At 45.0% G+C, this 144179-nt stretch overlaps 1 protein-coding gene and 1 pseudogene across 1 annotated transcript; both read left to right on the plus strand.

Annotated features, from left to right (window-relative positions):
• The first annotated feature begins 14670 nt into the window (after positions 1-14670).
• Gpr156 (G protein-coupled receptor 156) lies at positions 14671-101168 on the plus strand. The gene is made up of 10 exons (XM_075955050.1): positions 14671-14816; positions 41527-41955; positions 42461-42597; positions 72437-72566; positions 72871-72981; positions 82699-82824; positions 83686-83781; positions 86390-86626; positions 94336-94494; positions 99840-101168. Exons 2-10 carry the CDS (start codon positions 41860-41862, stop codon positions 101118-101120), a joined length of 2373 nt encoding a protein of 790 aa, XP_075811165.1. The 5' UTR covers positions 14671-14816; positions 41527-41859; the 3' UTR covers positions 101121-101168.
• On the plus strand, positions 73836-73982 carry LOC142842872 (U1 spliceosomal RNA; annotated as a pseudogene).
• Positions 101169-144179: the final 43011 nt, after the last annotated feature.

The following is a 144179-nucleotide window of genomic DNA, read 5'->3' on the forward strand; positions in this document are numbered from 1 at the left end:
GCTAATTCTGATGATGTTGTAAACAGTCAAGCTTGCTGTGGGATAATACCTCTGTACATTGTGTGAATATATGTTGCTATGATTGGTTTAATAAACAAGCTGACTGGCCACTAGCCGAACAGGATAAAGTTAGGTGAGTCAAACAGAATGATGGGAAGAAGGGTGGAGTCAGAGGAGTCACCAGCTAGCCAAAGAACGAATCAGACACACAAAATGGGATAGAGATAACACGAGCCTTTGGGCAGCACATAGACAAATAGCATTGGGATAAGGTGTAAGAGCTAGTTAGTAATAAGCCAGAGCTATTGACTAAGCATTTGTAATTTATATTAAGTCTCCTAGTCAGTTATTTGGGAAGCAGCTGCTGGTTATTTGGGAGCAGGTGGTCAGGACAGGAAAACTCCACCTGTACAAAGTCTCGAAGAAAATTAAAATGGGATTCTCTTCAGTCCCTTTTGTGGTTTAATATCAAACCTGTATGGTTTTATATCATACAAAGGAAAATGCCAAGGGCTGTAAAACTCACTTCATTTTATGTGTTAGTACAAAAGCTCTTAGAATTTTTGTTTTAAGTTTAATAAAAGCGCTGCTTTGGTTCTATTTTTAAAGTTTCAAAGAACAACGAGAGAGAGAGAGAGAGAGAGAGAGAGAGAGAGAGAGAGAGAGAGAGAGAGAGAGAGAGAAAGAGAGAGAGAGAAATGGAGATGAGGGGAAGCGAGACAGAGAGAAGCAGAGACAAAAGATAGGAAGGGAAAGAGAGTCTTTGTCCTCTGGCTGTGCCATTCTGTATGATTACTTTTCAGGTCTCAGATGCTGTCAATGACTTTCTCTACAATGTCATACCCTATGCTACCAAAATACAGGTAGTATAACTGTTTCGGAAAGAAAGGTTGACATGGGAACATTTCAGACCTGTCCAGCAGAGGACATGAGCATCAGGTCTTGACAAAGGTCAGGCCAATGGCAGCTTTTGCCCTGCATTCTGATTTCAGAGACATCAAAACAGAAACATATACATCACAGAATCGGTGAATAAAATAATATGCAAAGAGAATACTGCAGGCCCATCTCACTTATAGAATATAGGCATGAATATTCTAGGAAAAGTATTAGTAATCCAGATCATATATCAGAAGAATTACCAAACACCAGACCCAAAATTATGATCTCTAGTTGAGGAGAGAGATGAAGGGAGATGTTTGAGCTATGATATTGAGATATTTTAAAATTTGTCCTCATCGTTATTGAGACCAGTGCTGGAATTGTGAGGTGTAGCCTTGTTCAGTCACCTACCATGCACGTGCCTGGAGCATACACACCCCTCTCTGGCTCTCCTTGTCTTCCTGTGAAAGTAGGACATACCTGGGTCTCTTCTAGGAGTCTGTGGGGCTAGGACTACGGATGAGCCCCAAGAATCCAGCCCAGGTTTTACCTAGGTTCTGTACAAGTCAAACCCTTGGTTACTCAGGAAGAAAACTGGTCACACTGCCCAATAAATCTTCCTGCTCTTTAATTTCACACAACAGCGCAGAGTCTAATTCCAGCTCAAATGGGAATTTAAAATGACTAAGTTCTCCTTCTCAACCTACTCCAGGCGAATATGCGTGTCCTGGCTCCTTACTGAGGATCCCATAAAAGCCAAGGTTAACCTCAACTGCCTTGTGAGAGTCACAGACACTGGCAAAAGGCTTGTTTTGAATACCACCTCAGAGCTGCTCATACACCCGGCCATTCTCTCATCTGCAAGTAATTTTTATTAAAGTGAGTTTACATATGCTTATTTACTTACTTTTTAATTATAGAAAAATAGGCACAACAGAAATTTAACATTTTTGACAATTTCCTTCCTTCCATTCTTCCTTCCTTCCTTTCTTTTTTTGTCTTTTTTTTTGGGGGGGGTGTTGTTTTTGAGAAAAGCGTTCTCTGTGTAACAGCCTTGGAACTCACTCTGTAGACTCAGAGATCCATCCATGGGCCGCTTTCTCCCAAGTGCTGGGATTGAAGGCGTGAGCCCCTATGCCTGGCTCATTTAAAGGAGTTCAGTAGCATTAAATACACCCACAGTACACTGTTGTGCAACCCCTTATTTACATTTTAATTTACATTCATTAAAAAGAATAAATGAATCAGAGGGTGAGAAGAGGGCTTTCCACCATCTCAGTCAGAGCGCTTACTGCTCTTTCAGAAGACCTGGGTTTGGTTCGTAGAGCCCACATGGCCGCCCATAACTGCTTGTACTTCCTGTTTCAAGGAGTTCTTTTTTTCCCCTGCAGGCTCCTGCACTCGTGTGGTACGCATAATCTCACTGCAGGCTCACACACATGCAGGCAAAATAAAGAAATAAATCTTTTAAATTAATAAACAGCCAAAGGCTAGGGATGTAACTCAGTTAGCAGGGGCTTGCACGGAGATCCAGGTTCGAGTCCCGGCATCACGTGAACACGGCATGGTGGTTCATGCACATAATTCCAGCACTGGGAAGACTGAGGACAACCTAGGATGTGTGAGATCCTGTAAAGAGACAGACACCAACTGAAGGGAAGGGTTCCAGGAACAGAGGTGGCCAGGGAAAACTCCTCTCTGAAGACTGGCCTAAAGAACTACTTCAATAGACTAAGAAGAAATGAAGAAATTTTTAACGGTGTTCTGTGATTGGCAGCCAAGACAGTAATAATCATCGTCAGAATAGCCTTTTAATCAAACCCAGGAATGTTCGCATATGCTGGCCATAGGCCTCAAGAGTCTTTCGTTTTATGGTTGAAAAGAACAACAAAACAGATCCTATCTGAGCTAGTGGGAGGCAATGGAGACCAAAGGAGATACCATGAAAGGTTGAACAACCGTGAAGGATCCCGTGTGGTGACAATCAGACCACTTTACTCGACCTTAAATATCAAAGTATTTAAATCCTAGAGCCAAAAATTTTAACAAAGTAATACACATAATGGATAACTGACTAAGAATCCATTTGTTTTTTGGGTTTGTTTGTTTGTTTTACTATAGATTTGGAGCCTATCCTGAAACTACCTCTATAGATCAGGTTGGTCTCAAACTCACAGAAATCCACCTACCTCTGCCTCCCGAGTGCTGGGATTAAAGGCATGTGACACCACCACCCTGCCAAAACAGATGATTTTTTAAAGGGGAAAACTAGAACGGAATTTCTCAGAACTGTCTTGTTGTACAGCAGAGCCATCATTCGCACGGCACGAGTTTGGGATTTAGCCCAGTAGAGTCCTCAGCCACGATGAATGGGGTCGGCTCAGTCTGACCTCGCCCTAGACCGGGCCCAGCCTGCTTAGGAACCACACAGACTCAGTAGCCCAATTTTGCTGGAACCCTTTGTCGTCCCCTGTCTCCCCACCCCTCGCTCTTCAATGTCAGAGATGTACCTCAAAGGAAATCATTTTGGTCCTTGCTGTTCCAACCTGACAAACTTCCCCTTAAATTACAGGCACTCTCGCATGCTCAAGTAGGAAAGGACATGGGGCAAGTTGTGGCAATATGTTATTTGTTGTGGAGTCTGGCCACAGGCCAAAAAACCCCGTGTATTTATCTTCAAAGCTCGGGCACCTTCCTCCATTCAGAGACCTCTTCTAGGAGTTGGCTGATGCGATTCTCTGGCACTTCCTCTTTACTGAAAGTCTTGCTGGAGCACATTCTGTACTTCAACCCAGGACCTTTCCACCCCTAGCCTCTTTTCCTGCCTCCTAGTCCCTGGTGGAATACTTGGGGACTTTCTTAAAGGCTCCTCAACAGTGAGAGGGTGGCTTCCACTTAAACTGCCCACACCAGAAACGTTTCATTGATAAGCTAAATGCCCAGCAACGAGGCTTGTGGAAATAAGATTTCGTGCACCTAAGATATAACTGTGCAGGCATTTAAAATGATGGATATCATTGAAAGTTTAATTATTAGTGGCTCTAAGTAGTACACACTTCATCTTGTACATTCAAAACATACAACAGAACAGACAGCAGAAGTTACCTCTGGGAGCTAGGATGTCCAGCCGTGACAGCTTTACCTATCTGTGTTTCTTGGTCAATATGTATTGTTTCTATAATGGAAGCTATCATTTTTAATATTCATACTCTTTAAACAAGCACCCGTGTTTCTGGAGTTCATCTCTGAGTTTAAGCTTGCATACAAAAACTAAGCTACAATGTTACCAAATGGTTTGTAACAGTGAACATTTAGATGCAGCTCAATCTTGATTGCTTGAGAACACAGAGAACAGCTTCTAGCATATGCATAGATTATAATATTGGCAGCCCGGCTGACTATTTAATGGTCTGGAAAGGCTTTCGTGATATATTAAGTAATGGGTTTAAAGTAGTGAGTTACATAAGTGTATTTTCATGCCCTTTGACCCGGCCACTCCAGTTCTGAGAAATACTAGCACAAAAAAACAAGTGTCGATATTGTGTCATGTCAGTGAAACATTAGAGGCCGCTCGAATTTTATCAATGGAGAAGGCTGAAACAATGGCACATTCACATAGTGGAGTACCAGCGACCCTTAACAAGAATGAAGTCTTTATGGACAAAGTGTGATTTAAGTATGTAAAATGTCACATATAAAAATGTAATTATACATATCTATATGTATGCATGTCATACACAAAAAATTAATTATATATGCATATATTTCATACATAGAAATATCCTTTTATGTATGATGTATGGATATTATGCATATATAGACAATACACACAGGTATGTACATGTGTGCATCATAGGATTGAATTCAGGACCTCACAGAAGCAGGGAGGGGAGGTATTTTCTTTACTGCTCTTGGAGAGGACCCAAGTTTGGGTCCTAGAATCCATGTAAGGTGACTCACAACCACCTATAACTCAAGTAGCGGGGGATCCAATGCCTCTGGCCTCTGCATACATCTGCAGTCACAGGTCCATGTGCACACATGCATGCATGCACACATACACATCTAAAAATTATAAAAATAAAACAAATAAAATATTTGGTGGCAAAAGCAGGTTGGAGATGGTGCTGGTTAATCTTTGCCAGAAACTTAGACATACCTGGGAAGAGAGAAACTCAGTTAAGAAATTGTATCCAACACCCTGACCTGTAGGCAAGTCTGTGAGAGTGGGTTTGTTTGTTTCTTTTCTTTTTAACTATTTTATTGTGCGGTGTGGATGCTCTGTGTGGCAGTCTGTCTATGCATCACGTGCGTCCCTGTCCACGGAAGTCAGAAGAGTACAGTGGACTTACAGATAGTTGTGAGCCCCCATGTAGGCGCTAGGAATCTAACCCAAGCCATTTGCAAGAACAGCCCCCACATATTCTTGATCAATGATTGATGTTGGAGAGCCCAGATCACGGTGTGGAGTGATAACCTTGGCAGGCAGGTAGTCCTGGGCTGTCCAAGAAAGTCAGCAGCATTACTCCATTGTCTCTGCTTCAATTCCTGCCTCTAGGTTCCTGCTCCGAGTTCCTCCTGTAAGGTGAGACAAACTCTTTCCTCCTCAAGTTGCCTTTGGTCATGGGGTTTTATCACAGCAATAGAAAGCAAATTAAAGGGCTGGAGAGATGGCTCAGCAGCCGAGAGTACTGGCTGCTCTTGCAGAGGAACCAAGTTTGGTGGCTCACCTGTAATTCCAAGCCCCAGGAGATCCAACACTTTCTGCTGGCCTCCTTCGGCGTGGCATACACACGGCGCACAGACATACATGAAGGCAAAACATTCATACACATAAAATAAAAACAAGTAAATCTTGAAAGAAGGGAAAGAATGAAGATAGGAAAGAAGAAAGGAAGGAAGAAAGAAAAAAGAAAAAGAAAGAAAGAGAGCAAGAGAACTTAAGACAGAGTTCACTTGTTTTTGCCTTTGTTTTGTTTTTTTGTTTGTTTTGTTTTGTTTTGTTTTGAGACAGGGTTTCTCCGTGTAAGAAAATCCCTGAAACTCACTACGTGGTCTGGGATGGCCTTGAACCCACAGATCCATTTGCCCTTGCCTCCCTAGTGCTGGGATTAAAAGCTTGCACCACTGCCACCCAGCAATTTTTTTGCTTAATAAAATGTGTACTTCTGTTTCCCACAAGTCTTCTCCTGGGTGTCTTGTTCCTACCTGTCCTGTGGAATCATGGTCTGACAGGTGAGACCTAGAAGACAGGTCCCTGTTGAGAGTCACAATGGTGTTCCACCCCTATGGCCTTGGGTGCAACCAAGTACTGACCATAGAGGACATTCACTACTTTAAAAGGCTTGCTGGTAGCTAAAGGAGTAACCAAAGTGCTGCCCCAGACATGGCTGTAACATTAGAAGGACGACCTAACGAAAGCCTGCTCGTTACTATGACTCAGCCTCTTTGTTCACACAAGACAGACACCCACACATAAGGACCAGGATTTCCCTACTCACGTTGTAGGAAGTTATTTGATTTGTGCCCCCGACACAGGTCTAACCCACTGATTTATTGGAAGCCTATGGGGCAATGGTCCCTCTTCTTCAAAGCTGCTGCCGCTGAACAGATTCCTCCCACTGACATTACTGTTTATTTCTCTAGGTACTACCCGGTGTGCACATGGTTAATTTTTTATCTCTCTTAACTTCTTTCTTCACTGTATTTATTATTATTATTATTATTATTATTAGTTTGTTTTTCAAGACACAGTTTCTCTGTAGCTTTGGAGCCTGTCCTGGAACTAGCTCTTGTAGACCAGGCTGACCTCCTTGAACTCACAGAGATCCATCTGCCTCTGCCCCCCCTCCCCCAGTGCTAGGATTAAAGGCATGCACCACCACTGCCCACTCTTTCTTCATTTTTAAAAGGAGATGTTTGGCCTTGACTGCCTTGAAGGATGGTGCCAGTTTTGCAGTGCTCCACCTGCCTGTTGGGGAGGGTGGTCACATGGTTTTCCTTCCCCCTGAGGAGTTTTTAGACCCGGTGGGGAACCCCTCTGCCTTGTGTTTCTATTCAACATCCCCGACATTTAACCATCAGTCTCCACTGTTTAGACAATGGTCAGGAAACTGCACGTTCTAGGTCCACCCTACTGGACCGGTCATTCCCCCCTTACTCCCCAACAAAATCTCTGCCGTTCAATCAAAATAGGCCTCTTGCCTTGGGCATCCCTGCGTCTCTGCAATGCTCAGGGGTCTTTTCCTTTGGGGAATTTCAAGATAAAACTCCTAGGACTTTGTTTTCAAGTCTAACGAGGAACAAAATGAAAAGGGAATCACGATGAAAATCCAAAACAGAAGTTATAGTTTTTTGAGAAGGGTTAGGGTGGATAAAAGGCTTAACTTAGCCAATCTACAACAGCTAATTGATAATCTATCAATATAAACTTAGGTAATAATGTTTGGACCTATATGAAAACATTTCATCTACCAGATGGGCACGGGGGTGCCTTTCCTTCTGTTCACCTTGAATTCCCCACCCTCCTTAAGAAGGCTCACTAATGTCATTTTATCTGCAGACTGTTTCTACTGAAATGCGCACACGCATACCGTCGGTCTGCCTTCAACTTCCTGCCAGCCATTTTGCAATTAGTAATTCATCTTGCCGTGTAAGTTGTTCCAACTTTGGAAACACTTCACAAGTTAGTTATCTTCGAAAAGTGGCCCCCAAAGTGTCAAGACCTAAATTTCAAAATTCTCTCCGATGACACGAATGAAGAAATCAGCATTGTGGGAGGAAATGAGATGTCAACATGGTGTATTCAATTAAAAAAATAAACCAATATAGGGATTGAGTAGACGGCTCAGTGGGTGAAAGCACATGCTGCTAAACCTGGTGACCTGAGTTTGATCTCTGGAGCCCATGTGGTGGAAGGAGAAAACTGAGAAAAAGAGACCCCTTTAAGTTATCACACACACACACACACACACACACGTACATAAGTAAATAAATTTAATTATTTTTTTTTAAAAAAGCAACAGTGAAACCTGGGGCTATAGCTCAAGCAATTAGGGCTTACCTGGCAAGCATGAGGCCCTGGGTTCAGTCCCTAGGACCAACTATAAACTGGGAGAGGTGGTCCCCTTCTGTAACCATAGCACCCAGGAGACACAAACAGGAACATCAGAAATTCAAGTCACTCTCAGCTATAGAGCAAGTTCAAGGCCACCTGGGATAGGAGGAGATCCTATCTCAAAATAAAAAAAGGCAAAAACAAAAATAAAAAATAAAAAGGAAGTTATTCTAATCATAGGAACTCTAATGCCATGTCTGTTAACATCACTCACAAGGCCACACCTCCTATAATGCCATTCCATCTGGACCGATGGGGGCCATTTTCACTCAGACCGCCACAGTATCCTTGAAGTAAAACACCTGAGAAACACAACATAATGGGGGGGGGTATTTGGGCTCATGATCTCAGAAGTTACAGTACATGGTGGATGTAGAGGTGTCTGGGATGGTATAAGACAGATTGTCACAGCATGTGGGGGACCCGTCACAGCCAGCAGGGGACCAACCTAAGGAGAGGTGAAGGAGAAGACTCAAGAGGGTGCCATCTTTGCAAGCAATAGGCTAAAGTCTTCCGAGACCGGCCTCGTGATTTACTTTTCTTACGCATTTAAACACAGTAGAACTTGTGACCTGTGACCTTTATAATAAGGATGAATTCTATTGGCTGATAAGCAGAGCTCAGGGCTAGGATCTAGAGGAAAAATCTGTGATAAGCCCAAGGATAGATTCTGTTGGTGGAGGATGCAGAGTACATGGGGTCCCTTTCTTAGGGATGTGTCCTATTCACTACAGGGTTAGGATTAGGGCTGAACAATGTTCAGGATATCCAAGGGATTCAGGTGGAGGCGGGCTCCTGATAGAATAGCAAAGAATCGCCAGGTTGTTTGACCACATCATTCCAGCATTCCCGGTGACCAGGCATCAATAGACCATGGTGATTGACAATCCTGGTTTCTCCAATCCATCATGGCCAGGAGGATACAGAAAAGCTCACATCATGACAGACAGGAAGTAGAAAGAAGAGACTCTGCTGGCATTCTCCTTTTCTTCTTTTTATTCCATCTGGCCTTTCAGTAAAAGAAGGGGGCCAACCTAATGTGGGTCCTCCCCCTCAGATAATCCTCTTTGGAAATATCTTCCCAGGTACACTCAGTGGTGTACCTTCTTAATCTCCTAGATGACTCTAAATCTACTCAAATTGGCAATGAAGATTAGTCAATACAGTTATTAACTCAGTAAGCAATAAAGCCTTCATGTTAAAAAAGATACCCATTTCAATAATAATCTTTAATTAAATGTTCTTAATTCTCAAAATCAAAATATAGGCTGCTTTTAAATGTTGACATTAAAAAAAAAGATCCTAAGAACTTTAAATCTTTGAAGAAAGAAATTGAAGAAGACACCAGAAAGATCTCCCATGCTCTTGGGTAGGTAGAATTAACATAGTAAAATTGGCAATCTTACCAAAAGCGATCTACAGATTCAAAGCAATGCCCATCAAAATCCCAGCAAAATTCTTCACAAACTTTGAAAAACAATACTCAACTTCATATGGAAAAGCAAAAAACCCAGCATAGACAAAACAATCCTGTACAATAAAAAAATTCCTGGAGGCATCACAATCCCAGGCTTCAAACTCTACTACAGTACTGAAAACAGCCTGGTATTGGCATAAAAAAAGACAGGAGGACCAATGGAACTGAATTGAAGACCCAGATATTGATCCACACATCTACAAATGTTGTAAAAGGGACGGCGGGCCACTTCCTGCCGCCCGGCTCCTGGCTAGCTTTACCCGAAATAATTACACGGAAACTGTATTCATTTAAACACTGCCTGGCCCATTAGTTCTAACCTCTTATTGGCTAACTCTCACATATTGATCTAACCCATTTCTAATAATCTGTATTGTCACTTGACTGTGGTTTACCAGCATGAGTCTAACAAGTGTCCTTCTAGGAGAGGAGAGCCATGGTGTCTGCCTGACTCTGCTTTCTGTCTCCCAGAATTCTGTTCTGTCTACTCCACCCACCTAAGGGCTGGCCTATTAAAAGGCCAAGGAAGCTTCTTTATTTAACCAATGAAAGTAACACATAGGGCTGTAGAGATGGCTCAGTGGTTAAGAGCATTGCCTGATCTTCGTAAAGGTCCTGAGTTCAATTCCCAGCAACCACGTGGTAGCTCACAACCATCTGTAATGAGGTCTGGTGCCCTCTTCTGGCCAGCAGACGTACAAACAGAATATTGTATGCATAATAAATAAATATTTTTTTAAAAAAGAAAGTAACACACAGACAGAAGACCCTCCTACACCATACAAACACCTGATTTTTGACAAAGAAGCAAAAGATATAAAATGGAAAAAAAAGCATATTTAACAAATGATGCTGGTATAACTGGATATCAACATGTAGAAGAATAAAAATAGATCCATATCTATCACCCTGTAGAAAACTCAGGTATAAATGGATCAAAGACCTCAACATAAAGCCAGACACGCTGAACCTCATAGAAGAAAAAGTAGGAAGTACACTTGAACACATTGGCACAGGAGGTGACTTCCTAAAAATAACCCCAGTAGCACAGACACTGAGAGAAACAATTAATAAATGGGACCTCCTGAAACTGAAAAGCTTCTATAAAGCAAAAGACACAGTCAACCAGACAAAATGGCAGCCTACAGAATGGGAAAAGATCTTCACCAACCTCACATCAGACAGAGGGCTGATCTCCAAAATATACAAAGAACTCAAGAAACTGGTCATCAAAAGAACACATAATCCAACAAAAATGGAGTATAGACCTAAACAGAGAACTCTCAACAGAGGAATCTAAAATGGCTGAAAGACACTTAAGGGAATGCTCAACATCCTTGGCCATCAAAGAAATGCAAGTCAAAACAACTCTGAGATTCCATCTTACACCTGTAAGAATGGCCAAGATCAAAAACACTGATGACAACTTATGCTGGAGAGGATGTTGGGTAAAGGGAACATTCCTGCATTGCTGGTGGGAGTGCAAGCTGGTACAGTCCCTTTGGATGTCAGTATGGCAATTTCTCAGAAAATTAATAAACAACCTTCCTCAAGACCCAGCAATACCACTTTTGGGTATATACCCAAAGGATGCTCAACCATGCCACACAGACATGTGCTCAACTATGTTCACAGAAGCATTGTTTGTCATAGCCAGAACCTGGAAACAACCTAAATGCCCCTCGACTGAAGAATGGATGAGGAAAATGTAGTACATTTATACAATGGAGTCCTACACAGCAGAAAAAAATAATGACATCTTGAAATTTGCAGGAAAACGGATGGAGCTAGGAAACATCATATTGAGTTATATGGTAACTCAGATCCATAAGGCAATTATCACACGTACTCACTCATAAGTGACTTTTAGACACAAAACAAAGGAAAACCAATCTACAAATCACAATCCCAGAGAACCTAAACAAAAATGAGGACCCTAAGAGAGACATATATAGATATAATATATATAATATGGGAATATATAATATGGGAAGTAGAAAAAGACAAGATCTCCAGAGTAAATTGGGAGCAACAGGACTGTGGGAAAGGGTAGAAGGGGAGGGGAGAGAAAGGGAGAGGAGCAGAGAAAAATGTATAGCTCAATAAAACTAAGAAAAAAATAAAAGTGATGGATTTGTTTTCAAAAGAATAATGAAATTATGCCATCTATAGTAAAATGGGTGGAGCTAGAAATCATCCTGTTTAGCAAAATAAGCTAGACTCTAGGTTGCATACATGAGTCTGCAGAATGCCTGCAGGAAATATGGTTCAGTTCCCAACACCCTAATGGCAGCTCACAACGGTCAGTAACTCCAATTCTAGGATATGCAATTTCCTCTTCTGAACTTGGTGGGCACCAGGCATGCACTTGGTGCACATGCATACATGTAGGCAAACACACATTAGATCAAAACAAATCCGTTCTTAAAAAGATTTCAGTCACATGATTGGGACGCGGAAGCAGGAGAACTGCTGTAGGTTTGAGGCTGGCCTGAGATACATGCCACATGAGACCCTGTTTTCAGGAAATTATACAATATGTGTTTCATTATGCACACATATATGTACATATATGTATATACACATATACATATAATGAAATAGATTAAGTAAAAATTATATATATGTATATATCTATATATCCACTTGTATATGAGGATTGGAGTTTGTGGGGAGTCACCCCAGGGCAAGCTGGATAGTTAGATGAGGAAATCAGCAAGCATTGGTTCAGTGAGAGTCCCTGCCTGAAGAAATGTGGTGGAGAGGGAGGAAGCCACTCAGTGTCAATGGGGGTTTGGGGGCGAGATTTAAGCTTTTTTGATTTATTTATTTATTTATGAAACAGGGTTTCCGTCCAGGAAATCACTCTGTAGTCCAGGCTGACCACAAATGCAAAGATTGGCCTGGCTCTGCCTCCCAGGTGCTGGGATTAAAGGCATGCACCAGCATCACCGGGCTGAGATGCAAACCTTGTTAAATAAAATAAAAACATAGGTGGCCAATGCCTTGAGGGAATGAAGATGAGGCAGAAGCATCCTTGGACTTGTTACCAGGGTGACAGGAACACACAGCCCGCTGTGGCGTACAGCTCAATTTAGGTCTGGAACAGACAGAATGCTAAGGAGAAGGTCACTCACCTTACCAACCTGAATGATAAGAACTGGAAGAATGACGTTGAAGGACAAGGCATTTGATTCAGACATTGAAGGGCTGAGGGCATTTTAACAGGTAAAGATGTGGATGGCGGAGGAGAAGGAGCCAAAAATATAGATGCATCGACAGTCCGGGGTGTATTCGGAGATCTCAGTTGATAAGGCTTGCTGGAAGAGGACAGAGGGTTGGAAAAGCAGCCGCCACTCGGACTGTGAAAGCTTGGACGGTGTTAAAATGTGGAGTTATTGCAGGAGTAGGCGGGTGGTTTGTTTGTTTTGCCATGAAAGTGACATATTCTCAAGTCTGTGCTGATGGTGAGGAGACCCGAGGCAAGAGAACCTGTTAGGAAACTAATAAAATGCTTCAGCCCGGGGTAATTAAAACTTAACAAGGGCAGCAGTGTGGGAATGCAGAGGGGAAGAGTCTCCAGAAACACTTCTGATGTAAACGTGGTAGTGGTAGTGCCAGGTGGGAGATGAAAATCGGTGCCCAGTACCTGAGAAACTGCGGGACAGCTTAATGGAGAAGGGACAGAAGGGTGGGGAAGGGGACCGAGCTGGAAGCAGTCCAATATTGAGGGGCACTGAGAGTAACCGGCTCCGTTTAGAGGGACTCTGAGGAAAGGTAAACGGCCACGGAGGCCAGAGGGGAAATCCTTAATGTGGAACCACGGGCTCAAGATCCAGCGTTGCACTCTGAAGTGTGCATTGGCAGAGAAAGGTTGTCCCGGAAAAGTGTGTGTGAACGAGCGCGCACGCGTACATACGCGTGGAGGCCCGAAGTTGATGGCCATTGTCTTCCTCGGTTGTCCTCAGCCCTAGTTTTGAGACAGCCACTCGCACTGAACCTGAAGCTTACCAGTTGAGACTGGCTGGCGAGCAAACCCGGAGATCCTCCGGTCTCTGTCCCTACACACACACCTCCTCCCCGCACCCCGTGCACTCCCCACTCTGGCCTTGGGATAATAGTCACGGGGGCTTTTAACACGGGTGTCAGAACTGACTCAGGTCCTCGGGCACTGTTCCAGCTCCCCACCCCACGACGCCACGGACTTTTAAACCGAGTAACTCCAAAGGTGGAGAATCAAAGGGCCCCTCCATGACAGTTTCTACCTGTGCAGAACCGGAAGTCACGTTTTGTTCATTTTCTTATATAAAGCGTTTTTTATTTCTTTCCTTATACTTTTCTCTTTAATGGAGTGTTTTCCTGTGAAAATAAGCCTTTGAGTGGCATAGTGGGGGTGTAAGAAGTTAAACCCAACCCTCCCCGCCATGCGATCTGAACCCTGCAGCCCTAGTCTGTTCCCCCTCCTCTCCTGTCCCTAAAGTATGAGATAAAAACGTGGTGTTTGGGGGACTGAGAAGTGGCTCCCTGCCTGAGTGAGTCCTACAGCCATCTCCGTCCCTACATCCTTGTACATCCTTGTACTTGGGTCTGTACTTTTAAAATACAATAAAGGAAGGTATGACAATTCAAAGTAGATTCTCAGCACCCAGCTCACACTCGCTCCCCACCTGGGCTTAAGCCAGGTTTTCCTTAATGTACCCAGGTACATGCCTATTATAAGCAACATTCTTGTCTTTCTGATTCTAAAATAAGCATAAACTCAATGCAAAGAATCAAAAAGTACAGAAATAAAAGAGAAGAATAAGGAGAAGGAAAGAAGAGAGAAGGGGAAAAGCGAGAGGGTAGTAAGGAAAGGAGAGAGACAGGAAAGGCGTGGGGTGGGAGGGACGCAAAGGCCCGGAGAAAACTAATGGATATCTAATTCTCGAACAACAGGAACCAGTTTGGGACCTGAGTCTAAGGATCCAGGCACAGGACCTGAGCATCCTCCGCCCGCGGGCTCCTAGACAGCGTCCCTCGGGGCACTTCGAACGCACTGCGAGGCGCTGCTGGCAGATGGGAGTGGAGGTCTGAGGAATGGAGGATGCGGGAGTGGTGGAGCGGCCAGCGGCGGAGCGCAGAATCGGGTCCCGGCGCGGGGTGGCGCCAGAGGAGGGACGGCGCGCAGGCTGGGGAGGAGGCGACCCGCAGGGCACCGCGCACACCGCACGGCCGCCACTCCTGCTGTCAGCGTGGCGATGGGCGCGTCCGCGTCCCTCCCGCCGTCTTTTAGCCCAGGGAGCCCACCAGAGACCTGGAGAGCACGCGCATCCCAGCCACAGCGGCCGGGGACCCCGCGAGGTGAGCAATGCGCCCTTGAGGACCCCACACGCCAGCTTTTGTAAGAGCTCCTTGGGGGATGCCGTGTGTCCACAAAACACGGGGCACCTGAATTCTACAGTAAGAAGTGGAGAGGGAAAGGGCATTTCCTTCTCTTTAAAACCTGGGCAGGGAATTCGGGAATGATTTAAGAAATCCAAGAAGTATTAGGGAAGAACTCGTGGCCATGCATCAGGGATGCAGATGGCAATTTGGGAGGCGAAAGAAAAAAGAGGAGAGAGTGCTGTAACTGGGTGTGAACAAAGTGTGACTTCTCTGTTTCGTTGAAAAAGCGGCAAACTGCTGAAAAAAAAAAAGTCTCAGAACTAATCCCTACAGTCTGGAGATTTCCAGGCTTGATCCCAAATCTACCCTGCAGGTGCAAGCTCCTCCGGAGGGCAGGGCAGCGAGCTGCTGTTTCCCGTCCTGACTCTGAAGTCTGAGGAAAAAAGTTTTTACTACACTGTGTACGTTCCGTGTGATGGCTTTGTTCCTGGGCACCAGAGGAATGCCCCAGGCGCCCAAGCGTTCTTGGCTCTGGCCAGCACTTAGAAAGCTAGGCACCACGTGCTGTTTTCTTAGCTTTCCTTGAAATGTTACCATTTCAAGAGTAAGATCCTTAGGGGAAGATGGCGTGGCTGCTCTTACCCATACACTGTTGTTCTGGATGAACGCATGAGGAATAAGTAAATTATGCCCTGACCCTATAATAAATTGACTTTTCCATTGTATTCTTTAAACGAGATTCAGAGGGTGACATTGTGGACACACTTAGGTGAAAAGAAAAGGTTTCCCAGTGGGGGTTTAAAAGCACCTTATGTGTTAGTGTGTTAATTAGGCAGCCAGGTGGGTAAAGAAAAAAACAACCCTTTTCTCCACCAATAGCTGGATTCTCCCAGAAGTTGGAGTACCAGCCAGGCTTCCAAGTTTGTAGATTGTTTGTATTTAACTGCTGCTGAAGGAACACTTGGGTGTATATAGATAAGTGAAGGAGGACCACTTGTCTCGGGGCTTCTGACACTTGGAGTCTGTCTGGGTTATAACGTGCTTTGGTAAATTTAGCTTAAATGAGGGATCTCTCAGAAAGAGTGGAGGGGCTCTCTGGTCCCCATTTTGCCTGTCTAATTCCCCTTCGGGACCACTACTGTATCTGGCATATTCTCTTTGTTTCTCTGTCTCTCACCTCCAACTTTCAGCTTCTCTCTGTTCCCTGATAGCCCAGAGTTGGCCTGGTCAGAGGCAGAATAGTGGCAGTCTGGAGATAGACATGCCCTGGTCTAGGGAAAATGGAAATGGCCCCCAGCAGAGACATGGAGGGTAAAGAGCAGGAAGCAGCTTCCAGTCTAAAGAGTGGAAGGATGGTCAAAGGAACAGGGTCACCTGCAAAGAAGAGGCCTTGGACACCTTGTTCCTTGATGAGGGCTCCTATATCCCACTCGCTCCCTATTTGTCTGTAAAGATATTTGAAAGTTGTAGTGGAAGAAAATGAGGCCTCTGAGAAAGAAGTGCATCCGCTCCTCAGATTTACCTTTTAAAAAGTTTCTGTGTGCCTGCGTGTCTGTATGTGTCTGTACGTCTGTGTGTGCAGGCACATGCAGTCAGAGCATGCCACAGGTGTGGGTTCTTGTTTCCACCTTGTTTGAGGCAGGGTCTCTGGTATTTGTTTGTTGTGTGCACCAGGCTAGTTGGCCAGATCCAAGGATTCTCCTGTCTCTGCCTCTCCCCTCCTGGAAAGAGGACTGGGATCCAGGCCTGAATGCTCTATAACTTCTGGTTTTATTTGTGTTCTGGGGATCCAAACACTTCCACAGCAAGCAGTTTACCTATGGAATGCATGCTTTGTTTCAGATCTTGAATGTTTTTCAGGGGGTAACTTGGGCCAGGGCTCCTGTGAAGCACAGGAGCAGTGAGTGCAGGCTGCCTTGAGCAGAGAAGCTGGACTTGATAGTTGAACAGAAAACAGATGGAGCCCTTATTTGCAGAAAGAATGGAGAACTATTGGTGTTTAGTTTCTGATGAGTTTGCTGAAGGATGCTGATAACGAATGCAAATCCCTCACTTCTTTCCTACCAAAACTTCATTAGGAGAAATTTTAGATATACCCAGAAGTTACCTACCTTTCTTTTCATAAACTTTTAATGATCTTATTTTTAAAAATTTATTGCTGGGTGGTTGGTGGGGCACGCCTTTAACACCAACACTTAGGAAGCAGAGGCAGGTGGATCTTTGTGAGTTCGAAGCTAGCCTGGTCTACAGAACTAGTTCCAGGACAGCCAGAGCTACACAGAGAAACCCTGTCTCAAAAAAAACTGTTTATTTTTATTTTATGCATGAGTGTTTTTGACTGCATGTATGTCTGTGCACCACATGCACACAGTTCCCATGGAGAACAGAAGGGGGCATCAGATCCACCTGGAACTGGAATTACAGGTGGTTGTCAGCTACCATGTGGGTGCTGGAAATGAAACACAGGTAATCAGGAGGAGCAGTCAGTGCTCTTAACTACTTACCCATCTTTCTAGCCCTTTTAATTATCTTAAAACATAAAAAAAATAAGAGTTTAAGACTCAGATGTATGTGACTCAGGCCTGGACAAAGGTTAAATCAGAAACTGATAAAGAAAAAAAATATTAGAAAGATATTTTTTGAGAAAATATTAATTATATTATATGAATTTTGTTCTTATAAATCTCCTATAACAGACAACAGATCTCTTGATTTTGGGGCACTCCCTCCCCCTCTCTCTCTTTCACTCTCTCTCTCCCCTCTCTTTCCTCCCCCTCCCCCCAAATTTAAGGTAGCACAAGAGGTAAAGAGACAAAAGGAAGAAACGCACACTGATGCTGTTCTTTTACTCATCCGTCCATTTATTGCAACAGGATCTTTCTATGTAGTCCACGCTGGCCTCCAATTCCCAATCCTCCTGCCTCAGCCTCCAATGCAGAGATTACAGATTTATCACCCCTCCCCCATGTAAAACCCTCCAATAGCTTCAACTCACACTTGAATAAAATCCAGTCCTCCATCAGAGGTGACCACATCCTTGCATGATGGGGCGTGCTTGACTTCACTAGGTCACATCTGTTGCCTGTGGTTTTCACTGCTGAGCTCATCTCCCCTTGATTCTTGTGACCTTAGTGAGAATGTCCCTGGCATTTGTTACTTTTCAATGCTGTGTCTCTGTCTCTGGAAACACCATAAGAACAAGAATTTTTGTTGTTGTTTTATGGCTATGTTCCTACTTGGCAAATGATAAGCAATTAGCAGATATTATTGAATCAATTAGGCAATGAATAACACAAAGCCTTATCTCTCTCCCACCAGGCTTGTGAAACCAAGTTTTAAAAAAAATTGGTAAAATACTAGAAGTCAGGTAGTCAATACTCTATAGGGAAATGATGGTCTGGAGATCAGTGAACTCCTTATCTTAATGGTGTTCCTAAGCTTTGCCTGCTGGTGGTTGGTTCAGTTTTGATCATGCAGCCCAAACAAAATACACAAAATTTCACTCCCTCAGAATTTCCCTCGTGCCTCTTTCTAGCCACCCCCACCATCCAGAAGCAGTAGATTCCTCTTTGCCTGGATGTTAATGGTTCCTGCACCCATATAAATGCATTTACGTAGCATATCCTCTTTGTCTGACTTCTTTTTGCAGCAGTCTCTGTGAGATGCATTGATGTTGTTGAGTATATCAATAGGCCATTTCCTTTTACGGCAATAAAATAAATACCACCTTGAAAGGTGGCATCCGTTGTATGAATATTACTGTTATGTTTATTCATGCTCCTATTCATGGACACTCAGGTTGTTTCCAGTTTGGGATATTTTGAATAAAGCTGCTATGATTATGCTTATAGATCCTGCCTCTGTTTAGTCCTGAGTATGTCACTTGAAAGAGAAAATGCTCCTGTGTCCCTGTGCAGAGAGATGTATGGCAAATGGACAGGGGTTCAGTAACATGCAGTGTGGTGTACCTTCCGGAGACATTGCTGCTAGAAGCTGCTCTACCTCATACTTTGCTGGGGCTAGCACTTGGAAAATGAGCACCCATGCAAATCAGGGGAGCCCTCGGGTATTCCTTAGGTGTATTTTAGGTCCTTAAAAGAGACAGTGCGCCATGCCTCCTCCCTCACTGTTATATGCCCCTCCTCCTCTCCAGCTTCCCCGTCTTAGCACAAGCTGACGCTAATCAGCCTCTGAACACTATGCTACCGAGGTGTTCAAACATTCATGAGAAGGAGTCTTGTTCAGAACCTGATCAAATATTTATGTCTTTCCATGGGGCATTGGTTTCCATCTAGATCTCTCAAGGCGTTTTTCTGAGCTTTTTGTCATACTCATGAGACATAGAGACAGACGATACAGATGATCCCGTGCTACTGAGGCCAGCCTTAGAGCACCCTGCTCTCCGGAGACGGAGATAGCCTTAGAGCACCCTGCTCTCCGGAGACGGAGATAGCCTTAGAGCACCCTGCTCTCCGGAGACGGAGATAGCCTTAGAGCACCCTGCTCTCCGGAGACGGAGATAATAAGCACACAGAAAACGATGAGCTTCCGGTGTGTCCACATCACGCGTGCACTGTTGAAATGGCTGAGAAGAGAAGGGCTTGTTAACGTGGCACACTCACAGATGTGATTTGGAGAGGTCAGCGAAAAGAATGCGCTAGGATGAAGAAGGATTCGTTAAAGTGGGATGCTTACACCTCAAATGCTAGGATGAGGGGATCAGTCTTGTCACAGGGTTAGTTCCTCTGATTCTGCCGTGACGGAGCCTACACAAGCTAACTACATCCAGTGCTCAATTAAATTGTGACTTCCTGCCCTGAGAGCCTATGGGCAGAGGAGGAGTCTCTGTAGAATTTCCATGGGAGAAATAAGTCAAGAAGAAATGTCTTTGGGGTAGGGTTCTGAAGGATCAATGCCTCTCTGACCTGCAGCTACAGTGTAGAGGGCATTTCCAGGGGCGAATTTATAATTTGAATTATAATAAGATCAGGTATTATAATCAGGACCAAAGAGCCAAGATGGTGTAAGGAAGATACAAGAGAATGAGGGGATGGATGGCCAAATTTCAGTAACAGACAAAGCTGGTGGGTAGCACATACCTTAAACCCCAGTACTCAAAAAGCAAAGGCAGGAGAATCTCTGTGAGGCTAAGGCCAGCCTGTAGTATATAGAGTTCCAGGAAAGCCAGATTACATAGTGAGACTCTGTCTGAGATAGAAAGATAGATAGGTATGTAGGTGGATAGATAGACAGACAGATAGATAGATGGATGGATGGATGATATGTAGTTGATAAATAGAAAGGAAGAAAGATAGATGATAGATAGACAGGCAGATAGACAGACAAATAGAGACAGATAGCAGGCCAGCAAGAAAGCTAATGGCAAAGGTATTGACGGGACTTTATTCTGTTTATCATAGGAATCCATGTAACTTTTGGCCAGAAACTGGGTCAGATTTTGAGTCATTCTTGGGATATGCATCCAACAAAGGCAAAATCTTGAGATATGGTTGTAGAAAGTACTTCTAGACTATCCTCTGATGTCCTGTCCAGTCTAGAGAAAGGCTCGGTGCAATCTAATCTAAGGGAGGTGACACCGGGAGGTTAGGTTCCCTTAATACATTCCCAGACAGGACCACAGCAGGTCTCAGTACCCACCTTACTGCTCCTAACAAAATGCAAATGCTCCAAGTTAAACAGGATTTAGAGGCTGGTGCTGATTCTCAGCTCTGTTATAATGCCTTTACTTCAGTGGGGGTGACTGGGGTCTAAGTACCCCTTCATCCAGCATCCATCAGCCGAGGGTTAGTAGGTGTGGTGGTCTGAATGACAATGGCCCCACAGGTCCACAGGGAATGGCACTACTGGGAGGTGTGGCCGTGTTGGAGGAAGTGTGTCACTAGGGGCGGACTTTGAGATCTCAGATGCTCAAGCCAGGCCTAGTGTGTCTCTTTCTTCCTGCTGCCTGCCCTCAGGATACAGAACCCTCAGCTCCCCTAGTACCAAGTTTGACTGTGGTACATGCTTCCTGCCATGATGACAATGGACTAAACCTCTGAACTGTAAGCCAGATGCAGTTGAGCACTTGCCTTTCTAAGAGTTGCCGTATTCATGGCATCTCTTCACAGTAATAAAATCCTGAGACAAAAGCAGCAAAAGGCTAAGCGATAGGGCTGCCAAATCATCATCCCAGTCCACCAGGCTGGACTGTGGTGACAGCTAGCAGTGGAACCGAAGTCGTGTGCATGATGGCCCCTGGACAGGGCTGCTAGCCACCTTCTTTCAGGCTGCAGGTTTCTATTCAAAACTGACCACACTTCTCATCAAGCTGGGATGTTGATTTTCTTTTTTAAACCTGGAATGGATATTGGTATGAGGGATGGTAAGTGTGATAGCCTTCCACAGTGATGCTGTGATGGGGAATGTAATAGGGGAAATGATGGTTCTCGGACGTCAGTCTTGGGAGCAGCAGTTGGGGATCTTTGGATACACAACCATCCTTGGGTATCTGAGATAAGTTGGTTCAGAAGCCCCTGCAGATACCGAAGTCTCCAGATGCTCATGTGTCTCATATGAAATAGTATAATATTTGCATATAGCCTATACGCATCCTCTTGTATAATTCTAGATTATTTATGGTACCTATTACAATGTAAATGCAATGTAAACAATTCTATATTCTATTGTTTAGGGAGTGATGACAAGAAAAAAAGTATATGCACAGACACAATTTTTCCTTTCCCCAGTATTTTCTGCGTGTGCTCAACAGAGTTCATAGATGCAGAACCTTTCAGATAGCAAAGGCTGGCTGTATGTGGTTTAGCCAGAGCTCTGGAGTCAGGGACAACAGTTCCCACAGATAGAGAAGGCTGTATGTGGTTTAGCCAGAGCTCTGGAGTCAGGGACGACAGTTCCCACAGATAGAGAAGGCTGTATGTGGTTTAGCCAGAGCTCTGGAGTCAGGGACGACAGTTCTCACAGATAGAGAAGGCTGTGTGTGGTTTAGCCAGAGCTCTGGAGTCAGGGACGACAGTTCCCACAGATAGAGAAGGCTCACTGTATTTGGATTAGCCAGAGCTCTGGAGTCAGGGACGACAGTTCCCACAGATAGAGAAGGCTGACTTTGGATTAGCCAGAGTGCTGGAGTCGGAGAACATTTCTTGGAGTGAGAACAGGAAATGGCATGGGAAGGTCTCAAGCAGAAACTTCCATTCCGGCTGGTTGGAATTCTTCTCTTGCTATGACGGCATGGCAGGGTTCCAGAGTGACACTGGGAACATTTGACCAAGTGTGAACTAGGCTTCCCATGGCCGCCACCTCTGCTGGAACATCAGGTTGTCCATGGGCACTGCCGGCACTCCGTCATGGATTCCTGAGGGTAATTGGAAAGACCTTGAGAGAAAAAGCAAAAGTGAGCATCTTAGCTAGGAAATGCCCAGAGCCTGAAAATGTGGCCTGGGCTGATGGTGTGGTAAGGACTTGAAAAAGCCAGTCTAGCAAGATTCTGGATCAACAAAACTTTTCTCGGAGTCTAGGCATGGTGGCATATGCTTTTAATCCTTGCACTGGGGAGAGAGCCAATCTTTCTGAGTTTGAGGCCAACCTGGTGTACATAGTGAGTTCAGGTCAGGCAGGGCTACTTAGTAAGACCCTGACCCAACTCCACCCTGCCAAAAAGAAAAAAAAGAAGCCAAGTAAGTGAACTAAAGAGACGGTTAAGGCAGCTCTGTTCTTCAGGGGCCCATAGCTCGGTTCCCATCACCCACATGGTGGCTCTCTGATGTAGGAAGTCCTTCTGTATATGTGTTGCTTTTATTGGTTAATAAATAAACTGTCTTGGCCTGTGATTGGGCAAAAAAGTAGAGCTATGTGGGGAAAACTAAACTGAATGCTGGGAGAAGGAAGGTAGAGTTAGGAGAAGCCATGTAGCTTCACCAGAGACAGACTCTGGAACTTTACCCGGTAAGCCACAGCCTTGCGGTGATACACAGATTAATAGAGATAGGTTAATTTAAGATATGAGTTAGCCAGAAATAAGCTATTGGCCAAACAGTATTGCAAATATTATGGTTTCTGTGGCATTATTTCAGGGCTGAGCAGCCAGAAACTACAAGCGGCCTCCTACAACAGCTCTCAGTTTCAGGGGGCCCAACCCCCTCTTCCGACCTCTGCCGTCTCTAGGCAGGCATATGGTGCATATACACGCATGTGAATGAAACACTCATTCACATAAAATATAAATAAATAGAAATTTAAAGGCGACATAAGAGGATGGAAGAGGTACTGTTTGTGCTGGGTAGGACTGTAGGAGAGAAATGGGTGCTGGAAAATGAGTAGGTAAAAAGTTAATTCTTCAGATTTTCAGCTTAAAAATGCTTTTGAATTCACATATCTGTTACACACACACACACACACACACACACACACACACACACACACACACACACACACCAAAGATCCTGAAAATGTCTATTAGAATGAAACCAAGTCACAGAACCAGAGCCAGGAATGAGGGCCGTTGCCTTGCCCAGTGCCGTTCTGGGGGTGAGAACTGGAAGGCCCTCTGGTGTCTGCCAGCTCTATTCACGGTATCTTCCACAAGAACTGTCACGGGTCTCTTCAAGCCTGAGCCTCCCTGTTGCCCCACAGCTCCATGTGAATTCCTGCAGAGGCTGGGCTAGCTCTGTGTGTCCCATCCCTGGAGGAAGCAAGCAGTGCCAGCAAAGGCTGTCGGGGGTGGGAGTGATGGGATTTTCGCAGACAAAAGCCTAGGCTATTCTTGTCCATGCCGCTGCTGGCTGCCCATGGACTCTGGCAGCCTCTCGGGAGGCTCCGTAGCCGAGGCATTGGAGTAGATACGATTATCATTTCACCGCCGCTCGGATTGTCCGGTAGCACTGTCAATTCTGTGCTTTAATTGGCTCCTGTGAGTGACACGAGGTGAGTCCTCTCTCCAGGAGAAGTTTCTCTCTGCCTTTGTCCACGAGGATCCATTAAAAGCAAATGCCAGAAAACCACATGCCCCCCTGAGCTCTGGGGACTGGTCTTACTTGCAATTGTAAGATTTCAGGTCCTTTAAAACGTTTAACCACGCTGAATTTTTTTTTGAATTTTTAAATTACAAAATTAATACTCACACTATACAATGAGTCTAGCAAGAAAGAAGTATATGAGAAAATGCTAGTGAACCTAAACTTTCTTTATTCTCTTCATTGTGGGGAATGTGGGAGAGGTTCAGTGTGAATGCTTTCTTTCTAGTTCATTCCAAACCAGTTATTATGGAATTATTTTTTAATTTATATGTAAACAGAATAATAACATGCCAGTTACTATTTTCATTTTACTTATCATCATATTATGTACATATTTTAGGTTAACACATATAAATAATCCAATTTACTATTAATAGAAAATTTTTATAATTTCTCCATTGATAATTTATTCATGTTTACCTCTAGTTCCTTCGCTTTTACACAACAAACAGTGTGATAATCAGTATATTTTGTTCCTGCACACAGTTTGAGGAGTTTGTGTTTTCTAGATTTTTTTTTTTAGCAGGACTGAATGTTGAAGCTAGAGCCTTATGCAAGCGATGCAGGGCTCTATCACTGAGCTGTGTCCCTAGTCCCCATACACGTTATTTTCCATTTCTGTTGGAGAGATTCCATAGACTGGCATTTCTAAACCAATGGGAACACACACAATTGTAATTCTAGGGTGGATGAGGTGATCCCTGCCACCTTTTATCTTTCTCTCCTTGCCTTTCTGCAGGAAGGCCTGTGTGCAGGAGAGCCTGTGGAAGACTCTCTGCCAGATCTGGATTATACCAGCTCAGCAGTAGGGAGTCTGCGTGTCTCGGTTTCATTGTATCTAGCTCTTGCTGTTGGTTGGCCAGACTGTTTATAATTCCCTTTGCTCATTTCTTCCATGCTGTTTAGTAGAATTATACACAGCCTTTATCTGGGGTGAGGGCAGTGTGCAGGGGAGGGCCGGGATTTCGATCAAGTTTCCTTGCTCTCCCACCAAGCCGGATCTGCTGTGTTTATAGCGCCCTTTCTTTAATGGTTTCCTTGAGAAAGGTCCTTCCATTCCTGTCTCAGTCTTCTTCCATCTCCAGCATTTGGGGGTGCTTTATAAGTATATAGTAATCAACTGTAACTGATTGTCTGACATGAGGGTAATTACATGCGGAGCTAGGGGTCTTGCAGCTTAAGGATCGGCGCCAAGCAGCAGATGTGAGCATTTAAACAAATGGTTTATTTTTTTGTGAACCCTGGAGGTAGGAATGAACTTTTCAATGGAACTTAGCTTTCAGTTTTACTTTTGCTCTTGTTGTGATTTGAATTCGGTCTGTTGGGCCAGGGAAAAGCAGGACTCCCCACCATACCAGGGATGGCGAAAACCGCAGAAGGCCCTTGAGGGAGGCTGCTGAGCACAAGTTAGCAAGATCCAGGTAACAGCAAAATAGGAGATGCTTAAATCCCCAGTGAAGGCGGCATGTGGACGAGGGCCTGTTAGCTAGCAGACATGTGCTAACCTTAGTCCGCACTTAAAATGCTAACGTTACCGATTAAGGCCTATCCCAGGCAGTTTCCTGGGAACACTTCTGTAGGCCGCTACAGAAAAAAACTGCTTCCAGAGGCTGCAGTTTGGGCTTAGCAGCTTCAGAGTAGATTTCAGAACCCCAGACTGAACACTAAAATGACAGAAACAGAATAGAAATTATCACAACCAATTTCTAAAACAAATGTTTAAAGCTAGTTTTCACATAAACATTAACTTTTATGTTAAAATATATTTTATATAAACTTTTAATTTTCAAGTATGTACTCTATGATAATAATAAAATTAGTCGTATGTCTTTTATAACTTAAGGATTCTATTCTGTATCTTTTTTTTTCTTGGTTTTTCTTTATGGAAAGGGTTTCTTTATGTAGCCTGGGCTGTCCTGAAACTCACTCTGTAGACCAGGCTAGCCTCAAACTTACAGAAATTCATCTGCCTCCTGAGTACTGAATTAAGGTGTGCACCACCATCATCTGACTCTATTAAATATCTTTTTTAAATTTAATACAGTTTTTATCTTATTTATTGTATTTTTGATTTTTCTCTTTACATACTTTTATTGATTTTAATTGAGCTCTACATTTTTCTCTGCTCCCCTCTCTGCCTCTCCTGTCCCCTTGAATCTTCTCCCACGGTCCCCATGCTCCAAATTTACTCAGGAGATCTTGTCTTTTTCTACTTCCCATGTAGATTAGATCTATTTATGTCTCTCTTAGAGTCCTCATTGTTGTCTAGAATCTTTGGGATTTTAATTTGTTGGCTAGTTTTCTTTGCTTTTGGTTTTTGTTTAAAAACCACTTATGAGTGAGTACATATGTTACATTGTCTTTCTGGATCTGGGTTACCTCACTCAGTATGAGTGTTTTCTAGCTCCATCCATTTGCCTGAAAATTTCAAGATGTCGTTATTATTTTTCTGCTGTGTAGTACTCCATTGTGTAAATGTACCACATTTTCCTTATCCATTCTTCAGTCGAGGGGCGTTTAGGTTGATTCCAGATTCTGGTTATGACAAACAATTCTGCTTTGAACATAGTTAAGCACAAGTCCTTGTGGCATGGTTGAGCATCCTTTGGATATATACCCAAAAATAGTATTGCTGGGTCTTGAGGAAGGTTGTTTATTAATTTTCTGAAAAATTGCCATATTGACATCCAAAGGGACTGTACCAGCTTGCATTCCCACCAGCAGTGCAGGAGGGTTTCCTTTACCCCACATTCTCTCCAACATAAGTTGTCATCAATGTTTTTTATCTTGGCCATTCCTACAGGTGTAAGATGGAATCTCAGAGTTGTTTTGATTTGCATTTCTCTGATGACTAAGGATGTTGAGCGTTTCCTTAAGAGTCTTTCAGCCATTTTAGATTCCTCTGTTGAGAGTTCTCTGTTAAGGTCTATACTCCATTTTTTATTGGACTTTGTTCTTTTGATGACCAATTTCTTGAATGTTTTGTATATTTTGGAGATCAGACCTCTGTCTATGTGGAGTTGGTAAAGTTCTTTTCCCATTCTGTAGGCTGTTGTTTTGTCTTGTTGACCCTGTCTTATGCTTTACAGAAGCATCTCAGTTTCAGGAGGTTCCACTTATTAATTGTTTCTCTCAGTGTCTGCGCTACTGGGGTTATATTTAGGAAGTGGTCTCCTGTGCCTAAGTGTTCAAGTGTACTTCCCACATTCTCTTCTATGAGGTTCAGTGTGGTTGACTTTATGTTGCGATCTTTGATCCATTTGGACTTGAGTTTTCTGCATGGTGATAGATATGGGTCTATATTCATTCTTCTACATGTTGATATCCAGGTATGCCAACACCATTTGTTAAATATGCTTTCTTTTTTCATTTTATATTTTTGGTTCTTTGTCAAAAATCAGGTGTTTGACTGTTGCTTCCATAGAGAAAAATCTAGAAAAGCCATATTTTAAAAACTATTCAAAGCCATAGAAGACATACTAAAGCAGCTAAGAATTTAAGAGCTAAGACATACACACACACACACACACACACACATACACACACGGAGGAAAGAAACTCATTAAATACCTCGCATTCCAAACTGCATTTTACTGGAGCTGCTTGCTCAGTAATAAACAATGAAGTAGCTGCTAGGAGTCTCAGAAGAATATTGTGTGGTCTGATAGGACTGAGAAGAAAGGACAGGCACAGGAGCTGGGCCCGGGAGACCACACTCACGAAAGGGAAGAGGCACAGTGACATCAGCGTAGTGGTGGATGGACTGCCTTGTAAGTAGCATAGACAAAAGGGGTGTTTAGAAAATCAGGCAGTCCCTGAGGGGATTGGAGCAATTGTTCAGAGGTCAAGAGTATTGCTCTTTCCAAGGATGAGAATTGAATTCCCAGCACTTGTGCTAGGCGGCTCACAGGCACCTGTCACTCCAGCTCCAGAGGAATCAGATGCACTCATGCACACATACTCACACAGAGACACAGACATACACATAACAAAAATAAATATTAAAAAATTAAAAAGCTGAGAGGCTAACCAGAACTACTTGTATTGTTTTTAATGTTTTTAAAAAAGTTTTAAGGGCATGGGTGTTTTGCCTACATGTGTGTCTATGTACCACATTGATGTAGTACCCACTGAAGCCAGAAGAGGGTGTCAGAGTCCCTGAAACTGAAATTATAGATGTTAGCCAGCACGTGGGTGCTGGGAATTGAACCTAGATTCTTCTGGAAGAGCAGCCAGTACTCTTAATTGCTGAGCCATCTATCCAGCCCTCCTATTTGAAGATAAAAATGAGGTTCAGATCCTACCTAAATGGAAGAGCTTGAAAAGCACTCTAACTATTTTCTGGGGTTCCTGAAGGATTGTGGCTGCACAGTTGGGGAGACAGAAGAAGTCTTGTACAATATGAACGCTCAGCCAGTCGCTGATCAGAAGAAACTGTTCTTATTTTAGCCCCCGCAGAAGCCATTTCCATTTTCCTTTGAGGAAGGAAAACTATCTAGGGCATCTATGTGCTAAAACATAGTTCATGAGATTCAGCAAAATAAAACAACAGGCACGCAAAATGGAGCTTCCAGAACGCAGTGTGAAAAGGACAGCTTGTACTCTCTGCTTCGAGAGTCTAGGGAGAGAGGCAGCTAGAGTTCACCGGAAAGAATACTGGAGAAGAGAAGCATGGAGAAGACGTCAGAGAGTTTCTCAGGACACCTCAGGCCTAACGGTGTGATAAATAAGACAACAAAAATAATTAAGACTATCAAAGATAGCAACGTAAGAAACTTACTTCACCCTGTCGGTCTTTATGTGACCTACTACCCAACAATAGGAAAACAGACATTCTTTTCGGCCTAGTTACTTTTGAGTTGTCTGACAAAACACCATGACTGATGTGGGATTCCCCTCCATATGCAACCATTGGTTAATAAAGAAGCTGCTTCAGCCTATAGTAGGGCAATATAGCCAGGCTGGAAGAGATAGATATAGAGAGTAGATGAAGTCAGAGAGAAGCCATGTAGCTGCTGAAGGAGAAAGACGCCAGTCAGAACCTTACCCAGTAAGCCACAGCCTCGTGGTGATACACAGATGAATAGAAATGGGTTAATTCAAGATGTAAGAGCTAGCTAGAAATATGCCTGAGTCATTGGCCAAAGAGTATTGTAATTAATATAGTTTCTGTGTGATTATTTGAGTATGAGTGGCTGGGAAACGAATGAGCAGCCTCTGTCTACACATGACCAAGACTGCTTATAAAAGAAAGTATTTAATTTGGGGTCGCAGCTCCAGAAGGTTAGAGTCTGTGACCTTTACGGCAGCAGGCAGGCAGGCATGGTGCTAGAACAGTGGCTGAGAGCTCACATCTGATGCATAAGCAGGAGGCAGAGAGAGTGCTAACTGGGACTAGCCCACCCCCAGAAACACATCTCCTCCAACAAGGCCACACCTCATGATACATACATAAAGTTCCATAATGAATCAAGTATTCAATTATATGAGCCTATAGGGGTGGTTCTCAGTTAAGCCACCTCACTTTTTAAGTATAAATGGGATATATGTTTAAGTATAAATGGAACATATGTTTAAGTATAAATGGAACATATGGTCAACACAGACCATATGTTGCGTTCTATCATAGCACAAAGACTCGATAAGATTAAAGAGATTGAAGTTATTCAGAACATGTTTTTGAACGTGGTAGAATTGAGAAATCAATAAACAATCTATAAACATTTGATAATAAAATAACATGCTTCCCAAATAACTTATGAATCAAAGAATTAGTCAAGGACTGGGGAGATCGCTCGGTGGCTACAGCATCCAGCACACAAGCATGAGAGCCCGGCTTCGGACCCTCAGGAAAGTCAGGAATGATGGCATGCATCTGTAACCCTTGGCTGGGGTAGACTATGCTGGAAGAACTCTGGAGCTTGCTGACCAATCCGGCCAGTCAGCTAGTAAGTCCTGGGTTTACCATGTTTCAAAAAAAAAAAAAGGTGAGGTCAAGTAGAGGAAGATGCTAGATCTGACTTTCACCCTCCACATGTACTCAAACACACATGCACAGGCATGTACACAAGCCTACATACTCACAGAAATTGCATGAACACAAACTAGCTGGGTATGACAGCACACACCTTTAATCCCAGCACCCAGGAGGCCGAAGAAGGAGAGTGTCTGTGAGGGCAAGGATAGCCTAGTCTACATAACGAGTTCTAGGACAGCCAGGTCTACAGAGTGAGATGCCCATCTCAAAAAAACAAAAGAAAAGAAAAGAATGTAAGTTGGGTGGTGGTGGCGCACACCTTTAATCCCAACACTTGTTAGACAGAGGCAGGTGGATCTCTGTGAGTTCAGGGCCCAGCCTGGTCTACAGAGTGAGTTCCTGGACAGCTAGGACTGTTACACAGAAAGACCCAGTCTTGAAAGTCAGAGAGAGAGAGAGAGAGAGAGAGAGAGAGAGAGAGAGAATCACTACAGAGTCTATTTTCTCCAGGAAAGTGTTCATAGCCTTCTTAAGTATGACTGAGAGCATTTAAGAATCATGACTTGAGTGATGAAGGATTGGATGAATTTTTCTCTTTTATTGAAAATACATTTTTCATACAATTTTCATTTTGTTCATACTTTTTAATTCTGTAATCATTCTGATTACATTTCCCTTTCCTAAACTCTTCCCAGTTCTTCCCCGCCTCCCCTCCTACCCAGATCCACACCGTTTCTGTCTATCGCTAGAAAATAAACAGGCATCTAAAGAAGATTAAGAAAAGAAAAGAAAAACCAGTCAGAATAGGATAGAACAGAAGAAAAAGCCAAAACAAAAATGCACATGAGAAATATATACAGATGTAGAGACACAGAGACACACATGTTTGCACACACGGGAATCCTGTTAAAGTACAAAATCAGAAGCCACGATGTATACACAAAAGACCTGTAAGGTAAATAAATAAATAAACAAGCCCTGACACAATATTATGAGACAAAGAACCAAAGATGCCATTCAGTTTGTTTTGTGTTGGCACTACTGGATATGGAGCCTGCCCTTATGAGCAACCAGGAGGAAACCAATTTTTCATTTGTGAAAGTTATCAGGCGGAGAAAACTTCTGGGTTAGAGGTGGGGGTGTTCCTGCTTCTCTCAGCACTAGGACCCCATCAGATGCAGAATTGTGCAAGCCCTGTGCACAATGTCAGAGTCTCTGTGAGTTCGTATGTGCGTCGGTTGTGCTTGTCTGCCTTGTTTCCTTGGTGACCTCCATCTCCTCTGGCTCCTACAACCTTCTAAGTGTCTAATTTCTTAGTCATACGTCCTTGAAGTTGATTCTGGGGAATAACTCTAGTGTCTTGACACGTGTGTGTGCATGATCTTTATCAGAGTGGCCTGCAGGGAGTTATAGCAACGATTTGTGCAATTTGTACTCTGATGGAATCCCGTATTCCTTTGCTGAGCCAGGGTTCTCGTTGGAAGATTTCCCAGGCAATAGCAGCCATCATCACCTAGAATTTGTGAGAAGGCAAGGTCAGGCAGGGCAACATAGCAAGAAGTAAAGGGGAGAAGAAGAAGAAGTAGAGGAGGGAGAGCAAAAAGGGGCGGAGGGAGGAGAAGAAATTCCCAAGTCCTAGCTACATTAAGGATAGCTTGTTAAGGAATCGGCTACAGAGTGACTGGGGTATTGATCGTCTGTATTTTCTGTCTTCCTCCTAAAAGAGCTCAAATTGCTCTCACTCAAGCGATGATGTGGACTGCACAGCAATATTAAACTACAGCTTAGGGAAATCTAGTGTCCAGTTCAGACAGGAACTCACAGACAGCGGGAGAGCTATCTTACAACGATCCCGAGGCTTTCAGGATGAGCCCCTGGGGCCCTCACATCAGTCTGTGGAGTAGAACATCCAGTCCCTTGAACAGAGTGACCCTCACCCGGCTGTGTGGCATCCTCACGAATGTCCTTTAGCCTGGGGCTCAGGGTCACTGTGCCCAGGAACTTGATTGGCCGCTCAGCCTGCGATCTGAGTGCTGAGAGGGACAAAGGTCTCCGCTGCAAGGAGGTAAAACCTGAGCTGTCCAAAACCCAAATCTAAAGCCTTCACCTTACCGTTCTGTCTGGTTTTCCTGCGGCCAGAAGCTTGATTTGTTAGGACACCCGACTGTTGGGCTGGTGAGAAATGACAGCAGGGACTTCACAGCAATTTTCTCACTGAAAGAGAGCAGCCAAGTGTCGTTCATCCTTGGCTCTTAACAGTCTTCAAATGAGAACTTTATTGCATATTAATGAGCTCTAATTGATAACTGTGGACTCATTTTTATGGAACTCGTGCACATACAATTTACCTAATAGTAGCTAAGTGTCACTAGGTAACAGGGGAACTCTGAAAGTTAGTGAGGGTTTCGTATGATGCTTTGTTTTTTTCAATTATCAAATTCCGGTCTGTGGGATATTAAGGGGTCTCCAGGATCCCAGTATGAGGCAGCAGACATCCACAGGCTGGTTTTGTGGTTGTGTTGGCATGTACCTGAGAGTCAACCACACACTTCAGGGCAGGTCTCTGAAGTGGGGAGATGTGCCCGAGTAACGCAGAAGTACCCCAGCTAGTGAATTGTTGCGCGGTATTACTGTAACTGGGCAAAGGTGTGTTATGTTTGTTTCTGCTGCATTTGTTTAACTATGTAAAGTGTGTTGCTGTTCCACCTTGCCTACCTGAGGTACCTGATTGATCTAATAAAGAGCTGAACAGCCAACATCTAGGCTGTAGAGGAATAGGTGGGGCAAATAGAGTAAAAAGGGAACAAAAGAAGAGAATGAGGGAGAAAGAGGACATGCCTGAAACCAGCCAGCCAGGGAGCTGCCAGCCAGCCAGACATAGAAAAAACAGGAAAAGTAGGACATACATAATGAAAGAAAAAAGAGGAAGGGAGGGGAGCAGAGAAAAACATATACCTCAATAAAATCAATTTAAAAAAAAGGATGAAGGAAAGGTAAAAAGTTCCAAGGTAAAATGTAGATGAAGATGAACAGGTTAAATTAGGTTATAAGAGCTAGCAAGAAGTGATCTAGCATTTTGACTAACAGTAAGTCTCCGTGTCATGATTTGGGGGCTGGTTGGTGGCCCAAAAGAAAGCCTGCTACAGTGACCTTTGGGTCATGTCAGCAAGTAGGTATTGCTTGCCTACTGTGTGTAACAAGTACTGTGCTAAATGTTTGAGTAGCTTGGGTTGGCTTGTTCCCAGGGGCATCCCTACCTCTTAGCACAGTGGCTAGCAGGTAACGTTTATCATTGTTCATTGAATTAAACAATATGATCTCTGCTCTCGAGGTCTGTAATTCATTATTCTTACAAAAGCTGATTTTTAAAATTTTATTTTATTTTCTATGCATTGGTATGCAGGTGTTCGATTCCCTGGAACTGGAGTTACAAACACTTGTAAGTGGCCATGCAGATGGTGGGACTTGAACCCAGGTCCTCTGGAAGAGCAACCAGTGCTCTTAACTGCAGAGCCATCTCTCCAGCACCACAAATTTTAACTACAGATATTCAGGGAAACAATATGGATGGGTGGATAACATTGGTTCTGTGTACACTCATGTTCTGTATAGATGACCCTTCTAGATGGTGGAAAAGAAAGAAGTTGACATTCACTGAAGATACAGTAGGATCATTGCCTTTGCAGATGTACCACATGTGACCTGATTTAATCATCAGCAATTCCATGAAGCATATATTCCTGTTTCAATGAGCAGGCAGCTACGAACTGGAGAAATCCTGTCCCGAGACACTACTATTAGAGTATTGTGAAGCTGGAGCTTAAATTGAGACCAAGCTATGTCTATCACAGTGCCATTAATGGACTAATTAATTGATTAATTAATTGCAGCATAGGAGAAGGGAAGCCAAACTCCACATACTGGATGGAGGGGTAAGTTGGCCCAGGGACAGACATTACAGTATTCTCTTTGTTTAGATGACTCACTGTTTATAAAAATTACTGCTTATGGGACTAGAGAGATGATGCAGAAGGTAAAAACTCTTGATGCTCTTGTAGAGGACCAGGGTTCAGTTCCTAGTGCTTCCATGACAGCTCACAGTGCTCTGTAACTCCAGAACATGGGCATCGGATGCTCTCTTCTGGCCTCTGTGGGTTCTTCGACTGGAACCTTTGGGAATCCAGGCCAGCTACCTTCTACATAACGGCAGCAACAGCATCCTAGAGAAACAGAATGCATCATCACAGGGATCTGTGAACATCCACACCCTTGTTTCCTAGCTCTGGAGCGCCGTCATGATTCCAGTTGGTCTGCTGTGCTGTATTGTATGGTGCTGGCAATCAAACCCCAAGCCCAGAATGCACTAGACGAGCCCTTCACCTGACCTGAGTTGCCAGGCCTGCCACGGTTCCATTTTACTGTTAGTAAGGCGGGGTCCTACTCAATTGGAGGTGAGAATATAATCCAAAGAGCTTGCGTTTGAGACATAAAAATGTATATGATTTGAACATAAAGGAAGATTCAACACTTGCATGTTTTCCAACACATATAGACTTATAGATATAACTTTAAAAATAATAAAACCTTCCCCCCATTGTTTTGATATTTTTCCTGAGGAGACTATTTCTGTTCACCCCCAGAAAAAGAGGGCAGTAACCGATCAAGTTAATACTTCTGTCTAAGCCCACTGTGGAGGACAAAAGAGCTATCAGGTTACCTTGGGCAGCTGAAGCAAAGCCCAACCCAGCGTGGGTGGCAAGTCAGGAAACCTGTATCCTGGAGTTCCCTGCCCAACCCTCAGGCAACTGCTTACACAACCTGAGGGACAGGCCTTCTTCGTCCGTTTCCCTCGAGTGAGTCTTGTAAGTTTCTTGAGCCTCCTGATTCTTCTAAGTCTCTTGTGAGTTTCACAAGCCTGTGAGTCTCCCTGTGTCTCTGTGTTTTAATCTGGAGAAAATGGCCACACAATTAAATTTACCTTGTTACCGCTCTAGATTCCTTGGCTTAGGTCCACATTTACATCTGGAATCATTCTTTGGCAAAAAGACCTTCTTCTGTCATTTCTTTCTTTAAATATATTTTTATAAAATTCTTAGAGTTTCACATATGCTTACAAAGTGTCTTGATAACGTTCACTTTCATTCCTTCCCCCAACACCTACCAGATCCACCCAACTCCCATCTTCACTGGACACATTATGTGCACACACGTGCAGACAGAGAGACAGATGGATAGAGATACAGATATATCCCACTGACTTCAAGTTGTGCTGCCATACATAGGCATGGGGCAATCTATTGGAGCAAGGCCCATCTACCAGGGCCACATCTTAAAAACAAACAAACAAACAAACAAACAAAAATCCCTCTCCACCCTCTCCGTCCTCTCCACCCTCTCCATCCTCTCCATCCTCTCCATCCTCTCCGTCCTCTCCACCCTCTCCGTCCTCTCCACCCTCTCCATCCTCTCCGTCCTCTCCATCCTCTCCATCCTCTCCATCCTCTCCATCCTCTCCACCCTCTCCGTCCTCTCCGTCCTCTCCACCCTCTCCATCCTCTCCACCCTCTCCGTCCTCTCCACCCTCTCCGTCCTCTCCACCCTCTCCGTCCTCTCCACCCTCTCCATCCTCTCCATCCTCTCCTCTCCATCCTCTCCATCCTCTCCATCCTCTCCGTCCTCTCCGTCCTCTCCGTCCTCTCCATCCTCTCCATCCTCTCCATCCTCTCTTCTCCATCCTCTCCATCCTCTCCATCCTCTCCATCCTCTCCATCCTCTCCATCCTCTCCATCCTCTCCATCCTCTCCATCCTCTCCGTCCTCTCCGTCCTCTCCATCCTCTCCATCCTCTCCTCTCCATCCTCTCCATCCTCTCCATCCTCTCCATCCTCTCCGTCCTCTCCATCCTCTCCATCCTCTCCATCCTCTCCTCTCCATCCTCTCCATCCTCTCCATCCTCTCCATCCTCTCCGTCCTCTCCATCCTCTCCACCCTCTCCATCCTCTCCGTCCTCTCCATCCTCTCCACCCTCTCCATCCTCTCCATCCTCCAGAAGCCATCAGCTGCTTATAGAACCCAGTTCTCATATTTTTCTCAGCCTGAAAGTTTTAGACGAGGTTGTTATTTCTTTCAAACTGTTTTCTACCCTCCCCATTTGGAACCCCATTACGTGTGTATTGGACACTCCCTATCATCTCTGTGCTTATTATTATTGGCCATTCTCCCCCTATGCTTCATCTTCAAGAATCTCTCTTGCTGAGTCTTGAAGGTAACCCGTATTTCTCTCTAAAGTATTTAATCTAGGGTATTTTGTTTCAAGTACTCTATTTTTATCTGAGGGAGCTCCGTCCAGCTCTTCGTATCTTCGTTTCCTGGCCCTTCTCGTGTTTGGCTTTCTGTTCTTGTAGTGATGTAGAACCGTTGTTTTAAGGCCTGTATATGCTAGCTGCATCATTTCTGTTATCTGTTTCCATCAAACTATTTTAAATCTTTTATATTTGTGAGCCATATTCATTTGGAATCTTTCAGTGCCTGGCATATTTATTGGATGTTGCACCTGTGTGCGTATCTACATGACCATCTCTATGTTCACGTGGGGTGCACATGCATATTTAGATACATGTGTGCATGCACTTGAGAGGCCAGAGGTTGGAGTAGCTTGTCTCCTCCAGTTGTCATCCACTTTACCTTTTGAGACAGGATCTCTCCCTGACTTTATTCTCACTAATCCAGCTATACGGGCTCTTCCTGTCTCTGCCTCCCCAGTGCTGGGATTGCAAGTGTACATCGCCCTGTTTGGCTTTATAAAAAACATGGATGCTGGGGCTTGAACCCATGCCCTTATGCTTGCCAGCAAGCATTTTACAGCTCAGCCGTGTCTCCAGCTCCTGGGTGATAGACATTTCTAATTCATGTTGCTAACTGTTAGATCCTGTTGTGATGCTGAGAAAGAACTGGGTTGTGTTCTTGAGATGGCTGAACACTCTAAGGATTGCTCCGGTCCTTTGTAGGCTTCTTTGTTTGCTTGTTATTGGTTTTGTTTGTTTGCTTGTTTGTTTTGAAGCACTGTTAGGGCAGGCCCACAGCATCCTTTGGACTTGGCTTAATTTGGTTCAACTCTTATGGTGTCATTTTCCTGAAGATTCTCTTCAGGGTTCTGCCTAGTCTCTCTTCTCTAGCTGCTGGGAACACTGTGATGGCAGCTCTAGGGGCTGTGCAGCTGCTGCCTGCCAATAGTCACTGCTCTCGTTTGTGCAGAGACCATGAAAGCCTCAGCTCCCTGTGGATCCCCTAAGCACCTTCTCTCTCTTTCCTCCTCTCTATGCCTTCCCTGTTCCAATACTCTATTTTATAGATTCCAGCCACCTCAACAACCCTAAACTCCCAGCTTTTTCTTTCTCTCTCCCTCCCTCTCTCCCTCCCTCCCTCCCTCCTCCTCCTCCTTTTCCCTTTCTTTCTTTCTTTCTTTCTTTCTTTCTTTCTTTCTTTCTTTCTTTCTTTCTTTCTTTTCTCTTAGCAAAACATCTAGCTTCTGTTTGGATTGGTTTTCCCTCCTGGTGCCCCAGTCCAGAATTTGCCTTCAGGCGGAATGTCTCTTAGGAACCAAAGCCCTATGATCTGTTGCCTAATGTCTGAAAAAAGCATTGCTTCATACGTTTTGTCTGGTTTCTAAGTTGTTTAACGGAGGAAAGCAGTTCTCACAGTGGTTAATTCTTCCTGGGCAGTAGCAGAAGTTCTATGAATTGCAAAATAACTTGTTAGTAGATGGTGGGCATGTGACCAACTTTTCAATGACCAGAAATAAATAAGATTATTTATAATAAAAATTGAATAACTAGGTTAATAAATAGGATATAAGACCACTAAAAGCCCCATAAAACACCGTTTTAGAAAAGAATTCTATAGTGACTGATAAAAGGCTTTGGGTCTGCTGCTGTGCATAAAATTAACTAGTTCCCCATGGGAACATTATGTATGGGGATGTGGGGGTGGATTTGTCTTAGCAAGGGTGTGGCAGACTTTACACCTTGAACCATGAGACCTGACTCTCTTCTCATGGTCTGAGGCTTCTTCCTAGTCAGCCAACACTATAACCTTTCAATTGTTCCCTTTTCAATGGTCAAGTCCTCCAATGTTTCAGAACTTGGACCTAGGAGTTTGTCAACCCTGAGAGATTCACCTGTGATAGGTTCCTTTGTGGATTTCTGTAACTAAGTGCCGTCTTTGGGATTGCATGCCTGCCCCATATGGCAATCTAATCTTGTCCTACATAAGGTTCCTGAACTGGGTATTCATGGGCCAAAAGAAGGGTTTCTCAAGACTCAACTCCAAAAGCTTTCTTGAGTATGTAATGTATCATATATCTCTACCAGGGAGTCTCAGTTTCACACGCTGGGGACAGCTGGCAATGACTGGAGACTTGGGGTTGTTGGAGATGTGTGGTTGTTGGAGCTGGGAGGAGAGTGCCAGGCATGCCACGGAGCATCCTACAGTCATGGAATGGCCCAGAGGGAGGAGAGGGTCAGGCATGCCACAGAACATCCTACAGTCACGGAATGGTCCAGAGGGAGGAGAGTGTCAGGCATGCCACGGAACATCCTACAGTCACGGAATGGTCCAGAAGGAGGAGAGTGTCAGGCATGCCACGGAACATCCTACAGTCACGGAATGGTCCAGAGGGAGGAGAGTGTCAGGCATGCCACAGAACATCCTACAGTCACAGAATGGTCCAGAGGGAGGAGAGTGTCAGGCATGCCACGAAGCATCCTACAGTCACGGAATGGTCCAGAGGGAGGAGAGTGTCAGGCATGCCACGGAGCATCCTACAGTCATGGAATGGTCCAGAGGGAGGAGAGTGCCGGGCATACCACGGAACATCCTACAGTCACGGAATGGTCCAGAGGGAGGAGAGTGTCAGGCATGCCACGGAACATCCTACAGTCACGGATTGGTCCAGAGGGAGGAGAGTGTCAGGCATGCCACGGAACATCCTACAGTCACGGAATGGTCCAGAGGGAGGAGAGTGCCACGGAGCATCCTACAGTCATGGAATGGTCCAGAGGGAGGAGAGTGTCAGGCATGCCACGGAGCATCCTACAGTCACGGAATGGTCCAGAGGGAGGAGAGTGTCAGGCATGCCACGGAACATCCTACAGTCACGGAATGGTCCAGAGGGAGGAGAGTGTCAGGCATGCCACGGAGCATCCTACAGTCACGGAATGGTCCAGAGGGAGGAGAGTGCCGGGCATGCCACGGAACATCCTACAGTCACGGAATGGTCCAGAGGGAGGAGAGGGCCAGGCATGCCACGGAACATCCTACAGTCATGGAATGGTCCAGAGGGAGGAGAGGGTCAGGCATGCCACAGAACATCCTACAGTCACGGAATGGTCCAGAGGGAGGAGAGTGTCAGGCATGCCACGGAACATCCTACAGTCACGGAATGGTCCAGAGGGAGGAGAGTGCCACGGAGCATCCTACAGTCATGGAATGGTCCAGAGGGAGGAGAGTGTCAGGCATGCCACGGAACATCCTACAGTCATGGAATGGTCCAGAGGGAGGAGAGTGTCAGGCATGCCACGGAGCATCCTACAGTCACGGAATGGTCCAGAGGGAGGAGAGTGCCGGGCATGCCACGGAACATCCTACAGTCACGGAATGGTCCAGAGGGAGGAGAGTGTCAGGCATGCCACGGAACATCCTACAGTCACGGAATGGTCCAGAGGGAGGAAAGTGTCAGGCATGCCACGGAACATCCTACAGTCACGGAATGGTCCAAAGGGAGGAGAGTGCCAGGCATGCCACGGAACATCCTACAGTCACGGAATGGTCCAGAGGGAGGAGAGTGTCAGGCATGCCACGGAACATCCTACAGTCACGGAATGGTCCAGAGGGAGGAGAGTGTCAGGCATGCCACGGAACATCCTACAGTCACGTAATGGCCCAGAGGGAGGAGAGTGCCGGGCATACCACGGAACATCCTACAGTCATGGAATGGTCCAGAGGGAGGAGAGTGTCAGGCATGCCACGGAACATCCTACAGTCATGGAATGGCCCAGACAACAAAGGAAGACACGTCTTTGGCTTTCCAGAATGATGGGAAAGGCAATATGAAAACACATCTCCTTTCAGACTGCCACAGTGTAATCTGCTCTGTGATTTGTGACTTTGTTCAGCAGGGGATGTCTAAAATAAGAGTCTTTTCAGTTGTAATTCTAACAAAATTAGAATATGAGTAGCCATGCCTTGTTTGCTTCTTATCCAGTCATCTGCTCAGACCACAAAAGAACCCAAATGCTTGATGGGAGACAGTGGACTTCAGTTTTCTCATGATTGCTCTGCCATGAAGCTGGTAAATAATTCAGAAGCATAGTGGAGGCCAGTGACCGGGCAACACCTGGTGTTGTATTATCCATGTCTAAGCACACGGACTCTAAAGATGACACTCTGCACCTGTCACCATTGTTTTGCCTTAATCATGGGTATAGTGTTCCGTGACTATGGATTAGTAGTAATTAATATTTGTCCGAAGTCTCCTCCACAGAGAACCCTGTACTGGCGGGGCACTTTCAAAAGCACCAATTGGAAATGGCTCCCTCATAAGGTCCTCCATTGTCCCCAGGTTGGTTCTCTCTCGTAAAGGATAGATTGGTTTTCAAAAGCAAGGGTGGAACTCAGGCATGTCCAATCTATAACCCATGGACCACATATGCCTCCCCTTCCTCTCTCTCCCACCCCACCCCTCCTCCTCTTCTATCTTTGTAGCCAGACTGGCTTCCGGCTCCTGCTCACCTAGCTCGGCATTCCAAGCCCCGAGATGTCTGGCTTTCCTTCTCTGAAGATCACACTATTCTTATTACAAACATCTTCTGAGAGAAGTGACGCCTTCCTCAGCCTGTTTCTCAGTCCCTCCCCTAAAACCTGACAAGCCTATTGCACTTCTGACAATTTAAAAACCAAGCCAAGCTCAGGGCAACTCAGCTGTCTGGACATGGAAGACTCCTCCTCCACACACTGAGAGACCAGAGCAAATAGCTACAAGATAATTAATACAGAGAGACAACATGGGTACTCAGCCCGGAACCACCTAGACTCAAACAGCTGAAGCCAAGAGCTAGCTGTGCAATGGTGGCGCACACCTTTAGTCCCAGCACTTGAGAGGCAGAGGCAAAGGGATCTCTGTGAGTTCGAAGCCAGCCTGGTCTACAAGAGCTAGTTCCAGGGCAAGCTCCAAAGCTACAGAAAAACCCTGTCTCCAAAAACAAAAACAAACAAAAAGAAAGAAAGAAAGAAAGAAAGAAAGAAAGAAAGAAAGAAAGAAAACAAAGGCAAGAGCTATGTGGAAAGATCCTAGGACACGAACTTTGAGGAGGGAAAGGGGAAAGATATGACTCATAAGTCAAAAGTAAAGTTTTTTAAAGAGCTTAGTAATAAGATTCTGGAGAGTGAAGAGATTTCTTTTTTTACCTAGAAATTATTAAACATACTTTATCTCTGTTTCTAAAGTACTCATTACAATGAGTTTAATATATTTATTAAAGTATTTTCTATCTTAGAATGTTGTGATATTTATAAGTAGAGAACTACACATAATAGAATGTGACAACATATAATTAAGATAGTAAAAGTATTGTAAACCTGTGTGTGCATGTTTGTCAGCTGGCCTACTTGCTTTCCTGCAGGGCCCAGTGTGGGAGCGCGTGGAGCGCTGAGTGCCCTCTGGTGGTGAAGTGGAATCAACACCGTGTGTGACCTGAGATGCCCACTCTCGATCACGTGGTAGCCGCTGGCAGCAAGGGGCCAGCTGAAGAATGTCTGGTGTTCAAATATGACTACTGAAAGATCCTAACTGAAACGCCCCTCGCTTCTACTGGAATCCCTCTTCGACCCTGGGTTTGGAGTCTGGCGGCAGCTCTGAGATGGGGCCTCTGAAGGAAACACTTCAGTTGTTTCTGCATCCTTGCCAGGGAGTAGCCGCAACTGAGTAGGCGCCCGTGGAGGGGGCATGTGGTGACATGGAGCTAGAAATCAACTGCTCTGAATTCTGTGACAGTTTTCCTGACCAGGAGCTGGATCGGAGACCCCTCCATGATCTTTGCAAGACAACCCTTGTAAGTGAGCAGCCATGGGCGTCAGTGCTACTCATGTATGGGAATGGGGGTGGGGGTGGGGGTGGTGAGGGTGGGGCTGGTGGGGGGAGAGTGATGGGGATGGTGGGGGGATAGTGATGGGGATGGTGGAGGGAATGGGAGTAGTGGAGAGGATGTGGGTGGAAATGGTGATGTGGATGGTGGTGGAGATGGTGTGCTGGGCATGCGGATGGTGGTGGGGATGGGGGTGGTAGAAGAGGAACTGCCCATGTAGAACAAGCATCTCTCAGCTTTGCACTTTCTCAAGAGCCTTCATTCTTGTTTTATTTTGTTTTTCGAGACAAGGTTTCTCTGTGTAGCACTGGCTGTCCTGGAACTTGCCAGGTAGATCAAGCCAGCCTTGAACTCACAGAGATCCGCCTGCCTCTGCCTCCTGAGTGCTGGGATTAAAGGCTTGCGCCACCACCGCCCGGCCCATCCTTCATTCTTAACAGCTTCTTCTTCTTTCTTTTTTATGCACCTCCAGATTGACTCACAACACAGCGGTGCAGACGTCTCTCCGCTGTCTCCCGCCCTCTTGGGGGTTGTTTGGACTTTTCTCAGCTGTGGATTACTTCTGGTGCTTTTCTTTCTTGCTTTCACAATTCGCTGCAGGAAGAACAGGTAAGCGACTTCTGGCCTGGATTCTCACCTCCTATAGCCAGTACTGTCAAACCCAGAGTGCTAACATCATCTTGACCCCACGAGCAGCTTAGCCAGCATCCACCCCTGTGAAGCCTGTGATCACAGGGGTCTTGTCTCCCATGCTCCCCACGGTGCCTCCACCATTTAGAACAGATTGATACCTAATGGGCGCTCAGTAAATATGTCTGGTGGTCTTGGAGGGGAGGCCAATCCAAGCCGTGAATGCTGCCAAGAAAATGACTGGGGAAAGCACGTGTTTCGGGGTGAGAGAACTACAAGATTTCTATCCTGTAAGCTAGTGCCCGGTCAGCAGGTTACACAAGCAAGGCATTGTCTCCCATGTGGTTCGCTCCCAGGGAACCAGTAGCTGAGAGCATTCCGGGGCAAGCATTGTCAGCGGAAACAAAGAAACTCGGGGCTGGAGAGGAAACCTGGCGGTTGAGTGCCTGCTTAGCGTTTACCAAGTTCTGGGTTCAGTCTCCTGAGTCATGTACAACCAGATGTGGTGACACGTGCCTGTAATCCCGGAACTCAGGAGGGGAGGCGGGAAGATCAGGAGTTCAAGGTCATTGTTTTAGGGTTTTATTGCTGTGAAAAGAAACCAAGACTAGGTAACTCTTATAAAGAGAAAGGTTCCATTAGGGTTGGCGTATGGTTTCGGAGGTTTAGCCTATTAGATGAAGAGCTCCATGGAGACATGCAGGAGGACGTGCTGGAGAAGAAGCTAAGAGTTCTGATCCACAGTCAGCAGGAGGAGACTGGATACCAGCCTGGGTGTAGCTTGAGCATGTAAGACCTCCAAGCCTGCCCCAACAGTGACACACTTCTCCCAACAAGGCCACACCTACTCCTACAAGGTCACACCTCCTAATAGTGTCACTCCCTATAGGCCAAGCATGCAAACACCTGAGTCTTGGGGCTATTCCTAGTCAAAGCGCCAGTCATCCTTGGCTATAGCGAGTTTGGGATAGGCTCTTCCCTCCTAGTCAGTGGGATGGCTCAGTGGGTAAAGGAACTTGCTGCCAAGATTGATGACCTGAGTTTTATCTCTGAGACCCCACATGGTGAAGGGAGAAAACTGGCTGTTGTAAGTTTCACACACACACACACACTAAAAAACAGAATAAGATTTAAACTTCACACTCCCATAAAGGAAATAAAGCCTTAACCTGGGAATACCGCGCCGTGGGCTCCCACAGTACACGCAGTGGCCAGTTCAGTGGCTGCAGGGGCTGTGCCTTCCCTACCCACGGAGCTGAAGGAGCAAAAGAGGACACAGAGGAGACATTTGCCCATGTTAAGAACAGACAAGCGCAATTCCTCGATTGCTGAAGCACTGGGTCTAGAGTCCACTTTAGTTTCAGTGACAATGCTGTCCTTTGAGGATGAATGCCGTCGAACCTACACCTTGAGATTTAAGACGACAAAGGTGAACAGTGATTCTGGGTACATGGCTTCGTGGATATTTGCTGAGGATTAGTGTTTGAACTGGGAGAATTAGTATTTCGTTAGCTATAAAGTTAAATGCAGTTTGAGCGTTATGCTTTCAAGAACAACCTAGTCTTTTTCTTCTGACCAAGACCCATAATTTTTATATAATTGTTCACAAGGCAGGATTTATCAAACATGGGTGATGGCTCAAAGGTTAAGAGTTCTGGTTGCTCTTCCAGATGACTCAGGTTTGATTCCCAGCTATAGGACAGTTCTCATCCCTCTGTAACACCAGTTCCAGAGCACCCAAAGGCCTCTTCTGGCCTCTGCAGGTACCAAGCACACATGTGGCGCACAGACAGGCATGCAAGCAAAACACCCATGCACACAGAATTAAATTAAAGTTTAAAAGCTTTATCAAACATGCATGCATACTACTAAAACAGGAACACCTGCTGGGTATGATGGTGCACGCCTTTAATCCCAGCACTTGGGAAGCAGAGGCAGATGGATCTCTGAGTTCAAGATCAGCCTAGGCTACAGAGTGAGTTCCAGGACAGCCAGGACTACACAGAGAAAACCTGTCTCAAAAGAACAAAACAAAACCCAGAAACACCTATGAGCAGCACTGAAATGGAAGCGCCTATATTTTTGTCATTCCACTAAAGATTTTCTGCCTGTCTTGTTTTCAGTGAGAGCATGACTTGGCATAATGAATGAGATTATAAGAAACCCCGTAGATCAAATTACAGTGTATGACGATGTAGTTTATGAGATCTGAAAGGGAAGATAAAAGGATCCACTTTTTGAGAGTACCTTACTGAATATAAAATTTGTTCAAATGAGCAACATCACAATCAGATGGTCTGGCTTATTTCTGTCGAGGTCTCCTGTGCATGCGTGCTATGTGTGTGTGTGTTCCTTTATTTGCGTGTGCAAGTGATTAATATGAATGCCAAAGGAAGAAAAGTATATTACTAAAACAAAATAGTATAATGATGGTTACGTTTAGTTGTAGACATTGCATTTTTTTTTATTTTAAAGTAAAATTAACATAGTCAACAACAGAAAACCAGTAAAGATGTAGGAAACCTGACCAAACTGGTACTTGTATGACCCTCTTCCCAACAACAGCCAGGCTCACATTCTTAACAAGGACACGCACATTTGCCAGATTTACCTAGAAAGATTCATTGATCCTCATTACAAAAGTCCTTAAGATCTCCATGCTTTCTTGAGAAGGCTAAGACTCAGCTTTTCCTCATTCTTTCCATCTCTGAGAGCGCTGTGTTATTATCCGAGTGAGGCTGATCCTGTTACAGTCAGTAGGAAATGTTCAGTGGACTGAATACTTATATAGCCAGGATACCGTGTAAAACGTGATTTATGGGTTTCAGAGACCTTAAATTTTATCAGTCCCCTGGGTAAAGAAACATGAACAAGTCGAGGTACATTCTATTTGGGGGGGGATGACTTTCAGGCAGAAGTGGGGCTAGAGGGGGAGGGAGAGGACCTGTAGAAAGGGTTGGGGACTGGGGAAAGGTAAAAAAAAAAAGAATATATGAAAATGCCATAATAAAATCCATTGCCTTTATACTGATTTTTAAGACACTGGTTTTAAAACCCCGTGTTGAAGCCCTAATGCCTTGCTGCTGGGTAGGACCTGTGGTGTTTTCGTATTGATTGCTCCAGGGCCGTCATCTTTGTGGTTTGATTCATTGGAGCTGAAAGCAAGGTGATGGGAAGGACAGGCCAGCAATCCCAATCACTTAGTGCTGAGGGAAAGCTTGTGCACGGAGTTCTGGGATCATCGCTGTAACCTTTGACCTTGTGATTGCTAAGCAGGACAGGAGAAGAGGAAGCAGTCCAGCTGGGAACAGACACTGGCCATGTAGCTCATGTTAGGATGATGTCAGCAGGGGAACAGACACTGGCCATGTAGCTCAAGTTAGGATGACGTCGCAGGGTCAGGGGCTGGATGAAGCAGAGGGGCCAGGAACAGATCCTGCAAGAAGCTGCGATTCACAGAAGGAAAATATTATTTGGGTCGTCGTTTCCAAGGGATTGAGCAGCGAGCTAGGAGCAGATGTAGTATTTATGAGGTCAGATGCCACTGGTGTGTGGGAACAGGGCAAGAAAGGAGACGCAATGCGGATGCAGGGTGCTGTGTCGGGAGGTCTTTCCTGGGTCCTGCCTGTGGAAAGGAGTACAGTGGGAGTGTATGAAAGCTAATGAGGCAGTAGGGTTAATAGTGGGGTCTCAGCACAGGGCCTAGGTGGACATCAAGCCCAGACGAACTGCTCACACCACCCTTCAAACATCTGTTGTATGGGAGTTTACGTACCTAGCCAAGCGTAGTGGCATAAGCCTTAGGAATCAGAAGCTGGAGGATCACCGGTTCAAGACCAGCCTGGGCTACATAGTGAAATCCCTGTCTGAGAAAACCAAACATAAATAAGTAACTAAAACAAAAAGAGACACATGATAATAAAGATAATAAAGTGGTAAAAGCACTTCCTGCCAAGCCTGTTCACCTGACTTCAGTCCCAGGGCCCATGAGGAGGAAGGAGAGAGCCGACCCCCACAAGTTTTCCTCTGCTCTCCACATGCATTCCATGGTATGCGTGCACATGCGCACAAACAGACAAACACACTGGACAGACAGACAGACAGACAGCCGAACACAACTGTCATTAGCCTATTACAGCTCTGGTGGATGGCATTTAGTGAATTGGGAGAAGGGAGTTTTAACTCCTTTACCAAATATTGAGATCCTTGAACTCTTTTTAAAGAAAAAAAATTAAAGATTCGTTTTTATGCTCATTGGTGTTTTGTCTGTAGGTGTGTCTGCACACCATAAGGGCACGCAGTGCCCTCAGTGTCAGGAAAAGGACACCATATCCCCTAAAATTGAAGTGACAGGCAGGTGTGAGTTACCATGTAGATGCTCGGACTCGAACCCTGGCCCAGTACTCTCAACCACTGAGCCATCTCTCCAACCCCCCTTTCTGGATTTTTAATATTTATTAATTTACTAGTGGTGCTGAGGGTCGAACCTAGGGCCTTGCTCGTGCTAGGCAATTAGTCTGCCGTTGGCCACACCCCACCTCCTGAGTGTTTTCTTCATTGCTCTCCATTGTGCCCAGATTACGCTGTTTCCCAGGGGAGCACGTCAGCTGCCTGGAATAAAAGCAAGTCCAAGTCCCCGGATAAACTCTTAGAATGCAGCTTCAGGTCTACACAGACTGCGCATAGCAAAGCAGCTGCTTTCCACCATAGCCACTCCCCTCGTGTTTGCCCCCTCCCCGGGCCCCAGGCATGACCTGGAAAGTTCCAGATCCCCAGCCCTTCTGGTTGTGGTTCTTCCAACTGTCCTCTCAATCCTGTCACCCCACTGAAGCCGGGCTGCTCTTGGCACACTAGCGCCACAGCAACGGTGGGCTGCCCTTCCTGAGTCAGGTTCTTGTTACCTACAGATCTGTGAGTTCAAGGCCAGGTTGGTCTTCACGCAGGGCTCTGGGCCAAATGGGACTACAGGCAGACTCTATCTTTAAGAATAAGGCTGTGCTCGCGTGTGCACACACACACTAAATTGTCAAGCAGTGTGCCAGATACTATCTAGGTTCTAGGGGTCATATTAAAGGATAAACTAGCCAAAAAAAAAAATCCTCTCCTTCATGGAATTAGGTTTCTCATAATACGAGGAGCCAGGAAGTAGAGCATAAATATTAGGGATTTTAGTGAACAGAGAGAGTGGATAGGAGCGCTCGGGGTGGTCATGCTGGTTTAGAGTGGCCAGGAAGGCCTTGCTGAGAAGGTAACAACACTTGAAAATAGACTAAAATGGCTTGAGACACCAGTCATGAGAGGAGACCAGCCAAACAGAGGGAACAGAAAGAAGTCCTGAGGAGGGAACACCCAGTGTTCAGAGGAAAGGAAGGAAACCAGTATGGCTGGAGTAGATTAAATGAGGCCGAAGAGAGGAGGGTGGAATCAAAGGAGCAATAGGGCAAGATCTACAGGCACTCCGTAGGTCGGCAGAATTGTCTTTGGTTCGTGCCCTGCATGTGACAGGTAGCCATGTTAGGACTGGAGCTGAGAAATAGCATTGGGTAGGACGTCTAGCTGCTGTTTTATGAATAGAGCATTAGCATTTAAAGGAGTTGAACAAAACTATCTTAAATAAAATCCAGGCACCTAGATGGTAAAACTTAGAAATTCCTGGTTTGGCTCATGGCTGGTAAGTGGGCACTAGCCCTACTAGTCGGGGCTGTGGTTCCCTGGCAGGGCGTATCCACATCCACTCTTTCTGTTTTATGATCTTTGCCACCAGGGGGTTGGCATGGAAGGAGGCTCTCTCGAGGGACAGAGCCCTTGGTCCAGGCTAGAGAAACTTGGTTCTGAGAGGGATGAATAGCTAACTCCGACGGTACTGTTCCTTTTCATTTTTATTATTTGAGCGTGTGTGTGTGTGTGTGTGTGTGTGTGTGTATACAAGAGTGCAGGTAACTGAAGCGACCATAGCGGTGTCAAATACCTCTGAAGCTAGAGTTACAGACATTTGTGAGCCTCCTGATGTGAGCACTAGGAACTGAAGTCATGTCCTCTGTAAAAGCAGCGTGTGCCCCTAACCACTAAACCATCTCTCCAGCCCCTCCAACGGAACAGCCCTGTGTGGGCCACTGGATAAAAACTGAAGGAACAAAAGAAAGAAGACTGAAGAAAAATAGAAAAAGAAGGGGCTGTTTTATATTCAAACAGAATATAAGAACTATTATCCATGAAGAGAAAGATTGTTAAACTTCTCTACATTGAAACGAAGAATCTGAGTGTGGTGGTTACTTGGGAAGCAGAGGCAGGAGGATTTCTGCGAGTTTGAGGCCAGCCTGCTCACATAGCAAGCTCCAGGACAGCCAGGAGTACATAGATCTTGTAGATAGATAGATAGATAGATAGATAGATAGATAGATAGATAGATAGATAGATAGATAGATGATAGATAGATGACAGATAGATAGAGAGATAGATAGGTAGATAGATGATAGATAGATGATGATAGATAGATGACAGATAGATAGATAGATAGATAGATAGATAGATAGATAGATAGATAGATAGATGATAGATATTGAGTTCTTCTGTTAAAGACACCACTAAAAGAAAAGGCACCCAAGCTACAGAGTGAGACAATGTATTCACCATGTATGCATCAGTAAAGGGTTTTTAATCCAGAATGAAGAACTATAAATCAATGAGAAAACCAGAAAAACTCTCTTTTCTTTTATTGAAGATAGACTCTTTCTCATACAATATATCCTGATTATAATCCCCCCTTTATTCCTCCTCCTTGCTCTTTACCTCCCTCCCTCCAGATCCACTCCCTTTCTGTCTCTCATTAGTAAAGAACAGGCTTCTAAGAGATAACAAACATAGCAAAATAAAACATATTAAGATGAAGTTTTTTAATGGAGAAAAGATTTGAAATGGCACTTCACAAACTATCCAGCTAGCTCATAAACGAATAACGGTCAATCAGAGACATGGAAATTGAATTCACAGTGGACAGCCTACAAGGCTTATTTAATGTCTAGCAGGCAAAAAGATGGACAAAATTAAGTTTGGAGAAAACAAAGAACAATAGGAATTCTGATGCATTGTGATGGAAGTATAGTTGCTTAGCTAGAGGGATACCCATCTGAGAAATACCTCATGATGCAAGGCATTGTGTGAATGTCATAGTACATTACACACACCCAGATGGTACAGCCTACCACAGACCTCGGCTATAGAGATTACCGCTGTATATGCAGACTGTATGCATGTGGTATCTGAGGGTATATATAGATGCATTCACTTTGCAAAAGTGTTTAGCAAGGTCTATAAATCTTGAACATATTCATACCCTGTATGTCTGAAATCCAAGAAAAACTGCACATATAGCTACCAAAATACATTTACTAGAAAATTCTTAGCAGTACTATTTATAACAAACCTATTTCAGCCCACTTTGTGTTGCTTTAGCAGAGTATCTAAGACTTGAGTTATGTATACAGAAAAGAGCTTTATTTGACTCTTGCTCCTGGTAGCTGGAAAGTTCAAACAGAATGGCGTTACTGCTGGGTAAGAGGCCCCTAACTGTATCACAACACGACAGAACAGCGAACTAAAAATACACCAAAGAGGCAAAGTATGTGGGAGTAACCAACCTAGTCTCACAAGAACAACCTATGGCCATGAGGTGGACATTAATCCCTTCCATGGAGGTGCCATGGCCCAAATCACCCTTTGATGTCCCATTGCCTGGCAACAGTGTTGCACTGGGAACTACACTCAACATCAGTTTGGGTAGGAACAGACGATATTCACACCATCGTCGAACTGTGAAGATACTGGAAGCAGCTCAAATGCCCATCAACAATTTTACCATCACAGTATCTTCAGATGCATCCCATAAATTGACGCTCCAGGACAATATAATGGTCTCCAGTTATCTGCCATCGTACCATGGCTCTCTGAGAAATATTGTCAACCAGAAGACGGCAAACACAAGGTTATACCTGTCACGGTATAATGAGAAGCACAAAGACAGACAACCTAGCCAGTCAGAAGTCGGGGGGTTGAACCTAGGTCAGCAGGAAGAAAGGGGAGGCGACATGGTGACCAGCAGAGCAAGGGACAGGCTTCCTTGAGCTATGCGCTGGATGCAGAGGCATGTTTGGTGTGAATTATTGAGCTGTGCGCTGGATGCAGAGGCGTGTTTGGTGTGAATCACTGAGCTGTGCGCTGGATGCAGAGGCGTGTTTGGTGTGAATCACTGAGCTGTGCGCTGGATGCAGAGGCGTGTTTGGTGTGAATCACTGAGCTGTGCGCTGGAAGCAGAGGCATGTTTGGTGTGAATCACTGAGCTGTATACATATCAGTTTATCTTTGTTTCTGTTTTGTTTTGGATTTGTGTTTGGTTTTTATTTGATTTTTAAGACTGTTTTGCTATGTAGCCCTGGCCTGCCTGGTGTGTAGCCTACTCTGGTCTCAAATTCATGGCAATCTTCCTGCTTCAACCTAGAGGGCTGGGATTATAAGCATAGACCACCTTCATGCCCCACTGTGTATATTTTTCTTCAATGTGCTTTTAAAAGTGTCATTGGGTTTCTTTTTTTTTAATTTTTTTATTAAAAATTTCCACCTCCTCCCATTGGGTTTCTTTTTCCCACAAGATGAAAACCTCCAAACTGATGTATGTTGGTTTGTTATAAGAAACAAAAATTCTTAAATATCATTTTTTCTGAGAAAATATTTTTATTTATGTCTCTATTATATATATTGAAGGACATAATGATTAGTTATACTGTAAATGTGAAGCGAACTATGTAAGACTTGTTTATATACCACTGATTTAAAAAGAAAAAAAAGGAGAAGGAGGAGGAGGAGAATTTAGGCCAGCAAGACCACTCAGCTGATAGAAGGTGCTTGCTGGCAGGCCTGACAACTTGGATTTGATCCCCAGAACCACGTGGTGGAAGGAGAGAGCCTACTCCTGGCAGTTGTTCTTTGACAACCAACATGTGGCCTGGTTCATGCTCATACACAGACACATACATGCGCATGCACACACACACACACCAAGTAAATGAAGAAAAAAGAACTTGTTTATCAAAAGACTCAATTAAATGGCAGCAAAAGTACACACAATAAAAGAAAACCACACCAAAGTTAAAACTTCTGCACCCAGGAGATGGAGAGACAGCTCAGTTTAAGAGCAAACACTGCTCTTGCAAAGGGCCGGGGTTCAGTTCTCAGCCCCTACCTCAGGTTGCTCAAAATGGCCTATAACTCCAAAGTTAGGAGATCTGACACCTCACACAGATGTACATGCAGGTAAAACAGCAATGCACATAAAATAAAGATAAAAACGTAAAAACAAGCCGGGCGGTGGTGGCGCACGCCTTTAATCCCAGCACTCGGGAGGCAGAGGCAGGCGGATCTCTGTGAGTTCGAGACCAACCTGGTCTAAAAGAGCTAGTTCCAGGACAGGAACCAAAAGCTACAGAGAAACCCTGTCTCGAAAAATCCAAAAAAAAAAAAAAAAAACAACAACAACAAAAAAAAAAAAAACCCAAAAAACAAACAAAAAAAAAAAAAAACGTAAAAACGAAGTGTTTTGAAACCATATACCAAGTCAAGGATTTATACCTAGATATTTGAAGGAATGATAAAATGTTTACCCAGTGATAAAAGACAAACCAAAATAAAATGGATGTGGGAAACCAGCTCTGCTCTCTGTGGTTCATGTCAGCAGGCCACCCGTGTGGGACATAATCTCACTCACAGGATGAAGAGTGGAAATTGGGTAAACCATCTTGGAAAACAGTATAAAGTGGGTCGTAAATCTGAATAGATGCATCTCTGAAAAGATATATAGAAAATCAGCAGGTACTCCTTAAGTAGGAAGAGGAAGCCAGATCAACCCAGTAGCTAACTTTCCACCCACTATGGCTATAATTTAAAAGTTAACAAGTGTTTTTGAGGCTGTGGTGGAATGATACCATTCCCTTATATACAATGATACCATTCCCTTATATACAATGATACCATTCCCATATATACAATGATACCATTCCCATATATACAGTAATATTATTCCTATATATACAATGATACCATTTTCATATATACAGTGATAACCATTCCCATATATACAGTGATACCATTCCCATATATACAATGATACCATTTTCATGTATACAGTGATACCATTCCCATATATACAGTGATACCATTCCCATATATACAATGATACCATTCCCATATATACAGTGATACCATTCCCATATATACAGTGATACCATTCCCTTATATACAGTGATACCATTCCCTTATATACAATGTTACCACGGGAGGGGAAAATACTTGACTTGCTATGGATGTCGTTTGAGAATCCCCCAAGTGTTAGTTGAGCAACAGTTAAATGTCTAGGTCTATATCTAAGGAAATGAAAACACGAGTCCACATCTAAACTTATAAATGGATGTCCATGGTATGATTTATAGTAGCTCCAGAGTGGGAATAACTAACCCATGTCAGCTTTAAAAAGCCAGTCACAAGGTGGCGTGCACTGTGTGATTCCCCTTCACAGAATAGTTCAAGGTCAGAACTAAATTATAGTGCGAAAAGTCAGTGCGGCGTTTTGCCTTTAGAGAGAGGGAAAGGTAGTGATTATGGTGTGGCTGGAGTATTCTCGTTCTGGACTTGGGTGATGGTCACAGGGATGTCCTCTTTGTGGCAGTTCACTGAACTACGTTTATAATCCGTGTACATAAAAAATAGCTTCCCTTGTCCGCAGTCCTTACGTTTTAAAGCAAACTGTCAGAAATGTGTAAATATAGGAGTCATGGACAGGAAGTAGCTACCCCTTCAGGGGGCTGTGGGACATGGGGACCAAGGGTTATCTTCTGAGCACCCTCTTTCCATAATTTTAGATGTCATGAGCACCGCGCTCCCCAGATTCACGTGTAGAAGTCCTAATGTGCCTGCATATGGAGACAGAGTCTTTACAGAAAAATGACTTAAATTAGGTGACAGCACTAATCCCGCGGGGCTGGTGTCCTGAGGGTGCACGCAGCAGATGCACCTGCTGTTGCGGAAGAGCCTGCGAGGACCCGGCAGGCAGCTGTCCGCAGGCTGGAAGGGATGCTGCGCTCCAAAAACAGCCTTGCTCAATGCATGATCTTGGTCTTCTAGCGAGAATAAAATCCTGTAGTCTAATTCCTCGAGCCTGTGGCATTTTGTCATGGGAGTCTGCGCGGATTGATTTGGCGGATATTCCCACGTGTTCACCTGTCTTTCTCTGATCAGATACTGTGTGGAGACTTAGTCCTACATTTCCTGTGCTCTTCCGTTTTCAGTAGCTGTAACTGAACATCCATAGTTTACTTGATTGGGGTACTAACTAGATTTGAAAATAATCTAACATTAATCTACACCTGATCCCTCCCTCCTCACTTCCCATGAGGCCAGGAGCTTGCTTTTACCATTGTGATTCACCTGATAGTGAACATGTTTTCAAGCGTATTGAATTTGGCAATAGCAGCTGACTCTGTGTGTGTGTGTGTGTGTGTGTGTCTGTGTGTGTGTGTGTGTGGCGAGCGTCCTGTCTGCCTGCCTGTCTGTGGTGGGAAGCGAGGTGATGGCCGCCCTGATCTATGCACAATGACCTTTGTTTCTATCTGACTGAGCAGATAGATGTAGGGATTAATCATTGTCACTCCTAGATGGCGCAGCTGCAGCTGTCCCCCACTGCCTCCCTCGCTCCTGATAGATTTATCAGGGTGTTTTGTTTGTTGGAAAACATGCCCGAGCACAAAAGAGCTAACAAATTGGAGTCACTTACCTGAAAGTAAAGATTTCTAGAAACATGGTTTGTTTTTTTTATTTCCTACACATCTTTAAATACACACCTTGAACCTTAAGAAAGAAGAGAAAGAGGAGGAAGAAAAGAAAGAGAAGGCGATACCAGCGGCCATGCTGTTTCTGGGACGCCGGGATGTGTTCCCTTCTGAACTTTTGATGTGGCATGGCCTCCAGCCTAGGACTGCAAAGAAGCAAGTCCCACTCCGTGTCTTCTGGGAATACCTTGCTTCTGGTCCCACAAAAATGAATGGTCTGGGTTTACTTAGCACTAAATATTTTATAGTAAGACCATCTGTAGTGCTATTTTATTTGCATTTTAATAAATAAAGCTTGCCTGGAGTTCAGAATGCAAAGCTAAGCCACTAGAGGCCAGGGAGTGGTGGCACACACCTTTATTCCCAGGACTCAGGAGACAGAGGTAGAGGGATCTCTGTGAGTTCAAGGCTACCCTGTGCTACACAAGATTGATCCAGAAACAACAGATCCAGGTGGGGGTGGCTCACACCTTTAAACCTAGTGTTTGGGAGTCACACACCTTTAATCCCAGTACTAGGGAGGTGGAGACAAGAGCAATATGGCTGAGCGGAGAGAGAGACATAAAGGGAGGGACAGGAACTCACTGGAGTATGGAGTCTGAGGATTCATGGAGATAAGATCTCACCCTTACGATCTGAAGATTTGGTAGAGGGAAAAGGTCTCTCTAGCGGTTGACTGCTTGGCTTTTCTGATCTTTAGCTTGAACCCCAATATCTGTCTCTGGGATCTTATTATTTGTGCTACAACCATCTACAACCCTCAGATCATAACCACCACTTCCTGGGCCTAACACTCTTATTGTCCAGATGTCTCCACAGCTCCTGCAGATCAGCCCCTGGGGATCCTGACACGGGCCTGGATGGACATTTTGGAACTTGGTCCCCAAACCCAGTGTAGTTTGGTGGGCCTGGGCTTTTGTCTGTTTTCATTCTGCTGCCCAACAGTCACCAGACCATGTTGGAACTTGGTCCCCAAACCCAGTGTAGTTTGGTGGGTTTGAGCTTTTGTCTGTTTTCATTCTGCTGCCCCAATAGTCACCAGATCATGTATGTCAGCACGCCCCAGGGTAAAGCTAAAGGGAGCAGACCACAGCTGTCAAGATCTGTTCATTCCTTTCTGATGGTCAATTGCCCGCCCACAGTCCTAGACCTGGGGAAGATGTCCCAGCCAGCCTGGGCCTGTATGGCCCCACCCTCCCCTCCTTGGGCACTGTGGGGGTTTTCTGCCTGATAGACTCAGTCACGTTCACAGTCTGCTCTTTTGTGGAGTCTGTCTGTCCTTTCTTCCTCAGAACATCTCCTGGCTGTGCACATCTTTATGTATTCAGTCCCTTGCTCACCACTGCCTGTGATGTCAAGGTTTGTGGATCTGCCTGCAGGATTTAAACTCTTCTCATTTAAATTCTTTGGCTACCGTTTGTCAGTGCTGACAATATTTCTACCTCTAGAAGCGACAACAGTCATCTTTGCAGGAGAACACAGATACACATCAGCCTTCATGGTTAGGGCTGTCTCGCAAAGCAAGAGACTTAAAGCACCTATTAGCGGTAGCTCATTTTGGACAGATTCTATTATGGAAACATTATTTTAACATTATAGACTTTTTTGCCTGTACTGTCTGTTAGATGGTAATGATCATTCTAAAATTTACTCTTTCACAGGTTAAAAAAATTACAGATAGAAATAAAATATATTATAAAAATTATAAATAGAAAACTACTATAGATAAAGCATTTTATATATAATAGCCTAAATTGACATATCTGAACCTTTTCTTCTTCTTGCATGTACTTATTTATCTATGTGTGTATGGGATCACAGGCATGTACATCTACCGTGTGCTCGTGGCAGTCAGAGGACAACTCTCAGGAGTTGGTTCTGTCCTTCCACCATGAGAGTCCCAGGGTCAAATTCAGGTTGCCAGGCTTAGGAACAATCACCCTTGCTCACAGAACCGCCTCACTGGCCTCGTATCCAAACTTCTAAGTGGTAGTTTATCTTTCAAGTGTTTGGGAATTGTATTCTGCCAGACTCACTCAGGATCTCTTCACACCTCCATGGTCTGTTTCTTTCTTCGCTTCAAAATGGTCCAGCCTCATTTATTAGGGTCCCTTGTAACTCATGTTTTTCTTCCATAGAACTTATTTTTCTCTTCTCCTCAAAGTGGCTAATGTCAGACAGTCCACGCTGGATATACTTTGAGAACGTAGCCTAGGCATCAGGCAAACCTAGGCGACTCCCTTCCTTTCCATCCCGATGCTCGGGCTGTTGGGAAACATAGTAAAACAGAAATGTGCTTAGCAAAGGGCATCGTCCTAAAGGAACTGTGAGTAGAAACCCCTCGGACCTGCGAGATGACAGGAGAAATCCAGAGGCCCTTTTGATGTCTTTGGAGATAGGGCTCATACACCATACATCAACCCTGCCTTTCAGAAGTTTGCAGAATAGTCTCACCGTCCGGAAGCCATCACTAGACAGTAAGTTCAAGGATCACTAATCCCAGACCACTTTATTACCCCAAAGGTACCCTGTGTTGGTTTGCAGCTTCTCTCCAGTCCTCCTTCCCTGAGCCCCTGGAAACCAATGATCCTTTCTATATCTGTAGCTTTGTCTGTTCCAGACTCTTCATGTAAATGGGTTCACACATTAATGTCTGGCTTCTTTTGTTAGTAGTATAATGTTATTATTAGTGGTATAATGTTAGCATGTTTCAAGTGTATTCGTGCGGTAGGATCAATCAGCGTTTCATTTCTTTTGGTGACTGAGTAGCATCCCATAACATGGATGCCACACATTTTGTTTAGCCATTCGTCAGCTAACAGATGCTTCTTTTTTCCTGCTTTGAGGCTGTTATTCAATAAAATGCTGCTCGGGGAATTCACATGTAAGTCTTTATGTAAGCACACATTTTGCTTGCCATGGAACAGAGTTTCATGGCAACTGTTTAACCTACCTTTAAAACTGTTTAACAAAATGGCTACATAATTTAAAGTCTCACCGCCAATCTGTGGAGACTCCTACTTCTCCACATCCTCACCAGTGCCCGTATGCATGACCTGTCCAATTCCTGTCATCCCAATGGATATAAAGCGGTGTCTCACGGTTTTCATTTCCATTTCCTTGATGACCAACGATGCTGAGAGTTTTTTCATATTCTTATTGGTCATTTCAGTATCTTTGCTGGAGACACGCCTATCCAAATCCTTTGATAATTCCAAAAATATTCATTACTTTATAGGGATGTACTTGAAATAATGTATGTCGAACTTGATTTGCTTTAAGCTCTCCCATGAGACTTTTAAAAACAAAATCTTCATGCTGGGGGCTAGAGAGATTTCCAATACTCACAACCACTGATAACTCCAGTTTCAGAAGATTAATGCTCTCTTCTGGTCTCCATGGGCACTGCATGCATGTGGTGAACATATATGCATTCAGGCAGAACACTCATATAATTAAAAAAGTGTGCCGGGCGGTGGTGGGACATGCCTTTAATCCCAGCACTCAGGAGGCAGAAGCAGGTGGATCTCTGTGAGTTCAAGGCCAGCCTGGTCTAAAAGAGCAAGTTCCGGGACAGGCACAAAGCTACAAAGAAACCTTGTCTCAAAAAAATAAATAAATAAAAAATTAAAAAAGTGCATCTTTCTTAAAAAATAATGCTTAGGCTTTATTTATTTTAGTTAAATCAGAATATCAAGCAGACATTAAAATTCTATGCATGTGATTAAAGTTTTTGAGAAGCATTGCTACAGATGTGATGTAGGATGGTCTTCTATCTATCTGTTGCTTTCAATGGTTAATTAATAAAGAAAACTGCTTGGCCTGATAGGCCAGCCCTTAGAATTCTGGGAGGAAAAAAGCAGTCTGACAGACACCATGCTTCTCCTACGCAGGATGGACGGTGGTTAGACTCATGCCGGTAAGCCACAGTCAAGTGGCGGTACACATTAATAGAAATGGGTTAATCAAGATGTGGGAGTTAGCCAGTAAGAGGCTAGAGCTAATGGGCCAGGCAGTGTGTAAATGAATACAGTTTGTGTGTTGTTATCTCGGGTGTAAAGCTAGCCATGCAGGAGCTGGGTGGGACAAAAAGCAGGCCTGCTCGCCTCATCACTACACAGACGAGCTAACCAAGCCCATGATGCTAACACAGAAACATTAACAGCACAGAAACACAGATATTATGCAAGTCATAAATAAGAGTTGACTCAAATATAAGTCATCAAGTGGCTGATGGGGCCAAAAGGCAGTGATTAGCTATTTAATGGGGGGATAATAAAATGAACATCTCTGCCAACATTTAATCCCAGCATTCAGGAAGCAGAAGCAGGCGGATCTCTGTGAGTTTGAGGCCAGCCTGGTCTACAGAGCGAGTTCCAGGACATGCTCCAAAGCTGCAGAGAAACCCTGTCTCAGAAGAAAAAGAAAGAAGGAAGGAAAGAGAAATGAGCATCCCTGTTACAGGAAGTTTCAAACTGCCTAGAGCTAGAGAAAATGACCTAGCTGTGAGTCTTATCCAGGAGACACTCTCATGAGGTAACCATGCGTGCGGGAGAATTAAAGTAGACACGTGTGTCATGACACAATTAAATCTGTGAGCCCAGGGAACTTATCTCAACATTTGATGTTCACCAAGGGAATAAAATATTCTCTAGGAAAAATTGAAAGGTGGTTTTGAAAGTCACAGGAGAAGTGGAGGCTATTTTTAAAGACTTTATTAGAAGCGTAGCAAAAGAACAAGTGAGGAATTTTCAGAAATCTAAGCACATGAAAACGTGACAGTCACAGCGGTTACTGCTGGGAAAAAAATGATGTCTCTCAAAGAATGTAAGAGGGGGGGCTCACGGGGTGTTGGGTTAGGAACGGTGTCGGGCGTGTGTGTTAGACATTTAGAAGTGCTTTTGAAGAGAGCTAAGAGCACATAAGGGGATTATTTTTAAATCTATTAAAAGGAGGAAGCTCGGACGATAGTGGCATCTTTTGCTGCTCTAGGGGGCACAGGGACTGCTCCACTTACAGAAGATAATGGGCTGCGTGATTTCACACCTCTGAGCTTATTGAAAACATCAGAGTTACTGTCACCCCTAAGCTGCCTCCTAACGGGACCCAGTTGCAGTCATCGAGTAAACAAATTCGTGTTTAGGCAGTCAAATGAATACAGGTTAGCTTTTAGAAGGCTTCCAGAAGCATCTTCCCTTGGTTGTCCCTCTCCCTGAAGCTTTCGCCCCCACCCACCCCTCATCACCAAGCCTCTTAAAAGAGTATCCTCAGCAGACAGCTCTGTCTTCTTATCTGTAGTTGATTCTTCAACCCTTTCCTCCCGGAAAGGTCATTAAGTCTGATTCCTTGCCAAGGCCACTAACTCAACGGATGATTCTGAACCATCACACTTTTTAGCTTTTGAAGATACACTAATGCAATTAACCATCTGCCCTTCCTTCCTTCCTTTCCTTCTTTGTTTTTCTTACAATTTTTTTTTTTTTTTTGTAGACAGGGCCTCACTATGTAGCCCAGGATTATTCTGGAACTCATAATCCTCCTGCTTTTGCCTCCCAGGCACCAAGATTATAAGCGTGTGCCACTGTGCCTGGCTCCATTCTTCTTTCTGAACATTCTCTTTTCTCAATTTCTACCATTTATCCAGTTCTGGGGGACTGGATAGATGGCTCAGGGGTTAACAGTGCTTGCTGCTCTTCCAGAGGACTCAAGGTTAGTCCCAAGCACCACCTCAGGCAGCTCACAGACACTTGTAACTCCCACTCCAGGGGAATTCAACATCCTCTTTTGGCCTGGTAGGCAATACACTCGTGTACACACACACACACACACACACACACACACACAGACACACACACGCACAAACAAATTTTTAAGAATCCAGTTTTGCCTCTGTACTCACTGCTTCCAACAGTTCTAGAATTCCATCTACCCACTTAATTTTGATGTCACCCTGAATTCCAGTCTTGATTCTTGATTTACTTCTTGCACTGAGCCTTTTGTCTGGTCTTGATGTCTCCTCTTCAGTGTCCTCAGCCATGACTTTCTCTAATCCTGTCTGACTTCACAGTTGCCATTAAGGATTTTTCCATAGTTAGTTTAGATTCATTGACTAAAACCAGACTTTAGTCACTGCTGTGGAATAATGCTTTTGTACACTAAAGATTTGTCACTTGTATTGGTTTAATAAAACGCTGATTGGCCAGTAGCCAGATAGAAGTATAGGTGGGGCAACCAGACAAAGGGAATTTTAAAAAAAGGAAAGTCAGAGACACAGTCATCAGCCAGACACAGAGGAAGCAAGAGGAGAATACCTCACTGAGAAAAGGGACCGTATGTGGCTATACATAGATAAGAATTAATTTAAGCTGAAGGAGCTAGTTAATAATAAGCCTGAGCTAACAGGCCAAACAGCTTACAATTTATATAAGCCTCTACATGTTTCTTTGGCACTGAATGGTTGGAGAGACCAGGCAGGAGAGAAACTTTCATCTACAAGCAACTAGTCTTGCTCTCCCCTTGACCATGTAATTTCCATCTTGTTTATTTGCAGATGGAGACTGCTAATTTGTTTCCTGGCCACCCAGACCCAAATAATCACATAGAAACTCTATTAATTGCAACACTGCTTGGCCTATTAGTTCAGACTTCTCATTAACTAAATCTTACATCTTAAATTAACCCATTTGTAGAAGGAGCTGAGGGCTGCGTTTCTGCCACCCGGCCGCCTGGCTAGCTTATGCCCCAAAATAACGACACACAAACTGTATTCATATAAACACTGCTTGGCCCATTTCTATTAATGTATGTAGCACCACGAGGTGCGCTTACCAGGAAGATTCTAGCCTACGTCCATCCTGGGTCAGAGCTTCATCGCTTCTGCCCTGGAGAGCAGCGCCTCGCATCTGAGCTCACTTCCTCTTCCTCCCAGCATTCTGTTCTGTTTACTCCACCCACCTAAAGGCTGGCCTATCGAATGGGCCAAGGCAGTTTCTTTATTAGCCAATGACCTTCCTCCATCACCCATTTCTATTAATCAATGTATCACCACGAGGCTATAGCCTACTGGTAAGTTTCTGGCATCTATCTCCTTTGGCAACTACATGGCATCTGCTTCTCTGCCTTCTTTCTCCCAGCATTCAGTTTAGTTCCCCCCACACTAGCTCTGTTCTACCCTGCCATAGGCCAAAGCAACTTCTTTATTAACTATTGGTAAGAACTCATATTCACAGCATACAGAGGGGAATTTCGTATCATTTATTAATAAACAATTCATCCATATCTATTTCTATCATATCCCATATATACAGATAGTTGCCAACAAGTCTCAGCTATTTAAACTCTGGAATGTCTCTCAAATTTGTCTCTTATTATCCAGCTCCATTGTCCAAGTATAGTCTTAGATTTTTAAAAAATTTGTTTATTTACTTTATATATATTGGTGTTTTGCCTGTGTGTATGTCTATGTGCGGGTATCAAATCCTAGAACTGGAATTACAGACAGTTGTGAGCTATCATGTGGATGCTGGGAATTGAATCTGGGTCCTCTGAAAGAACAGCCAGTGCTCCTAATTACTGAGCCATCTCTCCAGTCCCCTTAATTTGTTTTTATTGGAATGGTTGCCTTGTCCCTTATTAGGTCTCATTTTGTAAGCTTCAATCTTTTGTCAATATAACTTAAGAAGCTCAACATGGTTTCCTAATGCAGGCTTGGGCTTGCCTACACAGCTCCTTAGGTAAACATTTAAAGTTTAGGGAAGTTTTGCTTTTGAGATAGGGTCTCTATGTAGACCAGGCTGTCCTGGAACTCACAGAGGGTTCCTCTGTCTCCTGAGTGCTGGGACTAAAGGCATGCACCACCATGCCTGACACACATTTAAGTGTTTGTGTTGTTTGTAACACACAATGCCCACATTTTCCCTTTACTCCATACCCCAGCAGTGTAGCGTGAGCATTGATCACCTTCTGTAGTTGGGTTTTCATGTAGAAGTGTTTCGTGGCTCTCTGTTTATCACCAGAGAAACACTCATTCACCCTTTAAAACAAACCCCTGCCTCTTCAAATGAGGGTCCTAGGTCCGAATTAGCAGAACCACCCAGAAACCTGTCCAAAATACAGCCTCAAACCCAACCCTAGAGTCTACTTAATCCAAAACTTTTGGGGGTGATGAGGACCAGCAGTCTGTGTGTTGACAAGTCTCCACATGGTTCTGGTCCTTATGGAATTTAAGAACAACTTTGGTAAGGCACAGTTCCCTTATCAAGCTCCACATCCGTTGACCAATGCTTATTTTATCTCAGAAGTAGAGCTCCTTGTTCACTCTCCCATTGCCTTTGCTAACGTCTGAGGCAAGGCCTATATTTTTTGTTTTCCACATCTGCCACAAGGCCCAGCACTGAGAAGGGTGTTGATCCGGATTGAGGACATTAGAGGCTGGGATTTGGCCCAGTCAGTGAAGTGCTTGCTGGGCAGCCTGAAGCCCTCAGCTCCGTCTCCCACACCCACACAAACATGTTGAATGCAGTGACAGTCACTTAGAATCCCAGCACTGAGGAGGCAGTGGGGATCCCTGAAGCAAACTGGACAGCCAGTCTAGTCAAATCTATGAGCTCCAGGTGCAGAAGAGACTCTCCCTCAAACGGATATGGTGATGAGGACAAGAGAGCTGGCTCAGAGGTTAAGAGCACACCTAGTTCCAGGGATTCTAAAACCCTCCTCTGGCTCCATGGGTGCCCATGGGTGCTCCTCAACATAGACAAACAGACTCTCTATCTATCTATCTATCTATCTATCTATCTATCTATCTATCTATCTATATATGTGTGTGTGTGTGTGCATATATATAATGTATATATATGAATAAACATTAAAATATAAGGTGACAAGCAATTGAGGAAGAAGCTGATATCAACTTCTGCATGTACACTTATATGAGCAAAAATTCAGCTTACTGAAATATACCTTCTCCCTACAAGATTTATTCCTGATAAACAAATGGAATCCAAGGCTTCTATTTATTTTTTAAAAGATTTGTTCATTTTTTTGAAATCAATGGGTGTTTTGCTGTATGTCTGTGTGCCACACTCATAAGGTACCTCAGAGACCTGCAGTAACTGCTGTGAGCCACCATGTGGGTCTGACTTGTAGCATGCATTCTAAGAGCTCTTAATAATAAAAACCTTCAGTCAGATATTAGGGGGTGGAAGCCGAGAGATCAGAGAAGCAGGGTGGCCAGCCACTAGAGAGACCTTTTACCTCTACCAATGCTCAGACCAAAGTAAAATCCTGTCCTCAGACTGCTTCAGACTGCACCTCAGACTGCATGCTCGGATTGCAACTGTTTCCACCAAACTTCAGACAGCACTGAGCTCCTGTCTCCTCTCACTTTATACTCCTCTCTCCACCCAGCCATATCACTCCTGTCTCCACCTCCCTAGTGCTGGGATTAAAGATGTGAGCTACCACCAGCTGACTCTGTTTCTCTTTGAAACTAGATTAATCTAGTATAGCTCAGGGTGGCCTTGAACTCACAGAGGTCTGTTTGCCTCTGTCTTCCCCGAGTCCTGGGATTAAAGAGGCGTGTAACCACTGCCTGGCCTCTAGTGGCTTAGCTCTGCACTCTGATCTTCAGGCAAGCTTTATTTGTTAAAACACAAAGTATCACCACAGAGACTGGAACCTGGATCCTCTGGAAGAACAGTCCGTGCTCTTAACCACTGGGCTATCTCTCCAGCCCCAACCCCAAGGCTTCTACTCTTAAAGGCCGATATATACCACACACATACACACACCAATACTAAATGTTAGGAAACATATGGAAAAACTAAATCTCTCATAAATCTCTGCGTGACATTTTGGTAATTTCTTAGAAAAATCAAACACATACTGTGTGACTTAGTCATTGTATTACTGGGTATTTACCCTAGAGAAATGGAAACATATGTTTACCCAAAAACCTAGATATAAATATTTATGTTAGCTTGATATTTATGACTGGAGACACTGACAATATATTGTCTGAAAAGGAAATCCAGACAACAATCTCATTTATAATAGTGTCAAAATAATCAATGAAATAAATTGGGAGCTTGAGAGGAGACTCAGGAGCTGGAGCACTTGCTACACACATTTGAGGACCTGAGTTTGACTCCCCAGAATCTATGTAAAACTGAGCATGGTAGTTCTCATGGCTGTAATTCTAGGACTCTTATGGCAAGATGGAAGGTAGAGTCAGGACAATACCCAGAGGCCCATGGTCCAAGGCAGTCAACCACCAAGAGAGCATGACTCAAACAAGGTAGAGAGAGATGGACACTTGGGGCTGTCCTCTGGCCTCCAGGTGTGTACCCGTACCTGTAGCGTGAGTGTGCACATGTACAGATGTTCGCACACATCCCCCACACACATACACACAATTAGTTGTTCCTTTTTCATCAGATTATAGGAAAGAATGCATAATTCTTGTCTGCCATAGTGCAGAGCCAACGCTGCCAAGCCATCGCTGGAGCCAAGGCTTCGAGACACTAGACAATGGCAGAAGCCCAAGAGCCCAAAGCCAGCTGCAGCAGGAATTCAGACTGGATTCCAGCCAGTGGGTAAAACCAGGAAGCATGATGGGAAATCAGCCAGAGTCTTAGGCCTGAGCCAGTAATGGGATCTGAAGACACAGTCCCTGTGAAGAGCACTGAAGGCTGTGTGTACCACAAGGAGAGCAGTGGTTCTCTGGGTCTGCTCTTGCGGTCGCTGTCAGCCAAACAGGGCCTTTGGGGAGCCAGGTGCAAACCCACGGTCCACTAACACTACTACAGGGTGTTAGCAGCCAGCGTCAGAAAGGCCTCTGAGAAAGAACAGGGTCCCAGGCAACTGTGATCAGTTCAGGAAAGAGAAAGAATGCTAGAGGATCCCAGAGTCAGAGAGGGTGTGCAGGTCAGTTGTGCCCACACTGTCCCCTGTCCTTTCATCGTAAAAGGAGAGTCAGGGGAGGGTGTGAGTCTCGGGGCCTGGGGACTCCAGTCCTGCCCTGGACAGCTGGTGGGGACAAGGCAACAGGGAGCAACAGATCTTCTTTCGTGATCTCTTATTTCTCGTTTTTCTAAGGCCTAACACTCATCTAAATCTAGTGGCAGAATTAATTTTACAGGCTGGGTGGTTGTGGCGCATGCCTTCAATCCCAGTACTAGGAAGGCAGAAACAGGCAGATCTCTGAGTTTGACGCCAGGCTGGTCTACAAGAAATAGTTCCAGGACAGGCTCCAAAGCTACAGAGAAACCCTGTCCCTCGGAAGATATATAATGAGGTACTACTGAGAGACCTCATAGAAGGTGCTCATAGGTAGAAAGCTGGGCCAAACTCAGCCCCGGGGTCGTGGATTCCCAGATTCTGGCCCAGTAGAGAACCATTCTTGCTTGTGTTTATGTATTCAGCATTCCTCACAGAGTCCCATGCACACCGTGGCCCAGCATTCTCCCGACATAATAAACGTGAAGACTGAAAAGAGAGGAACGAGGAGCAAAGATGGATTTACAGCCACCTGGGGCTGGCGCTCCGCGATTGGCTGCGTCTAACGGCCAACTGTGCTTGTGTTTTTTGTCCTGCTTAGAACCAGGGCGCCTGGGCTGGCTTTGTTTCTTTTCTCTCTCTCTCTCTCTCTCTCTCTCTCTCTCTCTCTCTCTCTCTCTCTCTTTCTCTTTTTTGGAAGAGCTACAAGAGTCTTGCTAGAAATCGCTGGAGGCCTTTCCTACAGCTGCAGTGGGGCAGTGGGAGGGAGAACGGAAGTTAAAATCGCAGCCTGAACAATCAATCACAACACGTGTGGAGCTGGAACCCTCGGGTGGGAGAGTTTAGGGAAAATGGGATTTTCTTCTGTGCGTCTATTGTCCCCTCTTATTGTTTAAAAGCACATTTAAAATATTGTACAGTTGTCACGAGACATGGAAATATACATTTGGGAGTTGATTTTTTTTAAAATAGATGCCAAATGTTACCATAATACTCCTAAAGAAGGCAGGCTTCCTTTCTAAGGGTGCCCTGAGGCTTTTGCTTCCCCTCACCAGCAGTGTGTCTCAATGGGCCTTCCACTACCGTCCTACACCTGAGCCGGTACAACGAGCTAAGGGACATTTGCTGTGAAATGGAAATCTACATTTCCATGTTCCAGCTTTTAAAATGGATGTGAGGATGCAGTTTTGAATCGAGACTCAGTTATGTCTGTAGCCCAGGAAAGCTATGAATTCTGAAATATGTGTACTATAAATCTATATGTATTTTCATATATTAAATTTATATAACATACACACATATATACATACATACACACACACACACACACACACACACACACACACACACATATATATATATATATATATATATATATATATATAATCCTATGGGCTGTGTAGATGGCTCAGCAGACAAAGGTGCTTGCCACCATGCCAGACCCACGCAGTGGAAAGGAAAACCAACCACTGTGCGTTGTCCTCTGGACTCTGTGTGCATGACATGGTACACAGGTGTTAAGGCACATGCAAATAAATGTAATTTAAATTTTTTAGTCTATATGTTCTCATATGTGTGTGTTAGTTAGCCCTGGATGCTGAGGAAAGGACTGTTAGTGTTATGTGCAGCTTTTATTCTGTCTTAAAAGAGAAATCAGAGCACTATCTTCGTCGTGAGAAAGCTCCCCCCCCCCCAGGAAGCAGCCTCATGAGTTGAGGGCAGAGATTCTAGCTAATCTGCATTGCCATCTCCATTTTCTCAATGCTGTGATAGGCTGCTATTCAGGAATTAATGTTTGACACAAAATGACCATTAATGAGAGGATGAGCAAAGCCAAGAACACCGAGGCCATTGGCTAAAGGAGAATCTGGGGCCAGGACATTTGGCAAGTTTTCTTCAGTACTTAATAAGCAAAGCTTTTATTTGGATGATCAGGTGATCGGGCTGTAAAACCCACCACATCTCTGAAAACCAGGTCAGTCTGCTCTTACAGGCTAAGGAATTGAGGCAGAAATGCATGTGACTAGCTTGCTGACAAGCTAGCGGCAGGAGAAGATTCTGTGGCTAAAGGGAGGAGCTGAAAGGGACCCTGGGTCTCATTGGGTCCCACTGCTGCTAGCTACGCAGCTATCCTGTAGCCTTCTGCTTCCAGGTCCTTTATGGAGTCAGTGACTGTGGGTCCAAATGACAGGTTGGTGGTTGGGAATTTCGCTCTTGGGATTAGACAAAACTGTACAAGCACTGAGTTTGCTTTAAAAAGCAATCGAGCTTAGAGAGGCCAGGCCCACCCGGCACTCAGGCTTCCTTGCCAGCTGCAAGCAGCAAGGCCATCCAAGATCAGCGGGTTTTCTGAAGTCTGGGAGAGCAATGTGAGCCATTAACTTCTGTCACTAATGTCAGCTGAGACGTGGGATGTGTGGTCATCAAGATGAGGTCTGCTGGGCCCTCGGGGCCCTCCTGGTCACGTGACCTGGGAGATGGGTTAGAGGAAAGCATTTCCTAGGAGAATTCTCCAGGAAGGATTTGGCTAATGGAAGGGACCCTTTGGAGGAGGCTGATCTCATTGGAGACAGTGAACCTATGTGCGCACGTGCGTATGTGAAGCCATCCTGCCACAGACGCTGAGGTTCCCTAGAAACAGAGGGTGGGGGAGCACAGAGCTGCACAGACACCCGGTTAGGATCTCTCATCTATTTCCGGGCTTCTCTATTTCCGAGCTTCTCTCAGCACCATGCTGGGAGGGAAGCCCAGGAGAGGCTCACCCACACAACTAGGCTTGTCAGTGAGGACTCCAGTCTGGTCTACAGAACTCCACAGCGCTCACAGCCCTAAAATAACTCTGATCTTTCTGTGTGCACTAACAGCAGGGAAGTCTCAACCATTCCATGAACGTCCGCAGAGACACCCGGAAGCCACTTCTATTCCCCAACATGTGCCCTCTTTGTCTAACACGTGGACGTTAAGCCAGCTCATGGCCCCCTCTGGCTTCCAGTGATTGAGAAGGAAGTTCCCGGATAGAAGCTGGGAGAGCAGTTAGGCTGCTGCAAGGAAGACTTTGATCAGTTGGTGGCAGTAGAGGTAGTGAGAAGTAGCTGGGTTCTGCTTGTATTTCCAGAATGAGACTTCAAGACAGATTGGATGTGGGAGGTAAGCAAGAGTCAGCAATGACTTCAAGGTTTTTGATCCAAGCAAACAGAAAGATGGAGTTCGTGTGCTGAGCTGGAGAAGGATGGCAGATAACATATGGAAGAAGACAAAGAGTTAAATTCTGAATGGACTGTGGTTTAGAGAGAGAGAGGGAGGGAGGGAGACAGAGAGAGAGCGCCAGATGCGGTGGTACACATCTTTGATCCCAGGCAGAGGCAGAGGCAGGTGGGTCTTTGTGAGTTCAATGTCAGCCTGGAACATGCAGCAAGTTCCAGAGCAGTCAGGGACACACAGTGAGGCCTTATCTTAATGAGGGTGGGGTGGGGTGGGGGAGTATATTTATGTTTCAAAATCCTGAAAGTAGGACTCTTTCAAATGATGAGACAAAGGATCCAGAGACCCTGAAGCAAAATAAAATGAAATCGTTCTGATGAGTGGATGTAGAGCCCAGGGAGCTGAAAGGTTATACTGACCTCTCTGGATGGTCCTCTAAGGAGGCCCAGGTGGGATGAAGCCGCAGGGCGGCACAGGCGTGAAGCCCAATAGTTAGAGGTCACGCTATAGTGTTAGCATGAGGTGTGCAGGATTTGGATTGATGAACTCAAACCAAATCGACAAAACGGCAGCAGATCAGATCTGTGGCATGACAGCAGATCACATAATAAAGCTGGAGTTGTGTATGACATACATTTATAATCTTATTGTAACATAATATGATCAAATTAGCAGACTGAATGAAAAACTCAACAGATTCTCAGAAATAAATTTTTTCTACTGCTGAGCTGTGAATGACTCCTGTATTTGTTTTAGCTGTGACGGAGCTCAGTGATAGGGGCTGGAGAGACGACTCAGTGGTTAAGAGCATATACTGCTCACTGCAGTCCAGAGGCCCCAGGTTCAACTCCTGCCAGCACCCACATGGTTCACCAATGTCCGTAACTCCAGTTCCAGGGAATCTGATGCCTGTTCCTGTCCAGACATACAACTGGTGCACAGACATCCATACACACATGCAAAACATCCATACCCATAAATTTAAACAGAACCAAGCTACTACTCAGTGTTGGCCTTTGCATCAACTCATGACGCGTCTTATAAAGTGTGCCCTGTGATGTTTTAAGGGAAGTTTCCTTCTAGCCTAGCCATAACTTGCCCAGATATATCCCAGATACAACCTTGAACTGTGTTTCCAAATTCAGTAACTCTCAAAGTCCCCTAGCTCAGAGGCCAGTGTTTGAGCTGGTGAACGCCACGTTCCTGGGTCTACTAGACCTCAAGAGAGACAATACAGGGTTAAACAAGACCTACAGGTGTTTGTTTGCATGTCCTGAGTCTCCTGGAGAACAGAAAAATTGAGAAAGTCCTTGTCTCACGTTTCTAGTCGATAAATGAATATGAAAAGAAAAAAGAGATTGCTATATAATCCCCAACACCCCCCAACTTGTTTTCTGACTGCTAGTCACCTAGTCTAGACTTTCAACTCTTCGTACGTGCAACACAAGTCATGTCATTGTAACTAAGTGTGTAATATTTAAATCTCCTGTGCCGGGTTCTCCAGCAGATAGGGCTGAGGCAGAGTGGCTCCAGCCCATCTCTCCCTGGGGCTGAGCAGGCTGGTGAGCGTTGACAATCCAGACCTCCCCCCTGGCCACCGAGGAGAAACACACACCGAGGTGGGAGTCTGTTAAAGCAGGAGCTCACTTGATTGCCTCAGGGCAGGAACTTATATAGGGCTGAGATAGTGGAGTGAGGAATAGGGGCCAATAATATCCTGCCATGTCAGTGGTGACTAGACAGAGGCGCGTCTAGGTAAGGCTGTGCTGAGTCACTCCTCTCTCCTCAAACTCAAGTTAGGCTCAGGAAGTTACTCGGGGCCTCATGGGGCCCAACTCTCCTGGCATTATAAAATCTTCTGCATGTTGGTAGATGAGGGAAGACATTCAGCTTTGCAGACTTCATCATTTAGTTCAATAGAAAAATAAAATGACATGGTGGCTGAATACCTCCCCACGCAGCAAAGACGGTCCCCAGACAAGTCATTACCTACTGAATTGGAGCTGAATGACGCTTACATGGCTTCACAGGTGTTCGCTACTCAGCCAGACTAAACAGGTTAATCATCTCCTATTCATGTTTTCTTTCATGAGATACCCTCAGTAAAACCTCTCAAGAAAAAATACAAAAAAAAAAAAAATACGCGTCTGGGTCCAAGGCATGTTTACCTGGACAAGGGGTTTACACCATGGCTTGAGACGTGAATGCTAGAGAATGCCCATTTCCTCAGAAATAACTAGACAGGGCTCCTCTTCACTAAGTCAGAAATGGGGAGAATTCCAAATTAGGATCTGTGAAATACTGGATTGTGCAAATGAGACCAAAGTAGGGCGTTCGAACAAGGTAGGTGCCGAGCTGAGCTGGGCTGCAAAGCTGTTCGTCAGTGATGTAGACAAGCAGATGTTTAGCTACGAGGTCCTGGCAGGAAGTCATGAGAGGGCCGCCATCGTGGTCATGGCTTATGTGTAGGAGCTTGTGGGAGGCTAATGGAAAAGGGTCTCAAGCCCTGGTCTTACAGAAGCTCACACATCAGTGATCCACAAAATCAGCCTGATTTCCGCCTAGATTAATATCACACCCGGAGACTCTGCCCGTGCCAACTTTGTCTAAGACCCCAGTTATCTGCATTCTCCATCCGCCACTGACTTCGTTTTGCCCCCTCCTAAAAACTGCCCTAACTTAATCCCCTATTTTAATCTCTGCTGCCTCTTGTTTCAGTCAAGTGAAGAAAGAAAAGCAATGTGTGCGTGTAACAATGAGTGTATGTAAAGAAACCCAGACCCCTCTGCAAACAGTAGTCTTCCTTACAGCTCAGTTCTGCAAGCCCCACGCTGTCCCCCTGTGCACCCACGGGCTGTGGCTTACATACGCTGGCCTTTCCCTTAACAGCCTCAACTTCACCGACCAAGCCCTCGTCCTTCTCTGGCGTCATCTGTGTCGATGGTCAGCCTTCCTTTCAAAGTTATAAAAGCAAGAGATACAAGAATTTGGGTTCAAGAAATTAAAAGCCAGGAGGGCTGGGGAGACTGCTCAACAGTTCCGAGCACTTGTTGCTCTTGCAGAGGACCGGGGTTCAGTTTCCAGCACTTACATAGTTGGTTCACTGCTCTCCATAGAGCCAGCTCTGAGGAATCAGATGCCTTTCTTTGTTCTCCGTGGGCATGAGATGCACACATGATACACACACATACATACATGTAGACAAAGCATTCGTATTTATAAAATAAAACTTTCGAGACATTTTTGGTGTTTCGTTTGTTTGTTTTGAGACAGGATTTCTCTGTGTAACAGCCCTAGCTGTCCTGAAACTTGCTTTGCAGAACAGGCTGGTCTTGAAATCACAGAGATCAGCCTGCTTCTGCTTCCCAAGTCTTGGGATTAAAGGCATGCACCATGACGTCCGGCATATAAATTTTTTTCTTTTTCAAATTAGACATATTGGCACGTGCCTGCAATACCAGCACAGGATAGAGACAAGAGAGACAGGAGTTCAAGGGCATCGTAGTAAGTTCAAGGCCAGCCTGGGCTACCATAGGTCCTATCTCAAAACATAAAAAATAAAGCAAACCAGGGTTTGGTTGTTTTTAAATGCATGTAAATAAACCGTAAGTTTCTTGGAGGGTGCACAGTGGCTTCTCCCCAGTGACAGGGCTGCGGTGGGGATTGTCCTTAGAAGGACATTGCTCTGGCAGGCCTTCGACATGGGTTCAATGGATCACAGCTATGCCATTCTTCCTATTTCCACCCAGGATTGTGAAGATGTCCAGCCCCAATCTGAACATTGTGACCTTACTGGGCAGCTGTCTGACTTACAGTAGTGCTTACCTTTTTGGGATTCAAGATGCTTCAGTGGGGAATTCAATGGAAGCGCTCGTGCAGGTAGGTGACACTTTGAAACTTTGTTTCGGACACCATGTTAGAGTTTGATGATATTCCATGATCATGGCTCTTCCTGTGAGTGGTAGATATGTGTCCATGTTGTAGTCTGTGTCCATGCTATAGTCATGTATCTGCGTTACAGTTGTGTATCCATGTTATAGTTGTGTATCTGTGTTATAGCTATGTGTCCGTGTTATGGGCACATTCAGTGAGGCCCACTTTCTACCCCCCATCCTCTGTGGACCTGAGATGTTGAAGATGGAGGGAGGTTCCACTGTGACTCTTGCTTCTCGTTTGCCCTCAGATGAGACTGTCCATGCTATGCATTGGGACATCCCTTGTGTTCGGCCCTATTCTGGGGAAGAGCTGGCGACTCTACAAGGTGTTCACCCAGAGGGTCCCCGACAAGAGAGTGGTGAGTTGGACAGCCGGCACACAATGCCGGGTGGCAGCAGGAGCTCCATGGACGCTCAGAGCTGGGGAAGTTAGTACAGATCTCTAGGGTAACTATAGGATGGCTGGAATTCTAGCTCCTCACTTCAATCCTTAGAGTGATGTGGCTCCGTAAAGCCCCAGACTTCTAGGTCTGAGAGTGAGCGCAGCCGGGAGCTAGATCTGGGAACATGGGCTGCTTTAAGTACACCAGGCTCCACGGGAACCTGTGAGCTGGCCAGTACCTGGCACAATGGGAATGAAAACAAGATGCCCAGAGACTGGCTCTTGGCACAGATAGGAGCTGTAAGTGAAAGAGGGAGTGTAGAGAAGCTATAGCAAGAAGCAGAACGTTTCCTCTCCCTAGGGTGCAGGTCTTTCTTATACAGGCAATTTTCTGCCCAGAGAAGGCATAGCTAAAGCAGTGAGCATAAAGGGACTCAGCAGGAAGAATTGACTGAGCAAGCCCTGCAGCAGCTAGGTCACCCGCCTGGCCCTGACATCCAGCATTTATTATAACTATATTCCTCCATTTTATCAGATTCCCTGATTATGACTGCCCAGACCATGAGTCTCTTTGGCTAGAGACTCCCCAGACATTTATATTTAATTCTGTCAGACTGCTTCTCTGTAATTATGGGATGTTAAAAAGCAAACATTATTGGATCACGGTGGCTACTTAGCAAAAGTTTTGCAAAAAAAGCACACAGATGCAGAAAGTTGGCTAAAAGGACGGATTAAAAACTATGGGGTTTTTGTTGTTGTTGTTGTTTTTCTTTCTTTCTTTCTTTTAGGCAGAATTGACACACAAGAAATACAATATTAAAGTGTGACAAGATACTTACCTGGCAGGGGAACACCATGATCAGGTTTTTCCAGAGAGAGGCTCACACACTTAGCGTGAGCTGACTCCTGAGATTTCCACACACACAGGAAACTCGGCTGCATAATTTGTGGTAGTGAGGGACTATATTAGCTCTCTCTCCTGAATAAAAAAGTGTGGTATTATGTCAACCCATGAAACATGTGATCCTGCAAACATCACCATCCCCAGACGCTAAGCATCCTCTGCCCTTTGTTACATCGTCACATTGTTACATTGTCGCTCTTTATCCCGAGGACATCACTGTTTTGGCTTCCAGCATTAAAGATTAGTTTTCCTTTTCCAGGGTTTTACATCAGTAGAATCATGGGCTGGAGAGATAGCTGAGCAGTTAACACAGTGGGTTCTCAGCACCCATGTTGGGCATGCGCACATACCTACGCAAAAGTGCACACATGTGTTTAATTTAAAACTAAAAATAAATCTTTTTTTTAAAAAAAACAAATTTTATATTTATTTTATGTGTGTAAGTGCTTTGCCTACATGTCTGTATGTGCACCATGTGTGTGCCTGTGACCAAGGAGGTAAGAATCGGGCATCAGATCCCGCAGAACCGGAGTTACAGATGGCTGTGAGCCACTACTTATGTGCTGGGAACCAAATGTAGATCTTCTGCAAGTACTCTTAACCACTGAGCCATCTCTCCAGCACCTAAAAACAAATCGTTGAAGAGAAACAAAAGTTCAAAGTCATCCTTAGCCATATAGTAAGAACACATGAGACCCTATCTCAAAAATAAATAAATAAATGAAATTACAATTTTGCTGCTGGTGACATATTTCAGTGGGAAGACTGCCTGCTGTGAACCATGCAGTGGGTACTCTCATTTAATCTGGTTTATTTTATTCATGTAATTATTTTGAATATAATTACTCATCCACATTGCTGTGTACAGCAGTAGTTTATCTGTCCACTGACGGAGTTGGAGTTGTTTCCAGTTTGGGACTAATACAGATAAAGATGGTGTGAACATTCATGTCCTCATATTTGCATAGATACATGCTTCCATTTTCTTTGCTCAAAACCTGAGAGGAGAATGGTTGGCGCACATGGCCAGTGTGTATTTAACTTTGTTCTGCACGTTTTTGTTTTGTTTTTGTTTTTGAGGTGAGGTCTCACTGGGTAGCCCTAGCTTGTGTGTAACTCACAACTCACTTCAAGGTTGGCCTTGCATTCACAGAGATCTGCCTGCCTTTGCTTTCTGAGTACTGGAATTATAGATGTGTGCCCCACTCCAGCGCTAACTTATTCTTCATAGCTCATGCTTTGGTTATTAAATATAAGAAATATTTGCCTAATCGGTGTCATCAAAATTTTTATTTTTTTTCTCCTGAGTTTACTTCTAGAAATTTTAGAGTTTTTTTTTCATGTGTGTGTGCGCGCATGTGCGTGCGTGCGTGCGTGCGTGCGTGTGTGTGTGTGTGTGTGTGTGTGTGTGTGTGTGTGTGTGACAGAATGGGCACTCTGGCCACGGCGTATGTATGGCTCTCTCCTTTCACCATGTGAGACCGGGGGATCAGCTCAGGTCATCAGGCTTGCTGACAAGCAGTTTTACCTGTGAGCCATTTCACCAGCTCGCAAACAAAGCTTTAAAGTGGTTTGCCAATCTGTGTAAAAATCAAGTTAGGATTATGATGGGAAACGCTTTGAATCTAAGATTAAACTATTGAGAATTGATTTCTTAACAATGATGGTTTTTAATCTATAAATACTGTACATGTCTCCACCTATTTAGGTTTTTATTAATTTATCTCAGCAATATTGTGTATTTCTCAGTATAGAGCTTTCACGTATTTTTCCAGATTTATTACTCTTTAAGTTGTTATATGTTGCATGTTTTATTGTTTTGTAAACTATACTTTTATATTGATTTTTGCTCAGACGCAGACAGACAAATGGGTTTTGGTGCTGACCGTGTATGTCTCAACCTTGCTAAATTCCATAAGGGTTCTAGCAGTGTCGTTTTCTAAGACGGTCTCATAATCTAGTCCAAGTTGACCTCTGTCGTCTAGGCTTGCCTTGGGTTCATGGTGGTCTTCCTGTCTCAGCTTCCAAAATGCCAGACTACTACAGTCATTCTAGCATGTGCAGACTTGTAGCAACTTCATCATCATCATCATCATCATCATCATCATCATTATTATTATTATTATTAATTTTGGTTTTTTGAGACAGGGTTTCTCTGTAGCTTTTGGAGCCTGTCCTGGAACTCGCTCTGTAGACCAGGCTAGCCTTAAACTCACAGAGATCCGCCTGCCTCTGCCTCCTGAGTGCTGGGATTAAAGGTGTACGCCACCACCGCCCGGCTCTTCCAGCAACTCTTTAATCGATTCCATTAGATTCTCTGCATTGTTGTCACATCACCCGTAAGTAAAGAGCTCTTTTCTGCAAGAACTGGAAAAAGCAATAGTACAACTTCAAACCGAGATGATGAGTAAAATATCCTTCAATGGTTGTTATTTTATATAAATATGTGTGTCTTGACCACTTGTATATCTGTGCACTATGTGCATGCAGTGCCCAAGGGGGCCAGAAGAGGGAATCAGATCCCTTGGAACTGGCGTTGCAGATATTTGTGAGGCTTCACATGGATGCTGGAAACTGGACCTCTTCTGGCGCTCTTAAAGGATGAGCCCGCTTTCCAGCTTCCTTCAATTATTCTTGGCTGATGGGGAAGCCCTCCATACTAAGCATGGATTGGGTGTGTGGCTTATCCCAGTAGTCCTAACACTTGGGAAGCAGAGGCAGGAATTTGGTGAGTCTGAGGCCAGCCAAAGCAAGACCCTGTCTCAAAAACAAAACAAAACAAAACAAACAACAAAAAGAATCATCATGTGCATGCATGAAGATGTCATAATGAGTTGCATTATCATGTATAATTAATGTATACTAATAAAAATATTTTAAAGAACAAACAAAAGCATGGATGTTGGCTGCAGTTTCATAGACTCTGTTTTTCCACTTGTGGAAGGTTTTTTGTTTCCCCCTTAGGTTCCTGATAATTTTTATCAATATTGGTGTTGGGTTTTGTCTAACAAATTTCCTTGTCTATTGAAGTTGTCATATTATTTTCTTGTCTGATTTGCTCATATGATGGATTGTGTTTAAATGATTGTAGGATGCCCAAACAGACTTGTATTCCTGGATAAATTTAAGTTGGTCATGCGCTGTTATATGCTTTGTGTTTGGTAGAATTCCTCTTTATGATAATTTTGTTTGGATTTGCACACTTATGCTTTTAGTGGCTATTGCTTTGCAGTTTTCTTGTCTTACAGTGCATTCATTTACCCAGTTTGGGTATCAGGGTAATTCTGATGTTGTAGAATGAGCTGGATAGGATTCTCTTCAGTTTCTAGAGAGCTTTGTAGACAATGGTAAAATTGCTGTGCACTTCTCACCACGCAGCAGGGTCCTTCCCTGTCTTCTCATCCCAATCTGTGCACTGTTGCTGTGCACTTGTCACCACGCAGCAGGGTCCTTCCCTGTCTTCTCATCCCAATCTGTGCACTGTTGCTGTGCACTTGTCACCATGAAGCTGTGCGCTTCCCTTTCTTCCCATCCCAATCTGTGCGCTATTGCTGTGCACTTGTCACCATGAAGCCGTGCACTTCCCTTTCTTCTCATCCCAATCTGTGCGCTATTGCTGTGCACTTGTCACCATGAAGCTGTGTGCTTCCCTTTCTTATCCCAATCTGTGCGCTATTGCTGTGCACTTGTCACCATGAAGCTGTGCGCTTCCCTTTCTTCTCATCCCAATCTGTGCGCTATTGTTGTGCACTTGTCACCATGAAGCTGTGCGCTTCCCTTTCTTCCCATCCCAATCTGTGCTCTATTGTTGTGCACTTGTCACCATGAAGCTGTGCACTTCCCTTTCTCCTCATCCCAATCTGCGTGCTATTGCTGTGCACTTGTCACCATGCAGCTGTGCACTTCCCTTTCTTCTCATCCTATTCTGCGTGCTATTGCTTTCATTTTTACATGTACTATAAGCCCCACTCAGTTGTTGTAATTTTTATTAAACAATTATCTCGTAGTTATTTAGGAAAAATAAATTATACATTTTCCTAAATAGTTGACATTTCCAGTGCTCTTAATTTCCTGTACACATTTTGTCTGTTTTTTGAGATGAGGTCTCACTATGTAGCCCTGATTGGCCTGCCACTCAGAGATTCACCTGCCTCTGCCTCCCAAGTGCTGGAATTAAAGAAGTATATAACCACTCTCAGCCTTATATCCTCATTTTCATTTGGTATCATTCCCTTTTGATCTGAAGGATTAAAAACATTCTAGTGTGAGTGTAGAAGTGCTGAACTCTTTCAGCTTCATAGGACTGAAAATGTCTTTATTGTGACTGTATTTCCAAAAGATATAGTGCCACTTGCTTGTTGTGTAGTGTTGGGGGTGGAGAACAGAGCCACTCACACTAGGCAGTGGATCTACCGCTAGCTGCATCCCAACCTTCGAATGTTTCCTTTTGTTTCCGTACTTGGATGAAGATGATCTCTCCCAGTGTCTTCTCACTTGACCTTATATGGTGAGGTCTGACTCCTGATCTTTGCTTCTCCGTACAGAGTTTGTTTTTTTCCCTAATTGCTAGCAGTGGTTTCTCTTGTGAGCGATTTGATTAAGCAAAGTTTATCTTGCTCTTGCGAACTTTATAACTAGCTTGCTTCTTTCCTTTGGTGGTTGTCAAGAACGTGGATCTACCACATCCATCACCCTGTAGAAAACCGAACTCCAAAAAGATCAAGGACCTCAACATTAGACCAAATACCCTGAACTGGTAGAAAAGAAAGTGGGAATAGGCTTGGACTCTCTGACACTGGCAGAGGCTTTCTGAATGAACACCATAGGCATTAAGACCAACAATTAATAAACGGGACTTTGCGAAACTAAAAACTTCTGTACGGAAAGGACACCATCATTTGGACAAAGAAGAAGCCTACAGAATGGAAAACACTTTACCAATTAGATAGTTATCTAGAATATATAAAAAACTAAACATAAAAATCAATAGTTTTATACATATTTTTATTAAATTGTCATAAAAAGTTTAAGATTTATTGTCATAAAAAAACATTCTCACTTCATAAAAGAAGAGTCCAAGATGAGCACCTGTCTCAGCCGCTCATGCTGAGCTTTAGTGCAGTGTGAAAGGGAAATGGACTTTGTCAGGAACCTGCTATAGGATGCATGCAGAGAGGAAAGATGTGAGCAGCTTTGAAGTAGCGGTGACCGCAACTACTTAATATGGAAAAGGGATCCCGGTGACTGCTTGGACAGATGATAGTGGGATTTTGACTCTGCAGAAATGAAGAGCCCAGGTATTGAGAAGGCTTAGTGAGTAAAGGCGCTAGCTGCCAAGTTTGATGGTCTGAATTTGATCTCTAAAACCCATGTGATGGAAGAAGAGAACCAACTTCCACAAGCTGGCCTTCCTCTGAGTGTATGAACATGCACATATAACACAATACATGAATTCATTTTTGTAAAAGAGCTCTTGGGGCCAGCGGCCTAGGCTGGAACAGGCCTGAGGCAGCGAGCTCCACGGGAGGGAACTGAGCCAGCAACATAGGCCTGAGCAGGCCTGAGATGGCAAGCTCCATGGGAGCAGGAGCAGATCCAGACCAGGGGCATTTGCAAGGCAGGACTGAGCCAGCAACCTGAGCCAGAGCAGACCTTAGACAGCGACCTCCACAGGAGCAGGTACAGGGGAGCAACTGCTGAGCAAGTGGACCAGAGCCAGAGACTACTGTGGGGTTCCAGGTGTGAATCTAGGACCTTTGAGGGAGTAGACCTGAGCCAGGACCTCTGTGGGTCTGGGCATCAGTCTGGGACCTCTGAGAGAGTAGGCAGGAACCAGAAACCTCTGCAGGTCTAGGCATGAGTCTGGGACCTCCAAGGGAGTAGATCAGAGCCAGAGACCTTTGCAGGATCAACCCCAAGCCAGGGACCTCTGCAGGAGCAGATCCAGTCCAGGGACATTTAGAGAAACAGGTCTGAGCTGGCAACCTAGACCAGAGCAGGCCTGAGACAGCAAACTCCATGGAGAAGAGCAAACCCTGGGAACGCTGAGCGACCTCCAGGAACATGGTGTTCATGTACCATGTACCATGAGGAACAGCCATCTGAGCCTTGGATCCACCAAGATTAATCACCAAAGTCCCAGACAGCCCCAACCACACCAATGAGAGGAAAAGACGAGTAGACAAGGTAAGAACACACACAACACCACAAAGAGCAACACGACACCAGTAAAACCTAAAGACCCTACAACAGCAAGACTCAAACAACCAAATATAGATGAAAGAGAAGAAAATAACATAAAAAATAACTTCAGGAAAATGTTTGAGACTCTTAAAGAGGAAATGAGGAATTCCCTCAAAGAAATGGTGGAAAAGACAAACAAAAAATTGCAAGACATCAGCAAATCCCTTAAAGAAAACCAGGAAAATATAATCAAACATATGAAAGAAACTATTCAAGACTTGAAAACTGAAATAGAGACAATGAAGAAAGCACAAGCTGAGGGAATTATACAAACAGAAATCATGAGAAAACAATCAGGCACCACAAACACAAGCATAAACAGCATAATACAAGAGATGAAAGAGAATCTCAAGCACTGAGATACAATAGAGAAATGCACTCATCAGTCAAAGAAAACATTAAATCTAACAAAAGCTTAACACAGATTATCCAGAAAATAGGGGACACCATGAAAAGGTCAAACTTAAGAATAACAGGTATAGAGGAAGGAGAAGTTCAACTCAAAAGCACAGAAAATATATTTAGCAAAATCATAAAAGAAAACTTTCCCAACCTAAAGAAAGATATGCCTATGAAGATACAAGAAGCTTATAGAACACCAAATAGACTGGATAAAAAAAAAAGTCCCCTTGCCACATAATAGTCAAAACACTAAACATTCAGAATAAAGAAAGAATTTTAAGAGCTGCAAAGAAAAAGGGCCAAGTAACATATAAAGGTAGACCTATCAGAATTATATCTGATTTCTCATTAGAGACAATGAAAGTCAGAATGAAGGTCGTGGTCAAGCGTTATGCAGACATTAAGAGAACATGGATACCAGCCCAGACTACTAGACCCAGCAAAACTTTCAGTCACTGTAGAAGGATAAAACAAGATATTCCATGACAAAACCAGATTTAACCAATACCTAGTCACAAACCCAAACCTACACAAAGTACTAGGAGGAAAACTCCAACCCAAGGAAACTGGCTACATCAACATAAACACAGATAATAGATGAACTCACAACAGCAAATCCCAAAGAAGGGGAAAACACATAAATTAACATCACAAACAACTAAGCTAAATTAACATAAGATAACAATCACTGGTCTTTAATATCCCTTAATATAAATGGATTCAACTCCCCTATAAAAAAGACACAGGCTAACAGATTGGGTACAAACACAGAATCCATCCTTCTGCTGCATACAAGAGGAAATCTCAATACTGAACATCTATGCCCCAAGTACAAGGGCACCCTCATATGTAAATAAAGAAATGTAAGAATGGTCAAGATCAAAAACGCTGATGACAACTTATGCTGGAGAGGTCGTGGGGTAAAGGAACAAACCCTCCTTCATTGCTGGTGGAAGTGCAAGCTGGTACAGCCCCTTTGGATGTTAGTGTGGCAATTTCTCAGAAAATTAGGAAGCAACCTTCCTCAAGACCCAGCAATACCACTTTTGGGTATATAGCCAAAGGATGCTCAACCGTGCCACAAGGACATGTGCTCAACTTTGTTCATAGCAGCATTGTTTGTCATAGCCAGAACCTGGAAACAACCTAAATGCCCCTCGACTGAAGAATGGATAAGAAAAATGTGGTACATTTACACAATGGAGTACTACACAGCAGGAAAAAATAATGACATCCTGAAATTTGCAGGCAAATGGATGGAGCTAGAAAACATCATTTTGAATGAGGTAATCCAGACCCAGAAAGACAATTATCACATGCACTCACTCATAAGCCTACAAATCACAATCCGAGAGAACCTAAACAACAATGAGGACCCTAAGAGAGACATACATAGATCTAATCTACATGGGAAGTTGAAAAAGACAAGATCTCCTGAGTAAATTGGGAGCATGGGGACCTTGGGAGAGGGTTGAAGGGGAGGGGAGAGGTAGGGAGGGGAACAGAGAAAAATGTAGAGCTCAATAAAAATTAATAAATAAAAAAAACATTCTCTCATACTAGTCAAATTATAGAAAAAATGCTAATAATTCCTTCATCTTTTAATCCCATACCTGAGCTAATGGCGAAGTCTGGCAGTAAAACCTCTCCATTTCTCTACGTGCTCATAGAGCTACATCTAGAAATAAAAGTGAACTTCCTTTATAAGACCCCTGGAAACCCCTGCCAGAAAAGTTAGAACATCAAAATATTAAACCAGCTGAGTGGTGGTGCATGCCTTTAATCCCAGCACTCAGGAGGTTGAGGCAGGTAGAGCTCTGAGTTTGAGTCCAGCCTGGTCCACTGGGCAAGTTCCAGGACAGCCAGGGCAAAGAGAAACTATCTTGAAAATCAAAAACAAAATAAACAAAATGTTAAACAAATGGAAATGTTTAGTGGTACCAATAATACTAACTGAATACTTATGAGGAGGCATTCAGTCTTACAGCCTCATTCTGAACAGGGCTAGTGGTGGTGGCGTTGATGGCTGGGTCCTATGGAGTGCTGTTACTATAGCCCACAGCTCTGAACACAGGGCACACTCTTGCAATCGTGTTAAATACAGCCAGCAATTGAGGAGACATTTTGACCGTGACTCTTTTGCAGATTATCAAAGACCTGCAGTTGCTGGGGTTGGTGGCAGTCCTGGTGGTGGCTGATGTCATCCTGCTTGTCACGTGGGTGCTGACTGATCCCATCCAGTGCCTCCAGATCCTTGGTGTGAGCGTGAAGGTGAGGGCCTATCCCTAGGCCTTCTAGTTCTTCATGTGGGCTGGGCTCTGTGCTGGCGCTCAGTCAGCAGCACTCACTCAACAGCTGGCCTGCAGAGCAATCAGGAGTCCTGGCTGCCCTGGGCACCCTGTCACGTGTCTGCAGCCTGTGCTGCCACCCACAATGCTCCTCATGCCCCTGATCTTCTCGTGGGTGTCCTCCCAGATGTCAGTGCTTGGGGAATCTGCCTGACAACTCTCTCTGGGCTTGCAGTCACTGATGAGAACATCCTGCTCTAGGGAGCTGCCTTCCACTCCCTGTTGAGAGATACAGGTGATGTCTTGAGGCTGTCTCTGTATTCTTCAGTTCACATCACACCCTGCACCAGCCGTGCTCCTGGGGGAAGGCTGCAAACCTCTCCTTTCCAGAGAGAGGGGTAAGGAGGAGGTAACAAGATCACCTACTACACTGAGCTCAAGTGAAGATTAGGAGAAAGAGTTCAGATACAGGGCTGAATGGAATCGATACTGCAAGGGTCAGTGAAGACTATTTTTGAATAATGGTTCACGATGTAGAATACTCTTGTAATTTTGCTGAGGTGCTGTCTGAAGCCACCGTGGTAGCAAAGCCCACACCCTCAGGTAAGCCCCGAAGTGGCCCGGTGTCTCTAGCCAGCCACCTTTCTCTCCCTTCCCTCTCACTCAGGCACTCTGGTTTAGGTTCTAACAGAACATAAACCTTTCTACATTTTCTCCCGTTTTTATGTACGGAGCAGGGAAATTCTCTGCTAGGGAGGAGTGTATACCCCTGGAAGTTCACAGAGCTCTGCTGTGTGGCCCCAGGAATTTAATGCCCTTGGTTCTGATCCTGTGTCCCTCACAGGTGACAGGGAGAGATGTGTCTTGCTCATTGACCAACACACACGCCTGTGCTTCGCGGTACTCCGATGTCTGGATTGCTCTGGTTTGGGGATGCAAGGTTGGTACCACAACTCCACAGGTTACAGACCGTCTCCAATAAGATGGGTTTGGAAAGAGAATGGCGAATTAATGAGATTTATTCATGGATAGAGATGACAGAGAATGGTGAGCTCAGAGCCAGCCTGGGCTCATGCGGAAGTCCCAAACTGTGAACCTTTTATTTCTTCACCGTTTACATTTAGAGGGGCACTTTTGCAACCCCTCATGGGCCTTCTTTCAGTCTACCGACAAATCACTGAGATCAGTTTCTCTCATATTATGATTGGTTTTTCTGTTTGGGGTGGGTTTCTCAGGGAGGAACTTTGTTTATTGAGGGTCTTTATATGCAGCCCTCATTGGCTGTGTAAGCCAGGCAGTCCTTGAACTCACAATGTGACTCACTGTAACTGGCTTAGGAGGGTTTCTTTTTTCTTTTCTTAAAGAATCCAGGAAGCAAACAGCCATCACTCGCTTGTATCCTGGAAATGGTTAGGAACTGAACCTCTGAATGCTGCGAAATGGTGCTGAACTCCTTCTGAGCTGAACCCCAACCTCATCTAACCCCCAGGAGCCATATTCCCCCTTGAGTAGGGACAATGATACAGCCCCTTTAGGGCGGCTTTCACCCTCTTAGAGTTTCCAGCCACCCCTGCCCTTAGCGAGGGCTGCAGAACTTTCCATCTTGTTATTCTTGTTCTTCCTCTGGACACTTCTGAAGCACTCGGTCAGCTCAGTTCTTGGATTCTGGAGCTTATCCTCCACTTCATCCCTCCACCCCACACCCTGTCTTCGTACACCTCCTCCATTATTTTCTGCATGTTCCCATGGCGCTTCTTTTTACTACCGCGGTGTCTATAGATATGAGGAAAGGAATACCACCTCAGCTGACCTCCTGGGGGCACCAGCCAGCAAGGAGCTCCTGAGAAGGGCTGACCCCCCACCCCCGCCCCAAGCTTGCTAACAAAAGACAGATGACAATCAAGGATCAGGTGTGGCAACCCTCAAATAGCAGTCATGGGCACACTGGCTTTTACTCATACCTGTTTCCCTTTTTAGCAAGAATATTAATGAAATTAATATTCCCTTATTGGAATTAAACTGTTCTATGAAAATCATACTAACATTTCAGAATCACAGAGTTAATTTTATTCACCTTTGGTAATGATGTAAGTGCTGAGTGGCACTCAGTGGTACCAGTTACCCAGGGTCATCAGTGAAGATCCGATGGTGAGCGGCTTTGACCCTGCACCCCCATTTGGTAGAACCAAAGCTTCCAAAGTTACCCCCCCCCCCCCCGAGAGCCATGCCTGCAGTTGGAGTTGGCCAGGTCATGTGATGTCAGAGTCAACAGGATACCTGGCCTGACTTTCCTTCTCCCAAATCCCCTTAGCTCTCAGCCTCACCTCATACCCAACAGCATCTACACATTCCAGTTCTGAACAAGGGCTTGGCTGGCCTCCTCTCCCCTCGCTACCAGCCAAGCCCTCCATTCTGCTATTGTTGCCCTCCTGATGTTATCGCTCTTGTTGTTTTGAGTCAAGGTCTCCACGTGTGGCCCAAACTGGTCTCAGACTCACAGCAATCCTGCTGCCTCAGCCTCACTAGTGCTGGGATGCCTAGTTACCCATCATGCCTGGTTGTGAATGTCCTTGGTCCCAACGGTTTGTAGCATAGTGCTCTGAGCAAGTCAGAAAGACCAGTGCATACAGAATCTGTACACCGAGGATGGCCGGTGAAAACTTTGACGTCCAGATGTGCGCAGCTGTCCCGGGGAAACAGCACTGTCAGGGACCACGCCATTTTCTCCCTAGTACAAGTGAGAACCGGGAGGACAGATTTTTGCTTGTGAAGAGAGAGCTGGGCCCCAGTTCCTTGTGGTAGAGGCGGGGAATGTCACAAAGCAGTTCAGATGTAGCGCCTACTGGCTGTCCCTCCCCTCCTTCTTGCTGGGGTCCCAGCCTGCCTTTGTTCTCCTCTTTTTCCATCTTTCTTCTCCCAAGAACCCCTGCTGCACAGAGCACCGGTAGCCTATGGAGTTCCTTTGTGTGGAGCAGAAAACCCTGCTCTTGCGGGCAGAGGCAGACCTGCAGGTGCAGAGCCTGGCAGGCAGATGGTGCCTTTGAGTACCCTGGGAAATCAAATAGCGGCCCCTCCCTCTGGCACTGCCCTGTGTCTGTAGCACAGGACTGGAGAAGCGCACCGCAGGTCCCTTCTGGTTCCCACATGCCATTCAGCCTCGCTCACTGCTAAGCCAAAACGGATATGTAGCACGCCCCCCGCGCCCCCCCCGACATAAACAACAGCAGGAGCCGGCTCCCCTGCCTTCCGCATGCCCACTGCCCATCGGTGGAACTCCTAGGCACCGCCACTAGGCTCTGTGCCTTCTCCCCGAAGAATGTTGTATTATCTCATAGCTTGTTCGCCAGCCTCTGATAAACTTCTTAGTGAAGAACCGGAAGTGACTTTCAGAACCCATAGGTAGAAGGATTTACCTCCTGGTTTCTAGGGACGTCTCTTAGTGTGAGCTCATAGCAAACCTTTAGGCAGATATGATTAGCTGGTGTTACCGATGAGGACACTGGCCCCAACCCTGCTCCTCTGACCTGTGGTTCCTGCTCCTCCTGCAGGGGCTGCTGCTGCTGTATGGTGCTTACCTGGCTGGCCTGACCAACCATGTCAGCTCTCCTCCGGTGAACCAATCCTTGACCATCATGGTCGGAGTCAACCTCCTGCTGCTCACCGCGGGCCTGATTTTCGTGCTCACCAAATACTTGCACTCCTGGCCCAATCTAGTCTTTGGATTCACATCTGGAGGGATCTTCGTTTGCACAACCACTGTGAACTGCTGTGTGTTCCTTCCCCAGGTACGCACGAGTGCTTTGTAGGGTTCTTCACGGGCGCGATGGGCCACTTGCTTTCCCTGCAGTCATGGTGGTCAGAAGAAGGCCTACAGCCCCTCCGTACCTCTTCAATGCTTAGGAGAAGACAGCTCTGTTCCCAAGTCAGGCCAAAGAGAGCGACCGGTGCTGGGGGGTCTGTTCCTCGAGGTGACCGCACCCCTGCTTCCCACCCAGCTCCCACTCTGCTCTGAAACTTACTGTGTAGTTCAGACTAACCTCAAAGAAGAAAGCCTTTTCCTTTCTAATTTGGGATTTGGGATTGCAGGTTCATAGAGAATTTTCTGTTAGAACTTCGAGATGTAGAATGGTTTTCCTAGCCAGGTGTGGTGGTGAACCCCTGTAACCCCAACTCCTGGGAGAAGGAGGCAGGAGAGTTGAGTCACCCTCAGATACTCTCTGTCTCTCTCTTTATGAAAGGGAGAAATTAGTTGGGTGGTGGTGGTAGCACACACCTTTAATCCCAACAATCATAAGGCAGAGGCAGGTGGATCTCTGTAAATTCAAGGCCAGCCTGGTCTACAGAGCAGGATTGAGGACACAGGATATCCAGGGCTGCACAGAGAAACCCTGTTTTGAAAGACACACTGTAAATGGAGACTACTTATCCATTTCCTGGCCACCCAGACCTGAATAATCACACAGAAACTATATTAACTACAACACTGCTTGGCCTATTAGCTCAGGCTTCTTATTAACTAACTCTTACATCTTAAATTAACCCATTTCTATTAATCTATGTATCGCCACGAGGCTGTGGCTAACCAGTAAGGTTCCAGCATCTTTTTTTTATATGGCAGCTATATGGCATCTGCCTGACTCAGCTGTCTTTCTCCCTGCATTCAGTTTAGTTTTCCCGTTTACCTATATTCTGCCCTGCCAAAGCAGCTTCTTTATTAACCAATGGTAATAAAACATACTCATGGCATACAGAGGGGAATCCTACATTAATACATACACACACAGAGAAAGATAGAGAGAGATTAAAATGTATTTCCTATTATGTAGGTTAAGAATAAAATCAAATAGAGGAGGAAGGCAGAAGCAAAGAACACATCCTGGCAAGGAGAGAAGAGGCAGGGAAGTCTTTAAGCCTGGGGAGGAAAGCTCTGTGGCTGTTTTCCTGAGCTGATGGGCCACAGGGCTATCCATCACCTCAGTGATCTAGCCGCTGCATGCTTTCTTTTTCCCTCTCGCTCTCCCTTTCTTCCCCTGAGCCTAGCCCCATTCTGAATCCCTTCCTGTGGTGAAACTAAGGGCTCACCCACTGTTGACTGTCAAGGTTACAGACAACCCTGGACCACCATGGCGTGACCCGTAGGCACTTCAGTCTCTTCCTGCTCAATAGTTCTCAACAAAACATTCAGCCAATAAACAAATGGGAGGGGGGGTTGGATAAACCTGGGTGTGCCTTTTGTGTTACAAACTGGAGGGACTTCGCAGCATCTAACACTGTAAGAACTGGGCTAGAGAAGACCACTAAGAGTGGAGGCTCACCTGGGTGGTGGCGTACGCCTTGAATCCCAGCACCCAGGAGGCAGTGGCAGGTGGATCTCTGTGAGTCTGAGGCCCCCCTGGTCTACAGAGCAAGTCCAGGGGGAGCAGGACTGTTTTACATAGAAACCCTGTCTTGAAAAACCAAACCAAAACAATAACAGCAAAAAGAGTGGAGGTTCATTGTTTGGGCTCTTCTTCCCTAGGAGATATAGAAGTGAGGAGAAACTTTGGGATGGCCTAGCCTTTTTTTTTTTGCCGTTCCTTTCCTTTCATATTTAGCTTTGAAAGAACGAAGCATTTGCCTTTCCAGCCTCCCGCTGGCTAGAGGTATCCCCAGAACACCATCTGAAATGCTAGAGGTTTCCTGGAGGGTGTCTTAGAAACTTCCTACCTTCCTGAAAAGAAAGAAATAAATAAAGACAAATATTGTTGGCATATCCTTTTTACCTTCTTTCTGCCTTGAATACCTGAATATATGTAATGTCTGGCGTGAAGGCAGTCAGTTGTGATCAATAAAATATATTTATTATACTGTAGCTCCTTCTGTTTAAAGGAGAGGGTTTTTGATGTTGTTATTTTGGTTTGGTTTTGGTTTCTTGGTTTTCGAGACAGGGTTTCTCTGTTTAGCCCTGGCTGGAACTCTCTCTCGGTAGATCAGGCTGCCCTCCATCTCACAAGAGATCCACCTGCCTCTGTCTCCCGAGAGCTGGGACTAAAGGTCTGTGTCACCACCTAGCAAAAGGATTCTTGAGGAAAACCCGCAGGCACAAAGGAGACCACGTGGCTGAAGGTCCGGCCTTCTTCTACAGCTGGAAATGTTCCAAGATATTTATTCTGCTTGGTCAACAGGATTCCAAGGGCATTGCCCCTTTTCAACAAAAGCAAAGCACAAAGTCAGGAGTCTAGTCTTAGATAATAAAATATTGAGTAAGGATGAAAACCGATGCTAAATTGAAATGAAGCCCTGAATAGGCAATTTAAACACCACAAAATATTGAGTTAGCAAACTAAGGGAGCAAAAGACAGACAGATACAAAAGACTAAATTTTAAAATATATAAAGAATAGGTCTGGAGCAGAGTTTATAGTGAACAGAGAGAGCAGGGGATGGGGGAGGAAGAGAGAAGGCAAACACTAACCACCAAGGAACTCCGAAGGGAAAGGCTTTCTGAGCAACATGCCCTGTGAAAATGGAGGCAGTCTCCCTGGCTGGTCCTGGATTGTGTTTCTGCTCGTCACTCTTACCCTTTGTCCTGAGCCTCAGCATAGGCCTCCTTCCTCTGGCGTTAGAATCCTCTGCATCAGTGATGAACACATTAACTGCTGTCCCCCAGAAGTTACCTACTGTTGCCAACTGTGCCGGAGAGCGAGCGGGGAAGGGACCGCTATTGAGTCCCAGAATGTGGTGGGTTGGCGACCGTCCCTCCCATGCCTCACCCCTTTTCCTCCTGGTTTTCTTGGTTTTCCTGTCTCTTTACCTCTCTTCTCTTCTCTTCTCTTCTCTTCTCTTCTCTTCTCTTCTCTTCTCTTCTCTTCTCTTCTCTTCTCTTCTCTTCTCTTCTCTTCTCTTCTCTTCTCCTCTCCTCTCCTCTCCTCTCCTCTCCTCTCCTCTCCTCTCATCTTCTCTCTCTCTCTCTCTCTCTCTCTCTCTCTCTCTCTCTCTCTCTCTCTCTCTCTCTCTCTCTCGGTTTTGCCTCTTGAACTTACAGTGTTCTGAGATTAAACTATATTTTATAGTATTATAGTTTTAGAGGCTAAATCGTTTCTCATCAGAGAAAAATGACCGAGGTTTGTTCCTATATTGATTTCTCCTCTGAGCTCAGAGATGTTTGGTAGAAGCAGGGCTGCCTCTCCCTGTGAGACTCGCACTGTGCCCCCAGGGCCGAGAGACGTCCTAGGGGGGCTAGGGGGAGGATCGGATGACTGGCTGAAAGGGAGGTGAGTCCTGGGCTAGCCGGAGCCTTCTGAGCTGCTGTCGGAAGGGTCTCTAGGTGGCGCTGGAGAGCAGGGTGAAGCGACTGTAGGCAAGGGAACTAAGAAGCTTGTACACAGCTCTCAGGAAATGCCTGGGTGTCTCTGATGCCAAGCGCTGAGGTCATCGCCAGCCTCCAGCCAGCCCCTGCTTTTGTGACCTGGGTGTGACCCATCCCCCAACTCTCCATTCCATCCCGAAAGGCAAAATTCCGAGGATATTTTCTCTTTCAGCCCCGCATTCGCTACACACTTAGGACTTGTCCCCTTTCCCTTGTGCCCACAAGACTGGAGAACATAGTTTGTTTATTTGGGAGTCCTCTGGTCACATCTTAGCTGGTACGTACAGGCAGTGACGCACAGGGTCCTTCCCCTCTTTAAGTCTGGTGGGAAGTAGATATAAGAGGAATTAAAATACGCATGCCGGAATGCTTTGGAAGCTGCCCTAGACTTTCCTAGAGCTCGGGGCATCTTCACAACAAACGGGAGTTGGAGGTCAGTCTTGAGACAAATGCAGCAAGCAGGTAGAAAGAAATAAGACAGAAAGTGAGAAAAAACTCGTAAGAGTGGGACAACTCCGGGGAAGGAATATCCAGACTTTACTCTTTTCATTTTATTGTATTTAAAAATACTTTTATTTGTGTGTATGTGCATGTGCATATGTGTATGTGTGTGCATATGTGTATGTGTGTGCATGTGTGTATGTGTGTGCATATGTGTATGTGTGTGCATGTGTGTATGTGTGTGCATGTGTGTATGTGTGTGCATATGTGTATGTGTGTGCATATGTGTATGTGTGTGCATGTGTGTATGTGTGTGCATGTGTGTACGTGTGTGCATGTGTGTACGTGTGTGCATATGTGTACGTGTGTGCATATGTGTATGTGTGTGCATGTGTGTATGTGTGTGCATGTGTGTATGTGTGTGCATGTGTGTATGTGTGTGCATGTGTGTATGTGTGTGCATGTGTGTATGTGTGTGCATATGTGTATGTGTGTGCATGTGTGTATGTGTGTGCATGTGTGTATGTGTGTGCATGTGTGTATGTGTGTGCATGTGTGTATGTGTGTGTGTGTGCATGTGTGTATGTGTGTGCATATGTGTATGTGTGTGCATATGTGTATGTGTGTGCATGTGTGTATGTGTGTGCATGTGTGTATGTGTGTGCATGTGTGTATGTGTGTGCATGTGTGTATGTGTGTGCAAATGTGTATGTGTGTGCATGTGTGTATGTGTGTGCTTGTGTGTATGTGTGTGCATGTGTGTATGTGTGCATACGTGTGTGTGTGCATGTGTGTATGTGTGTGCATGTGTGTATGTGTGTGCATGTGTGTATGTGTGTGCATGTGTGTATGTGTGTGCATGTGTGTATGTGTGTGCATGTGTGTACGTGTGTGCTTGTGTGTATGTGTGTGCATGTGTGTATGTGTGCATACGTGTGTGTGTGCATGTGTGTATGTGTGTGCATGTGTGTATGTGTGTGCATGTGTGTATGTGTGTGCATGTGTGTATGTGTGTGCATATGTGTACGTGTGTGCATGTGTGTGCGTGTGTGTATGTGTGTGCATGTGTGTATGTGTGTGCATGTGTGTATGTGTGTGCATATGTGTATGTGTGTGCATATGTGTATTGTGTGCATGTGTGTATGTGTGTGCATGTGTGTATGTGTGTGCATGTGTGTATGTGTGTGCATGTGTGTATGTGTGTGCATATGTGTATGTGTGTGCATATGTGTATGTGTGTGCATATGTGTGCATATGTGCATATGTGTGCATATGTGTATGCATGAATGCCATGGAGCACGGAGGGAGGTCAGAGGACAACTTTCAGGAGGAACTGGTTCTCTCCTTTCACTGTGGGGGTTCCTGGGAGTGAACCCAGGTCACCAGGCCTAATGACAAGCACCCCTACCCACTGTGCCATCTTGCCAGTGCACTCTTTGCTATTTTTCAGTTAATTTTATTTTTATTCATCTTTTATGTGCCCGCATGTATGTCTTTGCACCATGTGCATTCTTGGTGCTCACAGAGTCCAAAAGAAGGTAGCAGACCCCCTGGAACTGGAGTTACAGACAGTTGTAAGCCAATACATGGGTGCTGAGACCCGGACTGGGGTCCTCTAGAAGAGCAGTCAGTGTTTTGAACTGCTGAGCCATCTCTCCAGCCTCTCTGCTAGTTTTGAAATGGAGATAAGGTGAGAGGGTAGAGGGGCAGCGCTGTGGGTTTCTAGAAGCACAGTGTGGCCCGATGCCATACAGATTCCCACGGGTACCGGTTTCCTGTGGCTGCTGTAATAATCACCAGTGACTTTAAACCAAACAAATGTATTGTTTTTGTCTTAGGGTTTCTATGGCTGGGAAGAGACACCATGAACACAGCAACTCTTATAGGAAACATTTAATTGGGGTGGCTCGCTTACAGTTTCAGAGGGTCAGTCCACTATCATCAGGGCAGGGAGCGTGATGGTGTGCAGGCAGACACCGTGCTGGAGCTAACAATCCTTGCATCTTGACATAGAGGCAACAGGAAGTTGACTAACAGTCACACTGAGGGAAGCTTGAGCAAAAGAGACCTCAAAGTGTGCCCCCACAGTGACACACTTCCTCCAACAAGACCACACCTCCTAATAATGCCACTCCTTTTGGGGACCATTCTCTTTCAAATCACCAGTCTTGCAGTTCTGTAGGGCAGATATCTGAAATGGGTTTTATTTGACTATAACCAAAGTATCCATAGATCTGTATTTATTCTTCAGACAAGAGGAGAATCCATTTCTTGGTTTTTCCAATTTCTAGAGGCCCCCTGTCTTCTTTAGGTCATGGTCTTCCCTCCCCTTTCTGATCCAGCAGAGAGGCATCTTCATGGCCATCCCTTCTGTCTCTCTTTACCCGCACCTTCTTCTCTGACTCTCCTCCTCCTCACTTATATGAACTCTTTAATGACAGTGGCCTATCTGAATAATCCTTCCATCCCCAACCTTAACATTACATTCACGAAATTCCATTGGCCGTCTGAGACAACAGTCAACCAGGTGCAAGGACTCAGAGACAGGTAAGAGACGTGAGGAGCCAGAACATGTGCTATAGCACCCACGTCACCCAGAGGCCAGAAATTTTTTTTTGCTGGTCCTTTGGAGGAAGTGTTTTGCTCCTTGAGGATTGATTATGGATATCCCAGAAAATGCAAAGAGTCGAATCTTGAGGACCAGGACCTTCCAAAAGAAGGAACTGAAAGGGATTGGAGGACTTTGGTCAAATGGTGCCATGGCCCCACCAGCTTAGGGGAGCTAAACCCAAGGCTAACATGGCCTTGTGCTTATGGTGAGCTAGTCCTTGGCAGCAGTGCCAGCCTGGCTCCAGCAGGGATACTGAGATGCCGAAGATAAGAGGTCTCTGCCTCTATTGCAATGGTCCCCTGTCATTCACATCATCGACACTTGCTAGGTAGATACAGTGTCCCTGCAACTCTGTAGCAGACTCCTGTCTGAGAATGGTCTAGCTCACTTCTGACACTATGAAAGTTGACCAGCCCATGCCTCAACCGAGTGCTCCCCCAAAACAGTTTCTGGATACCCAACGTTCTGTCTCTTCATCAGTTACATGAGAATCCAAAGTGTGGTGGTCCTGATTCCAGCTGTCAAAAGTGATGTGTGACCGTGGAAAAGTCACACTCCTACCCATTTTCGCTGTTGAAAATATGGTCATGTGCCATGCCTAACATTCTGTTTTTGTTTTTCTTTTTGGGAACCTGTGGGTTTTTATTTGGTCTTTGGTCATTAATTTGGAGTAGAAAGCCTCCAACAATTAACACATCTTTCTTCAACAACTGAAAATGCCAAGAGGAACTACACACTAGGGGAAGCATCATAGACATGTTCTTGTTCAGTCAGCTCCCAACCAGGAGTTTAGAACACTGCTCGAGATACATCTTTGCTCTGATTTCCTTTGACACTTTGACCCCAGAGAGGCTGCTCTCTATCATAGTCTGCCTTATTCTTGGGCATTTTTAAAGCATGACACCTTAACATCGTCTGTGTTTTCTGTCATTACTGCCCATGGACACTGCAGAGCAAATGGCGTTGCAAGGAGTAAATAGCACGTGCCTATGTGTGTTGGTGACAGTGTTGTCCCTTGGTATTTACGAGCAAGAGCAAGGGAAGTATTTCTGGGCGTGCGATTAAATAAATAACATGTGTTCTTTTGACTAACAGCTGAAGCAATGGAAGGCATTTGAAGGAGAAAACCAAACAACCCAACGCATGGCCAAATATTTCAGCACTCCTAGCAAACCCTTCCACAGCCAGTTTGATGAGGACCAGAACGGCCACCTGAGGGACGAGAAGAGCTGCATGGAGAGGCTTCTCACAGAAGTAAGCCTCACCTTGCCTAGCAGGCTCCCTGTGAGGAACTTCAACCTGTGGGAGCAATCCACAGAAAGGAAAGAATTGAAAGTGATGGCAACCAGGAAAGAAGCAAGCAGGTTGATAAGTGAGAGCGATGGGCTGGGGAAGGGGGAAAAGAAACCCAGCAGAATAGTCAGAAAAGGCTCTGGATGAAGACTGATGATGAGGACCAATTGGCCAGGGAATGAGTCAAAAAAACAAAACAAACCCACGCAGAGGGACCAGCATTAGAAAGGCCCTGAGCTGTAGCGACTAGGATCTGTGTGAGCACTCTCTGTGTACAGTCATGCCATTGTGTCCACAACATGATGGGGCCTCTCTGGGGCAGCTCAACCTTCTCAGTGCCCAGCGTTCCCCGATGTGTCTACAGGTGGGGGTGGGGTGAATACGCGTCTCTGAAGGTCACCACAGCATCAAGGCAGCCTGGGTGCCCCGGCCGGCCCTTCTTTATTCTGTACTTAAACCAGAATTGACCCCTCTCCCAGACAAGCATAGTGTGGACTTGAAAACCCTGAGGACTCTGCTCCATAAGAAGGCAGTACAGGCCAGGCGAAGGAATTAGTATTTTGACACAAATTAAATCAAATTACACATATGCGTGTGTATTCATATATATATATATATGCAAAACATGCCTGAGTTAGTGCTATTAGGGAAACCAAACTTGTTTTTGATAGCAGGACTGTGTCCTGGGCATGAACATCCTCATGAGAGTATAGTGCGGGAGAAACCTTAGACATAGTCGTGCCCAGATGAAAGGCCAAGCCTGGTCAGCACTCACGGGGCCCTGCTTCTCGGCCTCCCACAATATAGCCTCCCCTCTGGGTCTTCTTTACTCATCAGAGAAACCTCTGCTTTTCTTCCCTCTTTATTAATCACTCTGGGCATTATTTTAAAGCCAGCTGTCTCTCCACCTGGCAGGGCAGTGGCCCTGCCTCTGGTGTTCTGCAAAGTTTTTAAAGAAATATTTCCCCCCAATAAACAGAAGGCCTGAAACTTGGCTAGACTCAGCAGGGCGGTCCTCATTTACAATCAGCTAACACTGGAACGGCCAAATGGACTGGAACGGATTCTTTAGCCTTATGGTAATTTTTTTGAGCAGCTTATTGTACCTCTGCCATGCTACCCTGTTTCCCACGCAGTGGCTGAATGTGCTCTTTCCAAAAGAAACCTTGAGTCTGCAGGGCAAGAGCCCTTTGCAGGCTTGAGTACATTAGCAGCAAAACACGGCTTCTGTTGCGCTGGCAATGCCAGAGCGTCTTCCGTAGAACAGGCCCGAGAGCCAGTAGCCAGTCCTGGCGACCGGAGGTGGGCAGCCAGGGCATGGTTGGCTCTTCATCCTGGGTGCTACCCCCGCTGCCTTTTCCTTATGCAGGACAGCAACCGCCGAGCCAGGGTTTGGTCTAAGCTCACTAGACCTCCCTTGCAGTTGCCATGATTTGACAGCCCAGCTTCTCATTTGTGTGTTTTTCTATTTGCTTTTGTTTTTGAGACAGTGTCTGTGTAACCCAGGTTGCCATTAAACTGCGATCCTCCTGCCTCAGTTCCCCAAGGACTAGAATTACAGGCATGCACCACCACAATCAGGTCTTCTCTTGGCCTCTCGCACAGCGCGTTTCTCTTGCACCACTGTGCAAGAGAGCAGTGGGCAGACTGTCCCTTGTGCTGGCGACCCTTTCTTTTGTCCTGGTACTAGAAACGTGAGATGTGGACTCCTAGGGTCCGTGTCCTCTTCCGTGTCACCGTAGACCAAAGTAATGATTTAAATATTCGTGTAAAAGCTGCTGCCGCAGGAGGTCAGATCTCGGACTCCTTGTGGCAGGACCTCACACTACGCCTCTAATTAACAAAGCCGGGGTGAAAACACAGTCTTGCTTCCTTTTGTGGAAGAAGGGAAATTGACTGTTTACATTGATGTTTCTAAATCGGTAGTCAGCCAGCTTCAGACATTTGGTGAGCTGGGAGGAGGGCGTTCTTCTCATCTGGATGTTCATAAGAGTTTCCTATACTCAAAGCCATTTGGAGAGAAAGCACAAGGAGACAGAAGTCCCATTTCACCCCTAGAGTGGGCTCATCAGCTACGGCTTCTTCCTGCCTGCTGAGGCTGGCATGAGGACTTGCAGGGTGGGTTTCAGGAATGGGCACTGGGGGAGGAAGAAGGGGATCAAGTCTCTACTGAGCAGCTACCACCATGGTTACCTTGTGAGGTCCTTAGAGCCACCTGACACATTCCCCTGTCACTCGTGGACTCTGTTCTGTCTCCCCTCACCGACCAGCGGATCTACATCACTTCAAGAGGGGGAGGGAGACCTGGCAGGTGGGAACTCCTCTGAAAGTCCCTTCCGCCTGCTCCATCAGGCTCTCACTGGCCTTGGCTTCTCTTCTGATGGCAAGGAAGAACAGGAGAGCCAGCACCAGTAAATACCACCTCCTGGTTTTGCCCAGGGACAGGAACTTACAGGCCACTGCAGGTTTATTGGAAGGTTGTATTCCATGCCTTCCTCCCTTAAATTGTCATTTCTGACCAGGTGTGGTGTGCATGCCTGTAATTTTAACGCTTGGGATATCAAAGCAGGAGAATTGCCATGGATCTGAGGGCAGCTTGGGCTATATAGTGAGTTTTAGGCCAGCTGGGATACCCTATCTCAAAACCAAAAAGAATCATTTCTGGTCAACTTTTCAATGTAATTTATTTAAGCAAGCCTAGGTTCTGTCCATAGCCAGACTAGAGTTTTAACTTTTTTTTTCTTAATGTATTTATTTATTATGTGTACAGTCTTCTGGCATGTATACCTGCAGGCCAGAAGAGGGCGCCAGATCTCATTGCAGATGGTTGTGAGCCACCATGTGGTTGCTGGGAATTGAACTCAGGACCTCTGGAACAGCAATCTTAACCTCTAAGCCATCTTTCCATCCCCCCAGACTGGAGTTTTATTATTGTAAGACAGAGTCCAGGCAGGGCAGTGGTGGTGCACACTTTTAACTCCAGCGCCCGGTAAGCAGAGGCAGGCAGATCTCTGTGAGTTCGAGGCCAGCCTGGTCTACAGAGCAAGTTCCAGGACAGGCTCCAAAGCTACACAGAGAAACCCTGGAGGGGGGGGGGGATGGAGAGGTAGAGGTAGAGAGAGAGAGAGAGAGAGAGAGAGAGAGAGAGAGAGAGAGAGCGAGAGAGAGCATTCTTTGGTTTCCAGGCATGATAAAGGGTATCTCAGTACTGGTCGTTAGCTTCTAAAAAGGAGGCAGCCACAAGATCAGCACTGAATTATCCAGACAAATCTTGCTGGAACCCAGTGCTTGCCAGACCATTTCCCCAGAGTCTGTTTCATCTTCCTCAGCCCATCCATTCCTCATGAGACACTTTTCACTGCTGCTCTGCCTTGAGCGTGGAAGAACACACATTCTGAGCTAGACAGTTCACTGCTGCCCTCCACTACGGCAAGAGGGTGGGCATGCCCAGACACCCAGCGGCAGCTCACACCCGTGTCTACTTCCTGCCCCACAGCGTGCAGTTAGGACAGGCACACTTCTGCAGCTGTGTCCTGCCTGCCCTCTGGGGCACAGCCTGTTGACTCACTGACATCTGCACAGGACAGCAGAACTGCTCCCGTCTCCTTTGCCTTCTGCACTGGGTTCTAGAGCTACTTAATCAAGCGATCTGCTTTCAGCTCCTCTAGTAAGCCTTTTCTTAAGTTACCACGGATTAATTTGGAAATTAATGGGACTCACTGTGATATTCCTGGGCCTGCGTACAGTCTGCATTGATCATGGCCATCCCCACCTTCTCCCCCACCTTACTTCTCCCCCCCCCAACCCCCACACACTTCCTTCTTAGTTCCTAATAGGCTATTTTCTAATTTAGGTCATTATTGTTTTTGCATCGACACCTGAGGGAAAAATAACATGAACCATTTGACTGGGTCTGGTTTATTTCACTTGACATGATGTCCTGAAATTCCACCCATTTTTCTACAAATGGCGGGGCGTCATACTTCTTCAGAGTTGAATAACACTCTGTTGATGTGTGTCGTACTTTCTTGATTAGCTCTTCTGTTGACGGGCGCCTCAGCTGGTTCTCTCCTTTGTGTTTGCAGTCAGTGCTGTCACAAGCATGGCAGGATGGTCACGATAGCGATTTCATTTCCTTTGGCTCTCTGTCTGCTCAGGACTGGGATAGCTGGGTCACCTGGTAGTTTTAATCCTAGTTTTTTGAAAACCGCCGCCTTGATTGGCTGTACTAATTTCATTCCCACCAACATCGTCTAAGGGCTCTGTGCTCTCCACACCCTCACCAGCGTTTTTAACTACAGACATCCTAACTGGATAAGGTTATTTCTCATGTGATTTGATTTTTGTATTCCCCTTATGGATAAATATGTTGAGTATCTTTTCATATGTGTATTGATTACTCGTATTTTTTCTTTAGAGAAGTACCTATTTAGATCGTCCACCCATTTTAAAATTGGACTCTTTGAGTCCTTATTGCTGAGTAGTTTTCAGGTTCTTTCTATATTCTGCACATTGGCCCTCCGTAGAGGAACTGATGACAAACAAACCTCTCTGGTTCTATCGGTCATCGTTGGGTTGTTCTCTGTGCTGCTTAGTAGACTTTTACTCTGATGTAACCCTGCTTGCCATTCTTGCTATTATTACATGTTAAGCTACAATAATGCTGATACACACACTTTAAGAGCTAATGATAGCCAGTTGGTCCCTGAGGCCCATCCCTCCAGGAGACCCTGCCACTTCCAAGGATGAGTTGAAGCTGCCTTGAGATCCTTGTTGGCTCATGTAGTTCCAGTATGAATGGTATCTCCCTCTCCTTCCCATTCTCCGGGCTGTTTCACAAGAGGGAAAGCGTTTGCTTTCTCTGTGGTCATCCCGAGAGACGCGCTTCAGATTCATCTGTGGTTCGTACAAGTCTGAGAAGGCCGAGCTGAACAATCCCGATCCCTCTTCAGTCTGGTTTCCTCAGAGTAACCTGACCCTCTTGGGGCTGAGGGAAATGAGACGATACTGCAGCTACCAGCAGGCCTTGAGGCTGGGCCCCCTTCATCCTCACAGACAGCAGTGCACAGTCCAGGGCTGGGAGGAGAGCCCATACTGCCTTTCTGGGAACCACATACCCGTGACTGTGCTAAACACTTGGCAGGCCTAGTTAGTTCACCCAATGTTAAGTCCCGCCTCTAAGCTTAAAGTCACCAACCAGTACACTGGAAAAACTGAGATTTAAGCAGGGTCTCCAGTGTCACATTTTCCACCGCAGAAGGCCTTTAGAAGCATCTTTTGTTGATGGTCTTGCTTTTATTCCACAGAAAAACGCAGTAATCGAAAGCCTGCAAGAACAAGTCAACAACGCCAAGGCGAAGATAGTAAAGCTGATGTCTTCGGAGTGCTCCTACGACTCCCCGGAGTGGACTGTCCCACATTCAGCCTCGGCCCATGGGCTGGCAGTTCAGGGACCTTCAGAACACCCCACTGCCTCTGAGAATGCTGTCGGTGCAGCTGCGGAGGACTCCCTGCATGCCTCGGTGGCCTCCCAGTACCTGAAAAGCCCTGGGGCATCTAAAAGGGACGATAGTCCTTCCCGAGACCAAAAGGATAGCCTGACTTTGAAACAGTTCTGTGATCATTTGGACAGAGGTTGCAGCCCGAAGCCACAGGCTGAACAAAGTGAGGGTCCAGAAAGAGGTGATCAAGGACCCATGACACCCAGCCAGAGTTTCATGCCTGATGGAGTGGGGTGTGACCCCCATAGGACCAAGCAGAATTCAGAGGAAGTCCCAGAGAGGCCACCTCAGGTCAGTTCAGTGGTCAGAGAGAAGCTTCAGGAAGTCCTACAAGAGCTGGACCTGAGACCCGAGGCTCCCCTTTCCCCACTACCTTGTTCCCAACAGCTTTGGAAGAGCACCACTTCCCGCAGTCCCCAGAAGCTGTCCCCATCTAAACTGGGTTTCAGCCCATATGTGGTGAGGAGGAGACGGGCAGCCCAGCGGGCTCGCTCTCATATCCCTGCTTCTGTGGCCCTCAATATGGGGCAACAGGCAAATAGGGCGGTTTCTGGTGCGCAAAGCGGGCTGGTTGAGCAGAGCCGGGACAGCCCCAGGCTGGACCACCAAAATGCGAGGTCCAAGGTACCACGGTCCTGTTCTGTAAAACTGTCACCACTCTCAGATCCTCCCCAGAGACGGAGTGCCCTAGAGGGTAGCAAGCGATGCCAGCCCGAGCCTCAGGGGGCTGGAGGATGCGATGTAAGCGTTCCATGCCAACCTTCCGCTTTTGCCCCACGTCCACCGTCTTCACCAGGTCTGCCCAGGCACCGTCAGTCTCGACTCCTAGTGTCCCCTGGATATCCTGCCTTGTCCTCTGGGTGCTACAACCTGGACAGTGAGTCCAGCAGCTCGGACGAATTCTTTTGTCGCTGCCACCGGCCGTACTGTGAACTCTGCTTCCAGAGCTCTTCAGACTCTGGTGACAGCGACACCTCAGACAGTGACCTTGAGCAGGCTTCAGGACGAGCCTCCTGGGAAAAGCTGTGGTCCCGCTCCAAGCCTGTTGTGAACTTTAAAGATGACTTGAAGCCCACACTAGTGTGAGAAGCAGCAAGGTAGGGCTGGCCAGAGGCCAGTTGGGATCCCCTAGAAACAGGAAATCGTGGCAGGAGAGCTAGATCTGTCTTCGAGGACCAGATCGGCGCCAGCCTTGACCAACCTCGGCTGGTTTTCTGCTGTGTTCACTCTTACTTTGAAGACGTCTCAGTCTATGAAAAGAAGGGCATTGTCCACCCCGCTACTACCTCAGCATTCCTGTGAAGAGCTTTGGTGAGGGACTGCAGACCTCCTTACCCTGAAGGTGCTAAAAGAGCAGCCAGAGCTGTCCGTTCAACTCAGCCTGGATTCTACGAAACTCTGAATGTATACCAAGTGGCTAGCTGGCTGGCTGGACAGAAAGATGCGTTGATGGATGGGAAATTCTGCAGAACCACTGTGACCCACCAAATTAGCCTTTCAGTGACCAGACCTGCCGGGTAGATAAGCCTACACTGTCATCTGTCCAACCCGTAGGAAGGGTGACTTGCTTGCTGCTGAAGGCCGTAAGCATCACTGATTCAGGGTTCCAGCTTCTGGTTCAAGTCAGTTCAGTACTTCCTACCCTGCTTCTTCCTGTCCAGCCACTATGGTGGTGCCTCACTCACCATGATCCCCAATAGTTTCCTAACATGTGCCCATAGTCTTCTCGATGGGCTCAATAGTACCCGTCTCTTGCTGCTTCCTAGTGACACTGTGTTCTATGCGAATACATAGCAGCAGTCTGTGCTGGAAGACTTATTACTCAAAATGGGGATAGAAAAGAAGAAATGAAGGGCCAGGAGTAGCGTTTAATCCCAGCACTCAGGAGGCAGAGGCAGAGGCAGAGGCAGGTGGATCTCTGTGAATCTGAGGCCAGCCTGGTCTACAGAATGAGTTCTAAGACAACCAGGGCTATGTAGAGAGACCCTGTCTAAAACTAAAAATACAAAAAAAAAAGGAAGGAAGGAAGGAAGGAAGGAAGGAAGGAAAGGAAAGAAGGCAAGAAAGACAAAAGGTTGTGAACATTTCGCTTGGGACTTGGCAATAGCAAATTCTAGTAGTTCCTCGCGACACCCCTTTAAAATAGATAGATGCCCTTATTTCTTCAGCTAGGGACCGTGGGACTGGGGAAAGGCAATGTCTCCCCAGCACCACAGTGCTGGAAAGTGACTGGCCTCTGCCGGTTTGCCTGCACTGCTGATGGCTTTCCCCAGGGACGCATCTCTCTAGTCATTCTTCTGCAAGTGGCTGGCGAGACTGAGGAGAGACCTAAACATGAGCAGAGTGAACTTCGAAGATGTGCCCAGCCTGCAGTCTCAGAGGACAAAGCCAAGTTCTTCACCCCCTCTTTCCACTGCTGGGGCACCTGCAGTTCCAGGGGAGGCACGGAGTTGATAAGGAGTGAGATCCGGAAACCCACCCGCCACTAAAGCTGCAGGGAAGGCAAGCGGGTCCACTTCAATTGTTGTTTAACCCGTCATCTCCTGCCCTGGCTGCCATCCTGCATCTGGGCTGTGTGTGGGCTTTGTGAAGGAGTTTGGGTTTGGGAGGAGGGGTGCATTTAACATAAAACATTTTTTCAGGGTCTGCTGACACCTCGTGAGCCTCCAGGTGCTTAGCCATGGGAGCCCTGCTGGCCGGACAGCAGATTCTGCCGTCTACTGTTCATAATTTATTCTGCATAGGGGCTGTAGTTCCCGTGTGTGTTGTTTGAATGATCACCAAGCATACCTTAATAAAAGGGAAATGACCCTCAAGTAAGTCTCTTCTAAAGCTGTAGTCTTGCCCTGGGGAGGAGCCTGGGGAAGACTAAGCTGCTGAAAGGGGAAGATACAGAACCGCCCTTGGGCTGTGACAGTTCCGTGAGCAACTTTTTACAAAGTTCCATTTGTAACAGACTCTCTGATGATCTCTCTGCACAGGTCCTTATCCCAAAAACATCCCCTTGAGCTGGCAGAGGACACAGTGAAGACCCCTAGAGACTCCTCCCAAGTGGTGGAGTCTCTGGATGAGCTTCCCCTTAGCTCCCCTCCCCCCAGTATGCTACCCCTGGCAGCCTTCTCTTATTTATGTTGGACCTGAGGATTCACAGTCAAATACCTGTGGTTCTGCTTCTAGACCCCCAACCCCACAAGTCCTCCCACAGCCCCATTCATTTCTGACATCTCCCCACCCACCCACTCTATGCACTGTGCAAATACTTTGCCTTTCAGGGTTTAGGTGAAACGTATTCTTTCTCTGGCTTTTCCTGAGCATGCCCAGATGGAACTGACTGGTCCTCTGCTTGAAGGGGAAGGATGTTTCTTGGTGCGTGTTTTGGCCTTGGTTACAGAGGCCTCAATTAAGCATCTTGTGGATGACTTTGTAAACTATCCTGGACCTGACTGAAAAGGTAAAATGTCAACACTAAATGTTCCCTATTTATATAGTTTGGCTCAAATATTATATGCAAAGCACTATGGCAGCCTATTCAAAAATCCTGCCCCCAACCCGCCATTCACCCTGTGTACCACAGCCCCTTCTCCTCACCCACAGATTCTCGGAAGTTTCTCCCCATGAGCATCCCATCGGTGATGGTGTCCACAGAGGGATGTGTGTGCTGCGGTGCGCTTGGCAAGTTCTTGGCTACTTTCTTGAAGAAGTGGCAGCGAACTGGGCAGAGGAATCCTTTAGAAGTCGACGTCACCCTGCTGACGTCATCTCACCATGTGACTGTTGGTCCTAAGGCCAGGCAGAGTGCCAGGCCCAACTCTGCCCCCACATATGTTTTCTGCTCATTGAAAATCTGTGTCTGTCTTCACAGCAAAGATCTACCCTTACCTCCTGCATTGTCCCAAGCCTCCCCTTTCCTTAAAGGATCAACCTGCACTCCTCTGAGTTCAAGGAGGAGAAAGAGAGTCATCCCATGTAGGAGGCATGGCTTTTTAGAACTTAAAAAACCTTTTTGAAAAATTGTTTATGTGTGGAGTGTTTTGCCTGCTTGTGTGTTTATGTACTGCATAAATGCAGGGTCCATGGAGGCCAGAAGAGGGCGTCAGACCCCCCCTGGAACTGGAGTTACAGACAGTTGTGGGCCATGAGGTGGGTGCTGAGAATTTAACTCTAGTTCCTTGTGAGGACTCTTAACCACTGAGCCTTCTCCGCTGCATGATTCTTAAAAGAACCGTGTTGCTTTCGAAGTGGCACAAAGCCCCATTGACAGGTGCTTTCCTCCATGGATTGCAAGTTCCCCAAAAGCACTGAGCACATCTTCCCAAACTGACAGTAGCATTCAGAGAGCTTTATCCAGGGGAGAAGCCAAGAAACGGCTGAGGGGCAGCTTTGTGAGGGGGCAGACGGGGGGGGGGGGGAGTGGGGAGGGAAGCAAGGTAACAAAGACAGAAGGTAGACCTTGTTCTGAGCCAAGGGCAGAGCCTGAAAGGGAGGCAGCCACCCGGCTCTGCTGTCTCCCCATGCATTAAGAGCATGTAATAACATCACTCTCAGACCCAGAAGTAACTGGATTCTGAAAACCACGGAGCTTTAAGTCTCTTAGGGAAGGGTGGGAGAGGATAATGGGGTTACTGGGAAAGAAACAAGAAAGCTGCTTCGATCAAACTCTTCCCTTGGAGATTCAGACTCGTTTCCTGGCACCAGACACTGTTTTCAGGACATTGTTGACCTGAGGAAGACATGGGCATCTGGACGGAGTTGTTCCATACAGCACTCCCTTGCCCACAGGCCTGCTTTCCCTAGCCTCGGGCACCTACTCTGATCTCTCTCTGGGTTTCCCCTGATCTCAGCCTCCCCCTCAGACAAGTGTTTGAAGAGGGAAGTACCCTGAGACACGTCCAGCTCACTACTGAAGCAGTGGAGAGACAGGAAATAACGCCATTGTACCTAATGTCAGTTTCCCGAATCTGGGTCAGGATATCCTGAGGCATGAAGCTCGGAGGATGAGTGCTTGGGGAAGGCCCTGTGAAGGCTTGTAGAGAACCAGGGGAAAAGAAAGAGAAAGAAGAGACATCCAAAGAACAGAGAGAGGCGAGAGGGAGACCCAGCGAAGGAGGAAAAGAGCAAAGAATGGAGACCCTGGGCTTGGCTTGCTCGGTAGACAGCTCCTGGCAATCGCCCCTCCTCTAAACAAGTCTGCCGGTTTCTGCTCCCAGCAGCAATGGCAGGAGGCAGATTGTCGGGAAACAAGGCTGAGATGCCCTCGCTCTGTCCTTTCGTTAGCCCAGAATGTGCTCATCTGTTTATTTCTCCATTTCCCCCTCCAGGCTGTGAGCGTCACAAGGCTGGAGCTTGTCAGAGTGGTCTTGGTGGCTCCCAAGCCCAGCCACCGTTTCTTCCACAGCGTCGCCGCTCTGCAAATATTTGTCCAAAGAAACGAATCGAGGGAAGGAGGTGACACGGAAGAGTGACAACAGCAAGGAGACTCTAGGAAGTCACCTGGGAGACAGGACTCAGGGGCCCACGCACATATAAAGGACACAGTGTTGCTGACTTGCCTCAGCCTTATCCTTAGTGGTATCTGACCACGCCCTTTATCAAAAGAAGGCAACTGTGCTCATCAGATGGCTCAATAGGAAAAGACACTGTGGCCAAGCCTGTGACCTGAGTTCAGTCCTTAAAGTCTACATGAAAGAAGGAGAAAGAGAAGCAACTGACTCAGGCTTTCTCCTCTGACCCCCACACAAGGGCTGTGGCAGGCACACACACAAAAGCCCAGACACATGCACAAACACACACACGATACACAGATACAAACACAAACAAATAGTAAAAACAAGTTAAAGAGGACAATTTATGGAACCCATAAATTTTTCTACACTCAACAAATGCTTCTAAAAGTTGCTATGTTAAAAAGAAAGAAAGAAAAACGGGGATGGAGAGATGGCTCAGAGGTTTAAATCACTAACTGCTCTTCTAGAGGACCCAGATTCATTTCCCAGCCCCCCACATGACAGCTCATAACTGTCAGTAACTCTAGTTCCAGGGGATCTGACACCCTCATAACAATGTACATAAAAACAACAAACAATAAAGTAAAATATTAAAAAATACTAAAAGAAAGAAAAAGAAAACAGAGATGACATTTTAAATGGCATTTCTTTTCTATTAATTAATGAGGCTTTCACCAAGATGTGCAACGTCTTCGTGTCTCAGTTTCCCCAAATATAAACTGGAATAGTAACGCCTACCTGATCAGGTCTTTAAGAAGGCCCTATTAGCTAACATGAAAAATGGTGCCAACCCTGCCTGACAAGGCAACCATTATAAATGTCAGGTGCCCCAAGGGATTTCTTTCCCAAGGTCCAGCATTTAGTTTTTTGAGACAGGGTTTCTCTGTGTATCTTTGTCCTGGAACTCACTTTGTAGACCAGGTTGACCTCAAACTCACAGAGATCCTCCTGCCTCTGCCTCCCCAGTGCTGGAATTCAAGGCGTGAGCATGCCACCATGCCTGCTTAAATCCAGCATTTAGACGGAAGCCAGTATTCCATCAAGGGCTTGAAGAAAGTTCCTGCTTGCTAAAAGGAATCATTCTCCTATCTCTGCCAAAAGGGACACTGGGCTCTTCTATATGACTGTGGTGCCTTTGGGCTCCCCAGTACCTAGTCACAAGCCCCTGCCCAGTTCACAGGTTCCCTTCCTCCCAGGTACCTATTCCCATATAATCCATGATCTTGGAGCTATATGTCCCACCCCCAGCTTTTCTCTGCTTTCCTGAGATACAGCCTTGGCAGTTTGGAATAAACTTCATTTCCTTTTTCATCCACAGACTGGCTTCTGGGGCTTCTTTACCAGGCCGATTTTGTTCAGTAAACACGGCTGTTAATGAAGAGGCAAGGGTCTTTGAAAGGCTCTCCCATTACAGGACCAACAGCAGCAGACTTCACACAGTGCGCTGTTGGCCCACTGCCTCCAACCAACAACCCTTAGCGCACCTGCCGCTCCGTGAGCGCCAGGCAGAACACAGCCTTTTCTGAAAAAGGAAAAGGAAGGAACAGAAAGGCAGATAACGTCTCAGCAAAGTGTTTGGAAAGCACTCGTTCATATACACAAACCCTCTTCCCCTTGCCTTACACCGAAGTTCCCTCATTGTCTTTGGCCGTGCTCCTGTGGGAACAGTCATAGAAGTGCAAACATGGCCCTCTGGTTCAGCCCACTTTGGAGGTTTTTCAGTCCAGGTTCTTTCCATGGGGAGAATAGATACCAAGGTGAGTCCAAAGGAAAAGACGTACGAAAAACAGACATGTGATTGTTAAGGGCAGTCAAGACCCATGAGCATTTTCCTTTGTAGAAGCAGCATTATACGTTGCCATAGAAATAGGTTTATTAACGCACATGCTACAGGGTAGCTACTACGTGCCGTTTCATCCTTGTCTCCTTAATGCTTACTACCATCACAAAGCAGGTATCTCAGGGATGAAGAAACTTTCCCCGGGAGAGGTTAAGTAAGGGAAAGCCATATGACCCGTTAGAGGCAGAGCCCGAGTGTGCTCTGAAGTCTCACTGGAGATTCCTAAATAATTCTTGGACTCCCCCAGCGCTGCTTGTAGAGCACATGCTACAAGTATGCTTCTGGAACAGAGTGGAATTTCAACAGAGCAGGGCAGGGGCCACGCCTGAGGTGTCCCGAGGAAAGGCTGGCTGGGCTGGTTCTGTCTGTCTCTTGCAAAATCCTCCGTGCTGAGTCATTGAGCAGTCCCTGAGGCAGGAAGACTGCTTTCTGAAGTTACCTGCCTGGTCACTCCAGTCCCTTGAGGAAGTTCAATTCTGAGCACAGGTTATACTGAAAGCAAACAAGACTCTTCAAGTTGGTTCCTGCCCTCCTAGAGTATTAGCACAAAACTATGTGAGTAAGGGACCCATAAGATCTGACGGTGGAGCCCAGGGTGGCGCACGCCTTTAATTCCAGCTCTCCGAGAGGCAGAAGTTGGCGGAACTCTTGAGTTTGAAGCCAGCCTGGTCTACAGAGCGAGTTCCAGGGCGGCCAGGGCTACACAGAAACCTTGTCTCGAAACAAAAAAAGATGCAATGTGCACCTCAGCTCATTAGCTGAGATTCTTTGCCAGCTCACACCTCTACCGGGCTGAGAAGCCTCTTTGCTCCCCATTTCCTGTAGGACAAAGTCTCATTGACCGGGGGTCTTAGGCGCGCCAGGTTGAGCCCCAGAAATCTCGGTTTACTAAAAGTCTCCTTGCTCTTGTCAAACGGGTTTGCTATTTGCCTAGCATCTCCCACCTGACAGAGGGCTTTTGCCGCTCTCCTTTGTTGTACCGAGCCTGAAGTGGCTTCCCTTCCTCCCAGTGCCAGCTGGCCTGATTTATTAGGTAATAAATCTTACACTCCTGATAGGCCCCCAAAAGCAGCTCTATTGTTGATCTTGGACTATTAATAAATCCTTCACTGTTAACTTTTCAGACGCTTATGCCTTGCCTCTTCAAATGTTATCAGAGGATCGATGGCAAATACTAACTTCTCACTGCATCTCCATAGTGTCTTTCCCAATGCTGGATGCCCAGTCCATCTCGATCAAATTTCAAGGTTTATTCTGCAGATGGACCAACTACTACTACCACCTGTCTATAGTAAGAGTATCCCAAGCAGATAAAAAGGAATTCGGTGGCATTTTTTTTCCCCTCTCAAACCGTATCTGAAGTTTGGCATTTCAGAGAATCTTGGCTGTCTCCTTGGGAAGGAGAGGAACATACACTTGCTGAAAGTTACTGTGTACCAGCTACTATACTGGAGCTTACGAAATATATTTCTCATGGTTCCTGGATGCTGGGGAAGCAGAACTCAAAAGTGCCAGCATGGTAAACAGCTTGGCGAGAGATGTAGTTTCTGTATGAAGGGAATGCTGGTTCCAAGATGGCTGCAGGGCAAGGAAGCCAAACAGCCATGAAAGTCTGGTTTTTAAGATTACATGTAATTATCTACACCTATGTGAGTGTGTAAAGGTGAGTGCAGGTGGCCACAGAGGCCAGAAGAGGGCTTTTAGGATGGCTGAGTTACAGGCTGCTGTGAGCTGCCCCGTGTGATGCTTGGGAGCCAAACGGGGGTCCTCTGGAAAAGTAGCGATCATTCTTAAGCACCTCACTCTCTCTCTAGCTTCCTTTCTGAGGATTTGGTTTTAATTTTCTCCTCTTCCTCCTCTCCTCTTCTTCCTCCCCTTCCTCCCACCTTATCTTTTTTTTTTTTTTTTTTTGACATGCTCTTCTCACTGGGTCTCTGTTCCTCAGCCTGGACTCAAACATCCTATGTATCTAAGGATAACCTTGACACACAGCAATTCCCCTGCCTCCCAAGTGTTGGGATTATGCCTTATATTATAAATTATAATATAGAATTATGAAAGTAGCCATCAGGCCTGACGTGAGTCTCTTTGATGCAAGTTTTAATGGTGCTTCTAAGAGGGGAGCCCTCACGGCTAATCACCTCTTCTATTGTCATGCTGGCGTTACCCCAGTTTTGAAGGGGACACATGTAAGCCACAGCAGTCCTGAAAATCCTGGACCCAGTTTCTTAAAACAGCCTCAAACAACAACTAAGCACCTGCCAGATGGGTTTCTATCTATGATCAGCTACAGGAAACTGAAAATTAAAAAAAAAAAGCTGTGGGCAGGGGAATGGATAACAAGGTTAATCCCGAGGTGTTCCTGTTATGTGATATAGTAAAAACTAAAACCAAGACACAGGTCCATTGGTGCGTTCTGTGATGTCACAAGCAGGCACCTTTACCCTGAGGAAAGAGTGCTCATACCAGTAGAGTACACTTATGAGTGTGTTATTACCTGGAGCTGCGGATCTTGACCATCATGGCCTGAATCCAAGCAGAAGCTAATGTGGCCTATCATGCACTAACAGGATTTTGTCCTCCTAGTCACAATTGTAGTTCCTGGGACACCCTAAGTCCTGACATCATACACTTCAAGTTTTCAAGGCAGTGTTAATGAGATCCTCTGGGTCTTGGCTCTGATCTCTGGGGTTCTGCCTGTCATCTCCAGCTCTAGGCTTTGCCAAATCCTGGCTTGAGGCCATCCTATTCTTGTCTTGGCATAGCTTCTAAGTAGTGGGGAAGGCAATGGGTGATGCAGACACATCCCCATGGCCTAGTGCCTTCCTGCATCTCAAATGTACATCCATCTCTCTCCATGAGCTCATCTCGCATCTTGGCTCATCCTCAGCCAAGTGATGACCAGGAAGTACTCACCAGATACCTTGTAGGTAGACTGCAGCTTGCTAGAACTGCATGGCAATACTGGAAACCAGCAGTACCTTTAGGAAGTAAAGTCAGTAGGAAGTGAGGCCTTGGAGACGTGTCATTGAAAGCAACAGTGGGACTCTTGTCACTTCCTCTTGCATCTTGCACTTTCTTTCCTTTGTTTCTTTTTCTTTCTTTCTTTTTTTTTTTTTTTTGGTTTTTCAAGACAGGGTTTCTCTGTGGCTTTGGAGCCTGTCCTGGAACTAGCTCTGTAGACCAGGCTGGTCTCGAACTCACAGAGATCCGCCTGCCTCTGCCTCCCAAGTGCTGGGATTAAAGGCGTGCCCACTATCGCCCGGCTTCTTTCCTTTGTTTCTTGACCATGTGGCAATAGGTTTTGTGATCCCCACCATTACCATATGACACTCCCACCAAGTGCCAAGAAGCGGAGGAACCAATCAAGTACAAACCAGAACCTCCAAAACTATGAGCTATGATAAATTTAGTTTTTAATTTTTATTATTATTTATGTATGTATACGTATGTGTGTGTGTGTGTGTACCTGTGTTTGCTGGTACCTGCAGAATGTACGAGAGGCCATCAAATCTCCTGGAGCTGGACTTAGACAGCTGTGAGGCATCTGAAATGGGTGCTGGGAACCAAACTTGGGTTATAGCAAGTGCTGATAACTGCTCCAGCCTGTTGTGGAGTATTAGCTGAAAATACATTACATTTGTTGGTGCTGTGGAACATATGTTTAATGATGCAAAGATGTGTTGCATTCCTTTTTTGTTGCTTTTGTTTAACTCTATGAAGCTGTGTGACTTTGCGTGTCTAAAAAAGAGCGGAACAGTCAACAGCTAGGCAGGAGAGGGATAGATGGAGCTGCCAGACAGAGAGAATAAATAGGAGGAGAAAAAGAAGATCAAGGAGCAAGCAAAAAAGAAGTAGAGAGGATGCTGGGGGCTCGCCACCCAGCCACATAGCCAGGCAAAGGAAAAGAAAGAAAGAAAATATATACAAAAATAGAAAAAGGTAAAAACCAAGAGGCAAAAGGTAGACAGGGTAAGGTAAGAAAATCTGGCTAGAAATAAGCCAAGCTAAGGCAGGGCATTCATAAGAATGATGTCTCTATGCAATTATTTAGGAGCTGGTGGCTGGCAGGCCCCCCAAAGAATAAAGAGGGGGGAAAACTATATCAGCCCATCTTTTAGTTTTATTTGTTTTGTTTATGGCTGTTTGTTTGGGTTTGGGTCTTATGCAGCCAAGGCTGGCCTCAACCTTGTTGTATAGACAAATATGATTTTTCACTCCTGATCCTCCTGTCTGCACTTCCCAAGTACTAGAATTCCAGTGTGTGGGCCAGCATGTCTGGCTTTCTGAACTGACTGTTTCAAGTGTATGATACAGTGAGAGAATTGTGCCTCAGTCATTCCTTGTACCTTTTTCTGCTGTGGCATAACCAAGTGTGGGATGCCGTGCACACGATATACAGTTGTTAAAAACACTGACTAGGGAGGGGGATAAACAAGGAAGGTTAAATTCTTATTGGATAATTACTTCCTTCACATCTATCATGAAGCTAATAGAGTAACAGTGAAGGAGTAAACAAAAGATAAACCTTATTTCCGAGAGTGACAAGTACAATATACAATAATAATAAAGCAGTTAAAGAGGTGGAGAGTAGGTGAGCAGATAAATGAATAAATGTATTGAATTTCTACTAAATGAAAGCCACACAAATGAAACTCAAGTTATGTCCACCCAGGATTTTCCCCCACTAGGCTGTGTACAAATAGGCATTTATATAGAAATGATGAGATAAAAAGTATATTATTGAATCTACTTTAATCCAAAATAACAAGTATTAGTCTTAAATATTTTACATTGGTATGGATTTTGGTTTATTGATACAAATTTAAAGTTATTTTTGTTATACTGTATGTATGTTTCTACTCTTGTTTGAGGAACTGTGTTAATGAAGCTCATTTAAGACTATAACGTATAATTAAGAAATGGAGGTTAATAGTCATCTATGGTAGTCAAACATGTAGTCATGTTAAGTATGTTTTAAAAGCTAAACAGATATATTTAGATGTGGGAGACTTACTGCTCCCTGGATCAGTTTTGCCCATCCTGTTGTGCCCAGATATCTCAGTTGGTAAAACATGAGACTCTTAATATCAGGGTCATGGGTCTGAGTCCTACATTGGGTGCCACTTTGCCCTGACCTACAGGTAAGTCAACAGAGACCCTAGAGGAGGAGAATTGAAAGGGACAAGAGACACAAGAGATGGAGACAAGACAGGATTCTGATCAAGTCTCATTTATTCAAGGGAATAAGCAAGGTAAATACAGGGTAAGAAATGAGAAAGTTCTTTATGTATATATGAGTAACTAGGCAACTTACTAGGCAACCTAACCATGGTCTAATGGCCAGGAGGAAAGCCCCTAACTGCAACATGCAGAAAAGTCAGAATGTTCAGAACACAGGAATAATGGAGCAATAACTCCTTATAGAGTTAGTACTGGACAGATCAAGACAGCAGAAGCCAAGTGCAACAGGGTGGGAAAAACTGATCCAGGGAGCAGTAAGTCTCCCACATTTAGATAGATAGATGGTCTTCAAACACTTCAAAGACTTACAAAATATGGCATTTAAAATGTTCACTAACTTGAGGCTTTTCATGAGACGTATCTGCTCCTGGCAGCACCAATTTACTTCAAAAGAAGATGATGGTCATTGTAGAACATCTGTATGAAATTTGCTCTCTTTATGGCAAAAGCTAGTCAGGCAAAAAATGCCCTTGCTTTGACTGCTGGCAGTGTGCTATCCAACTGGACTAGCAGAATGCAAAAAAAAAAAAGTGACTGCCAAATATTACCAAGACAAGGTAGGACAGTTCTTCAAAATTCTCTACTTCTCAGAAATGTCTGTCAGATATCCTAGGCTATATATCAAACATAGATGCCCCAAAATCACAAAGGAACTATTCAGGTAGCCAGATGTTCCTGTTATTAACTAATATTACTTCCTTCTGGGGTCTTTGATGGAATTAAAGACTAAATAGTTAAATTTATAGTTTTCCTTAGTTATGATAAAAATTAAATTCAAACTTTAGACTCACAAAGATAAGAGAGATAATAGAGTATTTTCTCAAATTTTGTTAAATTTGTTAAATAGACTGGATATTGTAACTTGATAATTGTTTTGTTATATATAGTTTTACTATGTTAAAGTTAAAACCTTATCTTTTAATTAGACAAAATGGGGAAAATATTGTGGAATAATCCTTTTATACACTGTGAATATGTGTTGAAGGAACAGCGGGCTGTGTTCCTACTGCCTGGCTCCTGGCCGCCTGGCTAGCTTATTCCCCAAAATAATAACATACAAATTGTATTCATTTAAACACTGCCTGGCCCATTATATCTATCCTCTTCTTGGCTAACTCTCATATCTTGATTAACCCATTTCTATTAATGTGTGTAGCACCATGAGGTGGTGCTTACTAGGAAGATTCTAACCTACGTCCATCTTGGGCCAGAGCTTCATCATGTCTGCCTCACTGCCTTCTTCCTCCCAGCATTCTGTTCTGTCTTCCCCACCTACTTATGTTCTGACCTATCAGACCAAGCAGTTTTATTTATTAATTAACCAATGAAACAACAGATAGATAGAAGTCCCTCCTACTTCAAATATGTACTGCTTTCATTGGATTAATAAAGAGCCAACTGGCCAATAGCTAGGCAGGAAGAGGTTAGGCAGGAAAGCCAGACTGAGATAACACTAGGAAGGAAGAAGGAGGAGTTGTCATCCAGATGCAGGGGAGACAGGAGATGAACATGCTGTGTTGAAAAAAGGTACTGCCATGTGGTAGAAAGTAGTTAAGAAACATGGGTTAATTTAAGATGTGAAGAGCTAATTAGTAACAAGCCTAAGCTACCGGTCTTGCATTTATAATTAATAATAAGTCTATATTTGGTTATTGGGGTGGTGTGGGAGGTCTTTCTGTCTATGTGTTGCTCTTATTGGTTAATGAATAAAGAAACTGCCTTGGCCTGATGATAGGGCAGAACTTAGATAACTGGACTGAATGCTGAGAGAAGGAAGGCAGAGAGATAACACAGATCCACCTCTGGAGATAGACATGCTGAAACTTTGCTGGTAGGCCATGACTTCATGGTGATGCACAGATTAATAGAAATGGGTTAAATTAAGATGCAAGAGTTAGCCAATAAGAAGTTAGAGCTAATGGGCCAAGCAGTGATTTAATTAATACAGTGTCTGTGTAATTATTTCTGGTTTAAGCTAGCCGGGTGGCCGGGAACAAATAAGCAGTCCTCCTCCAACATTAGGGAGCTGGCAGTCCCAGTGAAAAACCCCACCTGCAAAGAGGCACTAAATGTCCTATTAGTTTACTATAGCTATTACAACAAAATATCACAGACTAGGTGGATTAACCTAGCAAAATTTATTTTCTCAGGGTTCTAAATGGTTAGAAATAACTTGTATTCTTGTAGGTACACTTTTCTGTCCCACCAACCAATTCCCAAATAACCATAGAGACTTAATATTAATTATAAATGCTCAGCTGATAGCTCAGGCTTATTACCATCTGGCTCTTGTAACACAAATTATTCCATTTCTATTAATCTACATTTTGCCAGGTGGCATTACCTCTTTTTCATCTTGCACCTCCAGTTTCCTCTCCATGTGTGCCCTTCTATTTCCCAGCATGCTCTCTGCCCTGAAATCCTGCCTAGCTATCAACCATTCAGTGTTTTAATAACAATGAGAGCAATACATTTTCACAGTGTACAGAAGGATTATTCCATAGCAGATTCTTCTGAGGACTGCAAGGGAAAGACCTGTCTCCTTGAACTGTAAACATCCATCTTTTCCCCACACCTCTTCACACGTCTTTCCTATCAAGAATGAATCACTAGGGCCATTCATGACACTTGGGAGAGGCTTCATAAACGTTAGGCTGAATTCACATCTATCCAAGAAAACGAAAGGCAAACGGAACCGTTTAACCCAGGAAGCTATAAAAGGCTCATAGCCTGTAGCAGTTCCTGGAACTCTCTGAGTCAAAGGAAATTATGTTTCCATGACACAGAGTCTGACTCGGGATTTCTTAATTAGGGGTATTTGCATGATGAGAGGAGACTTGTTTCTGAAGAGTCATTGCTCTCCTCCTCTCAAATCAATGGCCCACTGCTTCTGACCTATGAATTATCTCTACAGCAACCACATGAGTCACGGAAAGGAGGTGTGGCTCTGGGAGGGGGTGATCAGCAGGAAGGAGGGAATTTATCTTTAGCCTGAGACCCCTCATCAGGGTGTAGAGGCAGGTGGGGAGTCCACTGCTCTGCCTCTCAGTCACCAAATAAAGTAGGAACAACAAAGAACTTTCAACCAAGAGTTTCTCCACCTTCAAGAAACACTATTCCCCTTCAACAAAGACACCCAAAGTCCTATCCCCACTGGAAACATTATTTGTCGCTGGACCAACAAGAAAAACTCAAGACCCAATAGCCCAAAGAAAGGTCACTCATAGGTATGAGAGGTAAGGGGGCTGGTAGCACAATGTGGCTTCACCTTCATTCACATGTTGAAGTTCTACTGTGTGCTTGGATGATCCCCTAGAGACATCGATAGGGCACCTTCATCTAGCCGGGAGACAGTCTCCAAATGGGCATTCAAAGACCCTTGAAGACATGCTCTTGCTTCCCAATTTGTCTTCCATGACTAAGAATGTTCAACAAAGGTCTCCACATACATAGGTGGAGGTGACTCACTGGGAAAAGTCCTTTGCCACCAAGGCTGATGACCTGAATTTGATTTCTGGGACCCACTTGACAGAAGGAAAGAATCAACTCCCCCCAGATGTGTTCTCAGACCACTACATGTATGCTGTGGTATGTATACACACATACATACTTCACACACATAAAGATCCGCACAGGGACTTTGTCACAGAAAGCAGCAGTCTTGAGAGCTATTGGTTTGAATAATCCGAGTGAAGAGCACTGGCCTATGAGGGCAAGGCTCTCCCGTTTCTTTCCTACCAACTTCAGCTTGTGTCACATGTCAGACTGGGTACCGAGCAAAAGCCCAAGAACGACTCTTAGAAGATGCTCCACAAACCTGAGGCACATCACACGTAACAAGCCTGCTATGGAAAGGCTGCTGACAAGCTGCCTTGCCACTGAAAATGGCTCAGAAAAATCCTTGGCTTTTGGTGGTGCCTGCAAGGAAAGGCCTCAATCAAATCCTTGAGCTTCCCAGGGGAGTTCTGGGAGAAGACTTGCATCCTGGGCAGGCTTTGATGATGTAACTTTGATCTTTTGCTCTAGGAATGGGTTTTGCAAAGGGCTAAAAAGATGCTGTGTGCTTTATAAAGGGCTAGCTAAAAAGATGCTGTGTGCCCCTCTGTCCTGAATCTGAGCCCAGAGTTTATGAAATGGGATGAATACTTTGCACTGCTGTGTAAGTAAGAATTTTGAAACACTTTGGATATAAAAGAAAAAGAGCCGGGTGGTGGCTGATGCCTTTGATCCCAGCACTCAGGAAGCAGAGGAGATTGGATCTCTGTGAGTTTAAGGCCAACCTGGTCTACAGAGTGAATTCCAAGACAGCTAGGGCTACACAAAGAAATCTTGTATCAGAAAAGGAAGGAAGGAAGGAAGGAAGGAAGGAAGGAAGGAAGGAAGGAAGGAAGGAAGGAAGGAAGGAGGGGGGAAGGAGGAAGGGAAGGAGGGAGGGAGGGAGGGAGGGAGGGAGGGAGGGAGGGAGGGAGGGAGGGAGGGAGGGAGGGAAGGAGAAAGAACAAGCTGGGGAAACTCATTCACCCCCACAGTATACACCACCACCTGGTTTATTTTTTATTTTGTTCGTTTATTTATTACTAGTGTGTGTGCATACTTGCTGAAACCAGAAGACAGCTTTCTGAAGTTGGTTCTCTCCTTCTACCATGTAGGACCCAGGAAGGTATCTTTGTCCCCTGTACCATCTCAAAAGCCCCCACGTTCTTTGTTGAGGGCTTCAGAAAGTTGAGGTTGAGGGGGGGAGATGGAGGCATCTCTTTCTGATAACACAGTGGCAATGTTCTAGGAATATTGCTGAGATCATTTATGAAAAATACAGCCTTCCACACTGACCAGGTGGTGGTGATGCATGCTTTTAATCTCAGCACTTGGGAGGCAGAGCCAGGCAGATCCCTGTGAGTTTGAGGCCAGCTTGGTCTACAGAGTGAGTTCCAGGACAGCCAGAGCTGCATAGTTAGACCCTGTCTCAAACGAAAGGAAGAAAGAAAGAAAGAAAAATAGAGAGAGAGGAAAGAGGAAGGGAGGGAGGGAGAGAGGAAGAGAGAAAGAGAGGGAGGGAGGGAAGGAGGGAGGGAGGGAGGAAGGGAGGAAGTTACAGTATAAGTGATACTTACTGACTTTTCAGGTAAGGTTATTTAAAAAATAATGGTACTTCTCTCTGCCTGGCTCTTTCTGAACCCTTGACCTTGGAACACAGCTGGTGTTGTAAGGAAACTGGGGCTCCACACAGAAACCACATGGACAGGTTCAACCGTAGTTCCAGCCAGAAGCCGGCATCCCTGCTCAGAAGTGTTAGCAAGGGAGTTTCAGATCAGGGCTACAGATGATTATTGCTATTAATTTATTTGAGTCAGGGAGGGTCTCACTCTATATCTCTGAGTGGCCTGAAATTTACTCTGTAGACCAGGTTGGCCTTGAACTCACAGAGATCACCTGCCTGAGTGCTGGGATTAAAGGTGTGCGCCCCCACCACCCTGCAGAGCTGCACATTTTAACATGTGCCCCAAATCCAGCCTATTGGCTATTTTTAATAAATAAACTCTCTAGCTCACTTTTTGGTCTATAATTGCCTTTGCAGGGTGTGACAGAGATGATAACATAGACCCTGAGACCCACAAAGACATGGATAATTTATTATCTGGTCCTTTAAAGAAAATATTCACCTGCCTTAGGTGATCCCAGCCCCTGCTCTGTGAGCCACCTAATCAGGGTCTAGTGGAGCAAAGGTGCGCTGTCCGCACCAAGGCCAGCCCCTGCCTTAGATCCATGAGCCAAATATCGCTTCAAGCTACTAAGTTTTGAGGTGCTTATTTCATAGCAATAATCAGAAATATTTTTCAGCTAGGCTAAACTCAAGAGAAGCTGGCCCTAGCTGGTAATCTTGTGCACAGATTCTATAGCTCAGGGTTTGTCTCTGCAAATACCAACATGCAGAAATTAATTAGCAGCAATTGCAGTGGGCATTCACAACTCAGGTGTTTCCTGTCCTCCAATTCCAAGGGGACTCGGCTTAAATGTTCCCAGTTCTTCAATAACACCATTAGTGACTGCATTAGTTTTATCGCCAAGAAAAGATAATTTTATGCTATTTGCTAGTAACACCTCATTAACTTTGGCCCTCCCCCATAACTGCTTGCCAGCCGTGTTATAGTTGAGTGAGACGGCAGATAATTCTGCACTATCAGACACAGCTGTGGGTGGATGCTACTCGTGACACCTCCTATAACATACGCATGCAACACTCTCTGCATTAACACAAGTGAAGCTAAAATGCAAACACAAATTAAATATAGAACCAGGACTAAGGCTATTTCTGTTATTAAGCATCATTGAGGTTGTGTTTAGCGGGGCTTCATCTCTCACGTTCAATTGTATGAGATTTTGTGGGGGTTTGGGTTAGTGTGATAAATTGTTTTTGTAATTGTATAAGCTGTGACTAGGGCTGTGACGTGTGTGTGTGTGTGTGTGTGTGTGTGTGTGTGTGTGTGACATCAGAATACTCAGTATAGCCAGTCAGTAACATATTTTTTTCTTTAAAATGTTCCTGTAATAGATTAAGTAAAAATGCTGCGGATCTCCAGTGGCTGCAGCAGCAGAAATGCTACAGGTCCCTAAGCAGCGGCAAGCAGCGGGCAATGTGGTGGCAGGCAGTGAACAGCGGGTTCTGAGAGCAGCCAGTCCCAGGCAGGGATGGTGCAGTTCCCAGAGTGGCTGCAACAGGCCACAAGGAGAGACAGACAGATGGGCACCCCACGCAGAGTGAGGTTGGATATTTATTTAGTGGGTTATGGATGGGAAGGGGAGAGTGGGTAAGGGGAGAAGGGGGAAGAGCAGAGAAACAGAGAGAGAGCAGAGTGGGGAGAAGGGGAAAAGTGGGGAGAATGGAAAAAGGCAGAAGCTGCCGCTTTGGGGGAGAGATGGAAAAGAGAGAGACTCGGGCTGAAAGCAGGGAGGAAGATCTGCCTGCCTCAGCAGACAGAGGAGGGAGTGGACAGGGCTTGTCTCTTAAAGGGACAGAACAGATCATTATAGTTCCTCCATATGAAAATTTCAATTATTATATGACTCCACTTATAGTCTAGGGATAACTAGAATTCTCAGAGACAGAATTCAGAATTGGGTCCTAGGATGGCAGGAGATCAAGGAATGGAGACTTATTCTTAGATGGACATGGAATTTGAGGATGGGACCAGCAAGTATTTCTAAAGAGCGAGTGGCACACAACAGAGCAAATCTACTTACCACCATTGAACCTGACAGCTAAAAATGGTGAAAATGCTAAATTTTATGGCATCTATGTTTTATTATAATGAACGTGGTCTTAGAAATATCTTAGAGCTAATAGAAATCTTAGTTTGGGTTAAAAGTGGCTAATGGGGGCTAGCGAGATGGCTTAGCAGTTAGGAGTAGCTAAATGGCTTAGCTTGCTGTGGGGCTGGAGAGATGGCTCAGTGGTTAAGAGCGAGTACTAGCTGCTTTTCCAGGGGATCTGAGTTTACTTCCTGGCATCCATGTCAGGTGACTCACAACTCCACCTCTTCTGGTCTTCTGCATTCATGTGCATACACACACACACACACACACACCACACACACACCCTACACACAAATCAAAAATAAATCTTTTTTATTTTGGCTTTGGTTTTTCGAGACAGGGTTTCTCTTTAGTTTGGAAGCCTGTCCTAGAACTTACTTTGTAGACCAAGCTGGCCTTGAACTCACAGAGATCCACCTGCCTCTGCCTCCCGAGTGCAAAGCACAAACGTTAGGCACCTCTCCTCAGAAGTCCCACCCTTACCACATCTCCACTGTGGTTTTCTTCCCCAGTGAAACCTGGCTCTAGCCGAGGAGCGCCTCAGAGCAACATGGGAAACGAAGGCAGGAAGGGCAGAAACGGGACTTCCAGACTGGATCAGGAGGCCAGCAATGAAGCGGCTCACACAGGTTCCGTCTTACAGCCTTTACCTCCTCCAAATTCCTCAGCTCTTTTAGGTCTGCCGAACAACTGCCTTCATTTCCGATTTATAGGGTAGAATCTGGAAAGATTGGCTCACTTTGCTAACCTGTTTCACAGCTAACAAGCAGTGAGGTTGCGAGCCAGGTCTCTCTGGTTATGAAAGTCCCCACGGTGGCCTGTTTTGCCTCCCCGTCATATTGGTCCTGGCCTCATTGTCATGCGGACCCACACACCTGTTTTAGGACTGCTCTGCCTTGCTGCCGAAGATATCTTCATCCTGAGAGTCACATTCTGAAAACAGCTCTAAAAATAACGTCACAAGTAACTTCTGTTCACCTCTTCCCAGGAGAAGCGAAATACGCCAAATCAAAGGCAGCTGCTGGGCCGGTCACCTCTTCCTGTATTTGTTTCTTCTCTTAAGGACAACGAACTCCCCCGGCCACCCCAATTCCTGCTCTTCCTGCTCTCTGTGGTTCCTCCTTCATTTCCTCTACTCTCTCAAGTGACACACCGAGGCAGCATTAGCCGTGACAATTTTTTGACAAACTCTTTACACGGTAGTATGATTTGATTTCTTATGTAATAGTGCCCCTTTGGTATTTTCCAGAGCGTGAGATCAATGTTCTTTGGTAACCGAGGACTGGGAGAGAATCAAGGAGGTTGTACTAAGTAACCTGTCTAAACCCTGTCAGTTTCATATCCGACAAGATTATATATGTCAAGGATTGCGCTCACACTGTAGGCTTGGATTACTAGATGACGTCTGTGCCCCTTTCTATTCTTAGAGTTGTCCCTAGACAGCAGGCCTGACCCTGGAGCCCTAGGATCTGTCTTTGATGGCTTTCCAGTGCAAAGGTCTTAGAGAAGCTCAGGAACATGGCCTTTTGTTGTTTCATTTTTTTTTTCTGGTTTTTCAAGACAGGCTTTCTCTATGTAACCCTAGTTGTCCTGGAACCCACTCTCTTCATTTGAGGCTGGCCTCAAACTCACACATCTGCTTGCCTCTGCCTCCTGAATGCTGGGGTAAAAGAAGTGCCCTGAGGCCAGGCGGCGGTGGTGGCACAAGCCTTTTAATCCCAGCACTTGGGAGGCAGAGTCAGGCAGATCTCAGTGAGTTTGAGGCCAGCCTGGTCTACAAGAGCTAGTTCAGGGGTAGGAGGGATATGTGTGCCCTGCCACCACCTCCTGCCTCCAATCAATTCTTTACTATCTACTTTTAACTGCACTAGAAACACTGTGTGGCGGGATGTGTGTGTGTGTGTGTGTGTGTGTGTGTGTGTAAAGTTTGATGGCTGACATTATGTTTTAAGCTTAAATTACTGTGCTTAAGAGATCTATAAATAAAAATGCCGTTAACCTGTAAGCTCCCACTTGCCCAAGGACAGATAACTTCCTGGTATTCTAGGGACTATTGTTCATGGAAGATAACAAAGCCTGTTTTTGCTTCTGCAAGCAAGCTTGGTTGTCCCAAGTGTGATTGAATGAAGGCGGGAAGTATGTAGCCTTGTGTGGTTACCTTTATAAGCCCCTGACTGATGTGATTCGGAGTCGTGTTCTGAGCATGGGTTTTGGGGATGGATCTGGTCAGTGTCCATGGCCCTGGTGAGTATTTAATAAAGCTTGCTCAAAATTTGGCTCAGAATCGCCGTAGTGGCCTTATTCTTGCCCAGTGGGACTAACACAAGCCTGTCCAGAATGCATGTATGAGTTGGGGGGCAACCTGCAGGATTCATTTCTCTCCTCCTACCCTGTGGGTCTCAGGATTGAACTCTGCTCATTCGGTTTGGCCCTTACCTATGAAGTCATTTCCCCTGACCTAGACATACTTTGAAAATCACTGAGAGAGGGCCTGGAGATGTAACTCAGTGGCAGTGTGTGCACAGTCTATACACGCACACCACAGGAGACCACACAGAGAAACTTTGAACGCAAAATAAAATCTGCACAGCTCAACAGGCACCCATCTGTTCACAGGTTTACCCAACATTCGGGAAGAACGGTTATTCCGTTTCATGTCCTTTAGAAAACCTTGGCTGATGGGGGAGAGTCTTCTGTTTTGTGTTAATTTCATTGGTTAAGTAAAGAGACTGCCTTGGCCCTTTAATAGGACAGAAAATTAGGTAGGCGGAGTAGACTGAACAGAATGCTGGAAGAAGCCGAGTCAGTCAGTCGCCATAAGCTCTCCTCTCCGAGATGGATGCCCGTTAGACTCGTCCCGGTAAGCCACACTCAAGTGGCAATACAGATATTAGAAATTGGTTAGATCAATATGTAAGAGCTAGCCAATAAGAGGTTATAACTAATGGGCCAGGCAGTGATTAAAAGAATACAGTTTCCGTGTAATTATTTCGAGTGTAAAGCTAGCCGGGTGGCGAGACACTGCCCGCCGCTCCTACTACAACACTTGGCTAAAGGATCAGTCTCAGCTGCTTGTGGAAGCATATACCTTCAGTATCAGCACCTGGGAAGCAGCTGGATGTGTAGCTGCCAGCCTGGTCTACAGAGCGCGCTAGAACAGCCAGGACTCCACGGAGAAACCCCGTCTTGGTGGAGCGGTGGGAGGACAGTCTGCTCTGGTTCTGCCCTCTCTTCCTAGCGTGTCCCAAAGGAAGCCTGTCCTATGTTTCAGGTTAGAGTACTCTGCCAGGCCTTCTCCTCGACCTGGAAGTCCCAGCACCCAGGCCACTTGTCTGTAGGGTGGTGTCTAAATCCTTCCCCAAAGCTTATTTCCCATTCTCTTGCAGGTGTGCCCAACATAGACATTCGCCATGGTATTTTGAAGAGTTAATTCATTGTTTCATTCAGGCAATGCTTCCTCACTAGATAGTAACTGGGTAGGGATCGAGGAGGATGTTGACTCAGTGCCAAGTCCACTGAGCTGCTAATAACCTGGACAGCAGGCAGGGATTGGAAACACACCTGTCACATTCTCTGAATAGCCTAGCTGTCCGGAACCAACCCTTGTTAAGCCATTAAACAATTATATTCCCTCTTTTCTGCCCAACCTGAGACAGAGGTCTCAGCTGGAGGTCCATCAGCATCAGCATGGCTGGGCAGTTGGTGAGGCATGAGGTATGACTAGATGAGTGAGTGTGTGTGTGTGTGTGTGTGTGTGTGTGTGTGTGTGTGCACATGCGTGTGCATGTGCACGCTGTGGATATAGACCTACATATGCTTGGATTCCTCTTGAGCACTGACTGGTTCCCTTGATTTTTTTTCCCATAGAGAACATAGATTTGTTAACACAATGTAAGGGGGAAAAAATCCTAAGAGTAGAAGGAGCCCCAAGAGAGGAATACTCTTCCTTTGCTTTCTTATATAAAAAAGTATCACTCATGACCAAGGTCAAATGGATGCTGTGGTTTGGCTATTTTCCTTAAGGGCGTCTTCCTTCCTAGATGCCAGCGAACTGTGTTCATGGGACGGCACTGGAACTCTGCAGTGGTCTCCATCTACTCTCCTTCCTCCAGAGTCTTGTTACTCAGAGCACAACCCCTGAGCCAGCCCAGTCAGCAGTGCTTTGGAACTTAGAAACGGGCTTTCCAACCCATTCAAATCTACCAAGTAGGAATCTACGTTTCCCCCAAATTCCCAGATGACTCACAGGCAAGCACATCAAAGTGTAGGGAGTCAGAAGTCAGTGTGACTCTGGGCCATAGCATTTAACAATGGGCGTGGCTGCATCACAGTTAACTCTTCGGGGCCTGGTCTGATCCCAGGAATTAGGCAAATTCTATACACTTTAGGTATTCAACGGGAAGCCCTTAAATGGCAATGTTGTGGTATTAAGTAGCCCCAGATAGTTCTTTGAAGTTATTGAGAATTAACCATTAAAACTTTAGATTAGGGCCTCTGTGTTAGAAGAAGTTCGATCTCTATTTATGACCTGTGGAAAGACAGTCACAGGCAAAAATGTATAGCCCATATAAACCAAATTAAAGATTTCTTGGTCTCCGCACACTTTGTTGCACGCTGGGTGTGGTTTATTTCGAAAGGCACCAGAGAAGGATGGGTGTGGCAGATCGCACTTCTAATCCCCAGTGCTCTGGAGGCTGAGGTAGAGAGACTGGCGTGAGTTCAAAGACAGCTTGTCCAGCCCAGTGAGTTCTAGTCTCAAAACCAAACGAACATCAACAGTGTACATCAGATAAGCCCGAGACTTAGCAAGTCTTTTGGCATAGGGGAAGAGGCCTCTGAGGCTGCTACGATAAACCTCAGAAACCCGCACAGCTAGAATCCAGCAAGATTGCCTGATGCTACTGTTGACCAAAGAATGCTTCCTTTAAATGACATGGGGCAGTGTTCCCAAGTTTTCCTAAGAGCAGAAAAGATGGGTTAGAACAGAGCATATTCTTGGAGTCAATACGAGTGGAGAGCACCTGAGAAAGGAGGTCAGGCTATCTGTGCAGGGATTTCCAGGATCCCTACCAAAGCTTACAGATGAACATCCATAGAGTCAGGCAGCAGATGGCAGCCTGGGAATCCAGTTGCCTGCCTATTACAGGCCAGCTTAGTATGGAGTACTTTCGAAGAGGGAAAGAGTTTGTATGGGGTCTAGAATCCCTCCGGTGATCCTTGAAAAAAGGCTGCCATGTCAGGCAGTGGTGGTAGCGCACTCCTTTAATCCCAGCACTTAGGAGGCAGAGACAGGCAGATCTCTCTAAATTTGAGGCCAGCCTGGTCTACAGGGCAAGTTCCATGATGGTCAAGGCTACATAGAGAAACTTTGTCTAAGAGAGAGAGACAGACAGAGAGAGAGACAGAGAGACAGAGGGAGAAAGAGAGAGAAGGGGAGGGTCTATTTTAGCTGGTCGTAGTAGTGCGCACCTTTAACCCCATCACTAAGGAGGCAGAAGCAGGTAGATCTCTGTGAGTTAGAGTCCAGCCTGCTCTACAAAGTGAATTTCAGGATAGTCAGAGCTTCATAGTAAGACTTTGTCTCAAAAGCAGAAAATAAGGAAACCAGTAACATTTAGATTTGTGGTAACTATTCTGTCATATAAAAACAAAACATTTGTTATAAACTGCCACCACAAAATCAGTCAGAACCCTTTACCCAAATACAAATTAGTTCTTCAAATACAAATATTTTTAATGTACTTAGTGTCCTCAAATGGCAAACACAGCTTAATATAACCCATGTTGTCAGTTCGTCCCTCTGTGGAATAAAGTATGGTCACAGTGATGGTAAAAATGGCATCTCTCTGTCTGTCGAGACCTTCATTTCTGGGAAGTCTAACCACACTCAAATCCTTCCCCACTATTTCTGGGAGTTTTTAATACGGCGTAGTGATGAAGGAGGTCTCCTGGGTTTCCCAAAATAAACTTTATCCAGTCACAGGACAGCTCCTTCTATCCCTAATTCCTGTACCTGACAGCTTTGAATTCATCTTGCGTAGTGCCCCACCCAGACTCTGAGTCCTCGCGGCATCGGCAGGAGAGGCAGTTTGTCTCCTTCTCTTCAGGGAACTGTACTCAGACGAAGCCAGAATCCTTGACTTTTACACCACAAAGAAACGTGTCAGGATGAGTCAGGATGAAGCAAGCCTGGGGTTTATTAAGAAAAGTCTCAGGGAGTGGAGGGGTGGCTCAGCGACTAAGCCTATAGGGCTCCTGCAGAGGACCCATTCCCAGCACCTGCATAGCCCCTCACAACCATAGGTAATTCCGTTCAGGGGGATCCAAAACCCTCTTCTGGCCTCCTAGGGCTCCGAGTATACACACAGTACACAAACAAATATGTAGGCAGATTATTGACACACATAAAATAATAAAAAGTATTTTTTTTAAAGGAGAAGTTGTTCATATGGAAAAGGAAAAAACCCAGGATAGACAAAAAAAAAAATCCTGTACAATAAAAGAACTTCTGGAGGCATCACAATCCCTGACTTCAAACTCTACTACAGAGCCACAGTACTGAAAACAGCCTGGAATTGGCATAAAAACAGACAGGAGGACCAATGGAACCGAATTAAAGACCCGGATATTAATCCACACATCTACAAACACCTGAAGCAAAAAATATAAAGTGAAAAAAGAAAGCATATTTAACAAGTGGTGCTGGCATAATTGGATATCAACATGTAGAAGAATGAAAATAGATCCATATCTATCACCATGCATAAAACTCAAGTCTGAATAGATCAAAGACCTCAGCATAAAGCCAGTCAAACTGAACTTCATAGAAGAGAAGGTGGGAAGTACACTTGAATGCATTGGTACAGGAGACCACTTCCTAAATATAACCCATGTGGCACAGACACTGGGAGAAACAATTAATAAATGGGACCTCCTGAAACTGAAAGCTTCTGTAAAGGAAAGGGCATGGTCAACAAGACAAAACGACAGCCTACAGAATAGGAAAAGATCTTCAACAACTCCACGTCAAGATAGAGGCCTGATCTCCAAAATATACAATGAACTCAAGAAATTGGTCATCAAAAGAACAAATAATCCAATAAAAAAGATGGAATACAGACCTAAACAGAGAACTCTCAACAGAGGAATCTAAAATGGCCGAAAGACACTTAAGAAAATGTTCAACATCCTTAGCCATCAGAGAAATGCAAATCAAAACGACTCTGAGATTCTATCTTACACTTGTAAGAGTGGCCAAGATCAAAAACACTGATGACAACTTATGCTGGAGAGGTTATGGGGTAAAGGGAACAATCCTGCATTGCTGGTGGGAATGCAAGCTGGTACAACCTCTTTGCATATCAGTATAGCAATTTCTCAGAAAATTAGAAAACAGCCTTCCTCAAGACCCAGCAATACCACTTTTGGGTATATATCCAAAAGATGCTCAACCATGCCACAAGGACATGTACTCAACTATGTTCATAGCAGCATTGTTTGTCCTAACCAGAACCTGGAAACAACCTAAATGTCCCTCAACTGAAGAATGGATAAGGAAAATGTGATACATTTACACAATGGAGTACTACATTTGCAGGCAAATGAATGGATCTAGAAAACATCATATTGAGTGACATAACGCAGACCCAGAAAGACAATTATCATATGTACTCACTCATAAGTGGTTTTTAAACATAAAGCAAAGAAAACCAGCCTACACATCACAATCCCAGAGAACCTAGACAACAACGAGGCTACTAAGAGAGACTTACATGGATCTAATCTACATGGAAAGAAGAAAAAGACAAGATCTCCTAAGCAAATTGGGACCATGGGGACCATGGGGACCATGGGAGAGGGTTGAAGGGGAGGGAAGAGTCAGGGAGGGAAGCAGAGAAAAATGTAGAGCTCAATAAAATCAATCAAAAAGAAAAGGAGAAGTTTTAGTATAGATTTAAGCATAGAGGGGAAGGCTTAGGGGGAAAAAGTTGTGTATTGCCAAGTGTGGGCACGGGGTTCTCAAGAATGTGTCTCATTGCGAGGCTAGGGATTGAAGCCGATCTCACGCATAAAGTGACTGTTCTACCACCGAGCAGCATTCCCACCCCTCTTTCTTTCAGTTGGTTTTTGGTCATTGTTTTTATTTATTTACTTTGAGACAAAGTCTCATCCACATAGTGTCTCAGAACTGCCCCTTACTCCAGTTCCAGTAGATTCAGATTCACCTCCTCTTCTGACCTCTATGGGTACCAGATGGATGCACATGCATATGTGCAGAAAAGACATTTAACACAGAAAGTAAGTGAGGTTTAAAAATTTAAAGTACGAGAGAGAGAGAGAGAGAGAGAGAGAGAGAGAGAGAGAGAGAGAGAGAGAGAGAGAGAGAGAATCAGAGTCAGAGAATCACTATGTAAGCACTACCTGCTACCTGGTCTGGAACTTTTATGTAGACCAGGCTGGCCTCAAAATCTGAGATCGACCTGCCTCTGTCTCTGCCTCCAGAGTGTTGGGATTAAAGGTGTGTATCACCATGCCTAGCCTTTATTAACATTTTAAACTCTGCTGGACAGTGGTGGTACACACCTTTGATTCCAGAACTCAGGAGATAGAGGCAGGTGGATCTCTGTGAGTTTGAGGCCAGCCTGGTTTATAAAGTGAGTTCCAAGACAGCCAGAACTGTTTCACAGAGAATCCCTGTCGCGAAAAACCAAAACAAAACAAAAATAAAACTAAGAAAGAATTAGATTCTTATTTCATTACCTCTTATTTATTTTGATTTTTAAGACTAGATTTTTGCGTAGCCCAGGCTGAGGTGAGAAACTTCCTGCCCCACCCTCTGGAGTAACTGGAATTACAGGCCTGTGCCTCCAGGCCCACTTACTTCTATTTACATTGCTTTTGAAATCATAACAAATTCAAGGGATTTAAAAAAAGACAGTTAAAAAAAAAAACCCTTATCTCAAAAATTTTTATTTGGTACCCAAGATAAGGTAGATCACATAGTAACAGACACATTTACAGGATGACCAGATAAAAACAGACTAAAAAAGCCAAAGGAATTGTCACTATACACAGCGCACAAGGACATCAAGGCGTGCTTTGACTGTAAATGTGGTTAATCAGCTATCTGTGAGACTTTCTTGGTTCTTAGCCACCAGGATTGTTGGGGTTCCCTTTACCTTCTATGTCCCCTAATTTTCCCTGTCTTTTTATCTTGTCTTACTTTGCCAGCATTTCCAGTTCACCACTCTCTGTTGAAGTCACTAAGGTCCTTACAGTGTTGTTTTGGAACTCCAACCAGTGCACCCAAGTCCTGAGCTAAAGGGAAGCTGAGAAAATGGCAAGGCTTCCTTGGACGCACTCAGCGAGAGGCCTTTTTCTTGACAAAGCTGGAGTTACTGCGGCCACAGCCACACAGAGATGGCTTACCACCCAGACACTAAGATTCAGAAGTAAACAGTTGTGTTACTATGGGAGAGAGTATAAAACCACTTCAATAAATTCAATTCAAATTGAATTCAAATTCAAATCTTACCCATGTCAGGAGATGGAAGAAGGTGGATCTCTGTTAGTTCAAGACCAGCCTGATCTACAGAGTGAGTTTCTGGCCAATCAGAGCTACAAGTGAGACTTTAAGAAAAGAACTACAACACATGGGCACAGGAGACCACTTCCTACGTATAACCCCAGCAGCACAGACGTTAAGGACCTCATTGGATAAATGGGACCTCCTGAGACTGAGAAGCTTCTGTAAAGCAAAGGACACTGTCGCTAAGACACAAAGGCAACCCACTGACTGGGAGAAGATCTTCACCAACCCCGCAACTGACAAAGGTCTGATCTCCAAAATATATAAAGATCTCAAGAAACTAGACCATAAAAGGCTAATCAACCCAATTATAAAATGGGGCACTGAGCTGAACAGAGAATTCTCAACAGAAGAAGTTCAAATGGCCAAAAGAAACTTAAGGTCATGCTCAACTTCCTTAGCAATCAGGGAAATGCAAATCAAGACAACTTTAAGATACCATCTTACACCTGTCAGAATGGCTAAAATCAAAAACACCAATGATAGCCTTTGCTGGAGAGGTTGTGGAGAAAGGGGTACGCTCATCCATTGCTGGTGGGAATGCAAACTTGTGCAACCACTTTGGAAAGCAATGTGGCGGTTTCTCAGGAAATTCGGGATCAACTTACCCCTGGACCCAGCAATACCACTCTTGGGAATATACCCAAGAGAGGCCTTATGATACAACAAAAGTATATGCTCAACTATGTTCATAGCAGCATTGTTTGTAATAGCCAGAACCTGGAAACAACCTAGATGCCCTTCAATGGAAGAATGGATGAAGAAAGTATGGAATATATACATATTAGAGTATTACTCAGCAGTAAAAAACAAGGACTTCTTGAATTTTGCATACAAATGGATGGAGATAGAAAACACTATCCTGAGTGAGGTAAGCCAGACCCAGAAAGAGGAACATGGGATGTACTCACTCATATTTGGTTTCTAGCCATAAATAAAGGACATTGAGCTTATAATTCGCTATCCTAGAGAAGCTAAATAAGAAGGTGAATCCAAAGACAAACATATAGGCATCCTCCTGAATATTAACCTTCATCAGGTGATGAAAGGAGACAGAGACCCACATTGGAGCACCGGACAGAAATCTCAAGGTCCAAATCAGGAGCAGAAGGAGAGAGAGCACGAGCAAGGAACTCAGGACCGCAAGGGGTGCACCCACACACTGAGACAATGGGGATGTTCTATCGGGAACTCACCAAGGCCAGCTGGCCTGGGGCTGAAAAAGCCTGGGATACAACCGGACTCTCTGAATATAGCGGACAATGAGGACTACTGAGAACTCAAGAACAATGGCAATGAGTTTCTGATCCTACTGCATGTACTGGCTTTGTGGGAGCCTAGGCAGTTTGGATGCTCAACTTACTAGACCTGGATGGAGGTGGGGGTTCCTTGGACTTCCCACAGGGCAGGGAACCCTGATTGCTCTTCGGGCTGATGGGGGGGGGGACCTAATTGGGGAAGGGAGGGAAATGGGAGGCGGTGGGGGGGAAGAGACAGAAATCTTTAATAAATAAATAAATAAAAATTACTGAGAAGCAAGCTGAACACCTTAAGCTATTCCTACAAGATGAGTCGCCTGGCTGAAGTTGGGGAGGTCTCCTCGGCACTGAGCATCTAAGTCTGGCCTTTGGAAGTAAGGAAATCGGATACGGAGGAGTGAGGATGGGTTCCTAGGTGCAGAGCGCAGGCTTTGCTCCATGACCTGCTTCTCTGGATTGGCAAACTCACTGAGCAGTACACTGAGAGACAGCTGGGGACTCTAACATGGAAGAGACTTTAGTAAGACATGATGTCATCATGTTGTCCAGGTCCTGAACACGTTCTCAGGTGATCTTCTTGCTTCAGCCTCTCTAACACCTAGAATAGTGAACAGATCCTGACTTGAAGAGAACTGTTAATACCAGCAGAGATTTTTCAGGTGCTATTCACATGGAAATAGCACTATAAAACGGTGCCTTAAAGAACACTTTCTGGGGGCTTGTGAAATGGCTCAGTAGTTAAGAGCACTACCAGAGAACCCAGGGTTCAATTTCCAGCACCCACATGGCAACTCACAACTATCCGTAATCCCATTTCCAGGGGTTCCAACACCTTGACACCGATGCACATAAAATAAAGTTAAATAAAAAAAAATATATATAAAACAATACTTTCTGGTGTTATCTAAAAACGAAAATACAGAATGGAGCCGCAATCCCCGAACTCAGGAAGCTGAAGCAGGAAGCTCGTGGGTTCCAAACCATTCTCATCTTGTTATCAAATTCAAAGCCAGCTTGAACTACCTGAGAACGAGACTAAAAAGAAAAATCTCCCCTGAGGATTAGAAAGAAAGCAGGTATGGTGATTGAACCTGTGCCCAGAAAACCAGGGGCCAGCAAGATGCTTCAGCAGGTAAAGGCGCTCGCTGCCAAGCCTGATTGCTGGTTTCCGGTGGCGGCAGCCTGCCTCAGCCTTTGATGTTGTTAGGTCATCACCTGTCCCCAGGTGCCTTTCCATCCTCAGCTCTGCAATGTGCGCACCCCTTAGAAGTGTCGCCAGGCACAGGCCTGTCTTTCTTCCCCGTCTCTCCATCTGTCTACCTGCCTCTCTCACGTCCCGGCTCCGTTGTGACCTTTCGCTCTTTCACTGCCCCCTCCCCTCCCTTTTCTTCCTTTCTTTTCTTTTTTTTATCTTTTCACTGTTGGCCCAAATCCCAGACAGTTTTCTCACCAGTTGTCTTCTGACCCCCACACACTGGTCATGTTGTAGCACACTAACGCATCAGAGCACACACACACACACACACACACAAATGCATAAAGAAATAGTGAATAAATAAGACGAAAATAATCCCTACAAAACACTCCCAGTGATATTAAAATCGAGAGAAACCATTTCTACCTCACTCTAATCCTGTTTATCTTTGAGGATAGTAGGCCGGAAATCTCTCTCCAGGTGAGCTAGCACAAACTGGCTAGATCTGAGCCGGCTGAGTGAGCAGACAGCCTCCAAAGCCATTATGATCCTGCATTGTTTGCATGCTAAATGGCATACCTGCTCCCAGTGCTATTACAGCGTTATTATAGTGTGGTAGCTATTACAGCTCTCCTGACAATGACTGAAAACAAATAGGGGAAGAGAAGAGGTGGTGCTCAGGTTCCTGGAAAGATCCCCCTTTCCCAGAATAGACTCAAACATTCCTCCATCTGCAGCCTGTCCGTACCCAGGACCTCCTGACTGTGCCAGAGAAGTTGTTCCCCGCAGGTTTCCTTCCCTGCCCAGTTCTGGCTGCACTTCTAAGAGGTCTTCCCTTTGTTCCCTCAAGTTTGAGAAGAAAAAAGAACACAGTTTGGGGGCAAAAAAAATGAGCTCACAATTTTTGCAGTTTTACTATATTAGAATATCTTCATTTTTAGCAATCCAGTGTCGTACATGCCTTTTATTCCAGCACTAGTCTCTGAGTTCAGGGCCAGCCTGGTCTACAGAGCGACTTCTAGAACAGTCAGGGCTACACAGAGAAACTCTGTCTCAAAAAACAAACAAACCAAAAAATTCATTTTTAATTAGCAAATTTTGTTCTTTCAAAGTTTCATACCCAAACACTGTGTGTTTCAGTCCCCTGTCCCTCCCTCGCACATTAAATCATATTCATAAATAGTATAATAGTTTTGGTCACTTGTATGTTAACAGGTTCATTGATAAATGTAATGAGAATAGTAAAAATAAATGCCTTTTAGGCCTGTACAAACAGCTTAGAAACCCCACTACACCCAAGATAACCAGAATCTGTAACATGAGGGCCAGCTTGTTGGGGTTCTGTCCTGCCCAGTTCCCATAGCCAGTAAGCCCCAAAGAAAATCACACAGAGGTCTCCATAAGTTATAAACTGATTGGCCCATTAGCTCAGGCTTTATACTAGCTCTTATGACTTATATTAACCCATTATTCTTATCTATGTTAGCTACATGGCTCAGTACCTTTTTCAGCGGGGTAGGTCACATTCTGCTTCTTTGGTGATCTGTGCAGGACTGGGGAAAGAGCTTCCTTCTTACCAGAATACTCCTGTTCTCATTGCCCCACCTCTACTTCCTGTCTGGTTTTCCCACTTATACTTCTTGCCTGTCTACTGGCCAATCAGCATTTATTTAAAACATGATTGACAGAATACAGACAATTCTCCCACACCAAGAATCCAGTGACATCACTGACTCAGATAACCAGATATGGTCCTACACCCCATGATACCCACTGGACAGTATTTAAACAGAGACCAAGAGCAATGCTTTGCTCTGCACATCTGGAGAGACACAATCTTGATCTGTCCTGTGGCTGGAGAGTCTTCCCCAGGAACCTGACCCTCAAATGAGAGACTTCTTTCTGTTAGAGAATAGACCTGACTTCAGATACGATACCTTGCACAGACGAGCAGCCTTTGAGACAGGCTTAGGACCGTAGTTAGGAATTTAGAGTGTGGACCTGTGTGATGACCCTCAGCATAACAAAACATAACTTTTGTTATACCAGCTACAAGCTTCTTGCTTGAGGCAATAGCTCAGTAGGGCTTATTCATATTGACAAGTCTGTGCTAGGGTGTAGACCAGGCTGGCTTTGAGCTCGCAGGACCTCTTGCTTCTGCCTCCCAAGTGCTGGAATCAAAGGCGTGTGCTACCACTGCCTGACTTACAATGTTTTAAAAGAATACTTTAAATCCAATTGACCTTTTCATTTGCATGCTTTTGGTTTGCTCTTTTAAAAGAGTGCCACCCGTCATTCCAGTTGGTATAAGAGAAACACAAAGACTAATACAAGGTCAAAGTAGCTGTTGGTTATGGGGTGCTGTTAATTGTTGGAACCTGAATTAAGTGTCCTTTTTTTAAACTGCAGGGGCATTCTGTCTTTCTTCCCTTTCTTCCCCCCTCTCTCTTTCTATCCCTCCCTCCTCCCTCCCTTCCTCCTTCCTTCCTTTCTATCTGTAATGGTTTGTCCTGTCCCTTTAAGAGGGATAACTCCCTCCCCCATCCACCTAGGCAAGTGGATCTTCCTTCTGCTTCCAGCCTGAGTCCTTCCTTTCTATCTCTCTCCTGAGGAGGTAGCTACTGCTGTGGCTCCTCTCCTCTCCCCCTCCCCTCTCTCTCTCTCTCTCTCTCTCTCTCTCTCTCTCTCTGTTTCTGTTTCTCTCTCTTTCTCCCTCTCTCTCTTCATGCCCCTTCTCCCTCCCTCTCCCCTTTCCCCTTCTCTTCCATAACCCACTAAATAAATATTCAACCTCACTCTGCATGGTGTGCCTATCCATCTCTGTCTCTTACCCGCTACACGGCTCCCTACCTGGGACCAGCTGCCTTCGTGGCCCTCCATGGTCTCATGGCCCGCTGCCTGCTGCCACCACTCAGGGAACTGCAGCATTTTATTTTTACTATAACATTTGGTGCTTGTGACTTGGCCAGGCTCTTTCCACATTCTCTCAAGTTTTCAATTCCAGTCTTTGTTCCCCTCTGTAGCTTGTGGTGTGGTGGCTTGTCAACAGGGCAGATCACACCTCTAGGTCTCTCTTATTATGTTTAAAACTCCCGCAGCTCAAAAAACATGGCTTTTCCATACAATATGTAATTGCTGCCATTTTGACTGAGGTCAGGTGACCTTACTGCCATCTTAACTGATGGCCTGGTCAGGTGATCAAGTCCTGCCATTGTTGTTCCTTTGCCGAACTACAGTTCCCAGCATTCTCCTGGATACGGACATTTCCCAGAAGCCTTTGCATTCCCCGTTAAAAGCGAAGGTCTTTACGAGTTCGCCCCCTCTTTTCCCTTCCCCCCTTGTTCTCCTAGTGTCTCACACACCTGTACCTGCCTGTTGCCCCTCCCCCCATTAAAGTGCACCCACGTGGGACCGCCGCGTGTCTGTGTCTTTTCCTCGCGTAACCGCCTCCGCTTTTACATTACAGCCAAGCCAGGATTTTATTATTTAACAACAGCCATCTTTACTGAAGTATATCAAGCCTGGTCCCCTGGTTTACTTATGTTTTTGTCTCTAAATTCCTCTTGCTGACTCTGTTACATGTATGTTTTATGCAGTGGCATGCCTTTGGTAGGGCCCACCAAAAGCATCCATTTCACCCAATTTCACCCAATTGTTCACTTTCTCTCTGTGTGTGTGTGTGTGTATGTATGTATGTATGTGTGTATACATATAACTTAAATGCATATATGTTTACTGTTAAATGTTATAACTGTCCATTATATCTCATTCCAGACTAAAAAGCATTAATTCACATGTTTTAAATTGGTATGTATTTTTTTTAGATTTATTTATTTATTATGTATACAACATTCTGCCTCCATGTATGCCTACACACCAGAAGAGGGCATCAGATCTCATTACAGATGGTTGTGAGCCATCATGTGGTTGCTGGGAATTGAACTCAGGACCTCTGGAAGAGCAGCCAGTGCTCTTAACCACTGAGCCATCTCTCCAGCCCCTGGTATGTACTTTTAAGTCCCTTACAAAAATACTATATATTTACTCCAACCCTGCTTTACCTGTTAAGTTGAGAGCCAGTACAGTCAAGCTTGGACCCAGCTCTCCAGGCAGATTCTATAACTCATCCATACCCAGCAAACAGCCCTCAACTGCTCAGAGATCTCGAGAATATGGCATTTAAATGCTTAATTATTTTAAAAAAAAAAACTTTTCATATCAAAAAGAGACAGGTTGGCTCCTAGCAGCAGCACTCTACTTCCTCCAAAGAAGACAGAAGACAAATGGGCACAGAACAACGTCCATCCACAATTTGGTTCAACTGTCAAGCACTGACCACGGGGCAAACCTGTCTTTCATCTAAACTGAAAATCTCCAGACAATGGACAGTATCACTGGAATCAACAGCCTAGCTGCTCAGGTCAAGGTAGGCTTGTCTTCCTATAGATTTCTTAGCCCACAGAATCTTCTGGAGCCTGGCAGACCCTGTGCTAAGCAGCAAAAGGCAATATGACCTTCAGTGACTATGGAGGACTCTGAGGAGTAGCTCTAGGTGCCAACCAAGTAAGTTCTCTGTCGTTTTTAATCAATATCTCAAGTAAAGTTTTATCCTTCTCAAAGATCTCTGATGCAGTTTGACAACTGAGAGGTTTTGTCAGCTTAAAAGGACAACCTCACCAAAGAAATCTCAGTAAAATACAAATACAAGTTATTAAAGTATGTACCTGCAAGTTATAAAGGTATGAGGACATATACAAGTTATTAAATTTCTTTCTCATGCTTCCTTTCATAGCTTAAAAATACTTACATATGCAAAAGACATTTGTCACAGTTATTCTGATATAAATATGCTGCTGTTTAAAAACTTATGTTTTCACAAACCGCAAAATATTCTTGTGAGTTCCAGGGATCCGAATTGAAGGATCTACCTTAAACAGGTCAGATACACCTTTCTCAATTCCCTGATCCTAATTTTTTTCCCTCTAAATTTAGCTTTGCTCTCTGTTCTGCTAATACATTAAACAGATGTTAGAGACACCAGATATTTTTATATTACAAACAGTGAATAAGAGCAAGAGACTTATGGTAAAATGCTGCAGGTCCCTGAGTTGCAGCAGTGGGCAGAGGGCCATGAGACCATGGTAGGCCATGAAGGCAGCCTGTCCCAGGCAGGGAGCTGTGTAGCAGGTGAGAGACAGACTTATTAGGCACATCATGCAGAGAAATTGGGTATTTATTTAGTGGGTAATGAAAGGGAAAGGAAAGGGGAGAGGGAGGTAGAAAGGGGATAAGGAAAGAGAGGCAGAGAGGGGTGGAAGAGGAGGGGAGAAGGAGGGAGAAGGGAGAGAGATAGAAATAAAGAGACTCAGGCTGAAAGCAGAAAGGAAGATCTTCCTGCCTAGTGGATGGGGTGGGAGAAGGGAGTAGGCGGGGCGTGTCTCTTAAAGGGACAGGACAGACCATTACACTTCCTTCCTTCCTTCCACAACATGGGACTTTAATGATCACCTACCCACCACAAGATAAGAATCTTTGGGTTTAGGCTGGGAAACCAAAAGGAGAGGAAGAAGAAACCCAACAGTATCTAAAGTCCATATAAATGCCTTGCTGTGTACATCAGCCCAGGCTGCAGCCCAGGGTGACCTTAACTCTCTTGCCTCTGCCTTCCAGGTGCTGAGGTTACAATGGGCACCACAGTATCCAGTTCCACTTCTAGATTTAGTGACTCTATTGCAACCTCAAATGCCTTGGTAGGAGATTTGGAGTTTGGAGATGAGTGGAAGGGAAAGATGATATCACTTTAAGAAATGAGATAGTTAGGTGGTGGTGGCACATACCTTTAACTGAGCACTCAATAAGGGAGAGGGTGAGGTGAGGCAGGTAGATCTCTGAGTTCAAGGCCAACCTGGTCTAAGGAGTGAGTTCTAGGACAACCAGAGCTATATAGAGAAACCCTGTCTCAGAAAAAAAAAAAGAAATGAAGGAAGGAAAAAAGGAAGAAAGAAAGAGAGAGAGAAGAGTTAAATTTCATATTAGAAAAGATAAACATCGGGAAGAAAGAACTACAAAGTAGTACATGGTGCATATGTGACAACAGACACCAGAGCTAGAACCCAATGACCATGACGACATCAGCTTCCTGCCCACTCTGCTCCACCTTGGGGAAAGACTGTGCTGTATCAGAAAGCACACACAGTGTTGGTAGGGGAACACAGTTTGTAAATTTGTGAGCAAAGTCATTCCTCCAGACTTCCATGCTTAGGAACTAATTGTCCTGCAAGACTGTAACCTACTTCTCTTCCCAGGGAGCCATCTGCATATTGATGGAAAAACACAATTAAGGACTTGCTGCCTGGAAGCAACTTCGCAAACACCAAGCACTGGCCATCAGGGGCACATTGACTCTGCACCCAAACAAGGTTGCCTACAAAATCTGCATATTCGAGTTGTGTAAGAGCCTTGCGTTTCCCTGGGAGCGAGGGCAAGCAAGCCTAGGCTGATAAGGGTGACATGGTAGGTGGACAGACAAGGAGAAGAACAAACTCAGCTTTCAGAAAACTCCTTCCCAGAAGACTTTCCCATTTCCCTTGCACTTTTAAATTTAGAGTGGGCAGAATGTGAATGAATAAAAGAACTTTAAAAGTCTCCTCCTGTGAGAGGATCTAGGAGGTGAGGGAAGGTGGAGGAGGGTAAAGGGGTAAAGGGAGGGGAACTGTGGTTGGGTTGTATTGAGGGAGAAAAGTCTCATGACTTTTGTTGGCTTTAAGTGATAACATGTCATGGAAACAGCTCTCAGCCCACAAACTAACCTCCCTTCGGTAGATACATGGAAATGAGCCAGCAGTCTTAAAATGATATCCCTGTCTATCTAGGCATATTGAGTGTACATGGAGCTCATATCAGTCTGCTGGGCAGGGCAGGGCAGCAAATGAATTTAAAGTCATACGATAGCATCTGCAGCAGAGTCTCAGCTCAAGACCATCTGCTCATTCTTGGCAAGTATGGTGGATGGGTTTTCCCTCTTGGGAAAAGATGGATAAGAGTCTGTACCTTAACTGGGCTGGGTTTCAAGGGAGGTCTTCAGTAGGTTCTTTCTGCTGTGGACTGTTTAAGCCGACTTTGGGAGGAAAGGGGCCGAGTTTTTAAAACCAAGTCTCAATGAACTAGTGATTTTGAAATCAATTTAAAGAGTCTACAAACATTAACAATTAATAAAATAGAGCAGAAGGAATGTGTTGAAAATCGGGCTAGAAAAGATGGTGCAATGGTTAAAATTATTTATAGCTCCTGTAGACCTGAATTTAGTTCCCAACATCCATATCAGATGGCTTACCACTGCCTGGAACCCCAGCTTAGGAGAATACTATGCTTCTGGCCTCCACGAGCATCCAAACTCAGATACACACACTCACACAGGGACAAATAAGTCTTCAAAGTACATTGAAAACAGAGAGAAGTGTGCTTCATGAGCCCTTTACTTGGACTGTACAAGCTGACACAGACACCATTTCTAAGATAACATGAGAAACAAGGGGAAAAGAGGATGAAAGAGACTTATTTATCATATGCAGAAAATTAAGATGTAAGAAACAGAAGCTATTTGACATAAATAGAATAGACAAAAGCTTAATATTCAAGATAAATCCCCTAAGAAAACAAGAGTTGGGTGAAGACAGACATGTCTATGAGACCATAAACATTTCAAATCAAAAATGATACATGTGTCTATTAATGAGAAAAAATATTGTACAGACTTATTTTGAACATTCATATAGCTGCTAAAAAAAGCAAAAGGAGATAAAAGGAGAATTCTGGGAAGAGGAAAGACTCAGTCTGCAGTTGTCACCTAGATACAGAGGACGCAAGATGTGACTGCCTCCCCGAAAAAGGTACCAAGTCACATGGCTAACATAGACAAGAATAATATAAGATGATATAAGATGATATAATATAAGAGCTAATATAAGATGTGAGAAAGAGTTAATAAGAAGCCTGACCTAATAGGATAATCTGTTTATAATTAATGTAGACCTCTGTGTGTTTCTTTGGGATTGAATGGCTTCAGGACCAGGCAGGACAGAAACCCCAGTCAACATATGGCACTCAACATGGGGCAACTGTATCTACAGAAAACCTAAGAGAGTTTGGGAAGTATTTCTAGGCACAAAATAACAGCGTTAAGCGTAGCTTCTTGGTAGCAGCAATTTCTCAGGTTTATTCTGTTTGCTAGAGGTTTCCTGACTCAGCTTTAGAAGGAAGTAAAAATCTTGCAGCTCTTTTAAGAGGCCCCACCACACCATACACTTAAATGGTGTTTATGAGTAGCTGATAGCATGCTTCTTGGCAGTGGCAGGGACCTTGAAACTCCATAGAGTTGTGGCAATAAACATGGCTCCAGCCAATACCTCTGCCATGAGGCTATACTCTCAGAAAGCTAGGGAATGGGCTGGATTCAGCCATCAAACCCACAACTTTAATCCTTGCATATCACTTAGCAAATTAAAGACTCATCTGATCAGAAAAAGAGAGATATACAATAAGATAGATTCCAATGAAGAAAACCTCTGAACAGTTTAGAGTGTGTTTAAATATATATACAGGCCTGGAAAAGAAAAAGAAAAAGTTCTTAAAATAAAAAGGAAATAAAGAGAGTAGTTGGGTGTGGTGGCACACACCTTTAATCTCAACACTTGGGAGGCAGAGGCAGGCAGATCTCTGTGAGTTCAAGGACAGCCTGGTCTACAGAGTAAGTTCCAGGACAGCCAAAGATACAAAGAGAAACCTAGTCTCAAAAAGCCAAAATTAAAAATAAAAATAAATGGAGTTTAAAATAAAGCCACATAAAGATCATAAATACACAAAGAGTCTGGATACTGTATGTTATTGTGTTGTCTTTAAATTGTTTGATGGCTGAGGAAGGAGCAAAAGCTGCTAAAAGATATTTGATTATAAATGCTGCTGGGTTAACCCAACATAAATATTTTTGAAAATGCCTTGTCTTCAAAATTTAAGTCAAAAGATATTACTTTGGAGAAGAGGCTTTGTTTTTGTTTCCACAGGAAATGAAAGGTTGTGAATTCATTTGGTGCTAAGAAAAATCAGGTTTGATCAAGGAAGACCTGAAGAATCTCCAATAGGAGCAGATGGTCCAGATGATCCAACATTTCAGAGGGCCTCTGTTGGAGTTTCCTCTGAGTTCTGTATCCAGAACAGTCAAAACTGCTGGCTGAGATAATCAAGCCTCACAGAATTTTCCAGTCAGGACTACACTATAATCTTAAATTTTCTTTAGGTCCCCATAAGATTATCAGCACCTCCAATCAACAGGAAGTAGCCTGGAAAACTATGACCACATTCCCAAAAAAATGGATTATGAATGTTTGCCTTTCTTTATAATGTTGGTTACAAGTTGTTATGGATAATGGTCAGGAGAAAAGCTAACCAAAGGAAATTCGATGCAGACTTCTTGTTTTGTTTTGTTTTTTTTTTAAGGGGGGGAAGTGCTGTGGGACAGTGGTCTGTACCCTGTCAATTGTATTTTAATAAAATGCTGATTGGCCAGTAGTCAGACAGGAAGTAGAGGTGGGGCAATGAGGACAGGAGAATTCTGAGAAGTGGAAAGACTCAGTCTGCAGTCGTCACCCAGACGCAGAGGATACAAGATGTGACTGCCTCACTGAAAAAGGTACCAAGCCATGTGGCTAATATAGACAAAAACAGTAGCTAATATAAGATGTAAGAAAGAGTTAATAAGAAGCCTGAGCTATAGGCCAATCAGTTTATAATTTACAAAAAAACAAAAAACAAAAGAACCACACATACCAGCATGAAACTACATTCAAGATGTAACATTCATTGAGAAAGCATTCAATGAGAAAATCAAATGAAGAAGGCCAACCTGGCCTATTTAGTAAGTCCCAGGCCAGTGAAAGGTACAGAGTGCATATAATGAGACCCTATCTGAAAAAAATTGATAATGAAAGAAAGAAGGAAATTCAAAATATGTGTACTATAGTGTCAAGATTTTTATTTGTTCATTTTGAGACAGGGTTTCTGGCTGTCTTGAAACTCACTCTGTAGGCCAGGTTGGCCTTTATACTCAGAGATCTGCCTCCTGAGTGCTGGGAGACAGTGTCAACTTTTATGAATGACAATTTATTCAACAAATATTTATTGAAAGTTTACAAAGTTTTAGACATTATTGTGACTATTGAGAATCCAGAAATAGCCCAGTGGTAGTGGCACACACTTTTAATCCCAGTACAGAGGCTGAGGCAGATGAATTTCTGTGAGTTCGAGGCCAGCCTAGTCTACATAAGAGTTCCAGGATAACCCAAGCTACATAATAAAAAGACCCTGTCTCAAAAAAATATAAATAAATAAATAAATATAAATAAAAATAAGCACGAAAGAAAATTGGAGGCAGGGCGCACCCAGTTCTTCGTCTTTTACTTTATTAATAAAGAGTGGCAATAAACAAATAATTGGTTTTATATAGAAGTGGAAAGCACAATGTACAGTAACAAATCAGGAAAGGAGAACAGAGTCCTGTAAGAGAGGAGTGGAGATATTAAGTCAAACCATAGCAGAGATCTACCACGGAAGATGCAGTTTGTGTAGAGAGCTGAAAGAGGAGAGGAAGCATGCCACGTGGCTGCCGGAGTGAGTTCTGCAGGCAGCAAGTGTGTGGCTCTAAGGAAGGCATATGCATAGATTTTTCAGGGACATGCCAAGACCATTGTTATTACAAAAAAAAAAATGAGGGGCCTTCCTGCTTAAAAGTAGACATATATTTAGTAGAGTCTTAAACTGCCTGGGCATGTAGACAGCAGCTATAAATAACTAGTTCACACAAGAAGGAACACGGACCCAAAGCCATCATTTAGGATGTTTAAGATGCTTCTCGAGTGCAAAAATCAAATATTCGAGTCAGGCATTCTTCTGAACATGCTTCCTTGTCACATGCCTGGGTCTGTGCTCCGTAAGCTTTGCGAGGCTAGGAACCGTTTCTATGTCCTCTCTGTTTACATTTTCTCTCTGAGTCTGGCACTGTTCTCTGTGTGTGCAGGCATTCAGGATGGCCAGCAGTTACACGCTTGCAATTCCAGAACAATTCTGAGCACTTAACTCATTTGATTATCACAACATGGCCTTGAGGGATGTGCCATTATCATCACATTAGCCACTGCACACCGACACACAAACAAAGCACCAATCTTCTGAGTAGTGTTAATCCCACCATGGGTTAAGAATAAGACCACTACCACAGTGTAAAGCCAAATTTGAAGCAAGCTTTAACTGAGTATGGGCCAGGTGGATGAACTCTCTGGTCAGTCTATCTTATGGCCACGAGCCATACCTTGCAGAGGCTTAGAAAGGTGACTCCATAAGACCACCATACTTCCTCCCAACATACATTCTGCCTATATCAAGAGCAAGCCTACATATTTCCCACTCGGATGTCATCAAGAAAGGCATAGGACAACTTAACTACAAGCAGAACTCTTAACTTGAAGGTATGTTTTTCCTGTTTTGGTCTCACAGTATGTCAAAGCAAGAATGTAAACCCAGGTATCCTGGTACAGCCAATTGACCTAAATCATCATCATCATCATCATCATCATCATCATCATCACCATCATCACCATCATCATCACCATCATCATCTATTACCCCTGTCACGGAAGCAGGTAGGCTTACTGTGGGTCTTCACCCTCCTTCCTCTCTTCCAAATCCGATTCTACAGTCTCACTCTCAGTTCCATATCAACTACCTGCTTCGGCTTCCACTTCCTCTATGCCACCATCTCCAACTAATCACATAGACCTTCTCCAGCCTTCTTTCCCGCCTATTGCTTTATTCCAGCTCGTAATCCCAGTGAGCATCTCCTGGAAACATACCAGCCAAGTCTGCCAGAAAAGCCAGTAGACCAGCGAAGCAGGAAGGAGAGCTTCAGAACGTCACTCTCCACCCCCTCCTCCGTAATCCCCCAGTCTCTTCGCCAGCTCACACTACCTGTTGTGGCCTCTCCTCACTCAGGCCCCACTCCCAGGGAACTAAGCAGACTCTCATGGAAACATCCTGCTATCCTCCTTCCTGTGGCCCCTCTCAGCCCCCACCACATAACCACCCTTAAGTGTCAGTTACCAATACTTAGAAACACATTTTATGCAGAACCCCAGTGACCACACCTGTCAGGAATC

Source organism: Microtus pennsylvanicus, chromosome 1, assembly GCF_037038515.1.
Source record: "Microtus pennsylvanicus isolate mMicPen1 chromosome 1, mMicPen1.hap1, whole genome shotgun sequence".
Classification (NCBI taxonomy): domain Eukaryota; kingdom Metazoa; phylum Chordata; class Mammalia; order Rodentia; family Cricetidae; genus Microtus; species Microtus pennsylvanicus.

What these genes read in the sequence shown, in the direction of transcription:
- Gpr156 (XM_075955050.1), top strand. Translation starts at nt 41,860, where the DNA reads ATGGAGCTAGAAATCAACTGCTCTGAATTCTGTGACAGTTTTCCTGAC. An exon ending in TCCTTGGTGTGAGCGTGAAG is followed by an intron (nt 82,825 to 83,685) that starts GTGAGGGCCTAT and finishes TGTCCCTCACAG; the next exon opens with GTGACAGGGAGAGATGTGTC. An exon ending in TGGAGAGGCTTCTCACAGAA is followed by an intron (nt 94,495 to 99,839) that starts GTAAGCCTCACC and finishes TTTATTCCACAG; the next exon opens with AAAAACGCAGTAATCGAAAG.